The 144,179-nt window shown below is 40.4% G+C and overlaps 5 protein-coding genes and 1 long non-coding RNA gene across 17 annotated transcripts; 4 read left to right on the plus strand and 2 right to left on the minus strand.

The window, feature by feature from the left end:
* Positions 1-2,051: 2,051 nt before the first annotated feature.
* Positions 2,052-69,740, plus strand: lmo7 (LIM domain 7). Of its 12 annotated transcripts, none has more exons than XM_023950988.1 (31): positions 2,057-2,194; positions 2,317-2,416; positions 14,230-14,300; positions 16,775-16,844; positions 28,306-28,412; positions 42,409-42,439; positions 44,160-44,273; positions 45,086-45,296; positions 46,922-47,168; positions 52,032-52,061; positions 52,648-52,762; positions 54,449-54,588; positions 54,926-55,592; positions 56,554-56,784; positions 57,300-57,414; positions 58,381-58,542; positions 59,292-59,476; positions 59,565-59,628; positions 59,794-59,850; positions 61,185-61,226; positions 61,865-61,890; positions 62,429-62,536; positions 63,274-63,360; positions 63,690-63,982; positions 64,130-64,186; positions 65,329-65,384; positions 67,296-67,473; positions 67,680-67,991; positions 68,632-68,740; positions 69,040-69,142; positions 69,231-69,740. In XM_023950988.1, exons 2-31 carry the CDS (start codon positions 2,348-2,350, stop codon positions 69,251-69,253), a joined length of 4,080 nt encoding a protein of 1,359 aa, XP_023806756.1. In that variant the 5' UTR covers positions 2,057-2,194; positions 2,317-2,347; the 3' UTR covers positions 69,254-69,740. The 12 variants fall into 12 exon arrangements, with proteins under 12 accessions (XP_023806764.1, XP_023806765.1, XP_023806756.1 ...); XM_023950994.1 differs by having other exon boundaries at positions 2,059-2,194; positions 59,376-59,476; XM_023950996.1 differs by lacking the exon at positions 67,680-67,991 and having other exon boundaries at positions 2,052-2,194.
* LOC110017371 (LIM domain only protein 7) lies at positions 48,774-51,361 on the plus strand. The gene has a single exon (XM_020712994.1). It carries the CDS (start codon positions 49,544-49,546, stop codon positions 50,390-50,392), a length of 849 nt encoding a protein of 282 aa, XP_020568653.1. The 5' UTR covers positions 48,774-49,543; the 3' UTR covers positions 50,393-51,361.
* A 55,072-nt stretch (positions 69,741-124,812) lies between the features above and the next one.
* kctd12 (potassium channel tetramerization domain containing 12) lies at positions 124,813-127,068 on the minus strand. The gene has a single exon (XM_004081456.4). The coding sequence runs from the start codon at positions 126,069-126,071 to the stop codon at positions 125,199-125,201; it is 873 nt and encodes a 290-aa protein (XP_004081504.1). The 5' UTR covers positions 126,072-127,068; the 3' UTR covers positions 124,813-125,198.
* A 165-nt stretch (positions 127,069-127,233) lies between these two features.
* On the plus strand, positions 127,234-128,714 carry LOC110017408. The gene is made up of 3 exons (XR_002292806.1): positions 127,234-127,415; positions 127,675-127,752; positions 128,123-128,714. It is a non-coding gene; the product is annotated as an uncharacterized LOC110017408 (long non-coding RNA).
* Positions 128,715-136,699: 7,985 nt separating this feature from the next.
* On the plus strand, positions 136,700-139,408 carry acod1 (aconitate decarboxylase 1). The gene is made up of 5 exons (XM_004081566.4): positions 136,700-136,867; positions 137,037-137,198; positions 137,369-137,458; positions 137,539-137,738; positions 138,248-139,408. The coding sequence occupies exons 1-5, from the start codon at positions 136,856-136,858 to the stop codon at positions 139,218-139,220; spliced, it is 1,437 nt and encodes a 478-aa protein (XP_004081614.1). The 5' UTR covers positions 136,700-136,855; the 3' UTR covers positions 139,221-139,408.
* Positions 139,240-142,501, minus strand: LOC101161680 (ES1 protein homolog, mitochondrial). The gene is made up of 4 exons (XM_004081457.3): positions 142,256-142,501; positions 141,018-141,189; positions 140,732-140,930; positions 139,240-139,661 (listed from the first exon to the last, which is right to left on the minus strand). Exons 1-4 carry the CDS (start codon positions 142,448-142,450, stop codon positions 139,466-139,468), a joined length of 762 nt encoding a protein of 253 aa, XP_004081505.1. The 5' UTR covers positions 142,451-142,501; the 3' UTR covers positions 139,240-139,465.
* Positions 142,502-144,179: the final 1,678 nt, after the last annotated feature.

Here is a 144,179-nt window from a genome sequence, read left to right on the forward strand (position 1 = left end):
CTGCAGTCCAGCTCACCCCAAACCATCTCCATTGGGTTCAGGTCTGGTGACTGTGGAGGTCAGATCATCTGGCGCAGCACCACATCACTCTCCTTCTTGGTCAAATAGCCCTTACACAGGAGGTGTGTTTGGGGTCATTGTCCTGTTGGAAAATAAATGATGGTCCAACTAAACCCAAACCAGGTGGAATAGCATGCCGCTGCAAGATGCTGTGGTAGCCATGCTGGTTCAGTATGCCTTCAATTTGGAATAAATCCCCAACAGTGTCACCAGCAGAGCATCCCCACACATCTTCACACCTACTCCTCCGTGCTTCACGGTAGGAACCAGGCATGTAGAGTCCATCCGTTCACCTTTTCTGCGCCGCACAAAGACACGGTGGTTGGAACCAAAAATCTCCAATTTGGACTCATCAGACGAAAGCACAGATTTCCACTGATCTAATGACCATTCCTTGTGTTGTTAAGCCCAAAAAAGTCTCTTCTGCTTGTTGCCTTTCTTCAGCAGTGGTTTCCTAGCAGATATTCTAGCATGAAGGCCTGATTCACACAGTCTCCTTTTAACAGTTGTTGTAGATGTGTCTGCTGCTAGAACTCTGTGCCGTTGACCTGCTCTCTAATCTGAGCTGCTGTTAACCTGCTATTTCTGAGGCTGGTGACTCTGACTCTGACTCAAACTTATCCTCCACAGCAGAGGTGACTCTTGGTCTTCCTTTCCTGGGACGGTCCACATGTGAGCCAGTTTCTTTGTAGCGCTTGATGGTTTTTGTGACTGCACTTGGGGACACTTTCAAAGTTTTCCCAATTTTTCAGACTGAATGACCTTCATTTCTTACAGTAATGATGGCAACTTGTTTTTCTGTACTTAGCTGCTTCTTTCTTGCCATAATACAAATTCTAACAGTCTATTTAGTAGGACTATCAGCTGTGTATCCACCTGACTTCTGCACAACACAACTGATGGTCCCGACCCCATTTATAAGGCAAGAAATCACACTTATTAAACCTGACAGGGCACACCTGTGAAGTGAAAAACATTTCAGGTGACTACCTCTGGAAGCTCATCAAGAGAATGCCAAGAGTGTGGAAAGCAGTAAACAAAGCAAAAGGTGGCTACTATGAAGAACCTAGAATATGACATATTTCAGTTGTTTCACACTTTTTTGGTATGTATATAATTCCACGTCTTAATAGTCTTGATGCCTTCAGTGTGACTCAACAATTTTCATGGTCAATGAGAAGGTGTGTCCAAACTTTTGGGCTGTACTGTATATATTTTATTTACATGTGCAAGTGGCCGGGATAGGCTCCAGCTGCCCCCAAAAGAGAACAAACCAATTGGAAGATGAATGTACACATTTTTTAAATAATTTACAATAAAAGGGAGAAAAAGGGTGATGGTGCTGCAAAGTCCAAGACGATAGAAAATTGAAAATGTTTGACTTTCTGACATTTTGAATTCAAGAGCTGCAGCGATTGGACCTTAGTTGACACAAGATTGTTCTTTTCTTAAAATAACTTGTATGTGCTGCTTTCAAATGCAAAAACAATTACATTGTTATATATGGAAAAATACAACACTGCAATAATTCACTTATTGTAAATATTTAAAAGAAACATTTTAAAACTGAATGTCTGCAAAATCATAAATCAGGTGTCTTTAACAAAGCAGTATATGGGTTTTGGACTAGTTTACAGGTTGCAGACACTGCTCTAGTTTCTTGTCCTGCAGTATTCCATTTTGCCAATAGGAGGCAGTGTTGGACTGTGATCAACGGCGGATCGAGCTTTCCCACAACCAACAGTTTTTCCAGATGCTCAACTTTTTATGTCTTTGTGTTTGAAACGCAGTAGACTCTAAAGCTTTCTCTTATTTAAAAATTAAGATTTTTTTTTTTTTGCCCAAGAAAAAAATGCCGATTCAATTACTTTTGTCCCAAACTGGATGATCATCCTGGAGGTTGCGCACTCCCCTACATGGTGGAACCTGCTGTTCAAACAGTCCTGAGGGGTATTTAATCGACTCGGTGCGGTGGATTCTCTCATACCTTCCACACCTCACCATAAAGTTTGTCCACTCCTCTTGCTGAAGCCTGAAAACACGTTCTGACATGTGCGTCACCTCCCGTCTGACCAGACACTAAGGTGGAGCCGCTCAAAGGGAGACAGGACAGGTGTGTCGGATGAAAGGACAGGTGAGAAAACAATGCAGTTTGACACCTTGCCCAGTTGTGACCTGCTGCTGAAGAACGCAAGGCAGCACAGTTCTAGGCTGAGAAGAGCGGTTCTGGTAAATGTGTCTGAACTGGACCACTAGGACCCGCTGAAGCTCAGAGAAGAGGCTGGTCATGGAGTGGAGGGAGCAGTCCACTGTCAGCTCTGCTGAAGCCTTCCAGGAGGCGCAGCGATGGATTGAGGTGAGTCTGGATTTATGTCTTTAGAAAAACCTTCCTGCTGGAGAGTTGGACATTTGATGTTTGGTGCTGGATGACTGGACCTGGGCTGCATTAGAACTGGTACAGCAGCTGCAGCTCTGACAGATGGATTTGTGAAGGTATGCTTCATCTTGTCTTTACATCTCAGGTAACCAACAGGATTGACTACAGGTAACTTGATCTCTCCACTGCAAAAAGAGGTGGCCAAACAAAAAAAAGGAAAAGATCTTACGAAGAAAATCAGAAAGTACTAATATGACTTAATTGTTGAGAAACCTTATGATAAAATATCAAAGTCTAGAAACAAAGAGTTCCACACAAGCATTAAGAAAGAGAAAAATAAGCTAGAATTACTTGAATATTCTACATCTCCAAAATAAGTTCTAGTTTTAGGATTTTTTATTAGTTTTATACTTAATTGTAGTTCATCCATTACAGTGACAACAATGTAATAAGTGGAAATGAATCATTTTAAAACAAAATGTGAACAAAAAAGACAACAATCTTAGTACAAGTTGACCCATCTTAGTAAATCCTCTTAAAATCAAAATATAGCACTTTTATTACATGAATTTATTTTTTGTTTCCAAATGAACAATGAATGCTATTCTAACTTCATTTATAGATTTGAACCAAAAATTATGCTTTTTTTTAGTTTTTCTACTGTCAAATTGCTGATTTTGAGAATATAAATAAAATATCTTAAATGTCTAAAAACAAGGTTTTAAAGTATCAAATAGTTTGCAATGTGTCCTATATTGTTTCTTAAAAGAAAATGTCTTTTTTTCTGCTTCTTTTTTTCACACCCTGCAAATGTTTAATGATCAATTCAGCTCTTATTATTATAGCTCTGATTCTATGAAGTAGAAACAAAAATGGTGTCAATAACAGATTTTGTTCTTCACATCTGTTGGATAACTCCATTTGTGCAGAACTTTGATTGCGCCAGATTTTCCAAAAACTGTTCCTGCCTTAACGGCTGAACTTCTGTTGCCAAACTTTAAAGGCAAGTCCAAGGCGATCTCTTTGATGATGAAGACGATGCGTGCCTTCCTCTCACACGTCCCTCCCTCCAGAGTGGTGTAGCTACATAAATATTGCTCTAATTTCACGAGTTGGGGGAATCTGAATGCCTTGCTTGTGACATCAGTCTGTCTCATTTTTGCACACTGGCCCATTGTCATGAATTGGTTGATTAAAGTGTGTGTGTGTGTGTGGGGGGGGGGGGGGGGGGCATGGTGTTGCAGGGAGACAGAGGAGGACAGAGGTCTAAGCAGGAGGTGAAACACAAAGATATTGAGCTGTTATGTCAAAAAGAAAATGAATGAGATATTTGGCATAAATAGAGGAACATAAACCCCCCACAGTTTGGCTAGGGGCAGAACAGTTTCCCCTCCAGGAGAAAGTGCTGCGGTTATTGGATTCTGCCTCGGAATGATTAACAAGCTGCTTGGCTTCACAGCCCTTTTAACAGAGGCATGTGGAGGTCGGTGGTAGTGTAAAAAAATTCAACTAAATGGTCTGGAGCCTGTCACATGGACACATTCCTGTGTGAGCTGCCATGGCGGGGAACATAGTCTCCTCAGAGGCGGTTGGCTGTCAGCAAAGGCGTCCTGAGACCACAGGCCCCACTGCAATATCAGGGCTCCTTGTTAATTGAGGAGAAAGGCTGGGAGCGTTTCTCTGTGACGTACAGGTTAGCAGAGCATGTTGAAATGTGGAGCCAGTGTTGTGTTTATTCTTACATTCTGAAAGCTTCAAGTGTTCAATGTTGATGGTGTTAGTGGTTGGAATGGTTTGGCTCTGGGAGGCCAAGTGGCAATGAGGAAAAACACTGTAGCAAACATGGAGGTGGAAGTGTCAGGGTTTGTGAGACCCCTTTAGATAAAGGGGAGACCTAACAAACTGAAGAAAAATGTAATGGATTAAATAAAGAATTGGTGGGATTTCTTTAGTTGTAATAAGACAATGGAACTAAAAAAGAGTAACACAAACTCAAAGGATTAAGGAGTGTGTTTTAGACCAGATTTAACAAACAAAAAAAAAACTTGAAGATACACAAAAATACCAGAAATCAGGTAGGTAATACATTCTCTGATTTACTATACAACGTTTTGAATCAATTAGGGGAATAAATACATTAATATTTAAAAAAAAATTAAAAACATTCTATAAAATGATAATCAGTGTTGGGGGTAACGGATTACAGAGTAACAAATTACTGTAATTTAATTACTTTTGCCAGTAATGGAGTTATAGATAGACAGACAGACAGACAGACAGACAGACGGATAGACGGATAGACAGATGTATGGATGGATGGATGGATGGATGGATGGATGGATGGATGGATGGATGGATGGATGGATGGATGGATGGATGGATGGATAGATAGATAGATAGATAGATAGATAGATAGATAGATAGATAGATAGATAGATAGATAGATAGATAGATAGATAGATAGATAGATAGATAGATAGATAGATAGATAGATAGATAGATAGATAGATAGATAGATAGACCATTTGTTGTTGTTAAATAAGAGAAACAGTCAACTTTAAAAGCTTAAACTTAAAAAAAAACATGCATTGTTGCAGGACTTCTTGAAATAAAAGATTATTAAAAAGAATTTTTAAAAATAATTTCTAAACATTCAGAAGTTTTAGACCTCTTTGACATGTACTTTAATTATTTAGAAAGCCCAAAAATAAGTCAATAATAAAAATAGATAATAATAAATCAATAGTAAGTCAATAAAAATAATAAATAATAGCAATAACTAAATAATAACTCAATAAATTATAATAATAATAAATCAATAATAAGTAAACAAAAACTCCAAAAGTCAACAATAGATTTACCCTAAAAAAAACACAAAACAAAGAAAAACAATAGATTTACCCTAGTTATTCATGTGAATGGTCAATTTGTGTAACACAGATGGTATGGTGCTGGGTTTCAAGCAAATACTCTGGCCTCTTATCAAAATGTGTTTCCACAAAATGTTTTGAACATAGCCAGACTAGGGGGCCGGTTTAGCTCGTGCTGGTTTGCGGGACCTTCCGTCCGTGAAACCTGGGTTCAATTCCGGGCTGCTCCCTCTTCCCCTCTCTGCTGCTGTGCCGGTCCCAAGCCCGGTGGGATTGAGAGGGATGCGTCAGGAAGGGCATCTGGCGTAAAACATTGCCAAGTTAACCATGCGACTCATCCTCGAGGGAGGGTTGTTTCGCTGTGGCGACCCCTGATGGGAGAAGCCGAAAGTGAAAGAAGAAGATGCAGCATGTTGATAATAGCCCTGCAGCATCATGCATGTCATCATGCATATTACTTACCTGTCAAATGTTATGCCTTCCTCCTTCGTGAGGCCTTTTGCAAAAAATGTGTTCACATGCATGCACTGCAGCAGTGACTTGACCTCACCAAGATGGCGATCCTCTCCTCCCATGAGGAATCACGTGATGTCTCCTCTAGCGATATAACTCATTGGTCTTTAGCTCACCTTTAGCTCACAGTCACCGGCTTCCTTTAATGCCAAAATACTCTGATTCACAGGTTTGCAATTAAATTCAATTTATAATATCATTCAACTTGATTAAAAATCTAGTAATTTTTCACATTTCCATGGAAAACAACTTTTGTATGTTTTAAAAAAAACACTTTATGATGGAAGTTTGAATTGATATTTCATTTTCTAAGTAGACAGATACGGTAATGATAAATTCTTTTTTTAAACTCAGTCCTTTAAACCAAAAGTGAAAGGATGGGGTGGAAAAGTTGGGACATTACTTTAGTTACCGTGATGTTAGGGATTACCCATTACTTTCAACATTAAATGCACTATTAGGGTTACAATTGATGTCGCAAGTTGTATAAAAGAACACGTGAACAACTTTCAATAAGCTAAATCATGGAATACTCATACTGACCTACGTTTCACTGCAAACTCCTTTTGTGGTTATCAATTTACATAATCAAAATTAAAAATGGACTATTTGCCAAATACTAATTATTCTGTGTAAATGGTTTGCTTATTGCTTTGCTTTTTCTTTAATTCCTTGCCTTTTGCTTATGGGGTGGTCTCAACAGAAGCACTTATGGCTTTTTCCACCTCCCTGCACGCTTTACATATCTTTTCACTATAATAAAAATGGATAATGATAAATCATGTAGTAAAATGGTTACAGTACAACAGGGGTGGGATTATATAAATTTGCTTCCTTCCACTCCCTTTCAAGCAATATTTTATTTTATGTCTAATTATCCTAAGTCTTATTTGATTGCTTGAAATAATCCATTTTAAATCAAATCTAATCAAAATCGTTATGTTTTTCATGTGCTAAATAAATAAATCTATAATATATGAAAGGAGTGCAAAATATTCAACATAATATGCAGAATATGTCATTATTTTTGTAAGTGGTTCCCTGAAGCGCTGCACTCCCGAAAAAAGGGAACTAACTTGTGACAAAAAAATTCCAATACCCACTCTGATAAAAATAGTGTTTTCTGTGTTTTTAACATGTTCTTGTAGCATTTTTCTCATGATGGAGGACATAGATAGAGAAAATTAGGATTAAAATTGCATTTCCGAGTGTTTTTAATTCAAATTGTTGTGAATGAGGAACTTGAAAAAGAGAATATTTGTGACGTAGAAATAGATGAGGGAAGAGAGTGTAAACAGAGAGCTGTCAGGGTTGCCCCTTGCGAGAGGTGAAGCTCTGACTAACTACTGCTGCTCTGCAGAAACTATGTCCAAGGAAACAACAGTTTTGTTTGTTTGTTTGTTTGTTTTAGATATTGGCCAAAAACTGCATCATCATAATAAAAAGACCTCTAGGAATCTTTAAAGCAAAACATTTTCTGCACCTTTTTCCAAAAATTAATCATTAATATGAAACATTTACCAATCAGGACTGATTAACTACCAGTTAGTTACGAGTTTGTTGTTCAAAATCTACATTACAATGAAGCCATTGCACTTTTCTGTTTTACAGGGGTATTTTTCTCTGAACAGTTTTGAGGTTGAACCCCACGGTAGCCCACAGTCTGGTTTTCAGGTCATCTTAAATGAAGTATATTCAAGACTTAACCTCAGTTTTGACAAAAAGATTTAATGTTCTCCAATGAAATTAATCACAAAGTTGCTAAAAACTCACAGAGGTCTCCAGTTTTTTTCCTTTATTTTTATTTTTATCCTGGTCTTTCGGCTGTTTTGTATTGCTCTAAAACCAACTTTTATTATGTAGTTATGGTTTAAATCCTTTCACCATTTCAAAGTGAAACAGGACCCTTGTCATTAGAGCAAAACAGCCCTATAGGTGATTTTTCTCAACCTCCCAGCAAAAACTTCAATATCTCTGATTAGTTCTGTTTTTCAAATTCTGCACATCTTTTACCAACGCTGCAGATGTACTTCTGAACCCTGGGCAGCTGTGTTGTTTTCCATGGTTGAAGTTGGAAGCATCATCCTTCCAACACTGCAGCACCACTTCAGGTCTCCAAACAGAAAGCAGTTAGAAGCGAGGCCATGTACTTCCAGATGTGCTGATGTGAAACAGGCCCAAACACAAGAAGCCGCTCGCCTCAGTTGCTATTCCAACATGTCAGTGTGGTCGGTGCTGATGGCTTCCTCGGATGTATATTTTTCTTGAGTCCAGTCCCTGAAATATTTGAACAATCTCCCATGTGCCCCCATGCCTCAATCCGCTGCAGTCAGGGCAAAGAATTAAACAATTACTGGCAGGGGTGGTGGTGAAGGTGGTGGTGGTGGGTGGTGGGGTCTTTGGCACTAACATCGAATGCCGATGTGCATCAGCATGAATATGATCACAGACCCAAAGACTCCTTCGATTATTTATGCTCCTTGCGGTAATCTTAGCTTGATCTTTAAGCAAAAAATAAAAATTCCCAACCCATAATGCACTCTGGGGGACTACTTTTTTGTTCTTTTCCTGGAGCTCAGTTCCGACACATCAGCAGCACATTCTTGAGGGGAGCGGCAGTGGGCTTGTAGGAAGTGGAGCTGCCTCTGAAACCTCCTTCCAACCTCTCTGCTCATGCAGTTTGTTGTTTGCCACTGCACAGACAGATGTGAGGAGGGCAGAGGCGGTTGTCACGAGGGAGTCGACGCAGTGACAGTGATGGAGCGCAGTTTCATGTTTCCTTATTGTCTTGTAAGCTCGGCGGGGTGGATAGTCACTTACTGTTCACCTGGGTGAGCAGGGTAAATAGAAAAAACACACCAGAGAAAATAAATATCAAATGTAAGATAGAGATTTAACCACCAAAGCTGTGATTTTTAAAAAAAAAGTAAATAGAGTTTATTTACATGCAGCTGAATCCCAGTAGAGGTCAGGATTTCATAAACAAGCTGCATCACCTGATCAGCTGAGGTTCCCACTGAAAATGTGTGTATTTTTTCACACCACTCACAGAGGGACTCCGGAGTGGGGGGCTTTGCGGCTTGGCAGCGGTGGATCCCCCCACACTGGTGACCTCCTATTTTACCTGCAGCACACACACAGCACTCCCACACCTCCATACATGGGTGGGGTCGGGGGGGGGCGGCCGGTCTTCACCCGCCTGGTCCTCTCGGGGCGGCCGGGCTTATGGGTGTCCTGTCGGCTGCGGGAGGGGTCGGGCATGCGGCGCTGGGGGTCGGCCGGCTGGGGGGGGGGTTGCTGCTTGGCGGCGGGGGTAGGGAGGGTAACCAGATGATTGTGAGTATGTGTGTGTGAGTGCATGGGTAGGACCGACCTGGGGGCTGGCTCGCTGGGACCCTCTGGGGCTTTCCCTCCCCATCACAGAGAGGGGAGGGCACTGAGAGGGTTGGGGAGGGGGGGTCAGATATTATGGCGGGGGGGGTGGTAGTGCGTAGGGTTTTAGGGGGGTGGCTGTGGCTGTGGGTGCGTGGCGATCCCTGGGTTGCTAAGGTCGCGGGCCTGGGCTGGCTTGCGGGGACGGGGCGCCGGTCGGGTGGTGGCCGGCTCTTGGGTTCCGGGGGCCCTGGCTTCGTCCCTGGCCTTTGTCTCGGTGTCCGGCGCCCGGTGGCCCCCATGGCTGCCGCCTGGTACGGCTAAGCGCTCCTGTCTTGTGGCCTGGGGGCCGGACACTGGGTTCGCTTGTGCCTCTGGGCATTGGGGGGGCCCCTGTAGGGGGGCCCTCTCTGTGCCTGGCTGGTGGGGTGGGCGGTCCCCTCCTCCTCCCCTCCCGGGCTGCCTGGGTCCGGATGCTGGGGGGGCTTCTGGCCTGGGGGGCTCTCCTCCCCTCTCCTGGTCTGGCTGGTCTGGCTGGGTAGGATCTGGCTCCCTTTATGAACACACGGTTCACGTCGGCAGCATGCATGTATCTCCACCCCCACGTGCACGTGCACACTGCCACACTGCTCCCTGTCTGCTTCATCCCTCCTCCTTACCTACAGTGTATTGATGGACAGTTTTTTTTTTCTCGCTCATCTTAGTGTCAGATTTTCACCTTTGATGTAACATTCGTCTTTCCAGCAGATCTGGTATAATTGTTACAGCTTAAATTAATAACTTAGTCAAATCAGTGCTTGTATCCCCCACCTTTTCACCTTTCTTCCTTTTACTCTCTTCCACCCTCCCCTCACATTCTTCCCCTCTCCCTCCCCACACACACTAAATGTAACAAATAAATAAAAAATAATACGACAAAAAGGGGTTTATACAAATCTACACTCTAGTTTCTTGAAGCTATATAACCTCTTTTTGTGATAGTAAAACCTGTCCAACACAAAAAGCCTTCAGCTCTAATCTGTTTGCTCAGCTGTTGGACAGAACAAGTTAAAAAAGAAAAAAAAAAAAAAAATGTGTGTATTTGTTTCTGGTTCTATGCTTTGTGTTTTCTTTTTGTTCAGGCACTTTTTTTGTCAAGAAAAACAAGAGGTCGTCTCGTTGTGTTTTTTCAACAAAACAAATATTTCCCAGCGAGTCAGCAGTGTACAAACGCAAAAAAGCTGTGTGAGAATTTCCATGTCGTTCATCAATTATTGTTCGGTCTAATAGTCTTGGAATGAGAAGCATTTGGGGCCTTGGCCATCTCAGGTTTCTCAGGGTGTGTTCTGAGGTGTAGCTCAAATAAAAGGATCATAATACCAGGCGTTTGCGGTCAGGCTAATTGTTGAGACTGTAATGTCTTCTATCTAATGATGTTCATTACTTGAAGTCCCACGTTTGTTTCAGCTTTTCCTCTTTTTCAAGTGATAACAGATGGAAAGGCAGGGAACATGGTTCGTGATCAGTTTGGTTGCCTTTGTGTGTAATGTAAAGGCTTGCTTTTGATCCTATTCTGGCTACAGAGTAGTTTTAAAGTTTTAAAGCAGACACACCCTTTTTGGAAATGATAAAAATTTAAACTGAAAAAATGAAGAGGCTGTTCTGTTTATGCAAGCTGAGGGTAAAGGTACAAGCTAAAGCCGTACAAACCAATTTATAAAGTGATGCAGCCTCACATCTGAATGTGATGTGACAAGGTGACTCTTCACAGCCAAATTGTACAATCATTTTGCTTACCTTGTTTAATTCCTGCATTATCTTGCCTCAAATATAACGTGCGCTGTAATCTGAACACCTGTAAATGATTGCTAAATGATTTTATCATCTGCAAAAAAAAAATCTACTCGATCTACTGTAATCAAACATTTACCTATCATTCACATTCATACTACAAAAAAAATATTGATTTATTTATTTATTTCAAGCAATTTCAGCAATAAAAAAACAAAAATAATAATAAATGTGAAAAAAACTGATGCCGTCGTCTTGAATTTTAATTGACTTTGTTATTTTACTGTATTTGACAGTAAACTAATACATTCCATTAGTGTATTTTAAAATACAGTAAATTAGTCAATTCAATTAGTTTATTGTATTAGTTTACTGTATTTGAAAGGAACAATGCACATTAAAAAGCACCTTTATCTGTATTTCTTGGACTGGTGGCAAATTTGTTTCCCTAAAAATGACTATAAGTCTCCCTATACTTGCTCCTGATCATAAATACACTGTTTTGCACATACAGTACACACACATAACACATTGTATCTATTTAAAATGAAGATTGTCAAATAGACTGATTAATTGCTTGAAAGGGAGTGGGAGGAGCCAAATTCAATCTGAGCCAAATTATAATCTCACCTCTATCATGTTTAGTTTATTTTTTTTTTGCATAGCTGTCATAATCTTTAATATATGTTTAACTATATAAAAAAACATTATTTAATTTAATTGCAGTTTAAGGGGATGCTACATTGGATGAATTAAATGTAACACTGTAAAATAGTGACAAAAAGGGGTTAAAACCTGTTCAGTACAAACAGCATTGCCAAAATGCTTATTTGAAAGCTCAAAAAACCTCAGCAGGGTTGTTTTGTTGAAGGAAATATTGGTGTAATGATGTAACATTTAATTCTTTGCATTATAGACTCAATTTTTTAACAGTCATTTTGAGGTCCTAGATCTGCTTTCCCCTCAGCTTATTTTTTGGTCTGCAGGAAATCTTCTACTTAATCTCTCAAATACTGCTCGCTTCAACATTTCTTCTAAAATTATTTTATTGTTGTGTCACTATAACAGGCAGGTGGCTGGATCCAAATGCAGGATGTTTATGAGCTCAGCTGAAAGTCCACAAAGCTCAAGATGTGCCAAAGAGTGGTCCACAAAGCAGGCAGGGGTCAATAACGGGCATGAAAGCATCAGAGAAGAGACAGGGGTAGTCAGGATCCAGGCGAGAGTCGGGGCAGGCGGCAGGAAAATTGATACAGATACAGGGTCAGGACACAGCAGATCAGATCAAGATACAACGCTCGGTAATGATGGCAGAGTGGTTCTGGGGTTCTGATAAACCCAGTTGCATTGCTTGCAGTGAACCAAAAGCTTCCATCTTCTCCAAACTGAAGGCCAAGTTCCCTTAAATATTTGATGTATGAGACAGACCACAAAAAAAGACACCCACAAAAATCATTTTGTCACCTTGTCAGAGTTGTAGGTTGTCAGCTACACACTCAGATACAGACAAGATCAGCCAATGTTCAGTTATCTAGTGCTGCCAGCAGGCCTGTCATGCCTGTTTTTCCTCCATAAAACTGGTTTGCATTGATGTTTGTGTCAGGAAATGATGGTGTAAGACCCAATATGCTGGAGACCAGGCTTGATTGCGTAAACCTGAACATGGCAAAACCCATAGATGAAAAAAGGTGACAAGGCAGCTGGCCCTCTTTTTTTTACCTGAAAAGAGGGGAGAACAAAAAGAACTAAAACAAGGTCAAGGAAAGGTTCAGTTTCCTGCAGCCCAGCAGCAGTGAGGGGTTATATGGAAAATTCCTTCAAGAGGAGCAGTACCAACAACTCTCCTCAGTGTGGGAAACATTAAGGAAACATAGCCAGGAGGAAAAATAAAAAAGGTGTCCAAATGGTGTCCATCCTCAGGGGCAGGGAACATGAAGAGGAAAGGCCCTGGTGACCCTCGTCAGGAACAGACATATAGACATATGAAGAGGAATGGCTTCCGCAGCCCTCCTCAGGAACAGGACACATGAAAAAGTATGGCCCTGGGAATCCCCCTCATGAATGGGTGGGTTGGATATGGCATAAGCCTCAAAAAGGGCTGACGTGACATGTTGTGGCATGAACTGTGGTAGTGACAGAGCCAAAGCAGCATAGTTGTCCTGCTGGGTGGTCAGGTCATACTATTAGGGGCTAATAGTGTAGGACCCAAAATCCAGGAGACCAGGGTGCCGTTTTCTAGGACATATTTTTGCAGAGCAGCAGAACGTCATTTTAAATTCGCCTCTGAGTTTTTGATTTTTATTGCGGGGCAACGCCAGTTTACCTTTCAGCCACCCATAACTGAGAACTATCTGTTTACATGCTGTCCTGCTACCTTATAGCCCCTCGCACCCCCAAACAAACATTACTAGTGCAAAAAAAATAGTGACCAATATTGGAGGCAGCTCGGACGAGGAAAACCAAGACGTATGTGGATCTAGTCGTCTACAAATGGATGCATCAAAATGGAGCGGAGAAGGGAGTCTGCAGTCTTGCAATTTTGAACTTAACTTTTCTTATATACATAACTGCAAGTAGAGGACACTCTAGGCTGTGCATGGTTCTTCCACATTGTCTAAAGCTGCTTTTTGCTGAAGACACAAATGGTTAAATAATGTCATTGACAGAATGAGCTGTTTGTGTTGATGTTCCAATTGTGCAAAACCTATTTTACGACGAAGATTATGCTATTTTATAAGAATAATAAGATTTGATTTTATGTTTTTTTTATTGTAGTTGCAGATTCTACACAACTAAAAGATAAAAGACATTGCTTTGTGTTTTCACAGTTTTGTGTGGAAATGCATAAAAGAGTAGGTCACACATGCACAGTTTGTGTTTGCTTACATAATGGCTCCTGGTGGGTCTGTGCTGCTGGTTTGAGATCATGGGAAACTCTTGCAGCTTTAAGGCCAAGCTGCATTTGTCTGGTGTTCTATGCGCGCCTGCAGCCTTTCTCCACAGCTCCAGCAGCTTGCAACTTTAAAGCTGAGGAGAACAAAGACTCTTGGGAGTTGTTGAACAACACCTGAAGGACTGTGCTTAATTCTGGTCCTCACACAGTGAGGGGAATCAGAAGGAAATACCTCTGATTTCCTCTGCTACTGTTCTCAACATCCTACCTTTCTTCTACAGCTTTTCCGCCCAAGATTCCAACTCGTGTCCTCTCCCAACTTGCTGCTTCTCTCATTGTTATTGTCCAATCCTTTTTTTGTTGTTTTTTTCCAGACTGTAACCAAGAAAAAATTTGGGAGCAGCGACTTCCGATCAGCCCTGGAGAGTGGTGTTCTGCTGTGTGAGTAAGTACTCTGCCCTTCCCAGGCAGCGCTTTCACTTCTCTCATTCAGAAGGAATCCCTCTCCTCTAAATGTACACACCGATCTAAGGGCTGCTGGTGTTTCCCAGGCTGACCCCCTACTGTTGTGCTGGTTGTTTGTGGGCCACATAAAGTGAGCGCATGTTTCCAGTGGAGACATTTGATGTTTTCATCCTCAGATTTGCGAGGATCTATTTTGGTCTGAGTTTTGTTGGGTTTATGACAGATGCTACCAATCTGTGGATTAGGCAGAGTGCCATCCCTTCTTTAATGAGAAGCAGTGGAAACCCACAACGGAGATTAATAGAACACCACTTTCTCATTAGAGCATTGAGTTTTCGCCAGCTTGCATGCAGTAATGGTTGATTTTTCTCCGAGTGGATTCCTTGTACTCGTGTGCAAAGATAGAGACAGTGATGTGATCGACACACATCGGCAGGAAGCTATAATTGCTTCTTCCAAAACCCTTATTGGCATCTCTTCAAAGAAAAAAGAGCTGATCGCTCTGCTGATTGGATCCTGACTCCAGTGTTTGCTTAATCTCAGAGAACAACAATCAGAGAGCTGTTGGTGTTTTCACAGCTCGAGGAAGAGGAAGACAGATTAAATCACCTTCACCTAGAAACTCTACTCCCATTGTGCTGTTGGTTATCAGAACTTCTTGCTTGGAAAGGAATGTGTTTTGTTGGTCACACACATGATTACTACCCCACTGAAAGCGCGTGTTATCTCATGAAGTACTATTGTTTCACAGTTAAATGAATAACACAAACCCAAATGGCCTTTACATTCTTCCTTTACACCTATTGTCAGCCCATCCCATCCGCCTGCAGTCTGGAGAAACTCTTCCACGTCGTGCTGGAGCTTTTTCTCCTTAACATGCTATTCTGGCACAACTGATTTGAAGGGTCTGACATAGAAAGTGAAGAAAAAAGACCTGCCATCAGAAGCAAGGTGATGAACATTTGCGGCTCAGTCAGACAGCTTTTTTGGGGGCCTAATCTTAAGGCCCGTACACACCGGGACGAATTTCGCGCGCGATTTTCGCCGACGTTTAACGCCTTGTGACTAAACAAAGGGCACCAATGAGAGTGTGGACACCGACGCGAAAAAACGCCACGCGTCAAAGCGTAAAAAAAAAACAAGCCTCGGGTTCGTTTTTATTTTTTGACGCGTCGCGTCGAAATCTATTCGACCAATGAGAATGGCGCTTTTGCACACGTGTCTGGAGCTTCTGAAGTTACTGTAAAACACACCTAGGGGGCGCTCAAACACAAAACTGCCTTGCTGAGCACACATACCAGCGAAGAAGATAGACGCCACACTGCAGCGAAGAAATAATGACGGACATTCTAAAATATCCCCGAACCAAGCACCAGTTGCTCCAACTTTGAAATATTCATGTTTTCTTTGTATGATTCTGACAAGCGTGTAAGTACTTGCTCTCTTCTTCTGAGTGAAAAGCGACTTTAAGAAGCGTAAAGTTGCGCAGCGCCACCTTGTGTACAGGAGTATTTCTGTTTTACATTAAGCGCTATCTAATGTCAGGGAATGAAATTGCATGTTCACTCAACTCATCGTCAGCGAAAATCGCCTGGGTGTGAACACAAAAAACGTGGCGAAAAACGCTGGCGAATAACGGCTGGCGAATATTCGTCCCGGTGTGTACGGGCCTTTAGAGTCAACCCTCAATGGTTGCATTCACCTTTGAAGATTTTTTAGTATAGTAACTTTCAAGAGTTTTTCAAATTTGACAGACTTAATATCAATTCAATTTATTAAAAAAAAAAGTCCTACTACGTTTCTGATTTGATGCGTTTCGACGACAGTCTTTTCACTTTTCTTAGATTTTTTTCTTGGAATGTTTTTTTTATCAAGATTAGCTGCAGCCTTACTTAGCAGTTCAACTGGTGAAAAATGAAAGTTGATATTTTACAAAGTATAGCATTTAAAGTATACATATTTGATCATTTTTAAAGTTTAGAAATTTAAAGCTCAATGAAAGTCAATTTGTTTTCAGATAAATAAAAATTTAGTTCAAAATGATTTCTTAGCGTCACAAAATCTTCTAACATCTTTTGATGTTAGAAGATTTTCTGTTTTTTGTTGCTTTTTCTTTGGAAAATGAATCTATTGTTAGAAAAAAACCAACAGATTCATTCTCTGCGTAATATCATTACCGCTCTCTTGATTGAAATGTGTTGGCTTTCAGCTTTGTTTGACATGGTTTCGGTAGCAGGGGTGTGTTTTAGAGCCGCAGGACGCATTTGGTTTGCATCATGTTGCACCGCTGCTGCTTTCTAAACTGAAGCCAGGTTGTGCCCATTAAACCAAGTTGTAAACACGGAGCGGTGGGACTGTTTGACAAGTCTTGTTTTTTCCTCTGCGGCCAGCCCAGCCTCCCTGTTAAAAAGGTGCTTTCACTTAGCTGCTCCACATCTTTCTTTTTCCCCACAGTCTGATCAACAAGATCAAGCCTGGTCTCATCAAAAGGGTCAACAGACTGCCAACACCAATCGCTGGACTGGTGAGATTTCCTCATTTTGAATGTTTGGATGTAAAGCTTTTGTTTGTTCCACATGAGAAGCTGACTGATGACAGGTCTTCCTCTCCACAAACGTTTGCCTCAGTGACTTGTCGCTCTTCATTGTCATCCATAGAGAATAAACAAGTGCTTTACACAACTACCAGTACTTCTGAATGCATTTCAAACCTACTATCCTGTACACTTGAGGCTACGTGCATTCAAGTATTTAAGACAAAAGAACTCAGCAGCAGCATGACAGGTTTTGATCATCGTCAAACTAGGATGGAGTTTGGTTTCTGACAAACATGTTATTGAATGAGTGGAACTCTTTCTATTTACCCCTATTCATAATGCTGGTGGCTCCACATCTGAGTACTTTCCTGTTGAGGTTAGGTTGTTGGAAGACATTGCATTGCTCTTTTAAGAAAGATGTTTTGGGAGTGTCTGCAAACAATTTTGTTGCAAGTAGAGATTTAAAACCTACCTTGAACCCATCCCTCGAGAGAAAAAGTGGGAGTAATTGAGTCCAGCTGTCTGCAGGAACTGCATAAAACCTTCACCTCATGCACTCTGAGTTTGTGTATCATTGAGTCCTGCAACAAACAACATGGGTGAGAGTAGAACCCCGTAAACAGTAAACATTCTTCCATAATGTCTGCGGTACAAATCAGATTTCCTGCCGTTTGTCAGGTATTGTTGCTTGTGGAAGGGGCCGGGCACCTGCTGAGGCACTAATTATTTCCTCCATCTGTAGCACTTGCATGGCATTTCCGAATCCAGTGACCTGCTGATTGTAAAATGTTCTGGTTCTGGCTTCTGGTTGGCATTAGGTGAAAAACACCCACTCTCTATTGTGAGAGCGCCTTTTGCTTTCAGTTCAGCCTTGCTTTTGTGCTTTTATCTATAAAAACACAGTGTTTTGTTTAAAGGGTCAAAATGTATCTACTGTATTTTATATTTATATTGCTCTTTTCATGCCTATGTCACATATAAGGACAGAACTATGAAGTCGCTTTTATGTGCACTGTACAGTGCGTAAAATATGGTACCCTTTATTTAAACATTTTAACTTGGACTGTTTTTTTCTTTGTGTAAAAAATTCTGTTTCTCTAAAAAGGAGAATTAAACGCAAAAAACCCCACAAAGAATGTTTGGAAGTCTTTTAAACTTTTAAACACATCTCTTTGCCTTAACCTTTGCATTACAAGGATCTCAACCAGAAAGCCTTGATGATATTCGGATATGAAACATTTCCACTGTTCTAGTCACAAATGGTTCTCCGTGTGTTAAATTGTTACCAGCCTCCACCTCTGGCAAAGTAAAAACCTTGGGTGGATCGAGAAAAGTCAATCTGTGTTTTTGCTGATTTTTTTGCAACATTGGCCCCAGAAAGGAGTCTCGTTTTTATGGCTGGATTTGTGCCGCAGGGATGTTTTCGTCACATTATCACAGCACTGTTCTGCTTCATGCTAAAATGCAGGTTTGGGTCAAGGCAGTACAGTTTGGCCCCGATTCTGCGCAAGTCCTGCCTCCATTGGCCCCTGCCCACTATAAATACATTATAATTGGTATCGTACTGGGTGTTCCTACATAAAGCAACTCCTTGGTAAGTTACATTTCCAGGGGGAGGAGATAAACGGCCGTCTGGGTGACCCTGAGGGTGTCCTTACTAGTCTAAATGTCTGTGTAATCATCTGCACAACAACAGGCATTGACCATGTGTGGTTGCTGTGTTTATGTTTTCTGGATGTGTGTTATGGCTGGTGCTGACTTTTGAGATTGGAGAGCATTTATCGGACCTGTTTAAAGAAAGGAGCTCCCGTTTCAGGTATTTAATCTCAACTTGGTTTATTGTAGCAGGATGTGAAAATGTTGCTGTTTGAACCGCAGCTTTACATGCTGTTACCTGTCAGATGACAAATGTATAAAATTGACGAAACACAGTGTGCAGGCACGAAGGTCCTTTGTGTCATATGAGACACCTTAGGAGACGGATCTTTGGTGCAAACTGCCTAAATTAGGGTCCTCAAGTCTTTATGAGAGGATTAGAGGCTTCTGAATGGGTACAGCATATTTAACAGGATTATGTGCAGACACAAGTCAGCATAAAATTCCTTTAACTCTTCTCTGCGTGCTGTGGAACTGTAAGGGGGGGGTCTGTATAATGCTCTTATGTGAGGGTGATCCCTTATGAGTCTCAACATATATTGAAAAGAAACCTGTTCTGTTTCAGTGCAGATTAAGATTCTATTATGAATGTCCTTTGGGTTGTAGGTGTAGTTACGTCAGCCCTTTCATGCAGCTGTAACATTGTGTCTCTGAGCCGTTTGTGCTTCACTGTACAACTTGAAAAAGCTCTGGCCCTCAACGCTGGACCATTTCTCTCTCTTTTTGTTCCAATTCCAAAAGTAAACTCAGACCTGAATCAGAGGCGGACCCGGTCCAACTGTAAAGGGTAAGACGGTAAGGCGTGACATTTGAGTGACGCTGCAGTGACAGATGTTCTAATATGCAATTTGCTTAAAGACCCACTCCAATGAAAGTGGTGTTTTTTGTGTTCTTGTAGTATTTTTCTAATGAGGTAGGACAAAGTTAAGATTAAAATTCCATTTCTGAGTATTTCTTTATGCAAATTGTTGTAAACTTAGAGCAGACAAAAAGATTTCAATTAAAAATAGGAGTATATTTGTTGACGCTGGACAGGTCACAAGCTCTCTGCTCTGATGCATTCTGATGCATCCACTTGTAGACAAAAAAAAATCCATGCACATCTTTGTTTTCCATCCCTACTGTCTTGGAAGGAACACAGACATCAGTTCAAAATTTATTGAACAATAGCTGCATGAAACCAGTTAATATGTGTTAAAAGAGGACCTTATTTGTTTATCTTTCTCAGCAATAGAGAAAGATATGTGGATGAATTTCTGAAGGAAAATATTCTTGGAATGGAGAGTTTACCTAATAGAAGAGTTTGGGTGGTCCAACATACTTTTCCTTAGAGGAATGATGTTGGGAGAGAGACAAACAGACCCTCTAGGTTAAAAGGTATGGACCAGCAATTAGTGATCTTTATGACCTGGCATTCTCCTCGGAAATCTTCTGACAATGCCGGAGATGAGACTGAACAAGAAAAGTGGTGGAATATCCCTCTAATACTGAAGTGATCGTGGTGGCTATGTACTTGTTAAGTGCATGTCCAGATGGGTTGTCACCAGCAGTACATCTCAGCGTTGCTTCCAGTTCTTGCCCATTCTCCCTGGTTGTCAAACTGATGGTGTAAACCAGAAATGAGAGCCTCAAGTGTTCCATAAAGTTCAACTGTGAACCTTGGGTTTTCTAAGAGGCTGCAGGGACACGTGGTGAGGGTTTGAGTGGTTTCTAAACCAGGTAGAATGTGAGAAAAGGTCCCCCTTTAAGTTTCACCTCAAAGAGCTACAGATTTGTCTTTGGATACAATCATCTCGCACCAAAGAGGGCCAAGAAAAGGTACAGCAATCCAGATTATGTTCGTAGACAGTGCAGACTTTTCAGTGAGACACAAGAGCTGGGTAACAGGTCAGACAAGGTTGGTGGACCCATTAAGGGGTTCAAAGAATGGGTAGTGGACAACACAAAGAGGATCATCTTTTTACTCACAGAAGGTAAAGTTCTTGGAAATTTAAATGTACAGTTTTTAGCCTGTAAGAAACATAGAGGAAATAATAGTGATCATCATAGATGACCTGCTGGTTTCCTACACAGGTGTGTTTTACCAATGAAAAGAATAGGCAGGACTAGCCCCCACATCTTGACATTGGTAAAATAGCTTGGTGGAAGTTTGTTGGTGCCTCGAGGTAGACTCATGCTTTATGACTTCTGCAAAATGTTAGAACCATGTGGCTACTTTATTCAGTTTGCATTGGACTCATAAACATTTCTTTTAAGTTCTGGTGTGAGTAACATTAGCTGTTACATTAGGTCCATTCCGGACCTGTAAATATAGGCATAAAGTCATGACAAAAAGCTTGATAGTTGTTGGAATATCCCAGTTAATCTCTTCTAGAGCTGAAGACAGCTGAAGTTTTGACCAGAAGTTAAGTATGTACATTTCAGTTTCCAAGCTGGACTGTTTTACATTGGATGGAATATGGGCTGCCTTCCTTTGTTTTTCTGGTAAACTACTGTAATTTTGGCCCATTAGACACACTTAAAATCTATTAATTTCCTCAAAAATTGACAATGCGTTTCATAACCCAGTGGTCCTTATGTATTAATTTGGAATTCTGGTTGCACTTACTGACCCGGAACCAATTTTTCTGTGGTACCAGGGCTCCAGACTGCGAGCAATTGGTCGCATTTTGCGACCAAAATTTGAGAGTGTGCGACTGAATTTTACATCCAGTCGCACATGTGCGACCAGTAAATTTGCCTCCCCCACCCTCCGTATTTTTTTATACATTAAACGTGGAAGGGGCACGTCAATGATCAATGAAATAATCAATGAGACGCGAGCGCACACGCACGCAGGCAGACACACACACTCGCGCACATACTCATGAAACGCGAGCACGTACACTCTCGCGTGATGCCTGTGTGTGAGGCAGCCACTGCGTGTGAGAAGAATAGGGAAAGCCACTGTAAGTGGCTAAAATGCGTGTAGGGGGAGGGGCCTAGAGATAATCGAGCGCGCGTAAACATCTGTGGGAAGGAAACGGAGACAAATATCATCACAACCTGATATGTGCGTCTGAGCTATGAGTAAGCGAACTATTGATTCGTTCTTCCGACCTGCGGCTAGTGTACCAGTGCCAGAGTGTACAGCAGGGGTCTCAAACTCGCGGCCCGCGGGCTATTTGCGGCCCCCAAGATGATATTTTGCGGTCCCCGCCTTAATATGAAGGTTTAATGTTACTGCAACCCGCCAGTTTGTATGAATGACACTTTTTCATTGTCGTGCGCGAAGCTGACCAACCAATCACAGTGGGGTATATGACTCTTGGGGGGCGTGACAATGACAGGGTTTGAAAGCAGGACACCTGACAGCCCCCTCCCCGGACCACATTAAGGAGTTCCTTACTTTCCTTTAGAACGTATTTATTCGCTCGTAATTTTCTAAATACGTGCAGTCCGTGCTGAACTTTTGTCTGGGCCGCACAGAACCGGAGGAAGGTTTAGGTTTTGGTTACGGTTACGGCGGCGCATCAAACGGTTATGTACGGCCGTTACGGCAGCACACCGCGGGAGTCGGGTCAGCTGAGGAGAATAAATGTCCCACACCTACATGCGTGACAGCACGGGGCTTGAACTTTAAACACGTGCGAGCAAAAACAACATTAGTTTTAGACACACTGAAAATACGTGGGGAAAATGCAACGATAGACGTGTTTGAGATGAACCAGCACCTCGCCTGGATCGTTGGGGAGACCAGGCGTGGGGGCTGTGAGATGAAGGCGAATCTACAGCAAGACTGAAGGAGAACAGGAAGTTGGAGTTGTCCTTAACATTCAATTTAGTTTTAATATTCTTCTCCCCCTTAGTATGATCTGTGTTATTATATATTTTATGATTATTTTAAGGTTTTGTAATGTATGTAGCCTTTTTTAATGAATTGGTATTTTAAATTATTTTAATTAATCACTCCACTACAAAAACCATCAGGACACATGTCCCATAATGCATTGTTTTGTAGTCTGTAGGGCAGCTTTCAGTCAGTTCAGTTTCCAGCTGTGTCCGGGTAGGTTTGCCCCTTGCTCCCACCCCTTTCTCGCGATATTTTTGCGATGATTGACAGCTGATGTTGGAGCAAAAACAAAAATATATGTCACACACCAGGTGATCTGCGCAGCGTTGAGTTCACCTGGGTGATCTCAAACACGCTTATTGTGCATCTTGGCTGCACCTATTTGGTGTCACAAAGATAAATTTCCATCCGTTTTCTTAACTATTTGTACTGTCATGACAGCGATGGTGCTGTCAGTTTACCTTGTTGTTGCATCTTCAAAAGTGCAGATTAAAATGTGACACTGAATTTGAAACAGCACATTGTAATTTCTGCATCTATTATTAAAGTATTTATTAGTAATGCAGTGGAAATTAGTAGATTTGGTTAGAATGTTGATTTACGGTATGCGCCCCTAAATTTTCTGGTTGTGCCCCTAAAATTTTCAGTTAGGGGCCACTGTGCTCCTAGTGAAAAAAGTTAGTCTGGAGCCCTGGGTACACAGCGCTCCAAAATCTGTCTAATTGTTTTAGTACATCTTTAGTGCCTCTAAACTACAAAGCAGCAATGCTTGAAGGATTTCTAAAGAATTATGGCTACCAGTGACTTGCGGTGAGGTTGATGGCTGGTGAGGCACTGACTCCTCTGGAGTCAGATTTACAATTGCAAGAATGAATATTTTGCCATTCATCAGACAGCAGGAAACAGCATATAAGATACACACAAGAACATGTTTGTCCTACAGAGAATATTTAGTTTATCGACATGGATAGAACACTCTTCTTGTGTATAGATTATTCATATATACTGTTAACAAATTAAAGTATACAGATGTGTTCAGCACACATATAATTTTGACCCTCAGTAACTATTTCTGGTATTTTTCCAACTTCAAATTCTGGTGGTTTAAATTTGATCAAATGTTGTATGTGAAAATTTTCATAAAAATAATTATTTTAGGCCTAAAATTTAGTTTTACTTAACAAATTTTCCACTTACTCCCATGTTATGTAAAAAAAAATAGAAAAACATGTTTGGCCTTACTTTTTGAGTCCATGCGCCGATCCTTCTCCACAAAAAGCTCTATGATCTGGGGGAGAGTCTTCCTTATTTTCCGTTAGTTTTATGAGTATCTCCCTCTCAATGGAGAAAGACATCTTTGGTGTGTTCTATTTCTACTGTAGCTATAAAGCATCTGTCAGCTCACGTCTGCCCCTGCTGGTGAGCCCAGCCTCATCTGCTGCATTTTCTGCAGGACTACAGCAGTGTTCTCACCACACGTCTCTGTTAAAAAAAAGAGTCCTGCCGTCAGACATGAAGCACAGCACACCCGAGCCTTAGCCTGAGTGTCTGCTCTGTATGTGATCACGCAACACTCAAATTTGGCAATTTTAACCTCAGAAACTGTGGAAAACGTGTTGAGTTGACTGAAAATGTATCTTTAACACAGATCAGTGGAAAATAATATTTACTCAATTTACCTTTTTTTAGTTTATCACGATCATGACAGGTGAGGCTGTGCCTCACTTGCCTCATCTGACCACACGTCACTGATGGCTACCACAGTCAAGACCCTGGTGGAGTGACATATATCGGTACTGTGCTTTAACATGATAAACTGCAAAAGTGAGTGCATTGCTTTGTATTTTATGTGTTACAACTGAACAATGTTGAGAGTTATTGGGAATAAAGTTTAGTTTATCTAAAAGCTGCTTATTGCTGATTGATCTTGAATAACAACAAACTTACAACAGAAAACTTCCCATCAAACCCTCTGACTAATCACCTGTTTGTTGACCCCTCTAGGAAATTTTGGTTTGTGTAGCCATATCAGGCTATGCAACTGTTTTGATTTCTTAAATTGCTCTATAATCCAGTGCACTTTATGTATGAAAAATAGACCACACGTTTTCTCTTTGTTGACATTGGGCCTTATGATCTAAAAAAGCAGGTAGCATGGCTGCAGGTACTGTTGTTTTTCAGTTTAGCCTTAAAAATGAAAAGATGGGTTTCCTCATTCTCCAGCTGGTACCTACTTTCCATCCAAATAATTTTCGCCATTCCTATCAGCTGCTATCACTCTGCAAAAAGTTTTACTTCCCCTCATGCGTTAGCCTACATAGCTAACTCTTAACGTTAAATTACTTTGTCAAATCAGGTGATATAGTTATAGTTTTTTATGCAGATTATTGATTTTGAAAAAAAATAACTAGTTGGGCTCCTAACTGTGTAGTTTTTAATCAGGTAATGCTACAAGTCTGTAAAACTGATTAACTATTATATTATGTCGTACAAGGTGAGTTTGGCCAAGTTCTAACACAATTCAAGTTGTCATGTAAAATCAAATTATTTGAAATGTTTTTGACATTGTAGTTAGTATTGATTGAATATGTAGTTATTTTTCATAGATCCACACCAATGGGATCCAATGTAGATCCAATTGGGGTTGTGACAAATGGTTGTTTGTCTGAGACCACTGTGGTCTCAGACAAACAACTCAGACATTTCAAGCATTGTATGTAGATCATAAAATAAAAAAAATCAGACGGATTTATCAAACTTATTACAGAAATAATGAAATACATTGATTAAAAAACAAAGAAAAGCAAAGACACATTTAGGTCACATTTGATTTATCTTATAAGTGATTATTAAATAAAGTTAAGTAAAGCTTGATTTATTGCTTGAAAAGGGATGGGGAAGCAGCAGATTTATATAATCCCACCCCATAATGAAAGAATATATCTAATTGTTCTGATAAGGTGTCAAACCCAAAGTATTTATTTCTTTGTTAAGATTAAAATATTACAAATATTTTTAAGTGGTTTTAATGCCGGCAGTAGTGAAAACATTAGTCGTAAAGTTTCACAATGACAGAGCCAAGTGAAAGCCAGTCCCAGCCCTTTGAAAAAAAAAAGTCTTTCCTTTTAGAATAAGAAGTATTAAGTTGGACAAAAGATTCTAAAGGAAATTTTCGTTCTTAAAACAACTGGTTTGACGGCACACACTTTCATTTTTGTTCATAGTAATTTGTATGCAACACAAAAACCACTCTCCGCTCCCACAGACATATTTTGAAACATCATCAGAAGATCAGATAACAATTACTGTCAGGGTTTTTTCCTTTCAAAAAGAATATTGAAAAGATTACCTTTGTCAACAAGACATCAATATATGCCATTTCTAGCATAAACTATGGGTGGTTTAAAATAGACAAAAGTGGGAAATTGTACCCTTTTTTTGGATCTATATATACTTTACTTGTATGGCTTTACAATAACAGAACTAAGTGATGGATACCTTTCCCTATTTTCCAGAAAGAACATTTACAACAAAGTCTTCCCTTTTAAAATGGGAAGTATGATGAGTCGCTGTTGTTTGAACAAAAGACAAGTAATAAAAAAAGTCTGAAGGAAACTTCCATTCTTAAAACTGTTACTGCTCTGTCGGCTCCCACTTTCAGTTTTGTTTAAAGTCATTGAACAAAAAATGACTTTGAACGAAGTGACGGCTCCTAGTACCACGTTTGTATCATCAGATTAAGGAATACCTGTTTAATTTAATGTTTTTAGTCCTACTTCTAAAAAAAGATTGTTGATTGGCTCTGGGACGGGGCGGGACAACCCTCTTGGGGCCCGCAGTCGCTCTAGGAGACACCTACCAAGGCTGCGGGGTCTGGGGGGTGCAGGAGGGTCGGATGTTGTCGGCCCTGTCCTGGGGGGGCTGGGAGAGGGGGAGGGTCCACTATCGGTACGGGACCTTGGAGGTTTGACGGGTTGGGGTCAGGAGATGTCCTCTCAGTACCCTACCCACCAATTTTAACTGCACCCCTCAAAATACACACTCCAACACAAACGTACATACCTCCACACACACACCCTCACAAACACCCACACATGCATTTCACAAGGAAGGTGGGACCTCGGACCATCTGTAGGGGGTACCAGGCTCTCGGCGACGGCGGCCGTGTCCCTGGGTGCTGGCTTTCTGGGCCCGGCAGCCCTCTCTCCACGCAGGGAGAGGCATCCCTGAGTTCTCTGGCAAGACCAAGAGCCGGGGATCACATCACTTCTGAGCCTGGGGGTGTCTGTTTCTCTGTGGTGTGAGTTCTGGTTCTTGCCCCTGAGCGCTGGGCCTCTGCGGCGGGGGTTTTGGTGTGGGGATGGCTGGGCACTCTCCCTCCTTCCTTTTGCATTCCATCATCCATTTTAGAAGAACATAAACAATCAGTACAGCACAGGTGTTAGCTCACCTTTACACTAATATTTTGCATGATTGAATGAAATATTTCACACTAGTTGGTATGCATATGTATGCATAGGTATGTGTGTGGGAACATTATTTGTATTGTGTACATGTTGACATGTGAACATTTTTGGAGCCAACAGGTATGTTTAAAACGTTTGAGTGTGTGTGAGGACAGGCCCCGCCCTTATAGACCAGTATTACATCTGAACATCACTGTAATGATTATAACCAACCAGTAACTTGTTGCTTTATGCTGCTTTATGGTTTTACACCCCCGCCCCATTCTATAATCCCCCTCCTACCCCCCCCCCCCCCTCTAACATCCCTCTCTCTTCTTCCCTTCTTCATAACCACTGTTTTTAAAATAAAATATGTCCAACACAAGAGGCCTTCAGCTCTCATCTGTTTGCCCAGCTGTTGGACAGGAAAAGTTTAAAAAAAAAAGATTGTTGATTCAGATTTCTTTTGTTGAACCGGAGAGTAGCATGTTTTATTATTCTGTGTGTTTTCACCAAACCCGTATAACAAGAGTTAAACAGTGTGAATTTTAACGTTGGAAGTCTAATCGTAACTGTTTATTCTGGAATTTTTTCTTCTTGTTTCAACTCTGTTGCATGAAAGTATAATTTGGGCTTATGTGGCTTCAGATATTATCTTGGGAATCTAAGATTTCCAACAGTAATCAAATAATTTGTATATTTAAATGATCCTGTTAGCTAACACGCAAAGGGTTGGGCTTTTTAAAGGACGTTGATTGAATTGAATTAGTTTTTCTGGAAATAATCTGTTTTCTTTCTGAACTAACAGAAATTTTGTAATTATCCTACATCATTTGATAATGAGCATATTTACCATTTGAAAAGGATCCTAATAGCTTCAGCTTGTTTTCAAAGCCCAGACTCGTTGATTTGATTGACACCGTGTCAGAAGAGAAACCGTCCCTCCACTCCCATGTTCTCTGAAGTTGCTTCAGGGAAATATTTGTCCGTTTCTGTCACTGGCAGGTTTGTTTTATAGCAACAAACTGTCTCCACAATACTCCACCACCCTGCAGATTCCACAGGTATTCTCGAGGAAAAGGCTTGGCAGTGAGGCGTTGGGGTGGGGTGGGGGTACAGTTTCAGGCTTTGCCAGTGAGTGTGCGGCCGTGTGCGTCATTTTGCACTGGCATGGCCGGTTGGGTGGGACTTGTGCAAATCTGTGATGTCATTCTTCCTGCTTAGACTTTGTCCCACCCTAACCCAGCCCACATGGCTTTGCTTCTGTCACTCAGCTCCCGTCCGACAGCCTTTTACCCCCCCCCCCCCCCCCCTCCACCCGCGCTCTGCTGTCTTTGCATGTGGGGTTGTGTGTGTCCTGCCCCTGTGTTGCTCCTCCCGTTCACTTCTGTTCCGCACTGACAAGAGCTTTGGAAGTAATCAGTTTTAGTCTGCGTCCTTGCCAGGGACTTCTTCAGTTATTATTCTTTGCCTGTGAAGGTGGACGACCCTGATCCTTGCTTTGTTCTCTGTCCAGGACAACCTCAACGTCTTCCTCAAGGCCTGTGGCAAACTTGGACTTAAGGAGGCACAGCTCTTTCACCCCGGAGATCTCCAAGACTTGTCCACGAGAGCAACAGTCAAGTAAGTTGAAGCACTGGGGGAAAAAGCTCCTTACTATTTTAAGCTGCACTATAAAGTGAGACCAGTATGTAACCAGTACGATAAAATGAAACAGTGCTTAAAATAAAACAACAAATAACATTTGTTTTTATGCTTTTTCAAAGCATAAATATATATATTTTTTTAAAAGAACATGAATGATGATTTAAAGATCTGACACTTCCTGTTTCCACTCTCCATTAGAGAACCCTTTGTTTTAAATGTCCCCCAGCTGACATTCTGCTTCTTATTATTAATTCGTCAGTTGCAGGTGGTTTTGCTTTTGTTGCGTGCCAGCCGCAGAGGCATGCAGATGAACCTGTTTGGCTTTCGCACAGGTGTATCTTTACAGGGAAGCATGCTGGACTTATAAAGGCTGCTAATCTCTTGTGGTTGCCGTCCTTCAAGCATAAAATACTGCTTTAAACCTAACACTGAATCCAGGTTGTCAAAAACATTAGATATACCTAAAGTCATTCAGGTTTTTCTCCCCCCCTTAAAATTTTGTTTCCAAATACTCTCAGTGCTCCACGGTTGTCCCAAAGACACCCGAATCTGCTGTACCTGAATGGAAATATGGCCTCTGAATAAACAAACAGACCAGCCTTTTACCAAGATGAATTCTCTTTCCGGCGCGGATGACCATCCACCACGTATCATTTTAGATGGCATAATTCTGTCATAAATAGAAAGAAAAAGCTTTAATAGACTCTGTGTCGTTTCTGTTATCAGAGATTTCTTCTCTTTAGCATGTCAAAGGAACACACTCACCTTTTCCCCCTCTATTTTGAAACTCTATTCCCTCTTAAAAGGTGTTTAGAAACTCTATTCCTACCAAAACAGCAGGAAAATGCTGTGCTTTGAATTCTTGCGTGTGTTCCTGCGCTGCCTTTTAACCTCATGTCCATCTATATTTTGTGGTTCGGTTAGAGTATTTATAGCACCTCGGGTCACTTTGAGGAGCTGGATGGATTGGAATGGTTTCGGGACTCGAGCGAGAAGAGCTTTTAATAGTTTGTTGTTAAGGACGTTCTCTCCCTGCGTGAAGTTCATCCACGTGTGTGCGTGTGTGAGGTTCAAAGTTTCCCTGCGGTGGATGTGGTGTTTGTCACTGTCTGCAAACAAGCTGTAAAGCGGTGGTTGTTGCAAACGCCACAGGAGGGTTATGGCCACATTCGAGCAGCTTTCATCTCTCCTTTAGCAGGAGAGGGCACTCGGAGTAACACGAGTCGAGAATCCCAAAGAAGGCAGCAGACGTGCAGGCAGTGGCCTCCATGATGAATGCTTATCAGAGTCCAGGCAAATGAGCTGGTGTGACAGAAAGAAAGTTGTCCATCAGCTGTCTTTGCCTCTGGTGTTTGTCTAAGCTCCACTCCCACACAGCCAGTCTGACAGGTGCTTTGCTCACCCTGTTTGTTTCAGCAGTTATGATTTTGTCATAAGGTTGGAATTAGACATTATGTGACACAATGTACACTTGTTTTTGTCTGGCTCCTCCTGTTTTTTATTTTGCTGTTGTGTGTTTTCTGGTTTTATTCTTTGTTTCGAGCAGAGATAATAACAAATGAAATTGAAAGTGTCATCCTGTCATAGTTTAAACAAGCTTTTCAGCTTTTTGTCTCATTCACACCCAGTATTTTCCTGAAATTCCTTGCTAAGAAGTAAAATCCTATTTTTCATGTATTGCATTCTTAATTTTTTTCACTCTCTGACACTCTATAGAAAGGGACATTTTCTAAATTACCAAATCTACTTGCTACAACTAAAACGTCCTGCATCCACAGAAAAGTTATATTAAGTTAGTTTTTCATTTTAAGAATGTCGCAGTAATGCAATCTTTAAATCAATTTTTAGTAATTTAGCTGCTTCTGTAATTCAAGCAACCATTTCCAATGAAAAGGCCATGTGAACGCACGTAAAAAAGCAAATTAGACTTCCGTGTCCAAATCTGAGAACTGAGAAACATGATCCCTTAAAGTTACGTTTACATCACTTTCGAGCGACTACTTCCAGAAAAAGTCTATATAAGCAAGCGTATATGCGTGTTTTGGGCTTCCGCACTCCAAAATCTTGCGTTCACAATCATTTTCGGGCTCTACATACAAAGTGTGCGGCCCACGTTGAAAGTTAAACCAGTTGAACTTTTTCCAATCAGGGAGTCGGATTTAGTAGTGACATATGAATGGCGTCCCTTCTAATTCCCCAGATGTGTCAACCGTTTGAATAATGATCATGGAGGACAAATTAATAACTGCGGTTTGTGACCGACTGGAATTATATAATACCAAGTCTTTCATTTATCGGACTAGACTTGTGAAATTAAAAACCTGGAGCAAAATTTGCAGGATTTGTATCTCTTCAACATTTTGCACCAAGCCTTTTCCAACTGTAAGTGGCGAACACGTACTAGTAAACATTAGAAAAAGAAGAAGAAGTAGCCCCTCCTTGCTTGTCCAGTGTAAACACCGGGGGCTAAACGCACGTTCAAGAACCCGCATTTTTCGCACATGCCAGGTATTTCAGTAGTTTAAGAGTAAATGCTGTATCTGTGGAAAACTGATGTATTCAATTAAGTTCTTGATTAGCCGTTCAACAGGGTCAGTGCCTCCTCGTGCGCAGCGCGAGTCAGATAATGGCTGATTCAACATGTGCTGAGAACACAGCTTGATTCCCTCCAGACTGTCACAGCACACAGAAACCCTTATTGAGTGTCTTCTCTGACCTTCGGGCTCTTGCCACAATTTGATTTCTGTGTTGCATTTCAACCTTTGCTCTGAGAAGCCTTTATCAGTCAAAAGCACACTCAATAAAAAAAACACAAGTGTTATTTGGCATTACAAACATGGTGATGGAGCAACAGCTCGATAAGAAAGGGTAATTTACCTGTGCAAGATCAGTTTCATCTTCTATGAATAGCAATGCAAGGCAAGAAAAATCTTAGTGAAATACTGGCTATGTTGGGTCTGGCGCACTCGTGGCTCAATGAAGCTATTTTTGAATGTCCCTGCCAGTTTCTAAAAGCTTCCCAGGAAAAAGAGGCTCTCAGGAACTGCAGATGAGTCATTTCTACTAAAACAGCATCGTCTATTCACCCAATGCCTTTTTGTAACTACTTTAGGAAAAAATTCTCCCAAGTTTAGCATGACCGCCTAAAATCTGATTGTTTTATCGTTTGGCATGTGTCAATAAGATTTTTAGATGTGTATCTGTCATTTTTGTTGCTACAATTTGAATGTTATAGTCGTTTGACCTCCTGACTTCACTTGTTCTTACCCAGACATAGGAGTTTTGTGCCAGTTTTTAATTCAAATGGTCCCAAAAAGTCATGATTAGGCATGTTTCTGGAGTAAATGTTGTAGCAGTTAAGATGTGCATCATTTTCTAATCTTTGAATCACCTGTATTTAAAGGCAGTCATGTTGTAAATTTTAAGTGACTCCAGAACATATACCAAGACAGTAAAAGGTTCATAGATAATGGAACTGAATTACCTGGGATATAAAGTAATCAGCCATGCTAGAATGGAGATCAGAACACTTTTCTCTTCAAGGAAACATGTACAAATAAAACATTACAAGACACCTTATACATGGGGAATGAAAGGATCAGAATGAAGAAAAACTTATTTTTCTGCCCCTGTTAAATGCATACAATTAACAAAAGAGCAAAAGGTACATCTACAACTACAGTATGTACACATTGTTACTCAAAATAACTTTCAGTATATAAACATCAAAAACATAGTTAAGAAGTACATCAATTAGAGAATTTATAAGTATCTTCTTTTTTACTTTTCTACACCAGTACAGTAACAAAATAAAAAGTTATTAAATTGTATTTTTGTAGTAGTTCTTCTTTGATAAGAGATTCATGTTGAAGTTAAGGGTTAATTATCAGCAGTCTCCTCCAGGAAAAAACAGGACCGTATTTTCCGCACAACAAGGCGCACCGGATTATAATCTCCAATCTTGGAGTTAACACACAAAAAACAACACAGACTGACACTGCGTAGTGTACACCCAATTTTTTAGCAACTTGTGACAAAAACAGATAAAGCGCTTGCTAATTGCTGTGTACCTCTCACAACATCAGTAAGAACAACCAGAATTAATCCATATATAAACCACTCCAGGTTATAAGGGACTGTGTCGTGTTTTTGAAAAATATTAAGGCTTTTAAGTGCACCTTATAGTGATCTATGTTTGTGATGTAAACTGTAGATCATCTCCATTTGTCTGTGGTGCGGATACCTCTCTCAGGTGTTTTTAAGACACCTAGGACATCATTGTAGTCTTACAATAGTCACTTTGTCACTTTGAATATGTTTCTTTTAACAAGAGAAAATTCTAAAGTTATTCATCTCAGTGGTTTGACTTTCAAAGTATTTTTTTGCAATGCATTTTAAATGTTTCATTAAAAAAAAAAAAAGTTCCATTAAAGGCTGTACTCTATTTATCCAAACATCTTCCAAACCCATTGAGTCCCTTTGGGGTCACAGGGTTGCTGGAGCCTATCCCAGCTTTGATTGGACTAAAGGGAGGTACTCCCTGCCTGCCAGGACAGGTCAGCAGTCAGTCGCAGGCCCAAAAGTTGTAATTCTTTTCCTAATTGTATTTACTTTTTAAAAATTAAAATACCTGCAACATTTATTTTTTAAATTTTTTAATTTTGAGTTAAAGAAATGGACAGTGCGATCAATGACAAGAAGTCAGGCTAAATCAAGAGTAAAAAGGAGGCAAAAAACATCTCTGTGGCATCTGTGCGCTCTTCTGTCTGTAAATCCTTTTGTTGAAATTGTACACACACTTTCCACTATAAGATCATATCTACTTATTTTCTGTCAAACACAAATACAGGAGTCTTTCCGTTGTTCATGTGAGCAGCAGATGCAAGCCCATTTAGATGATTTTTGATGTTTTTTAAAATCCTCACAGTCAGGATCACATTTTCTATTCTACCCAGCTGTGCAAAAAAGTTTCCCTCTCATCATTTAATCCCTATTTTAATAATAGTCAAATGACTTTGCCAGCGTTTGGCCTGTCTGACCACTGATGTGGGAAAATATTGCTTTGAAAGTAAGATTAATATGTTGACTGCTGGTTAAAACACTGAAAATTGCATTTGTTAAAAGAATGTTTAGAACACTTGTGTAAAGAACAAATCCAGTTTGTGTTCAGACGAAAGCTTTTGCAAGAGTCACACAATGTACAAACCGCCGCTGTCAAAAAACTGTTCTAGCTGGAGGCCACAAAACGTTTATGAAGCTCATGTTTACAGACTGTTTTTACCTTTCTTTGTCATCCCTGCGCAGTTTGGAACTGAAGTTTAAAACTTCCTTATGAGAAAGACAATTACCGTAATACTAAATATACATTTATTAGTTTATTTTACATTTAAAAAATTCAAACCCATTTACAGTAATTTCACTGTTTTACATAAACAATGTTCTAACTTCTTTCTAAGTGCTTAAAGGAGGAGCAGCAGTAAACAAAGCTGCTTAAAAATAATTCACATGGATCAGGCAGAAGCTGATTAGCACACAAGGAATCAAGGTTGGAAAAGCTTTTTAAAAAAAATGGGAATCAAACCAGAACATAGACCACAGGAAACCTGTGGTGGCTCTGAAGGTTAAATCACATCAACAATTCACTCAATGCAAAACCATATTAAAGATCACAACGACAAATCAAAAAATAGCTAAACAAATATTTAAAGAAGCAACTTTACATTTTAGAATTCAAAATAGAATTATGGAAACCAAAACGTGAAAAAAATAAACATTCTTTAACATTCAGGAAAGCAAAAGCAATTACAAAGAATCAAAATGAAATGTTGAAAAAATAAAACAAATTGGGAAAATTATCCCTGTTTGAATGATGATGTTTGATTTTTAAGCTGAGGGTAAGCAGAAGGGATTTTACCTGAATTGTAGTAAAGAGTTCAGGTAAAATTTCCTTCTGCTTACCCTCTTCTTAAAAAAAAAACATCATCATTCAAACAGGGATAATTTTCCCAATTTGTTTTATTTTTCAACATTTCATTTTGAATTAATACCCACAGTTTTCTTATTTTCCTTAATTTTTTAACATTTGATTTTCATTTCTGGAAATTGCTTATGTTTTCTGAAACATTTCATTTCTGTTTTGTTTCCTTTTTTTGAAATTGTGTTTCGGTTCTTTTGGCATTTTGGATTCCGGAATTTTGTTTTGATTCCTAAAATGCAATGTTGTTTTGAAATTGTTGTGATCTTTTATATGTTTTTGCATTGAACAATTTTTTTAGGAAATTTGGACTTCAGGGCTACCGTAGAAACCAAACTGTGGCAAAAAATAATATTCAGACAAATCTGTGCATAACTAAAGTTGCAACTGTGATTTTTTTCTGACCTTAAATTACAACCTGCTACAAAATAACATCTCTAATTTCAGAAAAACTTCATGCAAGCTGGAATTTATCCAGGAACATAACTGTATATCCAACATTTTGTTGTTGCCTTGTATCTTTATGAATGTGCTGCCACGCTTACTACCTCACCTATCAGATATTAGCGAATAGGAGTGATGTTTAAAATCAAAATCCAAATAAAATAGGATCATTTCAAGTAATAAAAAAGAAATCCAAAAGGTTGGACTCAAGTCACCCCATCAAATGCCCAGTTTGAGGCCTAACACCAAAAGTCACCACAATCTGTGGTGAACAGTTCTGAGAAGTTTTCCTTTTTAAATTTTATTTTAACCAAACTATATTTAAACAGCCTCAGATATTGTAATTTTTTACTAATTTTAGACACTCTTTGTCACACTCATTTGTTTACATTTTCTTCTTGTAGTGCATTAGTTGTCGCAGTGAAGGCATCCATTTCTTATTTACAGGTCAAAGTTGTGATCACTTTAAACATACCACACTTGTTTATTCAGAGTCCAGTCGTCTTTAGCAAGAGTGAAAAACCTTTACATCTTTACAGTTTTTACCAGCATTAAACAATAGTTCTGGTCCAGAACTGGACTGACATTCCTTTTTAGACTTATAGTGATGGTTTCCTAGTTTCACACCTCAAAAACTGGGGAGTGTTTGCTGACACACCTACTTTTGATTGAGTTAAAAAAAAACTTGCAAGTTGCAAGTTGCAAACCTGCAAGTCTTAATTTTGCAAAGATACATTTTTTTTGTAGTAATAAACATATTTTGATTTAAAAAAAATAACATGTTTGTATTAGTATGAGATTTTCTACAATAACATTTCTGTGTTGCAGTTTTTACTCAGTGCTAAAAAAGAAAAATGAACCCCCCACAGAGAAGAGTCCAAAGTTTCCTTCTTTTTAACTGTTTGATTAAGCAAATTATTGACCAGCTCTGACAGCTTTAAAAAAAAGGAAGAAGGGAAGATAACAGATGTACATTAACATTTATTGTCTTTGGAGGAGTGTCCGACAATAGATGAGGAGTGGTAGAATGACATGATTGCATTATTAGGGTTATGCAATGACATCTCTGGCTTTAAATCAACTCGCGTCTTTGAAAAAAGTAGGGGGAAAAAGCCCTTTTCCCTGCCGAATAAGGAAACTATTATCTTTTTATCAGAGATGACATCACTTCCTTTTTTTCATATCTGCAAGGTTTTTCTACATGCTGTGTTTTCTTTCGTTTTGTGGGTGTGGTTCCAAGGTTTTATATGCATGGCACTGCTATCCCTGCTGTTTTATGGACTTTGGGTGGATTGTGAAACCAGACTGATGCTGAGCGGCCAGTGGAGCCTCTGAGTGGCTGCAAGAAGCTGCACAAGGCTTACGTGTGCGCTCTGCAGCTGATGGCAGAGACATGCCACTGTTTTCCAGCTCACAGAGGCTGTAGTGTCTCCTAAAAGTGTGACACAACGATGAGCGGCACGTTCTCTGCCCCATTCTTCTGAGTGTTAAGTGTGCAAATGTGGCTGTTTAATCCAAAGGAGTTGTCAAGTGTGATCTAGCATGGCAGAAGGTTTACTCTGCAAAACGTGACAGAGTAAGGGATCTTCATCACAAAGGTACTTTGCTCATTATAAGCACACACCCACCTGTTATAAGCTTTAGTAAAGAATTTGTTAATCCGTCAGATGTTATTGAACTAAAGAAGCCAAGCAGGTTATATGTTTTGTTGTTTTTACTACAGCATTTAGTAGTTTTCCATAGTATTCTGCCTTTATTTCAGTGCTACTTTACAAAAGCTTTTTTTTTTTTTTTTATACCGTATTTTCCGTGGTTTGCATTCATAGCAGAGTTTAAACGATTCTAATTCTTTAGTTTAGGGGAGGATGCAGTTTATTTTCTCAGAATTACTGCTTGTTGATCAGAAAAAGAGGATCCGTGGTGTTTTGTTGTTCAATCTTGTGGTTTCAAAGCTTGCGTAAGCCCACTCCGCCACAGGCCAAGGCTTGAATGAATGGCTTTTTAAAAAAATAATAAGAACCTCTTATAGACGTGTCAGCCTTCACTTCTTCCTGTCAGGCTTGTTTACTTAGTGCTCAGACATTTAGAGGACCCTGCACTTTCCTGTGTAACCTTCACAAAAAGGTTATTTTTGCCTGCAACACAGAGAAGTCAGAAGGCTTTTATTGAACCCTCCGGACCAAAATGACTTTTTTACTCTAATAGTGTGGACAAACAGGAAGTGATGACATGACTGTAGAAAATCATTTTAAATCAAATACTGTGCAGCCTCACATGTACACATTTAGTCAATGTCATATGAGCGCTCAGCTGATTCTTACAGGCTCCAGAGAGTCCTAAGGCAACACACACTAAAAAGCTCTTCTTTAATCGCCTCTATTGCTTTCTTTGGACTTGGCTTCCACCACTAAAATCACAGACTTTGTCTCCAAAGCCACACAGACGACCCGATGCAAATATTCCCGTTTCTTTATTGAGCCAATAAATATGTAATGCCAAATTGGAAAAATTTGGTTTGCTGCTGTTATCAAACTGGAATCTAAAAGGGTTTGTGAGGTGATGAGTGCTGCTGGGAAAATATGACGCATCCAGGTCACATAGACCTACATATGTATCATTTGTGATACCGGCATTTCTGAGACCCTATTTCATTAGCATGAACCAAAATTTCCTTTAAAAAAAAGAACTCATTGTATATACCTTGGTCCTTATTGCCCTGCAGTTTATCATCTTTCCGCTAGGGGCAGTAGAAGAGCTTTTCCTGCTCTTTTTAAAATGGCCGATTGGTAAAAAGTTTCGCTAATTTTCTAAACTTTATGCGGAAAATAATTCATTTATTATTGTTCACTTTTTGAATGACTACTTGAAGTCTTGAACTAATGCAAAATTTGTTGATGATTAATGCTTTGTAGTACAGTCAGGCAGGTTTGATTTGAAAAAAAAAGTTTTGAGTTTTAAGAGGTGGGACACCTCTCAAGCATAATGTTCCCTTGTTTAGAGGCTGGAATGTTTCTCATTTCTCTCATGTTGGTCATTATTTTTGCAGCTATGGCTGCACAGGTCCAGACGTTTCTAAACTTTCCTGCAGGTTTTTAGCACCTTCTCTTTTCTGAATCGACCCTACAATCAGTTCTGTCTGGAGACACATCCATCCCAACACCTTTATGAGAAATCTTCAAACCTAAATGGGAAGTTCTAAAACCTTAACCTGGATATCTGGAAGCAAAATTGTTCTATAGGTTGAGCAAATTCTGTTCTTCTGTACGTCCATCCAACCCTAGTATTTACACTTTAAATAGGTGATGTTCAGTGTCTTGCCCTGTGACATTTCTGCAGTTAGAAGAGTTGATGACAAAGCAAATGACTTGTAAATAACAGAAAACAGCGGCTGAGAAGCATTTCCTTCACACAGAGGAAGAATTATCTGCTGGCACAAATCTATGAAAATGTTGACATTTAGGGCCCCTTGGAGGGGAGGGTGATTGGATACACACTCTCACATACATGAATTTTAAAAGGAAAAGTAGGACCTAGGACCTTCTGTCCCATATCACATCTGAGCCCGGGGGTGTCTGTTTCCCTGTGGTGTGGGTTTTGGTCCTTGCCCCTGAGCGCTGGGCCTCGCCAAATTTGCAACTGTGGGCGAGCCTGGTCGGGCCATGTTTACAACACTTCTTGTGGACCCCCTCTTCCCCTGGGTGTTCTCCTCATGGGCGGGGGCGGCTGGCCCCTGCCTTGCTCTCCCTGTGCCCAACCATGGGCCGGGTGGGTGGCTGCCTGGAGCACGGGGCGGGTCTTCCTTGGGGGTCCTGGCTCGTGCCTGGGGTTGGGGCCGGGGATGCCCAGAACTCCTGGGTGGTGATGAGGTGCTCGTCTGGGGCTGTGGGCGCTCTTCTGGGACGGGGCCCCGGGTTGGGCAATTCCGGCGCGGCAGGGGGGCCGCTCTCCTGGTTAGACAGGAGCTGCACTCTCTGTCTCCCCATGCCCCCTTGCTCTCTGGCTCTGGGGGCCCCCGTGGCGGTCCTGCTGGCCCTGGCCTGGGCGGCGGATGTGATCACCCGGGGGGCGGTTGTTCTCTATCTGCTGTCGTGCGGGTGTTGGAGGGTTCTAGCTGCCACTGCTGCTGCGGCGGGGGTCTTGGAGTGGGGATGACTGGGCACTCTCCCTCCTTCTTTCTACATTCCATCATCCATTTTAAAAGAACATAAACACTCATTTGAGCACAGGTGTTAGCTCACCTTTGCACAAATAGTTTGCGTGATTGAATAAAATATTTCACACTAGTTGGTTGGAATGCATAAGTATGCGTGTGGGAACATTATTTGTATTGTGTACATGTTGACATGTGAACATTTTTGGAGCCAACAGGTGTGTTGTAACATCTGAGTGTGTGTGTGGACAGGCCCCGCCCTTATACACTTGTATTACATCTGAACCTCACTGTAATGATTATAACATCCAGAAACATTTTGCTTTATGCTGCTTCATGGTTTTACACCCCCCCTCTATAATCTCCCTCCTACCCCCCCCCCCCCCCTCTCTCTCTCTAACATCCCTCTCTCTTCTTCCATTTTTATACATTTATACATACATTTTATACATTCTTTGAGTCAGAGATTTTAAACATAGCTAACTGCTCTCTTCAGACGGGGGTCTTCCCCTCTGCCTGTAAGACGGCGGTGGTGAGGCCCCTTCTGAAGAAGAGTAACTTGGACCCAAAGATTATGGACAATTACAGATCTGTATCCAACTTACCATTTTTAGGAAAACTTATTGAAAAACTTGTTTTTATTCAATTACATAATTTTTTAAGTGAACATAATGTTCTTGAAAAGTGTCAATCTGGTTTTAGGACAAATCACAGTACTGAGACGGCCCTTTTAAAAATTTTAAATGATCTCAGACATAATTATGACTCGCAGAAACTTTTTTGTTCTGGTGCTGCTGGATCTGAGTGCCGCCTTTGATACAGTGGATCACCAGATTTTAATTGACAGACTTAGGAGTCGGGTCGGCCTCTCAGGAACTGCTCTTAACTGGTTTCGCTCCTATCTCACAGATAGACACTTTTTTGTAAGTATGGATACTCGTTCCTCAGGAGTCCATGAAATAAGTTGTGGGGTTCCCCAGGGTTCAATCTTGGGTCCAATACTTTTTAACTTGTATATGTTGCCTCTTGGGGATGTCATCAGGAGACACGGCGTTGACTTTCACAGCTATGCTGATGATACACAGCTTTACATCGCCGTGTCTCCTGATGACCTTGAACCTGTCAACACTCTTTTAAACTGCATTTTAGATATAAAGCTGTGGATGGCAGAAAACTTCTTGCAGCTCAACCAGGACAAAACTGAAGTTTTAATCATTGGTCCTGAAGACAAGAGAGAGATGATTTTACCCAAACTTAGGAATTTTAAATCTTCTCAGTGTGTGAGAAACCTGGGCGTTCTTTTTGACTCTGAGCTGAATTTTACTCCTCACATCAGAAACATTGTGAAAATAGGATTTTACCATCTCAAAAACATTGCCAGAGTCCGCCAGTTCCTCTCTCTTGCCAGCACAGAGGTGCTAATGCATGCTTTTATTTTTAGTCGTTTAGATTACTGTAATGCCCTGCTCTCTGGTTTACCCAAAAAGTCTATCTCAAATCTACAACTTCTACAGAACTCAGCGGCACGAGTTCTGACGAGGACCAGGGGGCGGGAACACATTACACCGGTTTTAAAATCGCTGCATTGGCTCCCTGTGCGTTTCAGGATTGATTTTAAAGTTCTTTTAATGGTTTATAAATGTTTTTATGGTCTTGGGCCCTCTTATTTAAATGATATTATTTTAAAATACGAACCCTCGCGGACCCTGAGGTCCTCTGGCACTGGCCTCTTAGTTGTCCCTAAGGTGAGGACCAGGACACACGGTGAGGCTTCGTTCTGCCATTATGGTCCTCGCCTGTGGAACAGCCTGCCGGAGAACCTCAGGGCCGCAGAGACTGTAGAGGTTTTTAAGAAGAGGCTCAAGACCCACCTTTTTAGTCTGGCTTTTATATGACTTTGATCATTCCTTATGTCTTTTATTATTCATCTATTTATTAATTGAGGTATTTATTTACATATTTAATTATTTATTTTCTTGTAAGGACTATTATTATATTTGTTTCTAATATGCACTTTTACCAATGATTCTTAGGTTATGTTTTAATCACTGACGTTTTTTATTTTTTTTATTTTTTAATTACTAACATTCTTATATCTTATTTTATTTTTTTTTATCTTTTTCTATTTTTATTGTTATTTTATGATCATTTTTATTTTTTATTCTGATGTTTTTTACTCCAGTGTTTCCTCTGGGGGATCCATCGTTCTTGGGCACCACCAGCTTGACCTGTAGGGCGTGCCGTTGCTGTGGTGCCCGTTCTGGTTGGGCGGGCTGGGGTCTCACTCTGTGGTCTAATAGCCATGGATGGGGCCCTGGGCTGCCCTGTGTTGGGCGGGCGCTGCGGCAATGGCCCCTGTGGTCCGGCTGGGCCTTGGAATGAATGGATCCCCATGATATCGTTTCCTCGCAGCAGTACCAAGCCAGACCTTCTTCAACTGCAGTTCTTTTTCTGTTCACGGTTCTACTGGGGTAACTGGGTGGGTGGGTGTGGGGGCGGGGGGGTGAGGGAGGGCTACCTTCTTTGTGTGATTGTCCTTTGTTTTCTGTTTTGAACAACTTTTACTTTTAATGACTGTTTTATCTGTTTTTATGTTAAGCGCTTTGTGTTTTTAACCAAAATGAAAGGCGCTATATAAATAAATAAAGTTTGAGTTTGAGTTTTGAGTTCCCTTCTTTCCTTTTCCGTTCCGGTCTAACACAAAAGATTTTCAAATACGATTAAAATGAATAAGGTTAGTTCAAGGTGAAAGTGGTGTATTTGTCAGCCCGTTGGACGTTATTTAGTGACATAAAGGAGAAAACAGACATCATTACAGTTTATTGGTTGTCAAAAACTGGCCTGTGAGAAATTTGAATCATGGTGAGTGAGAAGGCATTGTTGCCTCTTAAGCTACCGCATGACAGCAGGCATGAATTACACACAGATGTGATGTAAACCAGAGTTTAAATGCACATTTGTCACTGCTTATGTGCGTCAGCCACTTATGGCTGCCAACTAACATCATTAGACACGCACTGATCATGTTTAGTGACACATGCACTGTGGGGGGACAGCAGGTGGAGGGGATTTTTGTTTGATTTGATTCCAAATTTGGATCTAACATTATTCACTGACAGCAGCAAGCAAAAATAAAATAAAAGAAATGCTTTGAATAGGCAGATTATGAAATTACATGGACACATTTTGGACATTATCCAGCTGTCATTTGTCATTTTTTGTTATCGAAGTGTGTTTGTTTTGCTTGCAGGCTTTGTGTTGTGTTGGACTGTGAGAGTGAGAGCAGGGCTGGCAGTAGTCTGGATTGTACGCTCAGTTTCCAGCTCTTTCACTGCCCATCACATAGAACCAACAGCAATGCTTCATTCACACACTTCTCTCCTTTCTGCTTTGTATCCCTGCAGGCATCAAGAGACAGACAGGAGGCTAAAAAATGTAAGTTTTTTTCTACTAAATTGATTTTATGATCTTTCATGTATTACAAATGACACAAACTTGTTTTAGTCTGGTTGTGACAAATGATGCATTTAAGTAGTGTTCCTGCAGTTTCATTTTTGAATCATTTGTGCCCTAATTATTACTGTGTCAAAACTGAGTGATTCTATCCATCACCATGCTGCCTAACAGGTTTTTCCTCCTTGATTGATTACCAGAGATGAGATAAGATGTTATCTTTGTTTGTTTTAAAGCGGGGGAATCCAAAAAACGAGAGCATCCTACACAAAAACACGGCGGAGTATTAAAGCCAAAAGTCATAGGCTAAATTTTCTTTTCTTTCTCGCAAACGGATATGTTTAATGTTGAAAAAAATCTAAAAAAAAGTAACAAATTTACGAGAAAAAGTCATAAGTCAATGAGAAAAAACACCATTGTTTATAAAAAATGTGATTCTATTTGTGGAGCGTTATCTCCGGATAGGTTTATTGTTGGTGTAGCTGTCTTTCCGTGGTAAGCCGAAAGAAAATAGTCTATTTTATTGGCATAAGAACGTTGAAAATGCTGAAAACTGCACCTCTCAGATGGAAGCGTCACACAGACTTAGAGATCTTGTCTTTTGTGGAAGAAGAAAGGATTGAAGTGGACAGCTGCCTGCAGGGACACCGATGGCTTCATCCACTGGCTGCAGAGATCCCGCGAGCCACGATTCAAAAAATAAAACATGAATAAATTGTAAATTAAACAGATGAGCTTCCAAACATTTTTAATGTTATTAATAAACATTCGGCTTACCCGTTCAGATCCAAGACAGTTTTTTGAGTTTAGTCGGTCTCCACATTCACTTGCTCAGCTGTATGCTCACTTTGACTTTAATCTCGTAAATGAACAAGAAAAAAGTCGTAAATTTACTCAATTTAAATGTCGTAATACTTCCTTTTCTTTTGTCTTTTCTTTTTTTGATGATACTTTGTCGTACTAAAACTACAATCTCAATATTTTTTTTTTTTTTAAGTTTACGTTTATTTAAACAAAATGAAGCCTAAATACCTAGAAATCTTTATATTCACTCTAAACTCTTTAAGTATAATTTCTTATAACAAGAATATTTTATCTATTTATTTATTTAGTCATGATTTAAGGCTCTATTATGTATATTTAAGACAAGTTATTCACATTTGAGTAAAATGATTAATATAAACTAAAATTAAATGCTAAACAAAATTTAAAATTCACTATCAAACTTTGTTTTGAAAAACTAAACTTTAATCCAAAATAATTTTGGTTTTTGGTTTAAAAACAGAAAAAAAGATCTACACTCTGTATCTTTCTTCAAAACTTCATTACACAACATGAAGCATGGCTGGCAATGCCTGAGTATCTCATGTTTGCCTGCAGGTTTAACCCCTTGACACTAATTGATCCAAATATGGATCAAACCATTTCTGTTCCAAGCTTACCTTAATTTAGCATCTACCAGAAAGCTACATTGTACGTAAAATGTATTTTTCATTACTGGAAATAAATGCAGACATTAAGGATTTAAAGCAGCAAACAGAAGCAGAGTATTCTGAATAAGCAGAGCCAGAACTACCACAGCTGCTTATTTTGGCTTTGCATAGGGTTCTGAACACTAAAAAAGGATGGGGGGGGGGCAGTAATGGGACAGGCTGACTCAGATCCACATGTGTTATATAGCATTTTCCCTTCTCCTCACCAGGTTTTGATCACCATATACTGGCTTGGTAGAAGAGCTCAGAGTGACCGTCTCTATGACGGACCTTACCTGAACTTCAAAGCATTTGAAGGATTACTGGGCACAGCACTATACAAGGTAAAGCTTTCCAGAAAAGGCAGTTTCACTCTTTGTGTTGTTGGGAAAAAGAGGCTTAATTTGATCCTGCACTTAAATCCCATCTTACAGCCACTTTTCCTTATATCCTCGCTGGTATGTGTGAAGAAATGACTACACAGGCCAGAGGGACGGCAGTTTGCCAGCCGCTAAAACCAAACCTACATTGAGTCATGTGTGACCCGATCCTCTGACTTGGCTATTTTGGTCCTTACAACATGGTATACAGCTCAGATGTGAAAATAGCCACGTCTTCTGGAAAGACGGCTGCTTCCCCTCTGCGCTCGTGCCAGTGTTGAACTTGGCACTTTGCGTTCACATGGATTTATAGATGGTGTGCAAGACCTCTATAATTCAACTGACTACAGGGATTTTCAGTAATAGTAGTCAGTTGGAGCACATTTCGCTGGGCTTGGCTGGGTTTAATTTGTAGACCTGCATTGTCTGCCAGATTACAGGTCTGAAAATCGTTTTCCTTTTTAAGTGCCTGACAAGTTACGACTTGTTTGTGGCAGTTCCATTTAAAACAGCCTATAGTTTATAATCTGTTGTTCCTTCATGACAATGGCTGGGTGTGTGGATCATGGCATTGTTTGTTTTGACAAAGATGGATAGAGGAGAAAGACAATGATTTTATTCAGGGTCGCCCCGTATAGCCAGTGTGGTAGTGTGTGTTTACAGTTACTAATCCGGGTTTCTCACTCTGCCTGGGTGATCTGGGTGAAAGAGAAAGGCTGACTGTTTTTAATTGGCACCTCTTAATCTGAGCGTGCTCCTGTGTGTGTGTGTGAAAGACTCTGCAGGAATCATCCAGTCAGAGAAGCAGCACCGCCAGAGACAGCGGTTTTGGAGACAGCTGGTACTCGGAAAGAGAGAAGCTCCACCACCTGGGAGGAAGAGGAGGAGGCAGACCCAGGAGAGACGACTCCCTGGACAGCTTAAACTCTATGGGCTCCCGCCCTCACAGCGACTCGTCTGACACCACTCTGAAAGGCAGCAGCGAGGGTGAAGAGACGTAGCCACAAACACACTTCAGACACTTCTTCAGTAAAGAATAAAGCTTTATTAATCCCACAAAATGACCTTGTTAAAAATAGCAGTTAGATAATAAATAAATCTAAAAAATACACCTAAAAATGTGTCTATGATAGAGTCTGATAGCTAACAGGAAGAAAGATCTGTAAAAGTGCTCCTTCCTGCAGCGAGGTGTCAAAGTTTCAGACTGAAGGAACATAAACACTCACTTTGCACAGGTGTTAGCTCACCTTTGCACAAATAGCTTGCGTGACTGAATGAAATGTTTCACATGTGTTAGTCTGAATACATAAGTATGCATGTGTGAATGGTAATTGTATTGTGTACACTTTGACAAGTTTGTATGTGAAGATATTTAAAGCCAACAGACATGTTTGAGTGTGTGTGAGGACAGGCTCCGCCCCTTTAAGATTTATTATAAATCTACACCTGACAGTAAAGATTACAAACTTCCAGCAACTTGTCACTTGTGGCTTTATAGTTTACGATGCTTTATCATTTCACCCCTCCAACATCCCAATCTCTTCTTCCCTCGTCTTTTCCGTCCGGTCCAACAAAAAATCACAACAAAAATAAAGTTTGGCCTAAATTACAAAAGGGACAGACTCCATCCTAGAACGGAGCTGACTCTCCACACCAGTTTGTAGATCCTCGTCCTGTTGCTGTTAGTGCATCTTTTCCCCATCAGCTTACGGCGTAGTAAAGGGGCAGATGAAACAACCCCATCATAAAAAGATTCTCCTACAAACTCTGAAGGACCTCAGTCTCCTCACCCTCGCTTACAATCTCCGGATGCTTCCCCAACAGCTTTTTGTTGTTGCCAAGCGACAACAGCTGATCGTGTAAACAACTGCTACAGACACACAGCATGCACTCATTACATGTCCATCAAAAACAAAACACAAAAAAACAGCAAGCTAACATGGAGCCATGGTAACTGGAAGCCTGATTTGCAATGGTTGAAAACAAAACTTCCAGCTGCTTCTATTATTTCTTTATTGAACAAAGTGATGCTTTTCTCTGGAGGATGATGATACCAATTCATGTTGCCATCTAGTGGTGCTTCTCTGCAGGTCATTACTTTCATCAAAGGAGAACAGAAACACTAAAACACTATAGTAGTCATGTAATGTTGAAATAAAGAAAAGCAGCTTGGTAACGCGTTTTAACGCTTTAGATTGGGGGGCTGTAAAACACTCAATAAACCGTTCATAACAACACTGTTAATATATTTATTAATCCCATACAAGCAATTTATAAATGGATTGTGAATAGAATTCACAAATGCTAATAAATGTCTTTATAAGCAGCTTAATACCACATTACTCATGTTTGCTAATGTCTTATAAGTAGTTTATTAAGGAATATTTTAATGTATTTATAAACAGCTCATTTAAACTTGTAAGTCAGTTGTAAGACATTTACAAATGCTAATTAATGAACTTATAAGCAGCTTACTAAAACATTACTAGTGTTTGTTAATGTCATATAAATAGTTTATTAAGGACTCTTATCAAAGCCCCCAAACACCCTCATTTACCTTTTCTAGACCTGTCTCAAACCAGCTTGCCTCTTGTCTCTTTGGTGTCTCTCAGGTTGTTACAGTGAAGAAGAAATAGACACCATCATCAGAATGGCTCAGAACAGGGACTCCAAGGGCTACCGCAGGATTACAAACATCCTACCTAGCGTTAGCGCTGATTACAACCGGTTCCTGCCCACCAAAGACAAGCCGTCCGGCTACGTACCGCCTCCTCTGAGGAAGAAACGGGGCGAACGCAATGAAGACAACCGGCGCAGCTTGAACTACGGCAGCATGGAGGATGAAGGCCAAATCACCAGGTACCCTAAAAATCCATGCCTGCTTTTGTCTGTTTGGAGTGGTATTAATCAGTAGATCACATGATTAGGAATAAATATTCCTGGCTGGTGCTAGAAGCACAGACGTTTTTACCCTCATCTTTGTTGTGTGTGAATCCTTCATGGTTCTGTGTTTCATTTGTGCTGTGGAACAACGTTCAGTCAAAGTCAGGTTCCCTCTGAACGCTATGAAATCACCAAAGTATCCCAGAGTGCATTGCCAGCAGATCATCTACAGTGGGCCTTCGATTACGACAGCGGCAGCGACTCAGACTCCAATCGACCGGACCCCGATCTTGTTCTGGATGATCTCGCGAGCAGACGTTTCCGTAGTCCCTCCCCAGCTCCTCCCACCAACTTTGCGGTGCCCATCGGTTCCCTTGCAGGTCACAGGGGGTCTAGAAGTGAAGAGGGCCCCCACCCTAAGGTCACTGTAACTTCTGACGTTGCACCTCAGCACAGTGTGACCTGCCACAGGTCAGAGAACATGAAACTGCCGTGTGACGTGGCTGCCTGAGAGCAAACTACAGCGCTTCTCTTACCTGCAGCTTGCATGGTTGATTTGAACCATGAGCAGTCTCTAACATCGCATCAGTTTTCTGTTTGCTGTTCGATTGTTTTGACATTTCAGCTGTGGCTCCTCTGTGTTTGCCGTTCCTGAGTCAGAAGAGCTTCTGAAAAGACTTGAGTTCGCTCCTCAGATTTAACCCGCATCAGCTTGCTTCGTTTGCGTCATTTCATCTGAGGCCGGTGTGCCAGTGGAACGCTCCTTTTTTTTATAAACGTGTGCTCCGCCGTTGTGCTGAAAAGTCCTTTTTTTGATGCTTGTGGTTGGCCGTTTTATTTTTTTCGAGCAGCAAGAGCGGGAGAGGGCCGCCCCCCAAGCGAAGCTCTGTGAAGGTGGACCACTGCAGAGCTGTCTGTACAGAAAGCCTGTTCAGGGACACATACGAGGACTCTGAGGATGAGGATGATGAGGTGGGTCACGCTGACCCCGTCCAAGACGATCTTTATGCTCGTAAGATGGGCATAAAACCCCAGCCTGCAGGCAGTGTGGCCTTCGACAAGTTTTTACCCAAGTTTTGGACACCCGAAGAGGACTTGCACGTGCAGAAGATCAAACTGGGCTCTCAGAGGAGACCCTGGTACAAGAAGATGCAAGGCTTCAGGTGTGTGAGGGGCGCCAGTATAAAAGCACCATTCACATCATTTCTTATCTCATTTTCCTTCAAAATAATTGCATGCTAATCTACAGTTCTTCATTTTTCCTAATATCTATTGTTGTTTACTGCTTTCTCTGTGAGCCACACCTTCCTCCCACTTATGTTTTCCTCTTCTCCCATGCTGTTGCCTCCCATTGTTTTCCTCCTCCGTCCCCCTCCCCTCATCCATCCTGCAGTAGCGGTCAGAAGTCGGGCTCTTCGTCAGACGACTCAGAGTGCGACATGAGTCCTTGGCTCTCCTCTGCCCCCTCTCCTTCCAGCCCCTTTCAGTCCCACAGCCACGAGGCCTCAGCTCAAACCACCCGTGTTGTTGGGAAAAGGTTGACACAGATGCATGACTCTGACGATGCAGGAGTCTTTTAATTTGTAGGAGTTTTGCTGGAAAATATTGTAACTCCAAGAATGACTTCTAAACTAACAAGCTAATAAAGTATGCAGAGAAGCTGCTGGTATGGCTTTAACTCTTTAAAAAAGCTGTGCGCTTGTACTGAAGGAAATTTCGTTCAAGCTTGAATTCGTTTTTTAATCCCTATAGCCTTTCATCTCACATTTGGTCCATATTTTCTGCCCTGTAGTTCATCATCATTCCACTAGGGGCAGTAGAAGGACTTTTCCTGGTCATTTCAAAATGGCTGCTTTCATGAAATCTTTTTTGGCGGAAAAGGTTTTAGCTAATTTTTATAACTTTCTTGTGAGAACAACTCATTTATTGTTTTTTATTTTATTAAATGACTGCATGGCGTATTAAAAATGCAAAATTTGTTGATAATTCATTCTTTTTTAATACAGTTACGCAATGCGAAAAATGTCTTACATTTTTGCCAGTGGGTAGATAAGGCTCCTTTGTTGCATCTCAAACTAACATTACCGTGAACAAAAACTTATCAAATCACCCAAAGTATCATAATTAATACTATCTATATCTAATAGATATGATGATATTACAAAACTTTTTTTCAAAGGATTGAAAAACAACTTAATTCTAAAAACATTATGTCAATTTTTTGATGTAGTGGACTTTACAGGCTAAATGAAAATAAATACAATCCTCATTTGACAAACATCAGTTTGAATGTTTGCAGCTGTTTGCTGTGCCTTTTCCTCCTTTTCTAACACCTGGATCACTCCACATGCATGCTCTCATCAACTTTCTGTCCTTTTTCTCTTCTTTTGCCACTTTGCAGTCCACATACCCAACCACACACTCTTCCACAGCTCCCCAAGAAACAGTCCTCCCTGTTAGAGACTCCTCCATTGATCTTTGCTCCCCTGGACCCCACCTCAGGTCCCAGGCTGGTCAAAGGGGAGAGGTGGCCTCTGCTGGGGCGGCAGGAACCCCCAGATCACTTTGATTATGACAGTATTAATCCCGACTTGGAGAATGACGACATGTTTGCCAGGCGAACCCTGTCGTTTCAGTCCAACATCGATCTGGCGTTGGTGAAGTCTCAGCTCTCCGTCAAGCGTAGACTCTGTACATCATCGCCACAGCTCAACATTGTTACCCAGCAACATCGCCCTGGTGACGCGGAAGAAAGCGAATTTCCCAACATAGAGCAGGACGACGTTGTTTATCGTAAAGAGAAAACTACACAGGCACAGCTGCAAAGACCACTCTCCGGAGCGCCCGACAACTACTCCCCCATGCCAATCCCAGAGCCGTGGGCCCTCCCCCCTGAGCTCAAAGCCAGACTCCTCTGCCCTCCATGTCCCCTAACTCATGACACAAAAGCAGATACACCGAATGAGCCTGAGAAAAGGATGAATACTACAACGGACGACATGCTAATCAGGAAGCTCAGGGATTGTTCGGATCAAAGCCAGCCGTCGCTGAGAGGCCCTTCAGCTCGTCACCGGAGTCCCTCTGTGCCGGCCTCCTTCAGTAAAGGCGACCTGCAGAAATGGCAGGCAATCAGGGAAGCCAGCCAATTAAGACACAGGAAAAAGCTTTTGGTCGAGAGGCTAGCTGCTCTGAAGCTATAGAAAAATACATTTAACCCAGTCTGACAGTCCTCTGGATTCTGTAGACCTTTTTATTCTGTTTCTGCTTCATCGTCCTTTTAGAATTTAAACCTCTGATGACAAATTGAACTTAATTTGCAAATGAAACTTTTTGTTTCTGAAAACAAACTTTTTTGGACTTTGATAAAAATATTTGCCCAGTGTTTTTGTTGTCTACTAGATGATCATTTTTGTTTCAAAACTGTTAAATTTGACTGCATAGATCAGGGATGTCCAAACTTTTTGCAAAGAGGGCCAGATTTGGAAAATGTGTGAGGCCCAACCAATCAGCCTAACATTCTTTAAACCCATATCATATAAGTACATGCAAATTATCTGTTTAGTGAAAGTGTCATTGCAATGGCATAACTTTTCCTTTCTTCTCGTATAACAGAAAAATAGCTAAATACATTTTTGTAAATTGCTGTGAATTCCATGCACCATTCTTTCCCAGTTATCTTGGGTTAATTAGTGGTAGCCCTCGCCGTCAACTAATTTTTTTTAATATATATAGATGATTGTATTGTTTTTGTGTATTATTCTTATTTGATTGCTTGAAATAAACCATTTCAAATCAAAAATCAAATCAAATATACAGTCGATATGTAGAAATGAGCTAGAAAGTGTTGCCGCAAATTTAAAATGGCTTATAACCTAATTTAGCCAATCACAATCACAAAATCCTACACGCAGTTGTCGGAAAGTCCTGGGGGCCGCATATTAATGATTTTATGATGGAAATTTGGCTCACAGGCCAGACTTTGGACATCCCACAGATAATTTTTCAGGAGCGATTTGAAATCATCCACAAAGTCTGTTTCATATGTGCAGTGTGATTTATGAAGAAAAGGTGGTGAATCCCGAGCAGAAGAGTCCCAAACTATGCATGTCATCCTGGAGTTCTTTTTCCTGTGATTTCATATGAACAGAATAAAATCTTGATGAAAGAAATGACTGACTTCCTGTCTGTGATTGAATCAAATGGCTAATTTTCTTGGTCACCAATGTGACACAAATATATTGTTTTCCTCTCCTTGAGGAACTTTTCGCTGAGTGCCACAGCGGGAGAGTGTGGAAGGGCAGAGCCCTTAGAGATATCCAAACACAACATGAACATTGTGTCTGCAACAAGCGGGGACATTTAACGTCTGCTGTGCCAAAATGAGAGAGTGTAGAATTTCCCGCTCCTCTGAGAATAGATGTGGACTCCTTAGTGACCTGAATAGAAGTCTGCACTACAGCGTTTGGGCAGAAATGTAGCAAAACTTCACACAAAGCAACCATTTAACCTGAGTCTGAATCCATCTGGATTTACTTCACTCCCATATGTAAAGTCATGTTTCCAGTGACATCATGTTGGAGCCTCCTGAAAGGCGGTATTGTTTACAGAAAGACACATGACTGGAAACCTTGCCAGACCTAGTGCCAGGTTAAGGAAATGTGCTTTAAAGCTGCGACACACACTCCATTCTCTGTATGGTAGAGTGAACGCAGACTAATGCTGGCTTTGAACCTGATCGAGTCTCAGCAGCTTCTTTCCAACTGCTGTCAGAGACTCACTGTCCAGAACCGATCTGCAAAAAAGTGACTTTGTTGTCTCTGGTTTTCTCCGGCTCCTCAGTAAGCCACCCCTGCTAGGAAGTATTCCGGGGTGAGTATTGGGTTCCCAGGAATCAGGAATGTTTCCATCTTTTTCCCTGCAGCTGCACCATCCTGCTTTTGTGTTCTCACTGCTGCTAAATGCTGATGCGGAGCGATGCGTGGTGGATGGCTCTGGGCCTTGTTCCGCGTGGGGTGGAGCTGGTGTACTAAGCTCTTTAAAATACTAAAATGTGTGTGGATTGACACAAAGGCAATTTCCTGACCACCTCACAGTCCGGAGGTATGACTACCCTGAACTGTCTGATAGTTTTTTTAGATATAAATAAATCTTCACAGGTAAGTTTAAAAGAAAGCTTATTTCTTATGCATGGCAGGAAGGGTTCAACTGCTTCTAACCCACAGGGCTTGGTTTACCTCACAGTTTTTGTTGTCCTGGGTGCTGCAAACTAACACTTTTCTGTGGACTTTTTACGCATTTTAACCCATTTGGATGCAGGCAGTCAGTGGAACTTTTATTAGGTTTTGATTAACAATTTCACACCACAGCTTTTGCTTGAAGGTGCATGTGTGTAGAAGTTATCAACTGTCTGACTCTTTGGGTGTTTCTCTTTTTTTGTCAAAATTTTCCTGCACAGGAGTAAATCCACCAGTGACATTGACGCGGATGCCATGGCCCTCCGGCAGCTTCGGTTCGAAGAGCTGCAGAAGTACCGTGAGCAGATCAAGGAGAGTGATGATAAATGGCAGGATGTAAGTATATGGAAAGTTGAAAGAAGGTTTTTGAGGACAGAAGCAATCAAAGCTTCCCTCCACAGTGAAAATCTGACTTACCTGTTGCAAAAACAACAGATATTAGTCAAATTAAATGTTTATTTTTGCAGTCAAATAATGACTAATCCTCGTAAGTTTGATGTATTATTATCTGTTCTTTTGTTTTGCCATCTATCTATCTGTCTGTCTGTCTGTCTGTCTGTCTGTCTGTCTGTCTTCAAAGGATAATTTCAGGGTTTACTAGATTTAACTATAAATATGAATCTTAGTGTTGAATCAAACGTCTCATAATTCATTTTAACTACGGTACTTAGAAATCTATTGACAACTGTAATTTACTCTAGTTATGCTGTCTTAACCACATGAGGAGTTCTTGAGTTTAACCAGACTATTATAATATCTCAATGACTTAATTTTTCATAGTACCCAGTGTCAGTCAATCTGTTGGGCACTTAGCCACCTTTTTGATTCAAAAATGTTCTTTAAAGGTTTTGGTGAACCTGTAGAGTCAAGTTATTTTAAACTGCTAAACAGGAAATTAAGCCCATATCACCCCACTTCCACCACTGTGCTTCGTTCAAATGCAGTTTTGTTGCATTTATCAAGGTTTTTCTAAAAAAGCTTTTGCATGACTTTCCTGCTGCCTTGTTTTCCTTTCGTCTTTTTTATTCTACATGTTTTTTTTTCTTAAGGCACTGCACTCTCTGATTTTATAGGTTTTTTGTCTTTTAATCTAGTCATAGTTGAAATTAGAACTGGTTAACTTGCTTTTGCAACAACCGATTCCCTAAATTTAACCATCTAAACAGGTGAATGTGTGTTGTTGGTGATTTATGCCTCTGCAGTTAAAAACACCGTTTTGCTGCATTGTAAAGACTGTTCTTGCTTCCAGATTGCAAAGTTGAGAACACATATTGCAACTTTGAAGGATTGTCTTTATGTGAGATAAAGATATTTAAAGTCCTGTTCCGATCATCTTTTGATCATTTTTTAAAGCGTTCCCAGTGGTCTTTTAATAATCAGGATGACGTTTTTAGCCAAAATCAAAAAAAAACTTTTCTAGGACATAGTTCTTTCCATCACAAATTCATTCTTTTTCAAACTGCATTTTTTTGCGTCGGCTTCTGATTCACATTGATTTGATTAAAGAAATATTCTAAAATACACTTTTAATCTTAATTTTTGTTATATGTTCTCTATCATCAGAAAAATGCTACTAGAACATGCTAAAAAAAGAAAACAGAAAACACAATTTTCATCAAAGTGGGTCTTTAAACTTTGTAAAATATGCTGTAGATATAGTTAACTAAAAGAACAATGCAGCAACATTATTCCTAACAGCAGGTATCTGTAAATTTTAAGTAAAATATAATAGTTAAGGGAATGCTTCCCTCCAAACATGGATGACTGTGCTGCCCAGAACTTAAGCGATTTGTCTCACAGCAAACTAAATGAGTCCTAAAGCAGCATTTAGGTCACTCAGTCCCCAGTACACAGGGGAGGTGAGCTGGGTGGAGCTTCAACCTCACAAATAGAACACCTTCAAATGATCTCTTTTCTTGCATCTCTCTACTTGTTTCTGCTCTCCTCCTCTGCAATGACCGTCTCACCTGGAAGCCTTTAAGATGTGTCCCATCAGTTGATCTTTGTTTTTTCCTTTTTCAGGACTTGACCAAATGGAAAAACCGGCGACGAAGCGTCAACTCGGACATAGCGAAGAAGAAAGAGGAAAGAGAGAAAATTGAGCAAATTACCTACGGCGACGACAGAAGGTCCAAGACCTTCAAGGAGATGCAGGAGGAGAGGTGAGGAGAAATGTGCCTTATCATGGTCAAGATGTGCAAATAGACGTAGTGGTGCTGCACACTCAACCTGTTCCTTTTCTGCTCCTTTTCTTTAACCTTCAGAGGAGGGATCCTCTGTTAAGGTAATAGAGTAGAAGTTGTGTGTGAGAGCTTTCAAACAATGCTGTTATGTCAGTAGGAGTGGTTCACACAACTGTAATTGTTGCTTTAAGCAGTGTGAAAGTGTAATCTAATCATGGCTCAGCTTTCCATTTCCATCTCTTTTTAAGCTCTGCTTGCAGTTGCCCTCCTTGATCATCAAGCACACCCTTAACCCTTTATCCCCCTTTTTCCACAGGGAAAGTAAAACAAAGAACCGCATCAGCAGTCGCCTCGCTTCGCTTTCCTTTCTGCATGACAGTGAGGACGACTCCGAGGCTCCTGTCATCAGCCCACTTTCCCGCACGCATCTTTCCAGAAGCTACACTATCGACGCTCCATATTTTTCATCCCAACCCTCTGAGCCCTCTGTGAAGCCGGAAGATTCCCCAGCTTCCTCCCCGCTTCCTTTTCAGCCATCGCCTCCCACTTCCCAGCAAGTTGCCGACAAGGCTGTCGCATCTCCCACTGCCGCCACTCCGGCCAGTCGCAGCTCGGTCCTCAGCTCCACCACTCCCAAAGCTCCGTCTTTACAGAGGAGTCAAGCAGTAGACGACCCCGGCACAACCAGAGAGGCACAGAGCACGAACACTGCCTCCATTCCCAGCTCTGCTCAGAAGGCACCCGAGCCAAAGCCTCCATTGTTGGGCACACAGGCCAAAGCGGAGGCCCCCCCACTCGCTCTGCACAAAGAGGAGCCGCAGCTGAACTCAATGCAACCCAAGCCTCCTGAGTTTTCTTGGGTTTCGTCCTCCCTCCCCAGGAGCTATCAGAAATCTGATAGCTTACGCCTAACCTCAGTTGTCACACCAAGGCCCTTTGGGACCCAATCATCCCGCATCAGCTCTCTTCCCAGAGCCCAAACAGTGAGTCCTGCTGATGGTTCATTCATTTTGAGTTTATCAGAGTTATCCAAAAGTCTGCAGTTACTTGGGAAACTTGTGAATTTTTTGGTAGTTACCAAATTATTTAAGGTATTTTGCAGCTCTGACCTGAACTTTAACAGCCATATCAAGTCAGTAACATCAGCGGCATTTTACCACCTGAAAAACATTGCCAAAATCAAAAACATAATCTCAAAGCGAGACCTGGAGATACTTATGCATGCATTTGTCTCCAGTAGGTTAGACTACTGTAACGGCCTGCTCACCGGCCTGTCCAAACGAGCTGTAAAACAGCTTCAGTACATCCAGAATGCTGCTGCTCGAGTCCTGACCAAAACCAGGAAGTATGATCACATTAGTCCTGTGCTCAGGTCTTTGCACTGGCTCCCTGTACCTCAAAGAATAGACTTCAAAGCAGCTCTGCTTGTGTACAAGTCTCTCCATGAGTACCAAAGTACATCTCTGACATGTTAGTGCCATATGAACCATCTCGTACTCTGAGGACCTCAGGGGCCGGCCTCCTGTTGATACCCAGAGTCAGAACTAAACAAGGGGAATCAGCGTTTCAATATTCTGCAGCCAAAATCTGGAACAGCCTCCCTGAAGGCGTAAGACAGGCCTCTTCTGTGTTCATGTTCAAATCTAGACTTAAAACATTTCTGTTTAGCCGTGTATATGACTGAAAGGTCCTATCTGCACCTTTCTTTCCTTCCTTTCTTTTTAAATCTTTTTTTTTTTCTCCTTTTCTTTTAAAGTAAATTTTATGTTGATTATTTCTATGATGTATTGTGATTTTAATGCATTTTTCTGTTTTGTGAAGCACCTTGAATTACTTTGTGTACGAATTGTGCTATACAAATAAACTTGCCTTGCCTTGCCTTGCCTTGCAGCTTTACCTGTCAGTCTGTGTCGCTCTTTACCAGCTGTCTTCATCCCCTGACAGATGGATAACTCCCATCAGCGTGTCAATGGCAGTGCCAGCATTCCTCAAAAGACCTCGGTGCCAAGCCGGTATCAGCAGTTCATGACGTCAGAGGATGAGGCTCAGTCCAGCTCAGCACAAAGCAGCGAGGAAGAGGAGAAAGATGAGGTGAAGGAGGATGAGAGGCCCAAAGAAATGAGCATCACCAGTGATTCACCTGCCAGTCCTTTGATGAATAGCCAAACCAAGCAGGTACTGCTTTTTTGTCTTCCTTTTCTTATGCTGTTGTAGTTCATTTCTGCTTGAATGTCTTTAAAACTCATTTTGATGAAAATCATGTTTTTAATATGTTCTTGTGGATTTTTTCTCATTAGGGAAGACAAATATAAAGAAAATTCAGCTTAGAATTGCATTTTGAGTATTTTTCAATTCAAATCATTGTGAATCAGGAGCAGACGAAAAAATGCAATTTGAAAACGATGTGGAAAATACACTGAGCGGACCACAAACTCCCTCCCTGTGATTTTCTAATGAACTAATGCCACTTTCTTGAAACCATGTCCTAGAAAATGACAATTTTTTTAAATTTTGGCTAAAAACAGCATAATCATAATTAAAAGACCACTGGGTCACTTCGAAAATAGATCCAAAGATGATCGGAGTGGGACTGTAGTTGTTCAAATCACTTCATATTTAGTTTTTTGACCAAAATGTGTACATTGTCAGTAAATGTAGTCGTCTGTTGCCTTTTCTTGTTTGCATGTCAGGAGAACTTCTGTGAGATGCGCGTCAACCTGAACCAGAAACCCAACAGCAGCAGAGACTTTGGATTCCAGTCAAACTGGGACTCGAAAGGAGTTCGTGTCTCATCCATCCAGCCAGGTGGATGCACACACTTTTTAGAAAATTACCTTGAAAAAAAAAGGATTTGTGCTTCCAAAATAGGGATGTGTATGTTTCCTTTTCACAAGGATACGCATTTCGACGTATCGTCCACAAATGGATACATAAAAGATTTGACAAACTTTGTGGCAATACAATAGTCAAATTCTCTTAGAATGTTTTGTTTTTATGGTTTTTTAAAAAAAGGCTGTTATATTATTTTTGTATTTAAAGTGCTGTGGAAAAAAAGGTTAGTTAATGTTTAGTGCACAAAACACACATCCCTCGCTGTGGTTCACCTTCAGCCAGCTATGATCGATCCAACTTGGTAGAGGGAAGCTTGTGATTGGACGTCTTTTTGTTTACAACAGAAAGAGAAACTGACTAAATTTGTCAGAAACCAATTATTTACTTCCCGACTGGTTTGTTCCCTTTCTACCAATTTAATCTTGTTAGTAGTTCTGGCTTTAAACTAATACTGTTGTTATTCTCAGTGCAAGATCACTTTGTTTTTATACATTTCTAATACAACGTTTTACTCAAACAATATATTTCTAAACTGCAGCTCGTCTTGCAAGCAGTTATAAGTTTACTGTTAGAATCAACCTTCAAGATTGGTGGGCAGAGATCTGGTGTGGTTAGATTTGCAGTCCTGGTTGGTTTTCAGCAGGTTTTTTGTGCAGACCTACAGTATGTAGGACAGTGTTTATGTGGGTCAGATCTGCAGGGCCCAAGCCTCCATTTCTGCTGCAAATCCCTACCAGCATCTGACAAAATGCTACGCATTTTAAACACGCTCTTGTTAAAGGGACACTTTCTTTATACAGTTTTCTGTCTTTTTCAGTTAAATCTTGTTCAGCACAGACTCTTATCAGTTTTTCTATGAAATTTTTAAGCGATAAGAGCTGTCCGAGTGTTCTTGAGGATTAGTCAATTCTTACCCCTCCTGAACTCTGCATCTGACAGAAAGCTCAGCTGAAATGTGCCAGCTCCAGGTTGGAGATGAGGTTCTGACAATCAACGGCCATAAGGTGGCAGAAATGAGCTACACAGAGTGGAAGACCTGCATGGATCAGGCCCTGCAAGAGGGCAGCCTGGTCATGGATGTCCGCCGTCATGGCCAAAACAGTGAGTCGTCTGCACACTGAGTGTGTCTGATCGTGTGGGACTGAAAACGAGCGCAACATTTGATGGTTACATTCCAAGGCTGACAGTGCAGCTCATGCTTCATGAGCTGCTAAAGAGTTTTGACACTTTAAATTGGTCCAGAAACTATTGTGAAGTCTTCCATGAATGATCCCTTGACAGCTTAATGATACAGGGGCTGCAAGCTTCCTCTGTTACTGTGTTTTTTTTCTTCTTTTTTTTTTTTTTGCCTGGTGATGTAAAGCTGGTGTCGTTTTAACTGTTGTTTTTCTGTTTTATTTTGAATTTTTCTTTTATTTCTATCAATTCTTTCATCCTTTTGTTATCTGTTAGCATTCCTCTCTCTCTAGCTATATCCGTCTTTTCTCTGGGAAACTAAAACTGTTCAAATCGTGCAGCTTTTTCATCCCAAAAGTGTTCTGCGAAGCTCACCTGAACTAACACAGAGGTGCTAGTTACCATGTTTGAGTAAAGTCTAGAAGTGACGGAAACTTTGTTTGGGTTTTTTTAAAGGCCTGCATGGCTGGGGAAGGTGGTTTCTCTGTTACCCCCCTGCTGCTTTCCTACCATAACAGCATAATACCATAACAGCAACCCTGTCTCCTGCTTTATATATTTTTTTTCTTTTTGTAAATTCTGGGGTTCCCTCATACAGACCACAAAAACGTGCTGTTATGTTCAAACACACAATTTTTTTGTCTGTTTTTTGCCATTGCATTTATCAAATGCAGACTGGGTCAGAGACGAACCTTCCCTGCCATATAAAAGCCATAGAACCATCAATCTGACCAGTACGGATCATCCGACAATTCTAGGTCCCCCTGGCACAAAAACTGTCAGTTCCAGCCTGGATCTCACCTCCCACATTCCCCCGGAGACCGTGCCAAGCAAAGAGGCCCCCGCTAAGACCGCTGTCGTAAGTGACCCGCGAACCCAGCAGCAATTTCTGGTTTGATTGTTCTGGGTTCTCTAATGAGTTTGTATCCTGCTGCGCTTCCCTGCAGGGGGTGGCGTCAAATGGAGTGAACGGGAGTCTCCACGAAGAACCGGTGACCATGAGGAACAAAGGTAAAAGACCAGAACTCACATTCACAAAGGTTATGAAATGTCCACAATTATCTCTGCGCAGAGCACAAAAGCCATCATTCTTTAATTCTGTGATGAGAGCAGTGCAATGTGTTAGCCATGGAAATGCTGTTCCTCACTCTTTCCTGTTCTCCATTTTCCATGTAGAGTCAGAACCCATATCTTTGAAAAACTTAAAACGGAGGTCAGAGTTTTTTGAACAAGGTAAAAATAAAGGCATCTGGAAGTGATGTGGGATGCTTTTTCATTATGACTGTGTGTTTCTTTCTACAATCACCAGCCACTTTATCAGGTACACCTTGCTAGTACCGGGTTGGACACCCTGTTGCCTTAAGAACTGCCTTCATCCTTGGTGGCATAGATTCAACAAGCTACTGGAAACATTCCTCAGACAGTTAGCTCCATTATGTTCATGTTAGAATCACACAGTTGCTGCAGATTTATCGGCTGCACATCCATTATGTCAATCTCCTGTCCCACCACATCCCAAAGGTGATCTATTGGGTTGAGATCTGGTGTCTGTGGAGACCATTTGAGTCCAGTGAACTCATTGTCATGTTGAAGAAACCAGTCTGAGATGATTCCAGCTTTATGACATGGCGCCTTATCCTGCTGGAAGTAGCCATCAGGAGATGGTACACTGTGATCATAAAGGGATGGACATGGTCAGCAATAATACTCAGGTAGGCTGTGGTGTTGGAACAATGCTCAATTGGTACTAAGGGGCATACAGTTTGCCAAGAAAATATCCTCCACACCATTATACCACCACCATCAGCCTGACCCGTCAATTCATGGCAAGATGGATGCCTTCATGTTTTTGATGCCAAATTCTGACCCAACCATCCAAATGTTGCAGCCGAAAGGGAGACTCATCAGACCAGGCAATGTTTTGATGAGCCTGTGTGAATTGTAGCCTCGGTTTCCTGTTCTTAGCTGACAGGAATAACCCCCACTGCTGCTATAGCCCATCAGCCTTAAGGTTGGACGTGTTGTGTGTTCAGAGATGCTCTTCTGCAGACCTCGGTTGTAACCAGTGATTATTTGCGTTCCTGTTGCCTTTCTATCAGCTGGAACCAGTTTGGCCATTCTCCTCTGACCTCTGGCATCAACAAGGCATTTCTGCCCACAGAACTGCCGCTCACTGGATATTTTCTCTTTTCCACCAACAAACATGCCACTTTCAAAGTCGCTTAAATCACCTTTCTTCCTTATCCTGATGCTCGGTTTGAACTGTACCAGATCAACTTGACCATGTCTACATGCCTAAATGCATGGAGTTGCTGCCATGTGATTGGCCTATTAGAAATTTGTATTAACGAGAAGTTGGACAAGTATGTCAGATAAAGTGGCCGGTGAGTGTAGCTGCTTTGTCCTCTGTGTTTTTTTTGTCTCCTGAATTTGCATTCTCCCAATTCATGTGTTGAAGTGACCCCTGAAATGTCAAGATAAAGAAAAAAAAAAACCTTTACATGTTTTTCCTCTCACCTGTCTGTAGCCAAAGCTTAAACTTTGTGCTGTACCCTTCCCTCCTTCAGGTGGCTCAGAGTCCAGCGTCAGTGCGCTGACCTACCTCTGTGGTAAACAGGGCTGAGCGTGTCATGACCTACCTGCCTTCTCTCTGCTCAGTCTGGGATGCTGGCATGCTGTTCAAAGCACCAAAATTCAGTCAAACCTTAACAGAAAAACTAACGTCTTCAAAAAAAACAGACAGTTATCCTGCGGCTGAACAGCATGGCACTATTGCAGCCAACCAATCATAGCTTCATAAAAATTGAACAACCTGTTCTGTTTGTAGTGTTTTGTCACTGAGTTGAACAGGCTGTGGAGTTCACTTTGTACTTTGTTGCAGGCAAAGATATCTGCATGCATGCCTTTGAAGTGTGAATGCTTTTGTTGCATGCATGATTCGGATCTCATCTTGTCATCCTTATGATTTATGGATTTTTGTATTCGGAAATACGGAGATGACTTCGAATGAAGCCTGACTTTAATCAGCTGAGGCTGGTTGCAAAAAAAATTGCTTACTCTTTTGGTTGTCAATCAAATTTTAATTATGGATTTGCATCATAATTAAGAATCAGTTTGAATTTTTAACATGCCTGTCAAATTTGAGTAAATAAATTGAGTCCGAGCACTGAAAATGACTTGCTTATATAATATTCTATTCACTAAGGAGCATGAAAAGAGTTTTGACAAAATATTCTCTGTTTTTCAGGAGGATCAAACTCCTCTATGCCAGATGTAAGTAGTTGGAAGTATTGCTCTGCTTGAAAACTGCACCGCTGAGAGGGTTATATGTTCACCCGGTGACTGTTGGACGTGATCATGTGACTCTGTTGTTTTGCTCATTAGAAACACTTGGTGAAATATGATGTCACTAAACCACAGCTTTTTGAAAAACTGGCAATTGAGACGACCTGACAGACGTTGGTGCACTAGTAGAGCTCAGGGTTAGATGATCACCTGTCAATCAAATGTTCATGCCCAAATGTGTGACATTTTCAGGTCAAGTCAAACAGAAAATTCTGAGATACATGAAAATATGCCCCAGGTACAGGTGTCTTGCTCTTACCATGAGCATGGTAGCTAAAATCTTTCATTTTTATTTGTTAATTAAGTATTTTTATGTTCATAAGTTACAGTAACAGCTGTATTTTGTATGTATAAGCAGACAATGTTGTCATCAGTTTGAAACCTGGCTTTATGCTTAACCTCCTGCTCTGTAGTAGCATCTAAGGCAGGAAAGCAGCACCTCAGATAATTTTCTTTGTGTCCTCAGATAACTGTTCCTGCCATCACTCCACCATCCAACCGCTGGACGTGGGACCCAGAAGAGGAGCGCAGAAGGCAGGAGAAATGGCAGATGGAACAAGAGCGCCTTCTACAGGTTTATACTAAATCCCATTTATCTACCTTAATTGCTGCCTTTCATTTCCAATCTAGTCTCTCTGTCCTTCCTAGTTTGCCTAATTTTGTACTCCAGCAAACCTTAGCTTGCTCATTATTATTATTAAGTTTTCCTTTTCACTTATGTGACCATTCAGTTGCATGATGGCACTGAGGTAAGTCATAAACCCATAAATCCTTTAATCTTTATTTTTTTCCTGCCTTTCAGTCTGTTTACAGCAAAAACAGCAAATAGTTTAGGCTAAAAGGAGGTCTGCAACTATAATCAAATTAATACAGATAATAAATCGGCTCCAATCAGACAACTGATACTATCTGTTGAATATCCAAGTCAAATGTAGTCAAATCTGACAAAAACACTGCTCTGGAGGCCTATTTCTGGATGGAGATCAGAGGTGGGAAAGCAGAGTACTGATGTAGCCTGGAGGGCTTGTTAACTCCTCCAGTCTTTTTTCCCAGTTGGATAAACGACCTGATTTCCCGATCTAGACTTTCCAGCCCGGCAAAGTCCATAGTTTTTTTTTTTTTTTCAGAGCGATTGCATAACATGTAGGTGATTTTTTTCCTTCTGCTTGAAAATGCAAAATATGCACAAAACAGAGCATCTGGAAGGCACCGCTTTCTTCTTATTTCTATTGTTTTATGTGTTTTTAGGGGAATAAAATACCAATACATGAACCAGTGAGAAGCCCCGTAACCTTATTCCTTTGTTCTCAGGAAAAATACATGCGCGATCAGCAGAAGTTGCAGGAAGAGTGGCACAAGGCTCAGCAGGACATTTCTACAAGCATGGGCCAACAAGAGGTACCTCAGCCACTTTCATTTGTTCAAATCAGAAGCTGATTCCTGAAAGATCAGCTGGGGGTTGTGAAGTCTAGCAGTGATAGGCACTGGCTCGTTTAAATGCATCCACAGATCTCTAAATGTGCTTTTTACAATCCTAGAAGTGGAAAAAAATGTGATATTTTAGTTAACAGAGCAATGTAAAAGCGGAACATATCCAGGAGACATCACCAAATGCTTCTGCAACAACAAATTTAACAGAATGTTGAAACCTTTTCTGGTTTTCTCGGTTGCCCTTCACCTGAATGTTCCTGAGGTTTCTAAACTCTGGTTCTCCTTTTCTCTGGTAGCATCTCGAGGTGAACAGCAACAACGTCGGCACTCACTTCCCTCTGTCCTCCTCCTCCGTCCCCCAAACCGCACCTCCAGCGTGGGAAGAGGAAGAGAGGAAGAGGAAGGAGGAACAAGAGCGCCAAAGACAGGAGGAAGAGAGGAAGAAGAGGGAGGAGCAGGAGCGTGATCTGCTGCGCCTCGAGGAACAGAGGAAGAGGAGGGAGGTGCAGGAGGAGCAGAGGAGGCGACAGGAAGCTGCAGAGCAGGAGCGCAGGGAGAAGGAAAAAGCTCTGGAGCAGCAGCAACAGTGGTCAGCAATAAAAATCTTAACGTGTCTCTCATCCCCACATTGATCCTGCTTTTATTTCTGCCCTGTAACCATGCAACTAACCCATATATTTGCTTTATCCTCCTGCTTTAATACCCCCCTGCTTGCACACACCTCCCTTTTCCAAAGGGGTGGACACTTGCATGGCTTTGCCAGTGTCCAGCAACCACTGTCCTTTACAGACAGGTCAGTACAGACTGTTGGCCAAACTGCATTTGATTCCTGTCTAGAAAATCTTCTAACCATAAACTTTCCTGGATCTCATCAAGGCCTCGTTACCGACGAACAAAAGTGCAAATTAATGACAAAATATAATTATAAACTTCAGAGTTAAAGACTTCAATCCTCTTCTACGTCACACTTACAAGCTTTTTCCACCAGAATTCTTTGCGTCTGCTCCTGATTCACAATTTAAATAAAGAAATACTCAGAAATGCAATTTGAAGCTTAATTTTCTTCATATATGTCCTCGAATATTAGAAAAATGCTACAAGAACATGTTAAAAACACCATTTTCATCACAGTGGGACTTTAAAGATTAGAAGAGCTGACCTCATCTCATGAGTGACCCCACTGGTGTGTGAATTTAAAGAAGAAACAGAGCCAATCTAATTATTGCTTTGGAAAAAAAACCTCATGTATTTGTAAATAAAAAACCAAAAACTAAAAAGAAAGATATGCATAGAGGCAAGTCTCAAGGTTTTAAATTGGTGGGATTTTTTTGTTTGTTTAAAAGACAAGCATCATTATTCTGAACTCCTTTAAAAAGTTCTGGATTGACTAATTTCAGGGCAAATTTTTGTCCAGTTAGATGAAACAAAGGTCTGTTTAACATGATCAAAGGTTTTATAAAATTTAGATTAGAACCGGATCTCTTAGCAGCTACCTAAATGATGTCAGAGGAAGTCCATGCTGTGCGCTACTTACCGGACTAGGGAGTACCAAAGAACTTTTTCCCTCACTGCGGAACTCGTTGCATCTGGTCCTAGCTTGTTTTTCTTTTCTCTTTTTAGATTTTCTGACATAAAACTAAACTCATCTTGAAGTGCAAAGCACCCTAACGTCAAATACATTTATTAAAATAAGGGTCATGCATCTGAAAGTCTTTCTACAAATGAAACACATCTTCAAAAAAATTAATCAGGTGTTGATTAATTTTCTGGAAATACTCGAGCTTTTTCTGCAAATATTTTTCGCATAAATACCAGTTTTCCATGTTTTCTTAGAGTAACTCACATAAATGTACAGTCACATAAATAAAAATCAATAACAAAACATTCTAAACATGTTATGGTCTGATCCGTTCTTTTGGTCTTTTGTTTTGACAGGGCAAAGTCCAAATCATCTCCTCAGCTTGATGAAGACGAGGAAGGTCAGAGGAGAGGTCAGTGCTTCCTGACTCACTTGCTGGTGTCTGAGCTGCAGCTGAAGGGCAGCAAGTGCTGATGCAGCAGCAGAGTCTGCGTTAACGGAGCACTTTTCTGTTCTGTTTCATCTCAATTCTACCTCCTCTTGATTCACGAATGAATCTGAAACAAGAACCGTGGAAATATTTGATTTTACAGTTAAACTGCGAATCATTTGACTGATTAGAAAAAGTCTCAAGCAGCAGAACAGTGATCTCTCAGATCTTTGTGTAATTTAATTTAACTGTTGAGTGAAACTGCGCTGCAAAAATAGGCGCTGTAGAAATAAGTCAGACATTTGTCACCCATTGGTAGATTTTCTTCAAATAACCAAAAAACAAATCTGCCAATGTGGCAAAAAAAAGGTTTTTATGAAGAATTCTTATTTTAAGATAGACATTCTGGTCAAAAAGACACGTTTTCTCAAACTAAGATTAATTTTTAATTGAACGATTTTATTGATTTGGTTAATTTTCCTGAGAGAAGGGTATTTTTACTTTCTTGAGATGCAGCCTTCGTTTTGTGAAGAAAACCAACACAAAATATTACTAATCCTTTTTGCCCCAATTCTAGTAAGGCAATAAATGTTGAATATCTTTTTGAGCAGCTTATTTTAAGCAATTGATATATTTAATGAAACTAGTTTTTCACTCATAATTCGCACATCATTTTGACAACTTTATCTTAAAATTTGTAATTCTAGTCTTATCATATTTGGTCTACAAAGAAAAATAGATTGACTGTTGTTAGGCTTAAAAAATTTATTTTTTATGGAAAAAGTATAAGCATGTATATTTAAGATATCAAATTTTATAAAAACAATACATCCCCGAATTTTAAAACATAATATCCCCAATGGTCAGAGCATTATACCAAAATAGAAATGTTTATAGCTAATTTCAAGATTACATTTTGTCTTAAAAGAGCAGACTTATTTCAAGAAACCATAAATTCTGGTAGTTTTATTGCTAAATTTTTAACTTATAACTTGTATTTTATACTTTTTAATTTGTCTTGAGAAGAAATTTTTCCCAGGGAACTGCGAAAAGAGATGGCCTTAAAAAGGAAAATAACACTCATCTCAAAAAGAAAATCCCCAGAAAGTAGTAAAATGATCTGTAATTAGTTTGGAGACAAAAATTAAGATTAATGTTTCAAGAATAATTGAAACTTCCACTTTTTTCCTCTACCTTTTTGTCACCGTAATCAAAGTGAACTACAATTAGATCATTAGGTCCATAACCCCCCCCCCCCAAAAAAATCCAAATCATTTGCTTAGAAATAGTAAAAAAAATATATATATCTCATTATTGGGCTGTATGACAAATAATTTGAAGTAATTCTACCTAACAGCTATTTTAGCTTGTTTTTAAATGCTCGTGTGAAACTCTTTGTATCTAGATTTTTTCATTTTACTACAAAATTTCTTTTTAAGTAACGATAAAGTTTAACGCAAATCTGACCTCAGTCAACTTTCTTATTCAACTTCAAAATCACATCTTTAAAATTGAACCAAATATTACAGTACGATTTAAGTTTTTTTTTTAGTCTTAAATCAAGTTTTTCTATTGTCATGAGTTTGGAGCAAAATAATTTAGACTAATTCTAATAAAAATGTCCTTAATTCTAGGTCCTAGCTCTTAATGAGACAAAAAAATCTTAACGGATTTTGAGAAAAGCTTGGATAGAAAGAAGTTAAAAGAACTTCAAATGTGGTAAAAAAAAACATTAATATATATATATATTGAATATCTTAAAACAAGGTTTAAAATCTTTGTAAGGATCCAATAGTTTCCAGTGTACAAACAGATCCTCATTTTCAGACTTTCGTGCTCTCCTCGTGCTGCCGTGAATGTAGTCTAACCGTTTCATTTCTCCTCCTGGGTCAGGCTCTAGTGCAGACTTTAAGAGTTACCAGCCTCTGTCGCAGGCTGAGCTGGAGCGCCAGCAGATCCTGAACAAGATGAAGAAGAAGACATCACTGCAGAGGGACGGCAGCTGGATCCGTCAGGGCTCCACCACCACTCCCACCAGCAAGGGGGAGAGCGACCCCCAATTCATGCGCAGGTGAGAGATCGTCTCTGTAACCGATGGAGCGGGTTGCTTTTTTTTTTTCACATTTACTAACATCATGTCAGGCTGCTGAACTAAAACTGAAAACACTCTGGCTGCCACTCTGCGATACTTTTTGGATTATTTAAAATATTTCCCATCAGTTGGCAGCCAGATGTTAATTCTTCACTAATGTGGGTGTGGCGGGGGTTGGCTTGCAGGGGTGAATCTCTGGACAACTTGGACTACGACTCTCACCGTTCATCGTGGTCCCCTAGAAGCAACTCTTTTGTCCAGAACTACTCCCAGACCCAACATGGTCTCTATGGCAACTCCTCTGGCTATGGTGGTGGGCTCAGGGCCCAGCGGCCCGTCTCCGTCACTTTGCCTTACTCTCAGTCTATGGGCTCCCTCAGAGGTGGGGCAGGAACCCACACATTCCCCTGGTCCCGACAATCTTCCTCCACGTCTACTTTATCTCCCACAACTCCTGATCCCTTACCCGAAGGAGATTCCCGCCAGCAGCGGAGCAGGTAAAACTAACCGTGCTGCTTCAGATGTTTCTAACTTTCTCTGTGGTGAACAGGGTTGGAAAATGCAGGTTTTTTATCTCAGGAGGTGGTTGTGAAAGCCCCACCCCGATCATCTTTTGATGTGTTTTCAAAGTGTTCCCAGTGGTCATGATTAGTTCTTAGCCAAGCATTTTTTTTTAAATGTCGTTTTTTTTTTACTGCAGAGTACCAGAGACTGTGTAGTTGGGGCAAAGTAAGCCCATATCCATTTCCCATCATCCCTCTATTTTCTCTGTTTTCGTCTAACTTTCAGCTCCTCACACCCCTGCTGTTGTAGGTCATACATCGCACATACAAGCTTTTTCCAGCGCCATTTTTTTACCTGCTCCTAATTCACAATTTGAATAAATAAAAAGCTTTATTTTCTGTATATATGTCCTCCATCATTGGAAAAATGCCACAAGAACATGTTAAAAACTCCAAATACACGAATTTGATCAGAGTTGGCCTTCAAAGAGGGGTTTATGTACCGCAGTTCAGGTCCACAGTGTCTTTTGTTCGACTTCACCTTTAGTGTGACCGTGTTTTGCGTGTACCTGCCCTCACAATCCATCACACGTGTGTCTGGCTCTCAATCACAGTTGTTCATTCTTCAATCCAGGTCAGTGAGTGGAAAGAACATTTGTTCACTCTGTGACACGCCTCTGGGAAAAGGAGCGGCCATGATCATCGAGTCCCTGGGGCTCTATTTTCATTTGGATTGCTTTAAGGTGAGACCTGGGCTGACCCTGAGGGCGCCGGAGCACCTCAACCGTGCCGTTTTGGCCGGTCTTCGAAGGCTACCTTGAATTTTTCAAACTTCTCCTTCTTTTGGCCTGTCACCTTCATCAATCCATTGCTGTCATCCTTTAAGGAACTCTGAACTTCTTTCTCCTTCGACGTCCTCCATCTGATCCTCTTTGTCCTTCTTTATGCGTCGATTCTGTCTGTAAAAACAGAAAAGATTTTTGTAGTTGACTCCCCACACACACTCCAACTTCTTACCCTTACCGTTTTGAAATTCCCACAGTGTATCGATTGCAATTCGAGCCTTGGAGGATCAGAAGCCGGGGCCGAAGTCAGAATACGAAACCAACAGCTCTACTGCAACTCCTGCTACATACAAGCCAAAAGTGAGTTACCTGATCCTGGAGATCCAGCTCAGAAAACCGCCAGTCTCTTTTTTTTTGTTTTCTCACGCCTCCAATTGTTATCTTTTAGTCAGGCAACCAACATCCATGTGAGGTGAAAGCACTCAAGCAGATTGATGAGGAATCGACTTGCGACAACAACCCCTGAACTTGTAAAGTGAATGTTGGGACAATGACTGGAAAACTGGTTTAGATTCCCCCAATAACTTTCTGAGGAAAAATATCCTTCTTGTTCTTAACGTGATTGCAGGGTTTAAATTTCTAAGGCGTTATTTACTCTTGTGTTTATGTATCTAATTCAATACTAGCGCTGTAAAAAAAAAGTGTGAGGTTTCAGCTTGCTTCTGTTTTCCAATGTGTTAGCCATAAAAAGTGTAAAGCAATTGGATTGCCATTTTAGAGGAAATTCATCTCAGCGCTTTCGTCAGATGAGATGATTTTATTATGTCAATGTGCCTTGGCTGTTAAAATTATTAGAAAGCATATTTGGCAAAGAGAAAAAAAGCACTTTTTTTGTTAAGTGGATGCTAAACTGAATAGAAATAAATAATAAGTCTGTAAATAAACTACTAAAGCTTTATTGGTTGTGTTTTTTTATCTCGTCCTCGTCAATGAATATGCATTATTTCCCACACTATGAAGCAAACCTTTTCCTGCCTCTGCAATCAGAAATGATTAGGCTCGTCTTTTACCGTCAGTCACTCTTACTCTTCGTTTCTCTGCGATTCCGCAGCCCTAATGAAAGGAATTTCAATGAGCTTCACTGCTGAGGTTCAGAGGACGTGCGCGTTCTGGGTTCTCCAAGCCAATTTGTCATGCATATTTTACTTGCTGTGCATGCATTACACTTGATTATCCATTGATATGCTGGTTTTCAAGCGTAATCTATCATTTTAGTGGTTGCACAAACTCACGTGTGCAGGAAAATGAGCTGAGAATTCATACCTGATTGTTTTAGGTAAAAAAAAAAAAAAGGTCCCCAATCCTCCTGAGGAAATGAGCTGAGATTCAGTAGTGCACTCTATGGAAATAAGCCTCATTTGGTGAAGCACAAAAAGATTTCTGTCTTCAATTCTTAAGGTGTTTTTGTTTTTCTGGGTTATTTTTGCTGCTCAGGTGGCAAAAAAGGTGTAAAAAAATAAAATAAACATGACACATGACCTGAGAGGCTCCAGCACTGTACAGTGGCTAGAAAAAGTTAAATCTAGCAAGCATCCAAACCTTCTCCCCCACTTCAACCTTTCTTTTTAATGCTCTTACAGGGGGGACGTCAGGATGTTTAGGCTGTTAAATGAATATTTTTATTCGGTGTCAGTTCATACCTGCATTTAATAATCTCAGTCTTTCGAAATAAAAGCCTTTTGGGGGACGTTTAATGCATCATTTGGCCTAAAGGGGGCGCTGTGAGCTAAGACCTGCACTGAGACATTTATCTTTGCTGTTGTCAGAGGCGTCCAATTCACTGCTGAATGCTATTTCACCTCAGCTCTTTTCTTGAGGGGAGATATTATGATTGGGAATGATCAAAAACCACAGGACATTGTGGCTTCTGGTTTCTAATCCTGTGGGAGTGTTTAAATGTGTCTCAGATGAATAGCAGCTCCTTCTTTGGACCAGCTGCTTTTTCACACTTAGATCATCAGGCACTGATTCACCTGCAGTGTGAACTAACGCGTTAATCGCTCGTGTCTCTGCAAAGGCTGCCTTCAAAGACCTGTTACGGTTTGCAGATGCAATGGAAAGGCTGCAGATACAGAGGCATTGCAGACAACCTAATCCAAATTAAGAGTATATGAGCCATTTAACGTGACTGATGGGCTGAACATTCGACTGAGCTTAACGGTACACAAGCTTGGAATCACTTAGGCATCTGTGGCATCTAGCTCAGCCAGGGGTCTGCAACTTTTAATGCTAAGACAGCCAATTGGTCCAGTACTTCCTATCAAAACCCAGCAAGAGCCACAAAGTCACTGATGCAATACACAATGTTTTTGTAAACAGGCCATTAAGAGCACCTTTTAAATATTTACTTTAATTTAATGATTATAATTTTCTTTGTACAACAATTTTACCTTCTTTTGCCTTTGACAGCTCCACATACAAATTTCTTTCAAAATAAAATCCAGCTTGTGTCAAAAAAGATGAATCCTGCTGCAGCAGATTTATTTGAAATAACAATGCAAGAAAGCTATTGTAAATTCACAGCAAATTGTGAATTTGCTGTGCCGTCATCCTTTTTCTCCTTTCATGATTGGATGTAAACATGATAACATTATCATACCATACCAACTGAGTACTGTACATCTTTAAAAAAAACTAAAAACAAACAGGCATCAATATGACAAAATATAGTTTAAAGACACAAAGACTTAAGAAAGAAACTAGGGGTTTAAAGCCAGAGAGTAGAAATGTGTTTTAAGACGGGTTACACAAGTGGACAGTGAGGGGGCAATTCTAACGTTCAGAAGGAGGTTATTCTACAGTTGAGGAGCAGCAACAGAGAAGGCCTGATCCTCTCTGAGCCTCCTCTTGGACCACCTGCAGGAGCCACAGATCGGCTGACCTGCGGGACCAAAACGGGGAACAAAGATGAAGAAGTTCAGAGAGGTACGGAGGGTTAAAACCGTGTAAACATTTAAAAACATACACAAAAATTTTAAAACGAACTCTACAAAACACAGGCAGCCAGTGGAGTGATGCAAGGACCGGGGTGCTGCGCTCTCTTTTAAGAGTACCAGTTAAAAGTCGAGCAGCAGCGTTCTGAACCAGCTGCAGACGAGAGAGCAAGGACTGACTCACTCCAAAGTAAAGTTCGTTGCAATAGTCCAGACGGGACGAGATGAATGCGTGTATCCAGGTTTCTAAATGCTGCCTAGAAAGTAATGATTTCACCGTTGCCAGTTGTCTTAAGTGGTTAAAACGGGACTTCACTACTAATCTAATCTGGCCCTCCAATTTAAAATCCCTATCAATATTTAAACCAAGGTTGGTAGTTGTGGGTTTAAGACATCTTCCCAGTGGACCCAGGTCAGCAAAAGTGGACTCACAAGGGCCAGTTGGTCCAAACATTAGAACCTCTGTTTTCTTTTCACTAAAATTTAAAAAATTCGGGGCCAACCAAACTTTGATGTCCTCAATGCAATCCAGGAGTGCTTTAGCTGAAGTCATCATTCGTTTTTTAGAGGTACAGTAAGTAGATCTGGCAATCATCAGCATAGCAGTGGAAAGCAATGTTGTGTCTCTGAAGGATAGAGCCTAAAGTCAACAGGTAGAGGGAGAACAACAGTGGTACTAGAACTGAACCCTGAGGGACCCCACATGACAGGGAGGTACAAGACGACTCAGCATCCAAGATGCTCACACAAAAAGACCTATCAGACAGACAAGACCTTAACCAGTCAAGTGCTGTTCCACAAATGCCCACTAGGTGGTTTAAACCAGATATTAAAATCCTGGGGTCCACTGTATTTCTACACATTGGTGTAGAATCAGATTTTTCAAATAAATCTAAATGTGCTTTAAGCTTTTTCTAATAATAAACCACTTTTACCATTATTAATCTCACTTATGTGTTACAATTCTAAATATATATGACAAAACATAAAAGAAACTAACTACAAACCCCTTTTTTTATTGAACTTGTTGGTATCATTCTTTATTGCTAAAGAGTTACAATGGATAGACTAAGGAGCCACATGTGGTTCCAGACCCTCAGGCTACAGATGAAGGTTTATGATGAAGCCCCCGAAAACAAGCTTAGTTTCAAACTCAAACCTACTGAATGGCAGAAGTTTGAAAGACGTTAAACGCACACTCTGGTCACGTTATTAGCCACACCTGCCCAACTGCTCGTTAAGATTTACCTCGGCTTCATGGACGTGCAGCCGACAAATCTCCAGCAACTGCGTGATGCTGTCATGTCAATATGGAGCAAACTCTCTCAAACTGTTTCCAGAACCTTGTTGAGTCTATGCCACTAAGGAGTAAGGCAGTTCTGAAGGCAAAAGAAGTCCAACCTGGAACTGGCAAGGTGGACCTGATAATGTGGCCGGTAAGGGATTTAAAATAGATGTGTTTCATGAACTTCAACTGAGGCGCAGGTGGCTATTTTGATAATTAACAACAGATTATTAGCCCTCCTTTACAAACATGAGTTGTTGTGTTGTTGTTTTTTTTACTATTGATCTGTGACCTTTAGTGCAATGAGGAAAGGATCAGCTTTAGATCCCCATTTGTCTTCATTAAAAATGCTTCCTGTAATCTCTGCCTTACAAAAGGGCAAATCTCATTCAAAAGAGACTTGACCTTCCGGAAGAGGTCCTCTTGTTTGTTTGTTCTCAACTTAGATTGGATTTCTTTCAAGATAAAAGGTTTGAATAGTGGGCACATATGAGTCAACATTTCAAAACAGTTACTTTCTCTGGAACATTTCTCTCGTGGTTTTCCTACAAACTGCAAAGACGAAAAAGAAGAAAATTACTCTCAGAGGTGAAAGAACGGTAGAAGGAAAAGCCCCACTTGAACTGGCATCCCCTACAGACAATAGGAAACCCTGCGTTTCATTCAGAGAAAAGAACTTTCTGGACATTTTTCTGTGACCTTAAAGAATATGGATTTATTTTTATGCCTTCAGCTCAGTGGCTGGGGGAAGCAAACTATTACTGTAGATAAGATGCATTTCAGTTGCCATTCCAGTTGGCAGGGAGGAGAAAAGAAGTGTGGAAAGTGTTACACGGCTCTAAAATGATAAGACTGCGTGGTCACAGCTGGGGCACACTGATATGCTTGAGACTGCATTATGCCTGAGGTGACAGGGGACCAAGTTTTCCTCACATTAATTCATCCTGGCTTAGTCCAATAGCTAAGCATGAGCTAGAATACTCATTCTCGGTTAAGCATTTTCCACTCTTTGTCCTGTGTTTTTGTCTTTTGGGTGGAGGAAAGAAAACAGAAAAGCAATCATTTGCCAGTTTGAATTCTATCAAATCTATCATCCTCTAGGTATTACACGTTTTTCTGTGCATCCTTTTCCAGCCATGTCTATTCTGTTGGTGGCAGAAAGACAAATGTGCAACAGAACCAGTTCATTTGAGTGCATGTCACCTTTCCATAATGCCTTTTTCTCTAATACTAATCAGTTAATTAGAATTTTATCTGAAGAAAAACTTAAAAGTAATCATGACAAGCTCACAAATGTGCCCTTTTGATGTCACTGCAGTGCTGTGGCTAACTTGCGTGGAAGTTATTTTTGACGGCTACCTGCGGTTCATTTTCACGCTTGTGCTAGCTGATACCGTAAAGGTCAATGTAATGTTGGTTTGTTTATAGCAGGGACACTGGCAGCCATGGCCCAGTTAATAGAAATGTCAATGAATGCACCTTAACTGCCTCACTTTCCTTAACTGTGGTCAATTACATCTGCTACTTGCTAAAATGATGCTAACTGTGCTAAAAATGTCACGATAAAGGGTACATTTGTTAAAATAATATATCATAAAATTCAAAATTGTATAAAAACTATTCAAATGCTGGTGATTTCATTTTATTATACATTGACATCAGAAATTTATACAAGGGAGTGATTTTTTTTTTTTTTTTTTTTTTTTTTAATGATTGAAAGGTCTTCAGCAACTACCAGGTTCATTAGTCCTTTACATTTTTGGAAAGGTTAGAGTTTGTTGATGCCAAATAGAGTCAAGACTATAGAGGAGCTAGAAAACGTTCTTTAGAGCAGCCAAATGCAAAACAACAAAAGGCAAATTTCACCTTTTTAAATTTACTTTTAAGACCCACTCAGATGTAAATCATTTTTTTAACATGTTCGTGAGGCAATTTTCTCATGATGGAAGACATATATAGAGAAAATGAAGCATTTTGGAGTAATGCTTTTGTGCCTGGGACACAAAAGTCCCATTGGAAAAAGCTTCTACTTCAGCAAGCCACAAGCTCCCTGCTCTGTTCCATTCTGATCTATCCACTTGTAGATGACTGCATCCATGATGGGAAGTTAGAGAAGGTTTATTCAGCACTGGTCCCACCCTCAGAGGCAAATGTCTGATGAACTACTGCCGCTCTGTAGAAACTAAGTCTAGAAAACGACACTGTTGTTGGTTTTGGGTTTTTTTGTGGCTAAAAACGGCATTTTATTATTCACAGACCACTGGGAACACTTTGAAAATAGATCAAAAGATGATCTGAGTGGGACTTTAACTGGGGGGAAAAAAGGCATTTATGATTCAATGTGATCAGAGGGATGGTTGTTATTGGATATAAAACGGTCGAATGTGAGCCGTGTCCTTCTCTGTTTTCTGTTAATATCGATAGTACAAAGTGTTCCTCAGGCAAAGAAAGGCATAAAATTTGAGGTTAAGGGCTTCTAATGTTTCAGACACAACTCGACCCGGCTGGATCCTTTTAACTCCATTCTTTGTTTGCTGTGCTCGAGCATCTTCTGCTTAGTGGGAATGAACTAAAGTAAAAAAAAGGTCTTTGGTAATGTCACATAAAAGGCAAGCAAAGGTTAGAGGGTTAGACATCTGTGCAGGCCTTATATAGACTAACAATTGTGTGGTCTTTTATCATTGATTTCAAGAATCAAAGTTTGCTTTATTTTTTTATGTTTTGCTCAACTGAGATTACAGTTCTGAAAAGCTCCAAATTAGTGCAAGAAGTGCTTAACCCTCTAAAACCCACTACATAAAAAATTTTACAAAAAAGTTTGAATGAAGATGATTTTTAATCCTTTGATGAAACCCACAAAAAAATTGCTTTTTTCAGAGATATAGATGGTATCAGTTACGTTATATTGGGTGATTTGGTAACTTTTTTCTCACAACAATGTTAGTTTCCTGTGTTTGTCATCCAGTAAAAGAAAATGGTTTAATCTTAGACAAATAAATGACAACTTTATTCTGAACAACAATAGAAATATTTCTGACCCACAGTCTGTTTTACAGTGTTCCTACATTCAACCCCTCTGTAATAGTCAAACATGTAAAAAATAAATAAATAAATAAACAGTGTACCACTTCCACTTCTAAATAATTTACTGCAGCAAAATGGAGAATTACAAAAAGTTTGAGTTATTTCTGGGAGCCTGTGACCAGTGCAGAGGAGAGGTGGCCTCGTGCTCTCACTTACCTGCGTTCCATGTCCCCGTCCTCAACATTGCTTTCACATTCCACTGCAACTATGGCAACCAGAGCCAGGAGCTAGCATTCCAGTACATGCCAGACCTGGAACGCCTGTTCCACAACCCCTTACTGTTACTAGTGTTATGAGAGAGTAATGAAAAAACTAAGAACTGCTTTAAATCAAATGTTTCTTTGACCACATTTTCATGATAATTTCTCAAACATCATTTTCTGTTGCAGCAGGTAATTGCTTTCAGTAATCTTCAGCACTAAGCAACGTCAAAATGTCGTTATAACAGCTGATGAAAGCACTGAAACGTAATAAATGTGAGGTGATGGAGGCCAACAGCAAAAAAAACAACAAAAAAATGAATATTCAACAAGATGATTAAAGAAAAAAAAACAAAAAGGAAAACAATAACATTCATGACTGTTATTAATAGGTGTATTGCACATCGTTTGGATCTATTTAAAATACTGGATGTATAAAGTTTTTCATTTTTTCTTTATATAACAATTATAACTTATTTTACTTTAACAGCAGCACATACAAGGTCCTTTCAAGATAAAATACACCCAAAGTGTGTCAAATAAGATTCGCCTGCTGCAGCAGATTTACTTAAATGAAACTGCAAAAAAAGGCCCAGTCAAACATGCTTCTAGTTTTGGTGGCCATTATCCTTTTTCTCCTTTTACTGTCAAATATAAACATTACAACATAGGTGTACAGTCCACCTTTTTTCCTGATCTAAACATGTAAATGAAATTCTATACTTTAAGAACTTTGTTTCTGAACTCAACTAGACACCGTTGTGAAGCAGAAGATCAGAAAATGTACTTTAAACTAATTCTAATAACCTTAGATGAAACCTTTTACCATCATTTTGTTCAATTAAATATCTAAACGGAAAAATGTATGCTATATTGTTGTTGTGATGCAAGTTTCTGAGACCTTTAATCCCATGTGCATTTTAGTAGAAATGTTTGCTACCTCTTGGAATGTAGAACTTTGTGATAACCAGTTGTCTGCAAACAAATAGGCTGCACGGCGCTGTAGTGGTCAGCTCTTTCACCTTACAGTGAGAAGGACCTGGTTTGAATCCCGGCTTAGTGTCTGCATATTGTGACCTGATTGGGGTGTACTCCACCTTCCACAGTGGCTGTGTTTGAACCAGCAAACCTGTGACCCTGAAAGGGATTCAGTGGGTTCTGAATATGAATGGATAGATGTTAAATTGCTGTATTTGCTTTTCATCTTGTAAAATGTTTTAAAAAGTCTACTAATAGACCTCTAAATGTATTCCAGGATTAGATGTCTACAAGTAGATGTGTAGTAGACCTCTAAATGCAGATATCTTTCAGAACACTATTGATAGACATCTAACAAAATAAACACCTCATAAATTTTTCCAATAGACAACTACATTAAATGCATATTAGCTATCTAATAGAAATCTTGTGCCATCTTAAGATGGCTAATTTAGGAAGTACTTTTTTAATTTGTTAAACTTTAGTTAAAAAATGCATTTTTTATCGTTTACTTAATTTTGATTGAAATAATGATTAAAAATAAAAAGTGCAGCATAGTGTATAACATCTGTAGATGTGTCCTTTTTGTTTAAAGATGGTTAAGGTTAAAGATGGTTTTGTTTGACATGGTCTACTATGAGGTGCCTTTGTCCAAGTTTGGGAATTTGACTTTGTTTTCTGGTCAGCAGTTGGCCAGTCTGTGTTTGGATCGGGTCCAGAAGTCCAATTTGAAGTGCAGTAAAAATATTAAAAAGACAACTGAACTTCATGATCCTTTATGGTACTTTCCCTATGGACACCTTTATGTTGCTGTTGGGACTGGAGCATAATGAATAGAGACACAGTCTTTGTCCATAACACTGACTCTCCCAGAAATGAGCAAACCAAAATATTACAAGGTGCTTGACGATGTTTCGGTTTAATTGAATTTTGAGTGGTCCGGTATTTGCTCAAATTATGTTTCATGAGTCTGCAATTTGTGTCTCTTTGTCAGAATGATCCAGGAGTTTCCTTGCTGGTTCATTGTCGTTTACTGGGGGCAGTTCATTTTCTGAGGTCAGATGAAGAAGGTGGACGCTTCATTTGACATCTTTAAATCAGAACGTGTGAGAGCCTTAAATCTGAGTCTATACAGATTGTACAGAACCTTCTGTCTCTTCACATGCGGAAAAATCAAATTACAAAGAGGCAAAGACCCTGAAATTTCGAAGTCGCTCAGCGTTGGTCAAGTAATGACTCTTTTGGCAAGTTTAAACATTTGTTTAGGCATTTTGTGGTTAAAATGTTTTATTCTCCATACATTAGGGCAGTCAGCCTTCTAAGAATAAACCTCAGCAAAATGATTCAATTATCAAGTGTAATCTTTTATTTAAAAAAACCCAAATCCTAAGTTTTGGATTTGCTATGTTGATTTTTCTAAAATAGTTATGTCTATTTTTATAATAATTAAGTAATTCATCTTTGTCATGTGATTTATTGATACTTTAGGATTCTTGATTCTGTCTGATAAAAAGTTAGGAACCGGATAATGATAAATCATGTAATAAAAATGGTTACGGTAGAACAGGGGTGGGATTATATAAATTCGGTTCCTTCCACTCCCTTTCAAGCAATCTTTAATTTTATGTCTAATTATCATAATTTTGATACATCTTTGTATGAATGTATAACTGCTGATTGTAATGTTTTGTACATTATTCTTTTTTGATTGCTTTAAATAAACCATTTCAAATCAAATCAAATCAAAAATGTTGTTTTTCTTCAAATAGTTGGAAACAATTATGAATTAGAAGATATTGAAAAGATCCATGTACGCCTTTGTTTTCCTCGTCTGGTATCTGGCTGTACGTCTGGATAGCAACAATATTGCTCACCATTCTTGTGGCACCGGTAATGTAAGATTAGTAAGTAAAAGATGATTGGAGTGGGACTTTAAAAAACAAAAGTGCAGAAGCTGTCAGTTTGATTACTTTGAATCAAACCTGTGTATCTTTTCCTGCTATTATTTTTTTTTTTTTGTGACCAAGTAGTGAATAAAACTAGTAGTAGGGGCTCTAGTGAAGACTTTGTTTACACTTAAAAATGTGGGTAAGGCAAAATAAAAAAAAGAATAACAAGCTCAGTAATGACAGGATGTTTGGCTGTATCTGCAGCTGCTTTTGGTCCGGCTTTTCCATCACTTCTCAGCCCTCTTTTCTGCATCCTCCTGCCAGAGACCTTCAGGCAGCATCTGCCAGATAAGCATCAAACAGGTGCCCCTCACATCATACTTAGCCTGTTGCATTGTAATGTTTAATTCTGAAGTTTTATATATGTTAAAAACCCACATTTGTATACTGGGAGATGAGTTTCAACATTGTACTGCTCGTTTAGTTTGTATAACATAGAAATAATCTAAATCAAATAAAGTGTTTGTTTTAGAGAAAATTTTAAAATAGTTTTTTAGCTTAAGTAAATAGAATATATGAAGAATACAAATCTGTGTCTGCAAAGGAAAGAATACTTATACATGTGATTAAAAAATAACAGATGCTGGCTATTTAATAAAGCTTTCCTCATCTTTCTTCTTAGCTTCATGACTGGGAATATGTTAGATCAAACTTTATTCCAGGTTCACACTGGGCTCGTGTTCTTGAACGCACATTTAGCATATGGTGTTCACCCTGGACTGTTGTATTCTAGCAATTTGTGGTGGGCCAACCAGTATAAGGAAAGGACAGCAAAAAATTATATTTAAAAAATATTTTAATTTATTTTTCAAAACAACTAGAGAGACAAAAATGGGCCCCTAGAGAGGTCGAAGTATCAAACATAACTGAAGCTTTGAATTTAACAGATGACAACTCAACGGACCAACAAATTTACTCAACTCTTGTGCTATCTTAGATGACCCCACCCTTACATTGACATGTTCTCCCTACCATGACAAAGGTGGATAAAGGTGGAAACATTTCATGTAATCCATGGATACCAGTGAGGTCCACAAATCATTGAAGAAAAAAGGTTCAGCGCACAGTCTCGTGGGTCTAGATGACCCAACTCCCAATGTTAAAGTGCCTAGGATAGCACAAGGGTTAAAGCAATCTAACTAATTGAAAGCACAAGGGGAACATATGTAGCGGCTGATCAAACTTACTAGACACACAAGGGTGGACTGAAAAAGACCAAGACAAAGTACAGCAAAAAAACTAAATGAATGTCCATCCTGTGGTTAATAAACATACACAAATAAATGAAACTAAGGAACATCAAATACAAACTAAACTAAAGCAACACAAAGAAAGTTTCTTCTCCCCTGGGCGATGGTTCAGTCCAATTAGCTGCCTGCTAAATTTACGGCCTCTGCTGATTGGCATGCTTTCTTGTGTCAGGCTGTTTGTGTTATGTTTGAAAATTAAACACATAAAAGTGTGTGTATAATGAAAAATGAGATAATAAACGTGTATGGTGTGGTGCAGAAGGTTACTGCCCTAATGGGGTGGCAGCGTAGGCGCCATCACACAAATGTACCTACAGGTGGAAGCGGTTTGGTACAAAATGTCCAAGCGGTGCAAATCTTGCTCCAGGCTATTTCTTTCACAGTTCTATTCCATCATTATAAGACTGGTGTCATGTCATTCCAGCCAGGCACAAACTGCAATTAGTAATTTCTTATCCTTGATCAATTTTCAAATGGGTGGCGCTTCGGTGAAAGAAAAGCGACGCCATCCATACATCACTTCCATACATCACTACCAAACTCCCTGATTTGTCAAAGTTCAAGTCAGTTTAACTTTCAACGCCAGTTTTGCACGTAGTGCCCGAAAACGTCTGTAACAATTTGCATAGCAACATGTGAATGTGAGTTTTAAACACTGAAGCCCAAAATGCCCATTTACATAGCCTTTTCATTGAAAGTGGTCGCTTGATCACACGTAGTGGACGGCAGTGTGAACGTAACTTAAGGTGTTACTTTATGACAAAGATAGGGTGACATTTGAATCAGCAAGCCAGGAAAATGCTTAAATTCAGATATGCAACAGGATTTTTTTGTTTATTTACTTCAGATTTGTGACTCCAGACTTTAACAGATCTCTTAAAGACAAATCTCCTCAAAACACACATCCAAACAACACATTTTAATCTTAGGCTCCCTGAATACACATCACATGACTATAGAGTGGGTGGCCAAACTATCAACCTTCCACGTGACAGATGAGGAAATGCAGTGCAACCATTAGATTCCTCTATTTTAACTCAACTCAGTCACCATGTGACCATTAAAATCAACACCAACCACTGGTTTTAACAGGAAAGCAGTCAGTCCTAATTAGCATTTATATTAAAGTACACTGTTTGAATTTTAATACACAGTAGAAATGTTATACCTTAAGGTGTTAAGTACAGCTGAGAGAAATATTGGCTTCTTCCTTAATAACCACAAAGTTACGTTCACAACTGCCTCAGCAACATGCGACCAAGCAACCGCTTCCAATAAAAAGTCTGTGTAGATGCATATATTTCTGCGTTTCAAGCCCCCATGTCCAAAATTCTCATGATCACGCATAGCTAAGCAAGTCTGCACCAAGCCTCTTACACCTCTAGGAATTGGGTAGCGACAGTCTAGGGTGAACCACATATGCTAAAAGCGTTTTGAGCACATTCTTGAACAAGCATCACTTGCCCAGTGTGAACGTAGCATTAAGGGTTTTTTCTTAGGTTGTCTCCTTTTATGTTAAAATTCACTTTTACTATTGTAAAGATCGTCACATTAGAGTAAGCTAAAGCTAGCAGTTAGCCAGCAAGATCCAGTCTGATCATCATTTGATCTATTTTAAAGGATCAAAAATAGATCTTTTAAATTCAAAGACCAGTGGTCTTTTAATTGTGATTAAATTGTGAATTTTTAGGCCAAAATAAACAAAACATGTAATTTTCTAGGAAATAGTTATTGCAGAGCAGCAGTGATTTATTCGAAATTTGTCTCAGAGTTGGAGGGGCTGTTGGCACTTAGGAATCCCGCTGTAGACCCATTTGGCCTGCAATAACCATTCGGGGTCCTTTTGACTGAGGATAACATCACTGTAGTATTATACATGTTGAGGGTCAAACCCTAGATAATGGGATGTCATGAGGGGCGGGCCCACTCGGTGGGGCAGTAGCGGGAGTTCAGGACTTTATGGGGTTGTTCCGGTTGTTGAATAACGTCCAGTCTACAGCACTTCCCATCCCAGAGCTTTCTTTAAAAACAAAAACACGACATGGTGTCAGAAGTGGGATGCTGTTAGACGGATTGTAAAAAAAAGAAGAGAAAAAAAAGAGAGACCGGCAGAGCACAGTTAGGGATGCTAAGGGGTGCAACAGTTTTTAGCAAACGGGATGCCAACATGGGCTTCTGGCAGGTGCCATTAACTGAGGAGTCTGCCAAGTTCACCACTTTCATAACACCTTTTGGGCGCTACTATTTTAATAGGTTGCCATTTGGCATTGCATCAGCCCCAGAACATTTTCAGAAAAAGATGGTGATGTCATGGTGCCTGTCAGACTCCTCCCCCTCCAACACTGCCAGCCGTGCTCCTTCTAATCACCTCCAGCTGACACCACTCATCTCATCTACCTGCTACTTAAAAGGAGACCCAACGCCTCAGTTCAACGCCAGTTCGTTAACCTCTATGGTGACTAGTCTGGTCTCATGTCATGTTAAGTCTCGCTACTGTCTAAACCCTCGCTTTGAAACTAACCCAGATCTCCTGCTCCAGGAAACCCTTGTCACGAGTGACGTCAGTTGGAACCTGACACAGCAACCCACCGGACCTCGTCATCCACGCTGACCGCATTTGTACCTCCAGCCTCGCCACTAGCCACAGCTGCTTCTGGACCAACGTCTACGCCTCAATTCTCCCAGGATTAAAATAAACCTCTTCTTACCTGTCACTACCAGTCTCGCTCTCTGGGTTCCAGCATCTGGGTCTTCCCGCTTGAAGAATCATGACAGGTGACTGAGGTGACCAGCGGCCTGGCAGGGGTGCTGTGTCACATGGACGACATTCTGGTCTGGGGCAAGACCCAAGAAGAGCACGATGTGCGGCTGGATGCATTGATGGAGAAAGCACAAAAGGCAGGCATCACACTAAACATCGATAAATATGAGTTCACATGCCATACAGTTAGAGTTTTGGGTCATGTGATCTCAGCAGCAGGTGTACAGCCAGACCCAGAAATGACAAGTGCAGTTCAGGAGATGAGTGCACCCACCAATGTCAGTGAACTATGGAGTTTCCTGGTTATGGTGAACCAGTTGAGGCATTTCATACCAAATCTGGCAGAGAAAGACAAAGTTTTGTGGAATCTGCTGTTGAACCACTGGTACTGGGGGCCAGAGCAACAGACAACTTTTGAAAGACTTAAAAAAGAGCTTTCTTCCTCACTAGTGCTCACACTGTATGACCCAAAAAGTGAGCTGAAAATCTCAGCTGATGCATCCTCTTTTGGGCTGGGAACAGTTCTGCTGCAGAAAAGCAATGCAGATTGGGCACCTGTGGCGTATGCATCCAGGTCAATGAAGGCAACTGAGCAGCGATATGCTCAGGCAGAGAAAGAGGCGCTGGCTGCAACATGGGCGTGTGAAAAGTTTAGCTGCTTTGTTCTGGGCAGATCATTTGTGTTGGTAGCTGACCATATGCCTTTGGTGAGTCTGCTGGGGGTGAAGGGGTTAGCCAACCTTCCACCTAGGATCCAAAGATTTAGAATGAGGCTCATGCGCTACAACTACAAAGTCACACATGTCGCTGGCAAAAACTTATGGACAGCAGACACCCTGTCACGCGCCCCCCTCAGAGCATCAGGAGCACACACTGGCGCAAGCCTGCAAGAAGACACCAACATCTATGTGGCCTGTCATCAGCAACCTACCTCTCAGTGGAGACTATCTGAGCAACCTTCGTGACCATCTGAAAGCAGACAGTACATGTGCTGCGCTGATGGAGTTCTGCAGAAGGGGGTAAAAACAGATTGCAGGGGGGTGTTGAAACAGTACTGGGCTGAGAGAGCGGTGCTCACAGAGCACGATGGACTGTTGCTGCGGGGCACAAGGCTGGTCATCCCATCGGCCTTGCGAAATGATGTTTTAGAAAAATTGCACGAAGGACAGATGGGCAAAGTGCAGGGAAAGGGCCAAACAAACAGTAGTGGCCTGGACTCAGTAACCAGTTAAGTGACATGGTGTTAAGATGCAGAACTTGCATTCAAGAGAGAACCCATGTTAAATAGCCATCGATGCCAAGTCAGATGCCGGACAGGCCTTGACAAAGACTCGAAGCCGACCTGTTCACACTGGACAGCAAAGATTATCTGCTCGTAGTTGATTAATTTTCACGTTTTGAGGAAACTGGACAGCTCTCATACACACGGTCCACACACGGACTGTTAAGAGACTGCTGAAAATGTCCTCTGATCCGTGATGTGCCTTGCTCGCATACAGAGCAACACCTCTACAAAACGGCTAAAGTCCAGCTGGGCTGTTAATGGGGCGTCGATTTCGCACTACTGCTCCTGCCCTTCCGTCCCTGTTGGATCCAGCTCTGCCTGACTACCACACGTTGGGAGCGAAAGAAAGGGAGAAGAGGTGGAAAGATGCAAGAACCTTTGACAAGCGACACAAAGCTAGAAACCTGGAACCACTGGTTCCTGGGGAAGAGGTGTGGATCACAGATGCAAAAGCTCAAGGTACAGTGATTTCTGCAAACAAATCATCATTGTCATTGTCATTGCACAGTAGCTGCGTTTACATGGACAAAAGTAATCGGAATGAACGCCTGATCGGAAGAAAAATGCGTCACGTAAACACGGCGTTCTTCCACACAAAAAGCACTGACCACACAGATTAAAAATTAAATGATGAGCGAACAGGCGCGTAATATTAATAACATTTATAAAAGCACGTTTAGAAGATCATCTCGTAAATTACTGAGCTGCCAGTTATCTACTGTGTGCTCTACACAAGCGAACCGTGTCTCTGAGAAGAGCAGCTGGAGTGTCGTAGCTTTGTGTTTGCAGGCAGGGAAGGTGCTTTGTTACAGTGTGCGGTCCGGAGAAGGGTTCAGAACGCTGACCGTACGGCTGCAAATGCACTTAATAATAATCATAACAATAATAAAAGTACGTTCAGAAGATAATCTCGCTCCATGTCTGAGCTCTGTTTGTTTACAATGGACCGCATAATATCTTCTTCTATGGTAGTAATTTGTCCAGACCAATCACTATCTGATACGTCATCGGACAAACGGACAGCCAATCACATAATGTGACGTCAGCACTAGTCGAAGGACCCCGAACAGTTGCAGACCGAATGGTTATGGTACCTACACCGCCCCCTTTACTCTCCCTGTTGTGGAGAGCCCAGAGCGGGAGCTTGTGGTCTGCCCAGTGTATTTTTCGCAATGATTTGAATAAAGAACTACTCAGAAAATGCAAAATAGAGCTTACTTTTCTTTATGTCCTCACTCATCAGAAAGATATCACAAGAACATGTGAAAAAAACAAATACACAATTTTTATTGTGATCATTGTGAGTGGGCCTTAAAAATGGAGCTTAATTGGCTAAAATCAGCATAGTTAAAAATTTAGCTAACTAAGCCAAGCCAACCCACTATATTAAGCTCTTTTTAGTTATCTTTTTAAAAAAAAAAGTTATACTGAATTAGTCTAAAAGTTTGTTTGAAAGCATATCACGAGAAAACAAGTTAAGAGGATTGTTTTTTATGCTCTGAGCTTTAAAGAATACATTCTTGTCACTGTTGAGCTCTTCACCCTAACATTGAGCTAATTTCTGCACCATTCTGGGTCTAGCTTGTGGCTGCAAAGCCTTAAAAATCCTCTGTTCACACTACCTGTTCATCTCTGGGTAACAGGCCAACTCTGTGACCCTGTTGTTGAAGTTAGTTCAATAATAAGCAGTAAAAGAGCTGGAAACATGTAAAACACTAACAATAAATTTTTTTATTCATATGTCATGAATCCAAAAGCATGGCTAAAAATAACCTATTCTCCTATAATGATTGCATTTAAAGACTAAATTGCATTCTCTCCTTTTGCCAGGAATGCTTTTAGTTACTGATTTGCTCAAGCTGTTCTGTCAGTATAAGTGCAAAGTAGTTGTTTTTTTAACATTGCAAGTACTGCAGAGCATTTTATTCATGCTGTTTACAGACAGAGCAATGACACGTCCATTTGAGACATATTTTTGTCAGCGAATATTCTCAGAGTTGAAGACATCACAGACACAAAGCAGGACTTTTTGTTCCTGAGAGGGAGACTGCTGCCTGAAAATGATGAGCTGTCGACACCATGCCAGTCTGTATTTTAAGATACCAGTGTAGTATTACTTCTATACTATCCTACACCTATTTTAGGTTTTTATTCTGCTGTCTTTTGCTGTCAAATAAAACCTTTTTCTAACACTATTGCTTGCAAAGTGGATGTCTAGTCTTACAGTCAAAATGTACAATCACCGGCCACTTTATTAGGTACACCTTGCTAGTAGCGTGTTGGACACCCTGTTGCCTTAAGAACTGCTTTTATCCTTGGTACTGGAAACATTCCTCAGACAGTTAGCTCCATGTGGACATGACAGCATCACACAGTTGCTGCAGATTTATCGGCTGCACATCCATGATGTCAATCTCCTGTCCCACCGCATCCCAAAGGTGTTCTATTGGGTTGACATCTGGTGACTGTGGAGACCATTTGAGTCCAGTGAACTCATTGTCATGTTGAAGAAACCAGTCTGGGATGATTGCAGCTTTATGACATGATGCATTATCCTGCTGGAAGTAGCCATCAGAAGATGGTACACTGTGATCATAAAGGGATGGACATGGTCAGCAATAATATTCAGGTAGGCTGTGGTGTTGGAACAATGCTCAATTGGTACTAAGGGGCATACAGTTTGCCAAGAAAATATCCCCCACACCATTATACCACCACCACCAGCCTGAACCTTCAATACATGGCAAGATGGATCCATGATTTCATGTTGTTGATGCCAAATTCTGACCATCCTATCTGAATGTTAGAGCAGACATGGAGACTCATCAGACCTTTTGGGGATCCATTGTTCTGGGGTACTACAGGCTTCACCTGACGGGAATGCTGTTGCTGCAGTGCTCTTTCTCATTAGGCCGGCAAAGGTCCCGCTCTGTGGTCTAATAGCCGTAAAGTGGGCCCTGAGCTGCTGTGTTAGGCTGGCGCTGTGGCAATGACCCTCGTGGTCTGGCTGGGCCTTGGATTAAATGGATCCCCATTATATCGTTTCTGCACAGCAGTACCAAGCCAGACTGTTTCTTTAAGCTGTAGTTCTTGTGTTTTTGTTCAGGGTTATAATGGGAGAACTGGGTGAGTGGAGGGAGAATTCTGGTGAGGAAATGGTTCCAACTGTGTGTGATTGTCCTGTGTTTTCTGCTATAATTAATGTTCATACTTTATGACTATTTTATTTGTTTTTTTGTAAAGCGCTTTGTGTTTTTAAATGGAATGAAAGGCGCTATACAAATAAATAAAGTTTGAGTTTGAGACCAGGTAAAGTTTTCTGATCTTCTATTGTTCTTAGCTGACAATAGTGACCCCCGCTGTGGTCTTCTGCTGCTGTGGCCCATTTGCCTCAAGGTTGGACGTGTTGTGTTTTCAGAGATGCTCTTCTACAGACCTCAGTTGACTCACTGTTGCAATTCTATCAGCTGGAACCAGTCTGGACATTCTTCTCTGCCCACAGAACTGCCACTCAATGGATATTTTCTCTTTTTCTGACCATTCTCTGTAAACCCTAAAGATTGTTGTGGGTTAAAATCTCAGTAGATCAACAGTTTCTGAAATATTCAGCAGCCCGTCTGGCACCAACAAACATGCCACGTTCCAAGTCCCTGAAATAACCGTTTTAAACTGCAACAGTTCGTCTTGACCATGTCCACATGACTAAATGAGTTGCTGCTATGTGATTGAATGATAATAAATTTGCATTAACAAGAAGTTGGACAGGTGTGCCTAATAAAGTAGTCACTGATTATATATGTTAATGGAAAATACATCTTTAAAATAAAAGGGAAGAAAATACAAGAGGTGTGAATTTTTGATGAATAAAAAGCAATTTTTTTTCTCTTCCTCTGATGTGTTCCAAGATTTCTCTCAAGTTGCTTAATATGCCTTTGATGTTGAATTTAAGTCTCTCCAAAGACTGTGCGGAAAACTGAATTCTGAAACAGGTAGGGATGGGAGTTTATTTTTTCCACCGCAGCAAGCAAGCGATAGTTTATCTGAGAAACATCACTGCGTGTGAAGCTGTCAGTCCACCCCTTTGTTTGTGGTCCATTTAACATCATTATCCGTCTTGCAGAGATGTGATTTCTGTATGCTGAATAGCCTTTGAGAACACATAATTTCCTGCACTGTAAGCTTCTTGCTTTGTTCGTGCTGTAACAGAGGTGCAGAGCTGGTGCCAAGATATTGATATTAGTAATTTTCATGACAGCCCTGCTGAAGGCAGCCTTGCGCCTTGTGTATACAAAGACAGAAAAATGGATGCTGATGATAGATTTGAGCATGAAAAGGTATTGCGTCTCCGACTATTGAAGAATTGACCTCCGGTGAGACTACACGGTCGAAGAAGTGCATCCTCGTGGGCTGTATGAGGGGTCAAAACAAGCCAAAAAGACTTTATTGTGAAAATAAAAACTAGATTATTTTTATATTTGTTCAGTCAGAGGTGGCGGATTCATTTAGACTTGTAAGCTTGAATGAGGGAGTTAAACTTAAAAAAAACTTCAAGCCCTGAGTGCATGGATACCCCAGCTGCTTCGTCACGCTTGACTTAAGGTCCTGGGGGGCACAAAGCTGGAGCTGGAACAGAGTTACCTAAAGGCATTCCTCCAGAGCTCTGGATACCAAATTCCAGTTTTACTATTTGCTTTGGATAATTTGTGTTGTTGTCATTCTGCATAGATGTGAAAACACACTTCCAATGTCATGTATGTTTATTACTCAAGTTAAATTGAAAAAAATAAACATATCTTTTGTAAGATTGCCAGTTCTCCCTTGGCTATGCTGTCATCTGGGTTTATTATCTGTTTGTACTGTGTTCATTATTAAACCCTGACTCCTGTCTTGTACACACATCGACAAGCTTAGCTTATTAGGAGTGTTTGGTTTGTTAACTTGCTAATGGCCTTGGTGTTTGCTCATGAAAAACGTCACTCATGTCTATTTATCTCTAAACCCAATTTCATGCTCTCATGAACTGATGCTTTATGACCTGAGGAAGAGATGACATGCGGGTTTGAGAACAGAGCATCCCTTTGCCACACAGGGCACATGTGAGTCCACTATACCACATCAAAGAATTCAACGTGTCAAAATGTCACAGCCTGGGTTCTAAATCTCAGAGATCCTTTGCTGTTGCATGGATGTGACTCAGTGTTTTGTCTGAATCCAATCACTGTTGAGTAAAGTGTAGCATAAGTGGGCTTTTTTTGAGATAACACTGCCATCTACCAGGGAAATGGACATTCCCTCATTACACGGTAACATAGACTTTTTTAAGGTAAAGACCTGCACTGGAGTATACTAAACTAACAGTTGCTTATCAAATATTGAGGCTTAATCATCGAAAAGCAACACAAGTCAAATTGTAGCAAACAAACCTGATACTGCTGATTAACTGGATCAGATTTCTTTTTTATTGTTGTTTAAAGAAAACAATCATTATTTGGATTAAGGTATGTTTGAAAGCATTAAGAGAAAAAAAAAACTCAAGGTAGTGTGCTTTATTCTTCCCAGCAACAAGAAGTTGTTTTCAGGTAAGAGGGTGGTGTGCAAAAGGTACTCAGTGAAATATTATTAGCTTTTATTTACATTTTGAACCAAAAGTGACATTTCCAAAATTTGCCAGGGGTGTGTAAATATTTTCTGGCATCAGTTGATCTGTGCAGTCACTAAGCAACCCATGCTTGCATACCTTTCACTCAGGATGTATTTCTCCTAAAGGGTAAAACATGTTTGCTAGGTTTTTCTTTCTCTAAAATTTAAGTTTTTATGCATTTTATACCAGGATTTGCAGAAAAAGCCCTAAACGACACAATCATTTTCATTTTTTAGCTTCGTGGCTCTGAGATTTAGTATCAGATGTGACAATCTTTGCTTTAATGTTAATTTGAAGCGTTTCATTTTCCTGCAGGTAACATTTTTGCCTAAAAGATTTAAAAAAATAAAAAAACCTCAATAAATCCTCAGCTCCCATAGCTTTCTTTACTGTTGTCATGGTAACCATAGGTGCCAGATTTCACTTGTGCAGACCTCTGGATGTCCATCTTTCGAAATTTTCAGTTGTTCCTTGGTTTTAAAACAATACTTGCCTCACCAAAAATAATATAAGCATATTACATTTTTTTTAAATAAATGCTCACATAGATAAATGTATTACAGTATAATAGAAAGCACCAAACAACATTATACTGAGATTCTCCAAGTTGTCGATTGAATTACCTTATCATAGCTTTTCATCTTACTGGGCATTAGTAGACAATCATTCCCCACAAAAAAGATTTTATTGTGTCTGAAAAAGAAATCAGTGCACAATTTATTTTTCCTTTTCTCGCTCGCAAAACGCAGGACTGCTTGTGGTTCCTAGAATTAGTAAAAGTACGGTTGGAGGTAGAGTGTTTAGCCACCAAGCCCCTGTTTTATGGAATAAGCTCCCAGCTCATGTAAGAGAGGCCGACTCAGTTTCTACATTCAAAGTTAGACTGAAAACATTCCTCTTTGGACTGGCTTATGTCAGACTAGCTAGTATTCAGAGATTATTTAACTTAATGTTAATGTGTTTAAATTAAACTTAATAACAATAACTATTTGTTTTAAAAGGCTGCTAGAAGTTGAAGCTGGGGTAACTATGGTGCACTGGGGTTCTGTCCTCTTTTCTCATCTACTTCTACCTTTCCTCTCCTCTATTTTTGATCATCATTTATCATTTAGTTTTCCATGCCTCTGTTTGGTGCAGTGCGATTCAAGTATTGTCACTCTTTCCCTCTTCCCTCCCCTTCCTGGGGAGTGGGAGTTGGAGTGGGAGTGCTTCCAGACTCCAGTTGGCTCATCCGTGCTCCTGTTCCTGACCGTTTACCTCGCCTTTGCTCCTGCTCCTTCACCTGGCTGTGGATCCTGCCTCTGGCTCGTCTCTGGCTCGTCTCTGCTCTGTACCTGACCGAGTACCTCGTCTCTGCTCCTGCTCCTACACCTGGCTGTGGTTCCTGTCTCCGGCTCGACTCGCGCCCCTGACTGTCCCCCCAACCATGGCTGGATGAAGCTCGTCTGCTGGACTTTAAATATGTAGTTGTAGCGTTAGATAAGTTAATTCTTCTCTAAGAGTTCTGGTCCGTCCTGGAGGAGGATCCCTCCTTCATGTGGGCACCCCTGAGGTTTCTTCGTTTTTTCCGGAATCCGTTTTTTTAGGAGTTTTTCCTTACCGCGAAGGGGGGTCTAAGGGCAGGGATGTCCAGTTTAGCTTAGTCAGTTTGTTAGTTCATTTTAGTATTTTCCTATTGAACTCTTTGTATATCATAGGGATTCTGGATGGTAAAAAAGAAGCCAGAAGGAGCACAAGAATGTTCTCATAATTGGATGATTGGGAGGGAAGAAATTGAGAGGTTCCATGAGTCCACCACCTGTTAATCCAAAAACAGACTTTAAATGAGGATAAATTTGAGCTTCATTAAATCAAAACAGAGTATAAGAAAAATTTGCCCCTTCAAAAAACCAGCCTCCTGTGGTCATTTAATGAACTGCAGCTCTTGGGGTTGGTCATAAATAGGGAGGGCTTGATGCAAACACATGAACTAATACAATAGTTCTACTAACAGTTCATTATTGAGCGTAAAGGGTGGTGTAGCCATTTTAATTACTAAGTTCTAATATTTTTGGTTAATTTATTTCAGTCTTAATCAAACAAAGAAACCTCCAGCTTGAGTAAAGAACATTTGGAATGAAAACCTAAAAAAAAAAAAAAAGCAATCCCTTGTGTTTCTTTCCGTCAAAAATGTTTTTACCAAGTGTCTTTTAGGCAGGTTCTATCACCATGCTGAACAGAGACTAATGAGACAAACAACCATGCAGGCTCACTCTCACAGACAATTTCAAATAAACTTGACACCTATTTTTCTGAGCTTGTGAAAATAGCAGCAGGAAAAAAAAGAGGAAAAAGTATTTTTTTTAACACATATGAGTGGATTCAGTACAAAAATATATTTTACAGTAATTGTTTGTTCTAAATTAAGAAAAAGCTTCATTCAGACCTTATTTCTGCTTAGGTTATAGCAGGTAAAAGCTCCTGTATTTGTCTTTTGTGGAGCTCATTAATCCCCTTGTGCCCTTTAGTAATCTCCCCCAGCTGGCTTCGTTTCCCGACTGAGGAGAGGCAGCTGTTGACCTCTGCTGCAGAGTTAGATTTAACTCTTAACAGATTTTTGAGGGTTCACTGTCTTTTTTTTCTGATTGTAAGTCTTGGCAGAGCAGCTTTTAGCTGATTTGCCAGCAGGATCACAGCTGCTGTGGGAGGCATTTCCTACAAAATGCCACCCTCGGTCTTCCTGACAAACCCTGTCTAATCTAATGAGTAATCAATACAACTAATATGGAGCACCGTCAGCCATTAGCCTTGGTGCAAAATGTTCTCTATTGGCTAAATGGGTGTCCAAGAGTGAAATTATTTGGTTTTCAGAGGGAAATAAAATATTTGTCTCCTGTGAAGTGGTTTGCCATTATTGGATTCTAATTATCAATGTGGATGGTTACTTAAATGGTGATCTGATTTAAATCAAGATCAACGAGCCATAGATCAAACCACATTTCTTAGTAATTAATCTAAAAATTTCAGAACAGTTGCTACATGTTTGTCTTTATATTATGAATGAATATGTACTTATTCACCATTTGTATTTTTAATATAAACAAGAGATCAGAATCAACAAAACATAGCAGATAAAATCACAAAGATTTTGAAATAAAGAAATGGAATTTGTCATTTTCAACGATGTCCCAATCAAAAAATTATTCTTTCAACTTCCTGGTTAACTTCACAAGTAAACAAAAGGTTCCCCACAGTTTTTCTATCTTCAAAGCTCTGTTGACTACAGTTGAAGATGACTTTAGAAGTAATTGATCACAAGATATTTGTAATATTCCTAAATTCATATTCATCATATTTTTATTCTAATCAATTTTTCATATATTTGAAGCTAATTTTATCTTTTTCAGAACTTACTTTGATAAACTCTCTTTTGTAAATCGATATCTAAAACTTGATGGTTTTACTTTGAAAATGACGACTTTCACTGACACTTTACTTTGAAGTTTTATTGTCTTCCGGTGACAGTGGCGCGTTCAGTTCCCTAGTTTATATACTTAAAATCCAACATTATATTGCTACTACATTCAACTGGGTTTATAAAGATCGTGAATCAGCGATCTCGCAAATATTCATACTCAAATTTTTGAAAAAACGGATTTCGTTACACTCGTAACAGTTAGTTCTAATGGAACTCAGTGAAAATTTTCCAATGCTGTCTTCAGACAAAATACAGCATGAGAGGGCAAGTTATACAAACACTCTGCTGTTTCTGACATTTTTAACCAAATTAGCCTAAATCTCTCCTTTTTTACCTGAAAATTTGCATCTTTTTAATTCATGTCAAGAGCAAGTGATGTAACTAAATTGCACAGCAACTGGAAGGTACTGATCAGAGTGTGAATGGCTTTTTCATATTTCCTGGCCTATTATTCTGCCATTATATAATTCTTTTCTTATTATTATATAATTGCTCTCTAATGACATAAACAGAGCTGACAGCCAAGTACCAGTCAGACATGATTATACCTGTAGTTTAAACCACCATGAATATCCCACCGTGATCCCATGAAAAGGTTGGCTCCAGAACACACAATACATTACACATAGCTGGTAATCGTGTCACTACAGCAGGATTTGCTCCCCGATGACTCACTGAATCTCAACCCACAACTGCATTTCAACGTCATATCTCTGACTTATCTTTTTCCACCCTTATTGCGTATTTCATGCCTGAACGTATGAAGAATCAAGAGTTCCTCCAGCTGAAATGATTTCTCGGCAACCAAATAATCTGTTGGGAAATATGTTCAAATGGAAAAAGAGATTTTCCTTTTGAATTCCAGGAAAGCTCATGCATTTGAAATTTACTCATCACTTTTATAAAGTAGGAGAAAAAAAACATATTATTTTTGATTTGCAGCACTCTAAACATGTGACTTGTACCACATCTGAAGATAACAACTGAAGAGTTCATCAGAGTTTATTATCGTCGTTTAAGAAAAAAATAAAATCACAGCATGACTACTTACAACACTCTGAAAGAATTGTACTCGGAAACACAGGCCGGTAATTGAGTCTCTGTAAATTCAATTGGCTTCCTCACTAGCTCAAGCAAGCATTAATTGTAGAGGTTGAACTGCATGTGACACAGGTCAGAATCCAGGAAGTGGATCCTAATTTGGTTTAAATCACTTTCTGGGCACATGTCCTGCACGCAAAGAAGGACACCTAGAATTTAGAGCAGCCATATTCCACTAACTGGCAAATACTGTATTTCTTTTCACTATTAGGCACATTTAAAAGCCTTCATTTTTTTCCAAAAATTGACGGTGTGCCTTAAAATCCTAAGTGTCTTATATATGGATTAATTCTGGTTGTTTTTACTGATGTTGAAGCAAATTTAAGAAGTGCACAGCACTTTGTCAATTATTAGGTTGGATGTTTGGGTTTTTGATTCAATGTTACTGAGTGAGTTACTGTGAATAAAACAAATATTTAGTAATAAGTGGTTAAATTCATTGTAAATGGTCATTTTAGCATTTTTAACATCTTGTTTGTAATAAATAATCCTGTCTTGTTTTTCTCGTTTTTTTGTTTTTGAAATTCAAGATAAATTGCATTAGAGATGCACAAAAAAAGTTGGAAAACGTTTGTAATTTTATTTTATCAGGAAAAAAATCAACTGAAATGGATAGACACGTTTGTAAAACGATACAGAATCATGCATGAGACACCCCAAAACATGCTGTTACACATTTTAATGCTGTTTCTTTCATATTTCACGCGGCAAAAATATGCAGCAGTAATGTATTTTTAATATAATATTTTTGCAGTTAAGTTGTTAAGTGTCTGTGCCGAAAGCTGCATCGCTGGCATCTTAGCATACTGATCGTTCTGCTCCCTGAGGCTGACAATGGGGCGCTTTGATTTTTGTCACCACAGTATTTTTTTCTTCTTTGCCTCCCAGCTGCTCCCTTTAGGGGTCGCCACAGTGAATCATCCACCTCCATCTAATCCCTTTGCATCCTCCTTGGTCAACCACCCCCGTCCTCCTTTCTTTTCCTCCTTTTTCTTCTTTAACCTCGGCATCTTTTTACCAACATCATCAGTATCATCCTCTGAACATGTTCAAACCATCTCATTCTACATTTATCTCCAAAACATAAACTATGATCTGGACCTCTGAATTTATTCCTGATTCTACCCATCTTCGTCACTCCTCATCATCTTCTTTGTTACCTCCAGCTCTGCCTCCTGTCTCTTTGTCAGAGTCTCTAAACCAGGGGTTCTCAAAGTTTTTGTGGCAGAGGGCCAAATTAGGAACTCGACATTAGACGGGGGGCCAATTTTGGTGTTAAAAATGGATAAACAGAAAAGGTTGTTTCTAATAACTTTAATGACCAAGTGTCATTTGTACAGATAACCAGGCCTTCCAAATGTCTTCCCAGTTGCTGTCGGAGGTTGCTGCCTAGATTTTCTACTTGTCTAGTAATTGTATCATTTGCCAGACTTTCTTTTGCTCTGGACAAACAATGTCAGCTCCTTTTACCATACGTTCTTTTTACAAACTCCCTGTCACTTAAGGGCTTTCTACTCATTTCCTAAGCCACAACTTCTGTCACAGCGTCACTGGATTTAGCCATTTTTGTAAACATTTTCTGTTGTGCAGCACAGCCTCTTTGTAGCTGTTGGAGCTGATTGTTGTGCTCCTCGCCGGTAAATTTGTCATAGTTTTTATTATTTGTAACATAGTGATGATTTATATTGTATACTTTGAGCATTTCATGTACCTGCTTGCAAATAAGGCACATGACTTTATCCAGCCCATGAGGTAAGACAAAGTAAACATTTGTCCACTTAGCTTGAAAGCGCCTTTTCTCCTTGCCAACACAATGTTTTTCCTCAAAGGAACCTGCTCTGGCTCTCTTTTATTGAGGGCCACAAAAAATCTTCACACGGGCCGCCAGTGGCCCCCGGGCCACACTTTAAGAACCCCTGTTCTAAACCAACAACTTAGCCCCTATCTCCACAGTCTACACCTTGACTCTCTTTTGTCACTCATCACACCTGAAACCATCCTTCACCTGATTCAACCTGCCTACACATGCTCCTTTCCCCTTTTCCCTGATAATTAAAGAGAAACAGATTTATTTGTCACTGAGTTGTGATGCAATGAGGCGTAAAGTCCATCAAATGAGTCATATTTCATTTTTTTATAGAAGCTGTGTCACCCTGTGCTTCTGAAACAAAGACAAAAACCTTCCCCAAAACTGTGGCAACAGTTGTGGTGCCTGTACACACACAAACACACACTGGTGTGTGTGATGTACGGATATCCAGTTTTGAAATGTCTGAGCTGAGGCTTCCTAAGAAACCCATTTCTAGAATTTTTTATTGCTGCAACTTTGCTGTATGCTGACTGTGCTTACTTTTATTTTCTCTGCTGGCATCTTCTTTGTCTGTTCCCTGATTGGCTGATCAAAGCAGCTTATTGCATATTCAGTTCTCATCAACTTTGACTGTCAATGAAAAATGAGAGCCGGGTTTTTGGAGAACAACAACACAGCTCCATTTATGCACAGCTTGGTTGGTATCTAGGTCTTGCTTTATTTTCTTGCGTCAACAGCCAGTTTGGGATTTTTTCTCTTTTGAAGCAGCTTGGATCAAAAGATGATTGGAGTGGGTCTGTAAATTAGCATCTACACCCTTTCGCTTTTAAAGAATTGAACTTTTATTTATTGGATATACCATCACAGATGAAATGTACGTTTGACCAAATACAAGCAATTTGAAGATGACAGGAACAGGCGAAGGCAACATCTTTGTCTGGATCTTTGTCAGGCTGCTTTCAGCAGTCAGTGAACATTTGTGTCTTCATGTTTGACTGGTGTCTTTGATGGAATAAAATGGGACCCCCCACCACCACCAGCAACCCTTCGGAACCCAGTTGTTAAAAACAACAAAAGGGACAGATAGAGGAAGAAGCTCTGAAAAGGAAGGGTGCGATAATGATTGACTGTGTGGTGTTGAGTATAAGAACTTCTTCCATTAGGGTGTTTTATTGATCTAATGGACCTGCAAACAGTGGTGGCGGACAGACACGTTTGATTCCCAATAGGGTATAAAAGAGGGAAGTGACTGGTGGCTGCTCTAAATGAAGCTGCAAGTGTCTATTTATGTTCTCATAACTGACAGGAAGCAATAGCGGGATCTCAAAAGAATACCAACATTTTCTTCATGAAAAAAAGGGAAAAAAAGCTATCAAAATTATTTTCATGCAGTGTTTTTACCTTAAGTAGTTAGCTGTACAGATCTAGCTTAATAACCTTCTCGTTTTACAGCTACAATCCACATAACATTAGAGATAACGGATTTCCGAGACCCATTCTTTATAAATGTGTTCATTTTCAATCAGCCACACTCTTATACCAGTATTTTTCAGACTTTCTTCCCATTTTTGACTTGTAGGATGCATACATGTTAAATCACATTTTGACTCCTAAGAATAAACTAAATACAAACTTTAAGATTAAGACATGGTAAAAATTACATTTTTACACAATTCAGATTTTTCGTCATCCAGTCATTTTCTACCATTTCTTGGAGACTTGCTGTGATCTTATCCTGCTTTTATCTGTTGTCAAAGTACACCCTTCTTGTGTCAGAAGACCATCATGGGACTGAGCCTTTTGTTTTGCTTTTCTCAGTCTTCGGACCAAAAATCTGGAACGAATTGCCCCTGTACCTCAGACAGATAGACTCACTCAGTATTTTTAAATCTGCTCTTAAAACATATTTTTTCACTTTGGCTTTTAACTGAGTTGGAATCCGGACCTATTTTATGTGTTTTATGCTTTATATTTTCATGTGCTTTTATTAATTTTTGTATTGTTCAGCACTTGGGTGAACCTTGTTCTTTTTAAAGTGCTTTATAAATAAAGTTGAGTTGAGTTGAGTTGAGTTGTTTTCTTGACTTGTCGTTCCCTTCCATCAAGGTCTCACCAGGTTTCATTTCAGTCCTAATTGATGTCATCCTCCTCGGTCTGGTTTTCAGCTCATCTTTGTCTGCTTTGTCATTCTGGTTTTGTCATGTTCACGTTTATTGTTAAAAGTTTGAGTCTCTGCTTGAGTCTGGTCTTCACCCACCAGTTCTTGACTGAATGCCAGCACTTCTAAGAGGCCATTCAGAATCTCCAAATTACTGATCAGAGTTCTCGTTTTTTCTTGTAAGTCACAGTACTGTTGTAAAGTTAACAACAAAAACGCTGCTAAAACTATATTTTTCTCAGTTTTACTGATTCAGTACAGTTCTTCGAAAACATTTAAGTCTTAAAAAGCATCAGATATTATTGGTGAACTAAAAAAAATGGATGATTTATCAAACTCAATTGTGTCCTATTGGTATCAAAGCAACAGTTCGCTGGGTGCAGGACCGTCATCCAGGAAACCTGGGTTTGATTCCCAGGGTGTGGGTCCTGTGGTATGATTATGCCTTTTAGTATCACATATTGTATTATAATTTTTGATTATGCATTTACTCAGTTCTTTATTTACATGAACATTGTGTAAAGCAACCGCTGAAACCTGTGTCTGTTATTTGTCTGTGCGGATGGGATGCCATCATTCGTACCAGGAACGGCTGGTCTCTTCGTTCTTGTAAGGATAGACACAGAGCCATTGTCTGCCATGACTTGATTTACACATGTTAGGTAGAAAACCTGCTTGCCGTGAGGGGGACCTCAGACCAGAGCCGATCAGAGCAGAAACGAAGCACTTCTTTCTGTAGATACCCCTGGCATTCCCTTTTACAAAAGGTTAAAAAATTCATGCACTCTCTTTTTTGATTTTTCTTTTCCATTTGCACATCAGGTTTTTGATGTCCTTAACCATCCGAACCTGGGAAGGCCTTACGCTGCTGCAACAGTCCTTAGGGACCTTTATGCCAGCCCATCTGGGCCTCCCTGTCCCTTAAAAATATAAGGTTGTGTCAGGAAGGGCGTTTGGCATAAAACTACCTGCCAAACCATCTTTGCAAAAAAATCGATTCGGCACTGTTTCATTTGGCAATACTTGTATCAATTTCAAATGCTGTCCAGACGTTATTTATTTAATTATTTATGAGCGTCCTTCAGCTTCTGTCTCTTGTTTTCTTGTTGGGCAGCAGAGCCCACTGAGCCTCTTTGAGCAGCTCCACATCGCACAAAACTACTACAAGATCTCGCGAGAATCAGCTCATGTTACATGTTCAGTCAGCCTTGTTTGTTGTTGTGAGACATTTGTACTTGCGATGGGTACCGAACACAAAGTCTGTGCCAAATTGCTGTCAGTATCGTCTATCATGATTGCGGTGCTTTGTAGCGGGCTCAGATAAGAACGAGTGAAGCAGTGCAGCTGCGCAGCGGCTCTTGCACGGTGCATTAGCCGAAATGCTGTCTGCAAAGGGGGCCAAAGTTCTGCGGAACCTCACAGAAATAGATTCTAGTTCAGCAACCTGAAGTATTAGAGCGATGAGTACAACGCTTGGAAAAAAGGCCAAAGTTGTGACGATGAGCGGCGAAATACGTGTTTACTTCTACGCTCGAGAAAACTGAGCTACAGCACTGCAGTATTGTGTCATGTAAATAAAGCATCTTAGCCACATTAAAGCGTTCTCATTCACCCTGTCATGCTGCCTCATCACATTTTAATGTTTCTGAAAGGAATTGGGGGGGGTTTCTGTCTATTTTTTAGCACAGTTCAGGCTCCTGAACTGTTTAAAAGTACTGGTTATATTTAGCATTGTTGGAAATAAACAGCCCTTTATTTCCTTAATTATACTTTTAGAACATTATTAGTTAAGACAGATTAATTTTTTTTTCTTATACAAATATTTTTGATGTGGAAATTGGACAATTGACTGTTCCTTTTAAGAACAAATATTTCTCAATTTACCAAAAGAAAAGCACCAGGAATTTGCTTGGGTAAAAGAAACTTGGATATGAGATGCAGTTGCAGTGCTTAATGCTGTGATCATTACATAAAATTAATTTTTCCATTTTTATTACAATGAAAAACGTATTGATATTCTGTCTGCGTATCGTGATACATATTGTATTACCAGACTCTTGCCAATACACACCCCTGGTAGATAAGAGTAATTTTCCTTTAGAGTTGTCAGACTACATCTGCAGGCTTCTCAGCTGTTATTACTGTCATGCTTTTTTTCAGCTGTAGAAGGCATGTGTAGGTATTCATGTACTCTTAACCTTATGATTAGAGTTTAAACCAAGACTCCAATGTCTGTCACAGCTTGCAGATCCAGGGAATTTCTTTTACCAAACAAGTCCATAGAAATTTCCAGCCAGCAAGGCCAAGTGGGCCCCAAATTGTTTAAAAGTGGGCAGTAAATGTGGGCCCCGAAATTGTTTGTCCACACTTTCCGTGGTGGCCTCAGCTCTTTTGTCCACATTGGATTAAGAAAACAAGATTCAAGATTCAAGAACAACTTTATTAATCCCCGAAGGGAAATTTAGATGCAGTAGCAGCACTAAGGAAATAGGGGGGATAAAGACAGACACAGACACAAAATATACAGGGAAGAAAAGAGGAAAAATTTGAATAAAATAATAATAGAATAACTGTATAGTCTGTAACTCTAGAATTCTCATGTACATCCAAGTCTGCCAGATGAATTGTGGAGTCTAATGGCTGATGGCAGGAATGACTTCCTGTATCGTTCTCTGGCACAGTGGGGGTGTATAAGTCTGCCGCTGAAACTGCTTCTCAGGTTGTCCACCTCCCTGAAGAGGGGGTGGGAGGGATTGTCCATGATGGTCTCCAGTTTAGCCAGTAGTCTGTCCCCCACTACCTCTTCCAGATTGGCAGGCTTGAAGCCAATAACAGACCCTGCTTTTCTAATGAGTTTGTTCAGTCTGTTGGCGTCCTTTGCTTTGATGCCAGCACCCCAGCACACTGCAGCAAAGAAGATGGTGCTCGCCATGACAGACTGGTAGAACATGTAGAGCATGCTACTGCAAACATTGAAGGACCTGAGTCTCCTCAGGAAGTAAAGTCTGCTCGTGCCCTTCTTGTAGACCGCCTCAGTGTTTGTGGACCAGTCCAGTTTATCGTCTAGATCAGGGGTCGGCAACCCATGGCTCCGGAGCCACATGTGGCTCTTTCATCCTTTTGTTGTGGCTCCCTGTGACTTTGGAAAATAATGAGTCTTTTATAATAATTAAATTTTATTTTAGTTTGTTCATCTGCTGGCTCCGTACGAAGCGCATACCACAAAACCAGCTTCCTAAATGAGCTTGTATTTATCGGGCGAGAACTGCAGAGCTGATAGCAGGAGGACACACGCGGTCCGGAGTGATCTTCTGCCGGGAACTTGACGTGCCGCGGGGCAGAGAGCAACTCACTGATGACAGACTGAGAGTTTGCGCCAGTGTTGCCAGATAGAGTCACAGTTTTCCAGCCCAAAAGTCATCTGAAAACCGCCAGACCCAGCCAAAAACCGCCCAACATAACATTTGTTGATGTTTTTTTTCGCACTGGACTGATTAAGCAAAATAAAAGATTTTTCTAAATAAAAGATAGTTCAGACTAATAATAAAATGTGTACAATATTGAATATTTCTTCAGCGGGCCGCCTTCTTCCATTCATTTGCTTAACCCGCTCTATCCCCGCTATAACCTGCGTCCGGGTCTTTCATCTTTGTGCTGTGCTGGAGCGCCCCGACTATCGTATTTTGCACTCTCTGTGTAGGACACGCTGAGGAGCGCCGGGGCAACCAACTCTCAGCTGCAGAGGATGTGAACAGGTGAACAGGTAGAGAGGAAAAGCAGGTAAAGAGGCAGAGGAGGGGCTTTGGCTTCAAACTCTGTCAGAGAGAATGGAAACACGGGCGTCAGATTGAGACGCAGCTTTCACTGCGGGAGTTGAAGCAGAGACTTTCCCTGGGATGATTTTATGAACTCAAACATGGAAACATAATTACCAAGTATAACTCTTCAAAATAATAAACCTGATCTCTCCACATTCTCAGTTTCTACCATGCATTGATAAACACATCGCTCCATGCTGCGATCAGACCATAACTTCAGCTGGTGGCTCCTCCCAACGCGACCGCGGTATCATCCTTTTAAGAACACAATGTGCATTTGCAGTGATGTATTTTTCGGAGGATGTCCGATTGGCCAATCTACATGTCAATCAAGTCCCGTACTTCTCGGTGAGGATTTTGATTGGCTGGTGGATTTTTAAGAAGTACTTTTTTTATTTTTTCTGGCCCGCGATCTACACTCATGTCATTGAAGATCGACGTAATGAGCACCCTTGATATAATATATACATGCATAATATATATAATTTTGTCTAAACGGGTTGTGGCTCCGGGTGCTTTCTTTTCATTAGGGGCGGTCCCAAATGGCTCTTTGAGTATAAAAGGTTGCCGACCCCTGGTCTAGATGTACACCCAGGAACTTGTAGGATGAGACACTTTCCACATCCGTCCCACCAATACAGACTGGGGAGGGCAGAGATTTTCTCCTGCTAAAGTCAATCGCCATCTCTTTAGTCTTGGCCACATTTAGCTGCAGGTAATTTTCCCCAGACCACCTGACGAAACGCTCCACTAGGCTCCTGTGCTCCTCTTCCCGTCCATCTTTCACACACCCGACTACAGCTGTGTCATCAGAGTACTTCTGGAGGTGACAGAGCTCAGAGTGGTACTGGAAGTCAGCTGTGTATGTGGTGAATAGGAAGGGGGACAGCACGGTTCCCTGAGGGGCTCCTGTGTTGCTTATCAGGGTGTCAGACACACAGCTCTGCAGTCTCACAAACTGAGGTCAACCTGTCAGGTAGTCCTCAATCCACGAGACCAGGGGGGCATCCACCTGCATCTTCCCTAACTTCTCCCTCATCAGTCTCGGTTGGATGGTGTTGAAGGCTGAAGAGAAGTCAAAGAACATTATCCTCACTGTGGTGTTTGGCTTTTCCAGGGAGGAGTATGCCCTCTGTAGCAGGTATATCGGTGCATCCTCCACTCCAGCCTTGGGTTGGTATGCAAACTGCAAAGGGTCTTGGAAGGGGCTCACCAGGGGTCTGAGATGTGCCAGCACCAGCCCCATGACCTTCATAACATGGGAGGTCAGCGCTATAGGACTGTAGTCACTGGGGGCCTCAGGATGGTTTTTCTTTGGCACTGGGACGAGGCAGGAAGTCTTCCACAGCACTGGGATCCTCTGAAGGTATAGGCTCAGGTTGTACAGGTGCTGAAGTACACCATATAGCTGGCTGGAACAGTTTTTGAGTACCCGGGGACTGATGCCATCATGTCCAGCAGCCTTTCCCTGGTTGAGCCTCTCCAGCTCTCTCCTCACCTGAGTGGATGTGATGAGCAGTCCATTTTGGGAGGTGGGGGTAGGGTCTGTGAAAGATGTCAGCTGTGGGGAGGGGGGGTGGGGATTTCAGTGGTGCTGATGATGGCCCTGGAAGGTGAGTGGAAGGAGTCCAGTGGTCATTCAGTGGATAAATGGGTGGATTGATGAGGGAGGGGGAGCTGGTGTCAGACCTGTTTAAAAACTGGTTTGGATGCCATGCAGGGCAGCTGGGGGAGGGAAGGCAGCTGGATAGTTACGCTAAGATTTAATGCAAACTCAGATTTAATGTCGCCCAGTGGTCAGCGGAGCTCTATGCTGTCTACCGGGCAGCTGGAACCCATTGGTTCAGCCCACTGACTGCCCACCAATTATAGCAATAATTGTACAAATAATTCTGGTATCATTGTCAATAAATGTTGTTATCTACCACAGAAAAAGACACAGTCTCTGTACTACTCAATTAAAACCCATTTATAGTAGTGGAATAACATAAGTCACACTGTGTACTTCTGAAACTTCTCTGTGTACTGGGCGGCCGTGGTGCAGCGGTAGGGCGGTCGTCCCATGATCGTAAGGTTGCAGGTTCGATTCCCGCCTTGCACGCCCATGAGTCGAAGTGTCCTTGGGCAACACACTGAACCCCACCTTGCCTTTGGTGGTAGGCGGGCGCCTGTGTTTGGCAGCGGAGCGACCACCAGTGTGTGACTGTGTGTGTGAATGTGTGTGTGACTGGGTGAATGGGTCTGTGACTGTAAAGCGCTTTGTCCTTGTAGGAAGAAAGGCGCTATATAAGTATACGCCATTTACCATTTACTGCTGTTGCTTTATGAATTAATTCTTCAAATGTTGACATCAGCCAACTGACTGAATATACACGCAGGTTTTCGTTTCAAATTAAAAGGATAAATTCAAAGGATTACTCACAAACTTTTCTCCATCCTTGTTTTCACGTTTTATCTGCTGTATCTCCTGCATGTCACACATCAGCCACTAAACCCAACTGTTTTTCACCAGAAACATATTTACTTCACAGAAAACTGTCTTGTTAGATGACTTCACAAATTTTAATTTTGTTATGATTACATCTATCTACAATCTTTATTTAAAAAGGCATTTTTTCATTCAGCTTGTTTTCTGACATGCAGACATTGCTAGTATTTTTAGCTAGAGTGGCGTCATGCAACCTTTCCACTTCCAGAGACACCTTCCTCGGCTGTTATGTCATTTAAAGGTCACTTCTCTCAGATGAATGTGCGTTTTCAGGAAAAAAAATGAATTTTCTGAGTGGAAATCTTTAGACCACCTGCCGAGATGTCGTCATCAGCAACGAGGTGTTTCATTCAAAACCGTAGCAATGGCCTTCTTGACCTGGACTAGCAGTTTTCAAGACTCCACTACATGCCGAAGGAAATGATCAAAAAGGTGTTTCTGCTGGGTGATTGAAGGCTTTTTAAAAGCTTTGAAACTTGAGGTTAGAAAACAAAAATCTTGTCAAACAAATGAAAAATCTATGTCTATTTACCAAAACATTAATAAAATGCACCTGAGAGGCTGGAAACAACTACGGGTACGTACAGCACGGATTTCAATTTCTATAAGTAAAAAATGTATCCATCTAAAATAATCACTTCTAAATTGTTATTTCACATATACAGTAACTTTTTCCTACATATACAGATAAAAACATCTTGAATCATTCAAGTTAAATTTGTCATCCACAAAAATGTGCATACCGGTAGTTAGAGTAAACTCATGTGTTTTATTGCTGCATTTCTCTTGCTCTAATCTTGGATCACTTTGTATCTTTGTATGCCTGATGTATGGTGCAAACATTCCCAGTGAGACCTTATCATTGGATTGTTCTTGTAAACAGGTTGTAGGACATAAAAAGTAGGCTAAGATCAATATGGACATTTTTTTTTAAATAGATTATTTTCTTTTGTGAGTCTCCATTAACGAAAAAACGTTCATTAAAGGACTAAAGTTAACTATTTTAGTTAGTAAAAACTAACAAAGGTGATGCTTCCACCAGCAGTCAAGCAAGAGAAAAACAACAATAGAAATGGTTAAAAAAAAAAGTTCCTCTGTTGGAGAAAATCAATAAAGAAACCTAGGTGGTATAGGCTGCAGGGAGAAGAATGACTAATGGGAGGCAGCTGTGTCAATAAATGATCAGAGTTGGAAAAAGAATTGAACAAAAGAACAAAACTCTTACAATAAAACAGGAGTTTGGAGAATTGTAAAGATAAAAGACAAATACCGCAGCGTATTTTCCGCACCATAGAGTGCACTAGATTAAAAAGCACATGCTCAACAAACTGTCTATTTTTGAACTTACATCATATACAAGGCACAACTAACTATAAGGCCTATTAACCCTTGTGCTATCCCATGGGGTCAAGATGACCATTGACGTGTTATCCCTACCATGACAAAGGTGGATAAAGGAGGAGAGGATTTCATGTAATCCATGGAAACCAGTTAAGATCACAATTCATTGAAGAAAAAATTTCAGCGCACTGTCTTGTGGGGTCTAGATGACTTCACTCCCAATGTCAAAGTGCCTATAGCACAAGGGTTGAGCGAGAAAAAAAGAGTCAGAGAAAAGTCTGTCAGTCAGATTTCATCATTGCGTTCACAGTAATTCTAGAACTTGTTTTTGACACACCACACATTAGTCGGGTTCACGCATTCACAACAACAAACCCAAACTTGTCTGGCAGGATGAGTTAATTGGGCTCCCAGGTGTAGAGACTCCCATCCTGGTGCTGCTAATGAGCACCAGGCCACCTATATAGCGGGACTGAGCTGGCTTTGGTCATTCTTGGCTGAGATTGCTTCCCTGGGTTCCTGCACCTGTCAGTGCAGGTATTGTAGCCGGTCTTGCTGCCTGTACAATCTCCCTTTCGTTTTTGCTGCATTTGTGGTGTCCTTTTTTGTTTTAGTGCCGTGGATATCACCACTCCATGTCACACAGCAGGTCGGCGTGTGACTAGAGTAAAGGTGAAGTGGGAATGGAGCGTATCGCTCCTGTTCCTCTCTGTGATATCCCCCACTGACGTGTGTGTGTGTCTGTCTGTCTCTTCACCCTGCATGTCCTCTGGTTACTGAAGTAATGCCTTGCTGCCTCTCTCTCTGGTTTGCCTCCACAGGGTTGTTTGGGGGAACCCGCTGCTGCTGGTACGGGTTTTTGGCCTTCATTTGGAAGTGTGTTTATTTTTTTTAACTTGTCCTGTCCAACAGCTAAGCAAACAGATGAGAGCTGAAAGCCTTTTTGTGTTGGAGATATTTTACTTTTACAACAGGGGTTATGAATCTTATGATACACCAGATGTATATTTAAATAAACCCCTTTTGTAATTTCAGCTAAACTTTATTCATATTAATTATATTTGTAAGTATTTTTTGTTGGACCAGACAGAAAAGAAAAGGATGAAAGAAGAGAGAGGGATGACAGATAAGGGGGGGGGGGAGTAGAGGGGTAATTAGTAGCAAGGGTAAGATCATGAAGCGTCAGAAAGCAACAAGTTGCTGGAGCTTTATAATCACAACTGACAGGTTGAGATCCAAGAAAAATCCAAAATGGGCGGGGCCTGTCCACAAACATCTGTTGGCTCCCCATGGGGGCACCCCAAGCCACAGACAGGCGGCCCACCACCACCCAGGAGTCCTGAGCATCCCCCCGCCCCAGCCCCAGGCACGAGTCAGGGCCCCCCAGGGAAGACCCGTCACCACGCTCCAGGCAGCCCCCCCGACCAGGCCACGGTTAGTCCATTAGTCCAGGAGAGAGCAAGGCAGGGGGCGGCCGCCCGCCCAGGAGAAGGACGCCCAAGAGGAGCAAGGGTCCCCAAGGGGTGTTATAAATATGGCCCGACCAGGCTCACCCCTCTTGCGGCCAACCACGTGACTGCGCAGGTGCTCCTGGGATTTGGAGGCCTGTTGGGACTCGTACCACCTACTCCTCCCTGGCCACCTGCAATAGTGACTCTGGTACACAAGTGGGAGTTCACTTGTTTGTTTTTGTTTGATTTGATTTTTCACAATGTATATCTGCATGTGAATGGGGTGTTTTTGTTTTGTTTTCGGTTTTTGTTGTGTACCAGCTCTGTTTACAGGTGGGCTTGAGGCCCTACATGTTTTATCATTTTAATCTGGTTTTAATTCGGTTTTTAATTTATAATATTTTCTAAAAGTTGGAACCACGTCTCCACTTGGTTGAGTCCCCATTTTCATTTAGTGTGCCTGAACCGCTCGTCTTGCCACACTTGCTTGAATTTGTAAAAAAAAGAAATGCAAGCTGATACTACTAAAACAAATGTTGCTGTAACTACGCTAACTCCCACCTTATTAGTAACATAGAAAAATACAGCCCGACACTGCTACACGTTTACAATAACTTTCAACCTTGTTAGTTACTCATATAAAAGCACATTCTGATGCTGCTAACCGTTAGACGCATTGGCGTATTTACACTGAACAAAAAGACTGCATAAAAACGTGAAAAACGAAAGCATTTTTTTAACACAATCCCTTCATTTCATGGGCTTGTAAGTAATTGGACAAATTAAATAACTGAAAACAAAATGTTATAACTAATATTTGGTTGAAAACCCTTTGTTGGCAATGAAAGCCTGAAGTCTTGAGTTCACATCACCAGATGCTGGGTTTTCTCCTTCTGAATGCTCTGCCAGGCCTTTACTGCAGCTGTTTTCAGTTGATGTTTGTTTGTGGGCCTTTCTGTCTGAAGTTTAGTCTTCAACAAGTGAAATGCATGCTCAATTGGGTTCAGATCAGGTGACTGACTTGGCCATTCAAGAATATTCCACTTTTTTGTTTTAATAAACTCCTGAGTTGCTTTGGCTGTATGTTTTGGGTCGTTGTCCATCTGTATTATGAAACGCCGCCCAATCAGTTTGGCTGCATTCACCTGGATCTGCGCAGACAGTATGTCTCTAAACACCTCAGAATTCATTGGGTTGCTTCTGTCCTGTGTCACGTCATCAATAAACACTAGTGTCCCAGCAGCCATGCACGCCCAGACCATCACACTGCCTCCACAGTGTTTTACTGATGATGTAGTGTGCTTTGGATCATGAGCTTCTCCACGCCTTCTCCATACTTTTCTCTTGCCATTATTCTGGTAGAGGTTGATTTTGGTTTTATCGGTCCAAAGAATGTTTTTCCAGAACTGTGCTGGCTTTTCTAGATGCTTTTTAGCAAAGTCCAATCTAGCCTTCCTATTCTTGAGGCTTATGAGTGGCTTGCATCTTGCAGTGTACCCTCTGTATCTACTTTCATGCAGTCTTATCTTGATGGTAGACTTGGATATTGATACGCCTACCTCCTGGAGAGTGTTCTTCACTTGGTTGGCTGTTGTGAACGGGTTCCTCTTCACCATGGAAATGATTCTGTGATCATCCACCACTGCTGTCTTCCGTGGACGTCCAGGTCTTTTTGCGTTGCTGAGTTCACCACTGCTTTCTTTCTTTCTCAGGATGTACCACACTGTTGATTTTGCAATTTCTGGCATGGTTTTGTTCTGTTTTCTGAGCTTAATGATGGCTCCTTTCAGCTGCATGGAGAGCTCCTTTGACCTCATGTTGTCTGTTCACAGCAAAATCTTCCAAATGCAAGCACCAGTCCTCTAATCAACTCCAGGGCTTTTATCTGCTTCACTCATAATGACATAACAAGGGAATTGCCCACACCTGCCCATGCAATGGCATGGAAGTCATTTGTCCAATTACTTATGAGCCCATGAAATGAAGGGATTGTGTTTAAAAAATGCTTTAGTTTTTCACATTTTTATGCAATCTTTTTGTTCAACCCATGGAATAAAAGCTGAAAGTCTGCACTTCAATGGCATCTGAGCTGTTTCATTTAAAATTCACTGTAGTCTAAATTAAAAAAAGACTGTGTCTCTGTCCAAATATTGATGGTCTGTAGGATGGACTGTAGGTTATATGGACAGTGTTTAAGTCCTAATGTATAGTTGCCCAATCTGATATTTCAAGTCCAATTTCCCCTAAATATGAGTAAATACACAGATTTTATTTTAAGAAATTAAAATCTTTTTATGCTCTCGCGGGCCACATAAAATGACATGGCGGGTCACATTTGGCCCGCGTGCCTTGAGTTTGACACATGTGCACTATATAGTGCGCTGTGTTGTGAGTAGTGAAGGGATTTGGACATAGCCACCGCTACATATAAGCCGCATTAACGTATACAATAATACTCAACCTTGTAAAAAAAACTGAAATTTTGACAGAGCGCGGGATACCTCTCAAAATCACTTGTTCATCATTAAGCACAACCAGAATTAATCCATACTCTATACATAAGGCACTCCGGATTATAAAGTGCACCGTCATTTTTTGAAAGACAAAATTAAGAGGAAAAAATGGTACAAAAAAAGGCAGAAACTGTCTTTATCTTTTAAAGTTCAGTAAGCTTTCATTTAAATATGAAATCATATAAACAACAAACAGAACCCAGCTGAACTCCAACGCAGTTACATCAAAGTCCTGTCTAGAAACCAGTTGAAGAAATCTAAAAAGGGACAAAATTTCACAGAAAGATGCGTGTCCCTTAAGCAGTGTGTAAAACTGAACCGTGTTGTGAATCTTCAACACAGGATACCCTGTAAGTGACAGCAGCTTTGACATTAAGCCACAGAAATGTCTTTTTTTGTGTGTTTTTTTTGCAACGCAGGCTCCTCTCTAGCACACATATTAACTGACTGCCTCTGCTAACAGCCACATGAGGTATCTCTCATCTGCATGCTTGACCTCCAGCATCCTCTGAGTTCCCATGGGACGTTTAGATGGTAATCACCAAAAATATATATACTGCTGTGCCCATTTGAAGGCTTCTAGTAATATTTTACTGATAAAGGGAGAAAAAAAACTGACATAAGAGGAGAAATGTGTTTAAATGATTAATTCAGCATTTATAACACATCCACAATTGATTATGTCGCTCTGTTTGACATCCTGGATCGTTCTCACTTCAAAATCAATCCATTGTCCTGCTCTTTAACTGCCTCCTTAACAGATTGCACAGGGGAATCTGTTTTCACCTCTTCTTCAGGTGACAAGCCCATTATCAGGTCTTCAAGAAAGCCCACTTGTGTGCCCGGGCATGTGTCACTCAAGCCAGGAGTTTGAAGGGTTATTTAGGAGAACAGAAAGAAATTACTCAAAGTTATCACAGGAAAACAGAGGGGGGAGGGGGGGGGGGCAAAGCAATATGAGGATTCTGTCAGCAGTTTGTGCAATGCAAACGAAAAAAATCACATTGTAAAAATGATAACACAGTTTTTAGATCTGGAATATGGCACAGAAAACGGTTGAATGATAAAACAAATATAACAAAAGTTATCTGCTGGGATCTATTCCAAACATTGAAATACCTCCACAGCTCCTTGCCAGAGCTGGCTGTCTAAGCTTTGCCCCAAAGGATGAGGCTTCCTTTCAAAAGGATCTGGATTTTCACAGATAAAAGGAGAACCATTTTTGGCTCTAAAAAAAACATGAAGCTAAGTTTATATATTAAGATTGGCATTGAACTTAAGCTGAGAAAAATGTTACACACACTCAACAAGCATCAAAGAATGTAAAAGAGGTCCTTTTACATATTCTATATCCTTGCCGTATGTGTCATTGGCAGAAAGGAAGAAAATAAATCTTTATTGGGCTTCATTAAGAGAAAGAGGCATGTTTGACCCAATTATCCAGTGTGCTTCATTAGGTAACTATCTCTTAAATTTTAGTTCTTGCTGCCGCCTTACGCCTTTATAAGACCATGGTTGGAATCTTTCCTTTAAAGAGTAGAGTCTGTCAAAATGCTATTTCACTTGATATAAGTGGAAAAAGACACATTATCTACCTGTATTGCCTCTGCTGGCTTGTATTGATTTTTCATGCCTTACATAATATCTGTAGGGGTTCCCATCAAGTCCTCTGGTATGTGTTTGTCTTTTCTGCTACAAATAGAGGATTGTCAGACTGCCAGTGTGTGCAGATGAGCAATGCAGCACAGCTCAAAGCGAGCTGGATGAAATCAGTTGTGAATTGTGGAGTACAGAATTACTATTTTTTTTCTCCAGCTTGGCTTTGTATCTGATATGACACATTCACACATTTGCTTCATTTTATCTCGTCACCACAGATGTCTCTGTGGATGCATCGGCTTTATGGGACGGTTGTGATTTGTAGCTCCTCGAAATATTTCTTCATTCTTATCGCTCACAGTTTGCAGTAACACATCGCATTTTTTTGTTCTCGATTGTCAAACGAGGCGAAGAGTCTTCACGAGAAAAGAATTAGTAATTACTAATTACTTTGGTTCTTTGGTTCTTGTTTTTTTTTCCCTAAGAGAACTTAGAAAAAGAAAAGCCTTGAAGTATCAACAGAAAGCTGAATTATTTATTTTCCTCAAGTCGAGCTGTAAATGACAGGCCTCCCGCAGCTCAGTTTCAGCCAGAAGGTCAGCAACCGCAACAATGTTCCCAAGAAAAAACATTCCTTATAATGTTAATTCCCAGGAAATAGATGTTCAGCTACATCCATCTTATATTTTACACATTTTGGTAAGAGGTATCATTTGTTAATATGCCTTTGTCATTTTAAAGATGATTAAATGGTAGATAGTTGTAGAGGTTTTTAACAGAGTAAATGTTGGACTGCTTTACACCAAACCATTAATAATGTTGACTAGCACAGTACATTCTATGTGTTTTGACAAGTAGAATAGTATAAAAAAATGGCTAAAATTGTGAAAAATTGACATATTTTTGAACCATGTGTCTTTCCACAAAAAATGGTAACAGTTTTCTCAAAGACCCACTCCAAAATAAATTGTGTTTTTTGGTGTTTTTAACATGTTTTTGTGACATTTTTCTGATAATGGAGGACATATATACGGAAAATTAAGGCTAAAATTGCATTTCTAAGTATTTCTTTATTCAAATCGTTGTGAATCAGAAGCAAACAGAATAATGCAGTTTGAAAAAGATTGTATTTGCTGCGTAGAAGCTACAATCAGCATTGATGATTGATTATCTTCAGAAAACATTCTAGATTTTGGTAAACAGTAATGTGAATCACACACCATGTAACAGATATGTAGTACTCACTAGCTGCACTTACATGTGCAAAATGTCTTTGATTGTATCAAAATTGGGATTATACGACGGAGTATTAGGGCCACCAAAAAAAAAAAAAAATTAGAGCCACCAAAAAAAAAATAGTAAAATTACGAGATTTTATCTCGTAAATTTAGGAGATAAAAACTCGTAAATTTAGGAGATAAAAACTCGTAAATTTAGGAGAAAAAAAGTCGTAATTTTAGGAGATTACAGTGGAAGTGAGCATGCAGAGCAGCAGGTGAACGCCGTGCAGCAGCAGAGCAGACCGACTAAACTTTGTTGAACAGGTGAGCTGAATGTTTATTGATAACATTCCAAATGTCTGGAAGGTCATTTGTTTGATTTACGATTCATTAAAGTTTTATTTATTGATGGTTGGTTTGCAGGATCTCTGCAGCCCGATGAAGCCGTCGTCGGTGTCCCTGCAGCTGTTCGCTTGAATCCTTTCTTCCTTCACCAAAGACAAGACTCTACGTCTGTGGGACGTTTCCGTCACACAAAAGGAGGAGCACTTTTTTTTGGCATTTTCAACGTTCCAAAGCTAATATAAAACACTATTTTCATTCCTCTTTATTGTTTTATGCTGAAACGGGACATTTCATCTGCAGGAGGGGGCGTTTGTAACACTGTTTACTTCCGCATTGGTGTTCGGATGACAGGTTCATGACGTAATGAGACAAATGAACTTCAGGATATGTGAATGAAAAGGAGAATAAAGGCTGCAGCGATTGTCTACACCCAAACGTGTCTCTGAGCTCCTTATTTTATATATTAAACTCCGATTTACTGACACTGAACCCCGGAAAGACTGGTACACGGAAAATGATCTGATTTTGAGTCGCCAAAAGGTTCAGAATCTCTTTGTTTTAAACCTATAATAATCCGGAAATGAAGCTTCACAAAAGGCTCCACATACTTCATCTTCAAGCTAGGTTCCGATAAACGGACAACTTCAGTGTTTTTTCCTTAATCTACGACTTTTTTCTCGTAAATTTATGAGATTTTAAGTCGTAAATTTATGAGATTAAAAGTCGTAAATTTACGAGTTTTTATCTCCTAAATTTACGAGATAAAATCTCGTAATTTTACTTTTTTTTTTTTGTTGGCTCTAATTTTTTTTTTTTTGGTGGCCCTAATACTCCGTCGTAGGATTAAAATATAAGTGTGTACATGGGCCCAGAAAAACTTCAGTTTCAGTTTCAGTTTATTTCAAACACTAATGAAAAATCAACACAGTGGTTTAAAAAAGACATAAAATTATACAGTGTGCTTGAAAAGCAGTGGGTTGTAAAGAAATCTTGTCTGCTCCCACCCCTTTTAACAAAACCTGATGATGTCCATATTCAATACGCGTATTGCTATTTACAGATAGGTACAAAACATTCAACAATTCTGCATGGCAACTGTGCAAAAGTGACATTTCTTGTTTAATTAATCGTTGCTGGCCTTGTACGGTATTAGTGACTTCTTGTAGTTTTTTTTTTAATACATGTAAACTTTTGGTTTGTTTTAAACCCTCATACAATCCATTCCATAAATCCACACCACAATTTGCTAAACATATTTTTCTTGTTTGTTGTGCGAATGCAGTGCTTTTTGAAAATTCAGTTGTTTTCTTGGATTGTAACTCCCTTCTCTGTCTTTGAACATTTGCTGTACGTTTATTGGAAGTGAGTTGTATCTGGCTTTATACATGAAGAGAGCCATTTTCACTAGATCCCATAGTTTCAATAAACCCGACTTTAAAAATAGAGTATTTGCATGTGTCCCATAATCCACTCCATAAAAAATTCGAACAGATTTTTTTTTGTAAGATATATAAACACTGTAAGTTTGTTTTATAAGTATTTCCCCAAACTTCTATGCTGTACTGTAAATATGGTAGTATTACGGATGAAAATATTAGTAAACAGGCTTTTGAGTGAGAGTATGGCGCGTTTTTCCCAACACTGCTATGCTTTTAGCAATTTTAGCTCTGACCTGCTTTATTTGTGGTTTCCAGCTTATTTTGTCATCCATAATTACGCCAAAGAACTTGATTTCAGTCACTCTTTCCAGATCATGGTTATCAATGGCAACTTTTATTTCTGAATCTGCAGGAATGTGTCATTAATGTATAAGATGAACAGTGTGGGACCTAATATTGACCCTTGTGGAACTCCACAGCTTAAATTTAGCAGGGATGATTTACAGTCATCCAGTTGGACAAACTGTTGCCTGTTAATAATGTAACTGTTTAACCATTTTAATGCTGGTCCTCGTATTCCACATCTTTCCAGTTTGTTTATTAAAATGTTATGATCAATAGCGTCACAAGCATTTTTCAGATCGATGAACACTGCTACTGCGAACTCTTTATTGTCAGTGCCACTTATAATTTTTTGGTTAGTAGTCTAATCACCATTGATGTTGATATGTTTCTTCTGAAACCATATTGGTCGTCGGATATTAGTTTGTGTCTTTCAACAAAACTTTCCAGCCTAGTGAGGAACACTTTTTCAAGTATTTATGAGGATTGGCAGAGTAAAGATACTGGTCTGTAATTTGTTAGTTGGTGTTTGTCCCCTGATTTGTGTAGTGGAATTACTTGGCTAATTATGTGGCTAATTTCGTTTTTTGTGGAAATGTTCCTGTTTGAAAGGATAAATTGCAAACGTAGGTTAGCGGGTCAACAATAGAATCAATGACCTTTTTTATTACAATCATATTAATTCTGTTACAGTCTGTTGATTAGAAATAGAGGCGCTCATGTGCCTTCCTGTCTATGCAGGATGTGTTGGTGCTCCAGGTAAGGCCGTTGGAGATGTGGACACCCAAGTACCTGAAGCTGGAAACCACTTCCACCGCGGCCCCTCCGATGTGAAGGGGAGGAGGGGGTAGTCTGTCCTTCCAGAATTCCACGATCACCTCTTTGGTCCTTGCACCAGCCCTCCAAGCGTTCCACCTCCTGCCTGTAGTCAGACTCGTTGTTAATGGTGATGCATCCAACCACTACTGTGTCATCCGCAAACTTCACGATCAGACAGCTGGGGTGACTAGCTGTGCAGTCGTGCGTGAACAAGGTGAACAGGAAGTGGCTTGAACAGTCCTGAGAGGAGACGTCGTGAATCTTCACAGACTATGGTCTGTCAGGAAGTCCAAGTCCCAGTTGCAAAGATTGGAGCTCAGTCTGAGTGTAGGTCTGTGGGATGAAAGTACTGAAGGCTGATGTGAAGTCCACAAACAGCAAACAAACATACCAGTTCTTATTTTCCAGGTGGGTGAGGGTTGTGTGGACCGCAGAGGACATGGCGTCCTCTGTGGATTGGTTTGTTCTGCATGTGTACTGGTGCAGGTCCTTGGTGACATCAATGGAATCTGTGATTCGGGTCATGACCAGTTTTTCAAAACATTTCATGACTATTGGGGTAAGGGCCACCGGCCAATAGTCATTCAGACCTGTCACTGAGGATGTTTTGGGGATTGGAACGATTGTACTGGTTTTCAGGCAGGTGGGGACCACTGCCTGCTTTAGGGAGGTGTTGAAAATGTCTTTCAGCACCTCTGTGAGCTGGTGTGCACGGTCCTTCAGCACCCGTCCAGGATGTTATCAGGTCCAGCAGCTTTGTGAGGATTAATCCTTTGGAGGGTCCTCCTCACTTCTGCGGGTGCCTCCATGAAGATCTGCCAGTTTATGTGCTGGAAACAGTCTTGCAGAGCTGGGACAGCATCACTGGGCCACACTGTGAAAGTCCTCTGTGTTGGGGCCTGGCGCCTAAGGAGAGGGCGGTAGGCAGAGACCAGCATGATTGCGATGTGGTTGGAGAAGCCCAAATGGGGATGGGGACAGCTCTGTATGCATTTTTTTAGTTGGTGTAGACACAGTCCAGGGTGTTATTTCCTCATGCTGGAAAGATGATAATCATTAAGAGTATTTGGAGTCATTGTATTGGGCCAATCCACATGTCTATCCTTGCAAAGAAGGCCAGTTCAGCTGAGAGCAGCAGCAAGTTAACTTTTTGAACCCATTTTCACCTCTTTGTCAGTTTCTACAAACTGCTGTCCATTCAAGACAGCTGTGCTAATTGTTTCCCGGCATAATGTATTAAAGGCCCAATAAGCTTGTAGCTATTCCAGGGCATCGCAGAGTTGATGACACAAGTCAACACTTTGCAATTATTACTGCCTTTAAGCTAACTTAGAGAGGAGATCAGTAACAGTCATTAACAAAGGATGCAGCTTCTCCTGGTTTCTTTGGCTGTTAATTAACCACATTCCTAAATGTTGAAAAACTCACAATTTTGTGCATTAAGGACAAAAACATAAATTTACATGAAACTGTTGTCATTTAAGAACTAGAACCTTTAGTCATAACAATGCAGATGTAAAGTTTAAACAACGGATATATTTATTTCCTGCACAGAGATTCAGAGAAGGTTTTAGGTTTCTTTGTTTTGTGTTTACTGTAGGCTGGAAACCAACCCCGTACAGCCTTGGACCAACAACTCTCAAGAACGCTCCACAAAAGTCTTAACCCTTTAACACCAGAGTGTAAAGGTCATGTCACACAGCCACTATGTACATTTGCGCATTTGGCACGGATGAAAATTGATCGTATGTGAATATGCGTGGAAAAAGTGAGAAAAGTTGTGGCCTTTCTGTGAAATTTTCACAAATGTATAACGATTGAACCACGTTAATACCATGGACGAAGTACAAATAAAACACACATACCTGAAAATCGAGGTAAAAGCCAAATCTGGCCCAAAATGTGCAATATGTGCGCCATGTGGTCATACGTGGAACGGCATGTGAAAGCCACAAATTTGTGTGTGCATCTCACAAAAATCCCACACAATTGAGTAAGATCTAAGTAACATTTAAATAAGAGCTACATAAAATACACGCAATTCATTCAATTCATTACTGAAAAATTTTTTTTGAACAGCTCAAAACCAACTTCACGTAAAGACCCATTATCCGAAACCCTCAAAGGACACCTGCGCACATTGACAAACGACGAACACAACACTTATAAATTATCTATATCATGCATGTATCCCGAAAGACCAATATTTATACGTGGAAAAGGCGCAAAATGTGCATAGTGGCTGTGTGACGTGGCCTTTAGCTCTATTGTTTGCATTCTTTAACGTAATTCCAGCAGTTTTTGAAGCGGAGGAAAGAAGCTTTACTGTGACATGCAATACTTTACTGCAGTGAAGTGTCGAGGTAAATCAGCTGATTCTGGCACAGAGAAAATGTAAAGTGTTGGCGCACAGCCGATATGAAAAGCCTCTTTTCTTCGTGTCAGAATCAGTTGATTCACAATGATCGTGTGAACGGTGGAAGAGTTACGGTATGTCGAAGTTATTCAGATGTCGCCAACAACTTCTCCAGCGTTAAAGGGCTATTTCCCTAAACACGCACCAGGCCCTGTTTCCCTCATTCAGCCAATAACTGAACCCTATAAGTCTTTTGCCCCAAACTACTGGCTGAATGGGCAGAACCTAGGACACTGCCACTGCGGTATACAAATGTGTAAAATATTATTAATACATAATTCAAGTTTTTGCTCCATCTGAGGAGATGTTCAGTTGTCACATAAAAGTCATTAAAATAACATAAAAGACATTAGGATACTGTCCAATTAGAGACAGCGTGTACATTTAAGCCCATACTGTTGAGAACTTTGAAACCTGTTTCTGACTTGGAATTTAATTTAAATAGTGAAGCTCTCAGTTCATGCGATAATGAAATGATCTAAAAGAAGTAAAGCTGATGCTGATCTAATCTGCAGAGCTTCATTTCAGGGACAAAAACAGCACCAGAGAACATGGTTATTCTAAAAGAAGAGGATGAGCAAACAGAGTCTTATTCATTCATCTTTAAATTAATTTCTATAAGCACATGTGCACCACTTTCCCCTTGGAACAATTTGACTCACAGCCTTCCTGTCATTTAATCATTTTTAAGTCATGATTAAGTCATGACATTGTATTGTTCATCCAGTTTTTGTCTGACTATCCATCTTCAGAATCCGGTTTAGGGGTCACGGGGCTGTTGGACTAATGCTTGAAACACCCCGGAACAGGTCACCAGTCGGTTGCAGAGCCATACCCCCATATGGCTTGCAGAGCCACACCCCCATATGCACACACAGGGGAAATTTAGAATAACAATAAGCATGTTTTTTGGTTGAGGGAGGAGTGCACGTGGAGAACATGCAACCTCTACACAGAAAAGGCCCAGCTCGGATTCAAACCAGAAACTTCTCATTGTAAGATAAGAGGGCCAACCACGACACCATCGTGCATCCCGTTTTTGTCTCATCTTTAGAAAAATTTGGGTGTCGGATTTTAAGTACACAGAAGGGAAATGGCTAAGTATTTAAGTTAAAAATACATAAAGCTGCAGGTTTTTTTTTTATAAATCGGTCTTGGTTATGACTTAAAAATGCTGTTTGTTGCTATCTGAAGAAAATTCAGTTCTTGGAACAACATCAAACATATGTTTTTACTTTTCAAATCTAACATTTTTAATCTGTTTGTTATTTTTAATTATTAAACATTTAACTGTAAATTTTTGATCCTAAATCTTAAAGACATTCTGTCCCATCAGAAAAACAATCATGTTTCACAGTATTTGTTAAGTAATAACATCTTCCAGCTAAACACTGAGTGTGCCACTGACTCTTCAAGTCAAACCATGTCAGGCTTTTATTTTCAGTCCATCTAAGGTGCTCATTTGTTAAAATAGGACTTTAAACATTCTCTTTTTTTATTAAAAAACAACTCTCTAATTTTTCTTTTATGATATCTTTTGATAAATAATTTTGTGTTCAGGTGGCAGGAATCTCTGCTACCGACTCCTGCATGAGGGTCATGCAGTTTTGAGCAAAGAACGATTTGAGCTGATGGGAAAAAAAAAAACTTTTTTCTTTTAAGATCGACACCTGAGTGCTCCTGGATATCAGACCGGAAAAAACATCATCCTCTTTTATAAAGAAGAAGCACTTTATATTTTTAATCCTGTGTAAACACTGTGTCTTTTTTTCTTGACTCAACTTGTAGAGACCCACTCGAATAGAAATCGTGGTTTTTGGTGTTTTTTTTAACATGGCCTTGATTTCTTCATTAAAGTTGTTGTTTATTAAAGGCTGTTGGAAAAAGATTCTATTTGTGAGAATACAGTGGGTGGGCCACAAGCTCCCTGCTCCGCTCCATTCGGATGCATTCACTTTCAGACAAATAGATCCACGAACGTCTTTGTTTTCCTCATCCATGCTGACATCTGGCTCAAAATTGTACGGCTGGATGCTCCTTTTTTTTGCTTTGTTACACCGGTATTGTTAGGTTAGGGTTGTGAGGGGCTTTATGCTAACGTAAGAGAGAGTAAACAAATGGGAAGTAAGGGCGGACTCACTTTGTGTCTACAGCCCTGCCCACAACTCAAAGGTGAATTTCTAATTAACTATTGCTGCTCTGCAGGATCTATATCCTAGAAAATAACACAGTTTTTTTTTATTTTGTTTCAGTTAAAAACAGCAAAAACATAATTAAAAGGTTTATTATGTGATAGAAAAAGATGAAGTCAAGTATCACAGTCATCTCTGTGTGACTGCACTTTGCTTTCTTGTCTGTTCCTCCCTCACAGCACCAGCTTCAAGTTGTTCATTACAATCAGCTGTCTTCATTTGTGTATCTGACGTTAACATGCCTCCAAGGCACGTTACTGTTGGGAGTGGGGTCATCCGGACCCCACAAACACAATAATAAACTGCACTCGGCAGAGGAAAAGCATCTTATAAAATATATTGAACGATCTTCTAAAAAATATAAAAAATTGCTAAATCACTTGAATAATGTCCTAGGAAAAACTGATGGTGTTTACAGCATAGACAGGGAAGATGTGGTATTGACAAAGACAAAAAAACCTTGATAAATCTCCCTGTGATTACCAAGTTTTCCCAATGTTTTTTATCCGCAAAACAACGACGATCAGCAAGACATAAAATAATAATAACCTGTTATATCTAGACTTAAATGGGTCTTCTTTTTTAGCATCAGTGTTTTTAGGTTTGGTTCCACACTCCAGAACCGACTTCCTGAAGGTCTCTCAGAATGCTGAGCTGCATGAAATTGCAGCAGAGAACAGCAGCAGCAGCTGTATCATCTTACATTCACATTAGTGACTGCTTATCATTTAATTAAAAATTATAAGTAATATGCATCTCCAGGGGGATTAGGAAATCTCTGCCTGAACTGCGTGAGAAAGCACAATGGCTCTGGATTTGCATGGGACACAACACTGAGCACTTTGTTTAGAAATGAAATACCAGACATGTTAGCGTTGTCAGTTTAATTGGACATATTGTTGGGCCGTCAGTAAGCTGCAGCCAGGGGGACACAGATGTTTCTTGCTTTAACCGTTGTGCTACCCTAGGCACTTTGACGTTGGGAGTTGGGTCATCTAGACCCACTACACAGTGCTCTTTTTTCTTCAAGGATTTGTGAACCTCACTGGTGTCCATGGATTACATGAAATCTTTCCACCTCATCCACCTTTATCATGGTAGGAATAACAAAGTAAGGGTGGGGTCATCTAAGATAGCACAAAGGTTAAAAACTGGTTTGGATTAGTAGTTTCTAACAGTTTTATTTCAAATGTTGGCAAACATTTTGAACTAAACCTTTTAACCCCTACTTTTATACTAAGTAGAAGTGAATTTCTAAATTGACTCCTGTTTTTAACCAAAAAAATGTTATTTTGTGGACACTATGATGCTTTTTAATAGTTTCCCTTAAATTTCCAAGACTTAATTTGTTCTAACAAATTAGGTTTTAAACATAAATGTATGTTTGGTCAGTTCCCCGATGACAAGTGTGCATATTTTTCTTTAAAAGTGTTTATGCCTAAAACCAATGGGACAGCTCCCAATTTTTATTTTCTCACTCAAGTCAAAGCAAAAAAATAAATAAAATAGATCCCAAATGACCTGTGAGATGAAGGGAAAATATTATCAGAGAAACATGTAGCATGCGTTTTTGAATTTGCATTGTTATGAAAGAATAACAGAAAACCAAACACTAAATAATTACTTACCTTTGATGCTGCTTTAGAAAGGAGATTTACTGAGAGACATGTATTTTCTTCATAAATAAAGTCTGGGTTTGGGATTGAAATCAGTCGACATTGAGTCGACTACGATCCAAACTAGATTAATCTGTCTGAGGCTAGCTGTTGATTAAATTGAACTATACCATTATAAATCGTTCCAAAATGAAATAAATGTATTATATCCATAATGGAAAATACCATTTGGATTGAGGCACCGTAGGTTTATTTTACTTTATACCATGGTCCAGGTGAATACTCTATTCTGATTGCCTGCTGGGTGTGGATAAAAAAGGGATAATACACACCTAAAAAAGAAGTTCCTGTCACGTAGCCCAAATGTTCTATATCACTACGCTGGCTTCTTTAAAAAAAGTTTGCTTCATCATCAACAAGTGGTAAAGCTGCATTCACACTTGCGCGGCAGAGGAGGCCAGTTTCAATGTTCAGTCAATGGTACAAATGCGATCTGAGATCCTGTGGCATGATTTGAGCAATGGTCTGGTGCCAGAGTTGAGTTGAAAAACATGAACTCTGGGGATGTCACTGCATCGCATCAATCAGGGACTAAACTTAAGGCATCTAACACTTTTAATGAGAGCGGGTAAAATACACATCCAATATGGTGGATCAATGCGACAATTCTCCTGAACTCCCATCCAGTTTTCAGACTGAAAATTTGATCCAGACTATTGGGGGAAACGAACTCTGCTTCACTTTAGGTGAACAAAATGTGTCCAGTATGAATACACCCAGTCTCCTGTTGACACATGCGGAAAACCCCAGCTGGTGGATCCCTATTCTTCAAAGGAACCTGGATGATTTTAAAAGTTCATAATTGTGCATCAATGAAGTCAAATCACACATTTAAGTTTCTGTCAACAACTGTATTTCTGAAGTACTCTCAATTAATATTTTTCATTAAACTTTAGAATAATATTTGACTCTAAAAAACTTAATCATTTTTTATTAATTTTAATACGCAGCTCACCTCACACTGCTGACAAGGTAATAATTCAAAAGTTGCATCTTTACAAATTATCTTTGTTGTATTAAAAAAAATTGGAATCCCAAGACTAGTAATAAATATTTTCATGTGTAATCATGTGTAAACAACCAAATCATTTCAAACCTTTGGTGCATTATTTAACTATAGTTATGTGTGCTCCCTGAGCTGTGGCGCAGTGGGCTGTGCCATCACCAGATGAAGGGTTTGAGTCCATTCAAAGTATGTATGTATAAACCCTGTGAATGGGGAGAATCAGAAATAATGCGACACATTGTGTCACTTTCTAAGTCTGGGAAGTGATAAGGTATGGAGATGGATGACTTGATATGTTTTAAATGGAAAAGTTAAAAAAAATCAGTTGAAAAATAGACATTTAGGTGAAAAAAGGAAAACACAAAAATTTACTTTATTACTTATAACATTATTTTCTTACTACGTCAGCTATTTATTTTGACTTTTGTATTCACATTTACCCTTTTTACTTTTATGTCTGTGCTCATGTTTGATTACTTGATCTTGTCAGAGATCTTCAGAAAATATTGAATAGTTGTTTTTTCCATTGAAGCTGTTGCTCCGCCTTTCCAGAGGTTCAAATCGCTTAAATGTAGTTAACTGTTTTGATGGAGAGGTCAGCTTTAGTCTGTCTGATGCTGAAGAAAGCAAGATGGCACTTTTGGTTCCAAAGCGTCTGTTGCAAATGAATATCTAATTTGAAATTAATTTGGCGTATCTAACTGAGCATTTCTTTTTGACAACCATATAATGATTTGCTTGGAGTCTTATGATGTTATTCTCTCACAGGAGGTGTGTTTTCCCTTGAAACTGCAGGATGTGTTTAAAAATATGGGCTTTTTTCTTGAAGCTGTTCTATTTGAGCTGTGACATTTCACAGTAATCTAAATTGAAATTGCCTTCAGCTGATCATCACTGTCATAGATGTTTAAGTTAACCTTCATTTGCTGACATGTCCAAAGATATTAAAATCAGCGTTGCTGTCCAAATAATGCTATTGTGAGCAGAATGGAACATCTCCAAAGGATTGCTCTGCAAGTGCATGCTCAGACCTCTCGTGTCCTCTAATTACAGCCATAGTTTATATGTCTTAGAGCTTTTTTTCATCCTGTTTGGACGTATCAGTGCGCTGTTATCAACCTTCCATTCATCCACAGGCCCTGGCGGGCTGCACCCTCCTGTTTGTGTGCAGCTGGACCCTTTCATTATTTACACTTCAAATGATAATGACATCATGTGTGCACAGCTGCACTATTTGCATGCACATGCAGCTGAATTTGTGTGACAAAATGATTCAGCTAGAAGAAGAAAGAAAGAAAGAAAGAAAACCTCTTTCTGTGTTCGCATGTTAGCGATATTCAGATGTGGAGGCTGGTTCAGTGAACAGAACCACAACAACTGCTGGGATTTCTGTGTCTGAGGAGAATTCTTACTTCACCACAGGATTTCAAAGGCTGGTGATGGAAGATGGTTGGCTTTTTTTTTGGGCTTATATTGAAAGAGTAAATGACTTTATTTCATCTGAACATACTAAATACAACACAACAGGTACACTTACAATCATGACAGTGAAAGAACTTCTCTGAAAGGGTAAATTTGGTCCGACAAGCATAGAAAGGACACTGAATACTAACTGAAGCTCATCTCAGTTCACAGCAGAGTCAGATATGAAGGAAAACACTGAGCTTTGAAATGAAGATCATGTTAATGTGGTGGTTTGGATGAAAGTCAATTCAAATTAGGCTCACTTTCTTTAGCCTTTTCCTCCACATCATCTAGAGTGGAAAACCCAAATCTAATTTAGGAATATTTTTATTTATTCTATTGTTTCTCCTGCTAGATTGTGATGTTTATATTTACACAATAAGCCCCCCTTTTGGTTATTCTCTGCAGAATACATATTCAGTGTAGCTTGTCCATATTTTGTCCTCGTTTGGATCGTTGCTGGTGTAGGCGCAGGTGCCTGTGGAGCTGCAGGCCACCATGTGGAAGCCCGCTTCTGTCAGCTTGTCAAACGCCTGCTCTAAGAAATTATACTTCAGGTAGTAGCGGGATGTGTATCTCTCCGGGGGCCTGTCAGGGTCCCTGCTCTCGTTCAGCGTCTCTCCAAACACTTCTTTGGCCAGAGAGGTCTTCCCGCACACGGTGATGCGCGCCACTCTCCGGAATTTGGCGTCAGTCTGGATGTCTCTGCCAATGGTGTACGACCCTCGGTATCCTATCGTGATGTAGCCGGATTTTCTGGAGTCCAGGGACGGGGAGCGCATGGCTCCGCTGACGGACGCGGCGCGTAAAGTGTCGATGCCCCCGGAGGTGGAGCAGCACTGCAGCCCGCCGTCCTCCGTGTCGCTCTGGTTGATGATCTCCTCGCAGATGGAGTTGTCCTTACTCACCCGCGGGCTGAGGCGCTTCGCCAGGTCTCGCAGCTGGAAAAAGTCCGCCTCCCTCTGGAGCCGACTTTTCTCCGGGAAGTAGTCCGGGAGTACCAAGTTCAAGTCCCGGAGGTAGTCGAGGATGTAGCGGAACAAGAAGCCATCCCTGTCCAGAAAGAAGCGCCCCTTGCTGTCTCTCGCCAGCTCCTTGGGTGACTTCTTGCTGAACATGTTCCACAGGAGTGAATCTGGGACTGCGACGAGAGTTTTGTGTCTGGTCACATAGACCTGACCGCCGACGTTCAGCTCGATGATCTCTGAAAACGCGGCGCTTGGATCCCCGCAGCTGGACGCTGTGCGCTCCGTGTCGGCCAGTGCCATGGTCTGCGCGCCACGGACGGATGATTCGATGGAAACGCGGCGATGCAGACTGGTGGCGGCTTATGAAGTCCACGACGTGCGTGTGGGCGCGTGCACACGAGTGATGCCAAATCATTTAACCACTGAGTGGCTGTTTTGCAACGTGCGTCTTTGCAGCGCCCACCCCTCCATGCCACTCAAGATAAAGAGTAAATCTGTGGGAGAGGGGGAGGAGGAGGGGGCGCATTTTTCTATCTCCATCCGTATGTCATCCCATTCAGCAGTTCTGCACAGAATCCCACATTCTGATGGGATTACGGAAGACCTGACACCAGAGTCCATGAGCTGATTCCAGCTGATTCCTCACACGTGTAGGGAAAAAGTGACCCCCTTTGGCGTGAGGGGGAAGTGCAGCCCTGTTTGGCTCTGTTGTCCATTGCTGCGTGTCCAAGGCATGATCCAGGGCCAATCTTGGGCCCCCCAGTGTTTGGTCTCATTTTATTCTGCCTTTCATGTTTCAGTTTTTAAAACCCCTTTGGTTGTATGTAATTTACTGTTATTATTGTCGCTGCAGTGGCCGAAGCTAAAAACTTGGCAGGAGTTCAGAATGTGCAACGGCAGTCTGCTTAAATTGATGGACAGAATTTCCTTCCATTTTAAAATGGAAAAAAAAAAGGCACATTACAGAATGACATCGTTAAAAAGTTCGCTGAAGATTATTGCAAAAATTCTGAAAAAATAGGTGTAAAAAAAATAACAACATCAGTTTCAGAAAAATACCAAACTCGAGAAATGCATAATGTTAAAATAGTTCAGACACCAATCAGGTCCACAATCAATTCAATTCAATTTGATTTGTATAGCCCAAATTCACAACAACAGTCGTCTCGATAGGCTTCACATCCAGTTTTGTCCTAAATGTTGTTCTTCACGTTTTGGCATTTCCCTACTAGAGTCGCCACAGTGAATCAGCTTTCACTGATTGGTTACCAGGTGGTTTGGCAGAGATATTTATTTTTATTTAACTTTTATTTAACCAGGAAAGTCCCGTTGAGATTAAAAACCTCTTTTTCAAGGGAGTCCTGGGCTGTGTCCGAATTACCGCCCTAACCCCTATATAGTGCACTATATAGTGCGGTCGCCATTTTGTAGTGCTGTCCGAATCTACAGTTCAAAAATCATGTGCACTAGAAATTTCCCAGAATTCTCTACGAAAAACCAGTGTGGATCGATGCTCACTCGATCGGCGAATATTGCCCAGAATGCACTGCATTCATACCAGAATTCATTGCGTGTCCCACAATACACTGCGCTTGAATTATTCGAAGATGGCGGACGGTTGCGCAAGAAAGAGGACTTAAAAATGTAAGTACATTTAAAAGTATCAAGTATCTGTTGTAAAATATATTTGTAAATACGTAAGATGATGTGTTTACTATGTTATATTCCTCAATCGACTATCTACATTGTTTTGAAGCTCTTCAATTTCGGTAATGCTAACGCTAGCGCGAATTAGCGCCGAATGCTAAAAACAAACGCTGTTGATATTACATAAATAAATGAGTGAGTTCTAACCATAGTAATAAGTTATTAACACATTTTTCAAATGTGTTTATATATGTAGGGACTGACGAGGATAAGGAAAATCTGTTCCATCTGTGGATGGCCTGTTTGTTATCAGGCAAGCTCGTGCCGGATGGGAGTAAGACACACTTATCAGATTTGTATTTATTTATCATTAAACTGTAATCGTTGTCATGTTGGGGTAAAGGTTGTTGTTGAAAGAGGAGAGGAGGAAAGAGCACGAAGGGACAAAGAGTGACAGGAGAGTCTGTTAAGCTTACCTGAGTTTAAAATATTGTTCACAAAATGTAACGTCGTCGTTGTTTTTGCAATTTGTTTAATAAATGCAGTAACAAAAATGAATTATTTACATGTATTATTTAAATCTGAGCCATTTTTAACAATCTCAAAAGAATTTTCATATAAATATCAAATGTACATATTTACATTTTCGTTTTATATGTTAACATTTATTTTTATACATCTTAACAATAATACTGGTCTTCTAGAGTCATGTGTGTCACAGTTGGAGCTGAAAGGAAAGCAGAGATTTGTCCTCGCAGACGGACGCCACTTTACCCGTCCTACTGGTTCCTGCTGTGGCTCAACATTTGTGGCTCCAAGCAGTCCCCTTCGCTGATGCCTGATTGTGCAGAACTGAACTGCAGGCAATGATTTTCATTGCAAAGGTTGGTTTTACTTCCAGTGCCCCCAGAAATATTGCTCTCCTCCTCATCTTCATAATGCCAAATCCTCTCTCCACCACAGAGCATGCCTTGGCGTGGTGCTGGTTGGAACGGGCCTGAACCACATTCCTCATGGGTCGCTCACAGTGGACCGTGGCATGTCAAAGGCTCTGGGTACCACACCGTAAGATGTGCCACACGCCAGCCAGGAAAGAAACACCAGGACCTCAGTCTCCTGTACCCCCCCCCAGAGTGTGAGGAACCCGAAGCTGCTCCACCAGATGCTCAATGGTCCTGCGGGTCAACCGATCTGCGGTTCTGCCGGTCTGGTCTTGTGTCGGACTGACCGTCAGCGTGAAGGGCCACGACAGACACCTTTATGTTGGCAAAGCAGTAGAGACGTGGAAGACCCTGTGTTGTTTCTCTTTTGGCTTTTCCCATCAGGGGTCGCCACAGCGAATGAGTCGCATGGTAAACTTGGCAATGTTTTACGCCGGATGCCCTTCCTGACGCAACCTTCTCAAACCGGGCTTGGGACCGGCACAGAGGTAGAGAAGGGAACAGGGAGCAGGAGTCGAACCCGGGTTTCACGGACGGAAGGCGCCGCAAACCAGAGACGTGGAAGACCCTGTAAAATAGAAAAATAATTATTTCATTGAGAAAATTAAATCTGATTTTTTTTGAATGTTTCATTTTATTCTGATGTCTTACATTTTAGTTTATGACGTATTTATAAAGGCTGGAAAATCTCGTGGTTTTTTTTTGGCTGGGTTTTTGGATTTTTATATAAATATTTAAAAATTAAAGTATTTTTGTTGAAAACAAGTGATATGGTTTGACTCTGAATAAAAAATACTAAACTTTGATCTCAAAAGTGTTTCATGTAGTTAGACTATACAGTTCATAGTCCAGTGTTGAAAAAGAATGTTAAAGTCTTACCCAGCAGACTGTGTAACCTTGAGCACAATTAGTAACAAATGCTTAAATTGAACTAATAAAAAAACTTTAAGTTTAACTCACAAGTTGTTCATGTCTGGTCAGGGGCATCCAGAGGAAATCTTCTGAGACGTCTGCTTCTCCTCCTTGCTGTCCTGTGATGCTGCATATCTGCTCGTTTTCGGTTTGATCTCACGGAAAAGGGGTTGAAGTATTGCCAGGAACATGGACAGATTCATATATAAAGCTATTTTCAGTAAGCTAGAAGAGAAAACTACAGAAAAAAATGCCTCCTCGCAAGAGCCCGTAAATCGTTCAGCGGCACAAAAATAAATATTGCCATAGACTAATGACATGAGGGTTTATTTATCAGCAAATACATAAAATCTACACCGATGTGTTTGTAATTTTATTATTTATAAATCAGCCACATTTTCCATGATCAGAACACAGCAGATTCATAAATAGTCTTCATAAAATGTTCATATTTATTATATTTTTACTTTGACAAATGGGTGTTATTCTCCGCTTTAAATAGAAGTAGTTCCCCTCCAGACCAGGTGGTGGCGGTAATGCGCCACTTTGTTTTCGTGCCCAACGCCATTTGAAAACACCCGAAAGAGAAAACTAGTGAGCACGGGTGTCCGAATTGCTTTGAAAATTCAGAGAACTATATAGAGAACTATATAGTGCCGCACTATATAGGGTTTTAGTAGTTAGGGGTTAGGGCGGTAATTCGGACACAGCCCTGGTCAAGCGGCAGCAGCAATTGCTGCCACTTGGCTTGAGATATTTAGGCTGGATGCCCCTCCTGGCACAGCCCTGTATTTTACAGTTTTTCTCAGTCGTTTTAGTACAATTCTCAGATCAGAATGAAATTCCCAAAACTATTTGTTCAATCTTCACATCATGATGTCACTTGAGCACATCATATAAGCAGTTTCTCACTTCTTTGAACAAGTTGCAATTGCTTTGGTACATCCATGCAAATGATTATGTACACTTTTCTGCTCTTTGCTACATTATCAATTGTTTATGTCATGTTGATCAAAATGTATTATATAGTTCACTGTGCAATAGTCTTACTCCTCAAAACACCTAGTCATTAGTTCATCGTATAAGTCATTAACTGCAAATTGGTTGACCAAGTTGTAATAATGTGACAAACATAATTCGCTGCGTTGCAAGAGAGGATATTCGCTGTGATGTGGATGAGAATTTGTGGCCTAACATACAGGAACGACAAGAGGTGAAGGAAGACCACACCGATTCCTACTGCACTGCCTGTACTGTTGGACAGAATATTGTCCTATCTTTTTTTCCCTTTGTATTACTGTTTGCAGTGGGGTTTTTTTATGTTGGTATGACATGGTCTGTCAACAAATTACAATATGAACAATAAATGTGTAAATGCGAATATTGTCCAGTCTCTTGCAATCAAACAAAAAAGGTGTAACTTCCATCTTACATTAACTGTCATCAAAACTTTAGCCATAGTTTACATCAGAACCTCCCTCTAAAGTACACAGTTATATTGACAACATGACTAAGTAATTTGACTGTTTTGTTCGTAGACAATGACACAAGGACTTGACATTCTGATGGCACTGACATGTTCAATGACATAAAGACTTAGTTTTGAGAGATGAACTAAAGATTTTGAGCAAGTTACAGGCTTTTGCAAGAAATCCATAGTGTTTTACTGTTTGTACAAATTGTTTTGAGAAATGCACACACGTATTTGCAAACTTCAATTCTGATCTGAGAATTGTACCAAAGCGACTGAGAAAAACTGTAAGAGGGCTGTGAACAGGCACAGATTTGGGCCCCCTTGTGGCTACATAGCTAAGTGGACTTGATGAAGCTCATGCACTTTAACAACTGAGCTATTCAGCCTCAATCTTGTCTTAACCCTTGTGCTATCCTAGGCACTTTACCAGTGCGCTGAACCTTTTTTCTTCAAGGATTTGTGATCTTCACTGGTGTCCATGAAATCCTCTTCACCTTTATCCACCTTTGTCATGGTAGGGAGAACACGTCAATGCAAGGGTGGTGTCATCTAAGATAGCACAAGGGTTAAATAATTTCCTAAATATAGCACAGCTTTGTAATTACTGTTGTTGTTTTTTCATGTATAAAATAGTTTTTAAACACAAAACAACTAAACACATGAACACAAGGATAGATTGTGTGCCCAAGGAGTCATAGTGAAACCGTGCAGCAAATACAAGAAAATGGGGTTAAAAAAAGAGTTTATATAGATCCAATATACAAGAAAGGTTCCCATGTTTTAACAAAAATGTCCTCTTTGTGATGCAGTCAACAACTCAAATAATCAAGAGAAAATTTGAAAACAGTTTTAAACTTGAAAGCATATCAAAAATTTGAAGTAAAAAAGCACATTAATTGATCCCAGTATGAGCTCAAAGCCCCAGCCCCACCTGACATTAGGCTCAGCAGTGAAAAATTAAAAATACTGAATTGAAACTGTAAACTGAGGACTAAAATCAAATAAGAAACAAAGCACAAACAAAAGTTGAAAATTCAAAACAGAAGCTGTTAAATAAACATTTTTTTATTTGGTAAAGTTCTGGGTTTACTTTTTTTGTTGCCTTGGTTGGGCTGTTAAAGGGTTCAATGGCTCAAAACATTTCTTACTTTATTTTGGCTTGAATGTGATGTTAAAAAGTGAAATAAAATACACAGAAAAACAACAGGGGTAATTGTTTGTCTGGGTGGAGTTTATTCAAACTGAAATCTATCTACTGCTCATGGTGTTCATGTTTATCTTCACAATATTTTGAAATAGACTCCCCATGAGTCAATGAAAACTCAGTCCGGCTGTAAATGTGTAAACAAATTAAATATAAAAGATGTAATATAATTCATCTACCATATTGACTGAAATGTTGAAAAATGTATTTTATAGCCCAAATGTGATGTTGTAGTTAGTCCAAGGTGTCATTTGTTAACAAAAGCTAAAGTTCTCCAGATTCAAAATATTCTTTTTTTTTTAATCTCGTTTTTGGATGCCACTTATGTCACATCCTCTGGTTTACCAACAGGGTCCAGATAAAGAGCATAAAAAATAAATAAATATGGGGGGGGGGGGGTGTTGAGCATCAATGACCCCTAGAAACGGGGACACACTGACAAAAATGTAATATTTCCATACATTTTCCCCTCATAAATGTTGTGTAGTTCTAGTAAGTCTTCAAATTACAAAAAAGCCTAGGGCCAGTTGTTCAAAGGTAAGCTGATCGGATTTTGGTGATCAGATTGGATCAAATCTTGAAAATGGGTTGTTCAAAAGGGAAAGAAGGAATCTGAAATCAGATTAGATCACAGAATCCAATCCTAGTTCTAATCTGGATCAAACCTTCAGTTTGTGTTGTTCAAAACTTGTCAGTAGGATTTGGATAACTTTGATCCAAAAAAACTGGATTATCCTGATTCCAACAGGGGGTAGGATTTAAAGGTGGATTCCTGGAGGGAAATGTAGAAAAACTTTAAAATTGGTCAAATAATACATTTGTTTCATTTAGTGTTTATACTTTTATTCATATTTTGGACTTGACTTGTGTAACCGTTTTAACAGTGATAAAGTAGATATAGTAGACATAGGCTACCAATTAAGCTATTCAGTAAAGTAAAAACAATAAAATATGAAATAATCCCCAAAACAGATTTCAATCACAAACAAAAATAATATATTCAATTCATCACCGTCTATTAATTTCAAAGAAACAATCATCAAAGATGAGCCTGTCAAAAATAATGTCTAACAATTGCATCCCTTACTATACGTCCACTCAGTCCCTCATTCTGACAGAATGCCAGAGGTTGGTCTGGTTCTTCAAATGGCTCAGGTGCATCATAAACATAATCACAGAGAGGGACATTGTGCCTGGTAGCGATGTTGTGCAGGATGATACATGCTAGTATTATGTTGCATGCTCCCTGTGGTTCCACTCGCAAGTAGTTAAGGCATGCAAAGCGCCTCTTTAGAGCTCATCAGCCATGGTAGGAGTGGGTAAGCACTGTCTCCTAATATTATGCCATCCGGTCGGTTGCTTTGGAGCTCTCTGTACAAAGCACTCTCTCTCAGGATACGTGCATCATGAACAGACCCAGGCCACTTCATGACACAGTTTGTGATGATGAGGTCAGCATCACCCACAAGTTGGATGTTGATGCTGCGCCTGCCCTTTCGGTTGATGTACTCCCAATCCCTCTCATGAGGGATGTTTGTTATTTTTGTGTTTTTTCTCAAAATAACGAACTCTTACAGTGACCCTATGTTGGCTCTTCTACCTGTTCTTTTAATTCAATTCAATTCAATTCAATTTTATTTGTATAGCCCAAAATCACAACAACAGTCGTCTCGATGGGCTTCGAAGTAAAACATGAAATCAAAAGGATCACGAATACAAAGAGTTCAATAGAAAAATACTAAAATGAACTAACAAACTGACTAAGCTATACTGGCATCCCTGCCCTTAGACCCCCCTTCGCGGTAAGGAAAAACTCCCAAAAAAACCGGATTCCGGAAAAAACGAAGAAACCTCAGGGGTGCCCACATGAAGGAGGGATCCTCCCCCAGGACGGACAGGCGATTTACCAGAAATCTTAGAGAAGAATTAACTTATCTAAATCTACAACTACATATATAAAAGTCCAGCAGACGAGCTTCATCCAGCCGTGGTTATCGGGACAGTCAAAGGCGCGAGTCGAGCCGGAGACAGGAACCACAGCCAGGTGTAGGAGCAGGAGCAGAGACGAGGTACTCGGTCAGGTACAGAGCAGAGACGAGCCAGAGATGAGCCAGAGGCAGGATCCACAGCCAGGTGTAGGAGCAGGAGCAAAGGCGAGGTAAACGGTCAGGAACTGGAGCACGGATGAGCCAACTGGAGTCTGGAAGCACTCCCACTCCCCAGGAGGGGAGAGGAAAAGAGGGACAATACATGAATCGCACTGCACCAAACAGAGGCATGGAGAACTAAATGATAAATTATGATCAAGAATAGAGGAGAGGAAGGGTAGAAGTAAAAAAGGAAAGAGGACAGAACCCCAGTGTACCATAGTTACCCCAGCTTCAACTTCTAGCAGCCTTTTAAAAGAAATAGTTATTATTAAGTTTAATTTAAACAAACTAACATTAAGTTAAATAATCTCTGAATACTAACTAGTCTGACAATAAGCCTGTCCAAAGAGGAATGTTTTCAGTCTAGCTTTGAATGTAGAAACTGAGTCGGCCTCTCTTATATGAGCTGGGAGTTTATTCCATAAACTCCCAGCTACACGGGCTGGTAGCCCGTGTTGTGATATGTTGTCCCATTTAGAGCACAGGTAATCTGGATTTGGTAATCTTGAAAACTGTGTATCTGAATCAGGGTGATCCAGTCGAATGTTGCTTTGAAAAACCGGCATATAAGTAAGACGGATTACCTGATCCTGCATAGGAAAAAATGTCATTTCCAAATCCGGATCATTTTGATCCAGATCAAACTTTTTGAACAACTGGCCCCTAAAGTTAGGTCAACTATCCATATACAGACTTTGTAATTGATTCGCATGTGTCACAGAAATTTCCATGAGAACTTCTCTTTTTGGTCAAAACGTTGCAAGTTCCTTGAGTTCAGCGTGACTTTTGCAAACTGACCCTGAGTCAGTGGTTCAGCATTAACCCTTGTGCTATCCTCGGCACTTTAACATTGGGAGTAGGGTCATCTAGACCCACTAGACAGTGCTCTGAACCTTTTTTCTTCAATGATTAGTGAACCTCACTGGTGTCCATGGATTACATGAAATCTTTCCACCTATGTCATGGTAGGGAGAACACGTCAATGCAAGGGTGGGGTCATCTAAGATAGCACAAGGGTTAATCACCCCGTGTGATGTGGGGAGTTCATGGATTTGACCGGTAAAAATCAAAACCTTGGACATTCCTGCATACTCAAATGTCCAATAATGCTCACTCAACCCTCACAGGCTGTTTGAGGAAGCAAAACCAAAAATAAAACATTTCCTCCTGGACACTGAGGCAATCCTGTAATATAGTAATCTAGGAAAACCACAAAGTGGCCAAAAGGGAAATATTCCCTTATAATTACAAACTCTTAGGTTTTAGTTTTACCATGTTCAGTTTTAAGTGTTTTATGAAACTAAAATAAAAACTACATTTAACAATAAAAAACCTGAGCTATGAACAAAAAAACAGTTTTCCATGTTCAATTACTTCTGAATGTGATGTATAGTTGTAAACAAAGTACAATGCATTTCAATCCTAAGCAATAAAGTGTGTTAATCATGTTGTGCTTTGGTTTGCAGTCTGCTAGTTATTGATCATTAAACTTAGAGGCAGGAAAAAGCACACAAGATTTGTACATGTTCTGTTTTTAAATTCTCTTCACTTTACTTTAAAGTAAACCTGTTAAATCAAAAATAAGAACAATTTTGTCTTAATGTTTTAAAGACAGATTAGTGTTAAAGACTGAGTGATTGCATCTTCAAATTGCAAAAGTAAAACCTAAAAGAATTGTAAAAACTGTTTCAATCTGCAGGTATTTACAATGCTGAAACCCAAATTAAAAATCTAATTTTAGATGATTGGATAAAATACTTTTGTCCCACAGTTGAAAGGCTCTGATTCAAATCCCAGCTGGGTTCCTTCTGTGTGGGGTTTGCATGTGCCCCTCGTGCATGTGTGGGTTTCCTGCAAGACTTTAACACTTCACCAAAACATGCTTCATATGTTATTTGGTCATTCTAAACTGTCTCCAGCTGTGAATTTGTGTGAGTGGTTGTGTGGCCTTGGACAGACTGGTGACTTATCCAAAATGTACCCTGCCATCACCCAACAGCAGCTGGGATAGGCTCCAGCAACCTCATAACCCCCAAACAGATTAGGTGGGTTTGGAAGATAGATAGACGAATTAATACACACTTTAAAAAAACAAACATATGGAATGTAAAAAAAACTTGATTTGTAGAGAGAGCACTTCTGATTAGTTAAGAAAATAAGATTTAAAAAAATCTAACAACAAATCTTATATTTGCAAGGTTCAAGATTGCTTTTTAACTGTTTGCAGTCAAACATAAACCGTCTTTTTGCAGTAAATCTGCAAAGACTCGTGACCCATTTCCTTTTTCAAGACTTCCCCATTGCAGAAATCTACATTTCTTAGTATATTTGTTGTCAAAAATAATTGACAAATGTTTCTACTATGTTCTAAAAAAACATAGAGATCACACACCTTTCCCATGTTTGTCCAAGAGATGCTCCTAAAGTCTAGCAGTTATAGAGAGTTATGTCACATTATGGCATAACAATTTCAAATTCAATATGTCAAATTAAGTCGTTACAAGACTTTTTTTCTTCACTTTTTGTTCATTTTTCTTTGCAATAAGCCAAACAAAGATCCACTTGGTGTATGGATTTTACAGAAATGACTATTAGCTTTCTTGGGTCACAGGGAGTCATCCAGTCATTGTGAAAGTACCGACTTCTCATCATTTGGTTTTTAGACACTTAGGAAATTTGTAGGCCTGCCCTCAGAGGCTGGAATGACATATAAAAAGACCACAAATCACTGAAGTTTGGCACTTGAAGAGCCAACAATGCTACGAAAGGTACCTCCTTAGTTCTCATATGGGTTTGTGGGGTTGAGAATTGTTCTGAATTTCACTTGAGAAGTTTTCATTTTTAAAGATATGCAGTGTTCCATCCAGTTAAATTCTAACTTTAAATCTTTTTTTTTCTTCCTTTTTTGCATGCATTGGCCCTCTTTCACCTCCTCAGGGTATCACAGAGAGCTTTGGAGCTGCTATCCATGCCCTCAGCTCCAACCAGCTGACAGATGGTGTGATTCACAGGAGCAAGAGGATGATGCTGGACGCTCTGGGTGTTGGGCTGCTGGGAACCAGAACAACTGTCTTCAACAAGGCCCTCAAGTACAGCCAGGTACAGGAAACTGCACATATTGCATAACGGCAGCCTCAGTGGACTGAGACTGTAATGAAAACTAAAAACAATCTGTGAAAAATCCTGAATGACTTAACTGTCAACTGTTTGTGAAAAGTTTTTTTTCTCACAGTCGTGACTCATCACCGTTTCCTTCTCTTTTCATTCAGACGTTCACGGCGGATCAGAGGAGCAGTGTTTGGGGCAGATCGGACCTAACCCTCCCTCCTCATTACGCTGCATTTGTCAATGGCATCGCAGTAGGTTTACAACAGACATTCTTTTTAGTCACTTTTTCTTTTTTTTTTGGGTGTGGATTCTCAGCTCTGTCTTGCATCAGGTTCACTCCATGGACTTTGACGACACCTGGCACCCCGCCACTCATCCCTCAGGGGCGGTGTTGCCCGCTCTGTTGGCCCTGGCAGAGACGATGCCCAGCAGGCCCACTGGGTTGGACCTGCTGCTGGCCTTTAATGTGGGCATCGAGGTGCAGGGCAGGCTGATGAGGTTCTCCAGAGAGGCCTACAACATCCCTGAGAGGTGAGGTCTGCACTTATGTTTGCATTTCATGTTCTATTAACCTCTTGATGCCTGAATAAGAAGAAAAAAAACACTTTCACTTTTGTTTTTGCTTTCAATTAGATGCTAAATTAAGGTAATTTTGGAGCCAAAGTGGTTTGATGCATATTTGCATCAATATGTGTCTGTGGGTTCAGGAGCTATTCCTCAGAATTTCTTAATTTGCTTTAGATCTTAAAGAATTTTTAATCTACAGATAAAAGCAGAACACTCACGTTTTGCAAATATTTAAGAGTGCAGAGATCATGTGATTGGTTAATGTTACTTTTTTGACAAAAAAACATCTATTATTATCTGGGTTTTGTAATTTGCCCATCTCACATGATTTGATACGCATCTCAATCTGTGATTTTTAACCAATATTGCTGTTACTCTCATTGCTAGAGCAATTTTCTGATACCCATCAGTATCCCTCACATCCTAAATGTTTCTAAAGATCAACTAATAAAACCTCATGGCTCTGTTGACAGGTTCCACCCTCCCAGTGTTGTGGGGGTGATGGGGAGCGCTGCCGCCTCAGCTAAACTCCTTGGCCTGTCCCCCGCACAGTGCCGTCACGCTCTGGCTATTGCAGCTTCCTCCGCCGGGGCTCCTTTAGCCAACGCCGCCACACAAACCAAGCCCCTCCACATAGGAAATGCGGCCCGGAGAGGCTTGGAGGCAGCTCAGCTGGCCCAGATTGGACTGGAGGGAAACCAGGCCATGCTTGACATGTGCAGCGGCTTTGGGGTTTACTACAAAGACTACAGCCCCTCTGTGATGGCTCACTCCTCTTCCGGGGTCTTTAAATGGATTCTAGAGGAGCAGGATGTGGCGTTCAAGCGTATCCCCGCTCACCTGGCTATGCACTGGGTTGTGGAGGCCAGTCTGGCAGCTCGCAGGAAGCTCCAAAACAAAGAAGGGAGCTTTGATGTCAGCCGTATCAGCCGCGTCACGCTGCACGTGCCTCCATCCAAGTACATCAACTGCCCCTTCCCTGACTCAGAACACCAGGCCAGGCACTCGTTCCAGTTCAACGCCAGCTCAGCTCTGCTGGACAACAAGGTGACAGTCGCATCCTACCATCCAGCTCAAATCAACCGCTCTGCCCTGAAGGAGCTTCTGTCCAAAGTGGAGGTGCAGACGCCTGAAGATAACCGGCCCAGCTTTGATCACATGTACTGTCAGGTGGAGATTGAAACCACCCTGGGGCTGAGCTACACCGCCAGGTGCAATACCTTCTACGGCCACTGGAGGAAGCCACTGAGCCAGGAAGACCTGGTGGACAAATTCCAGGCTAATGCCTCGTCTGTGCTGAATACAGAAGGGGTGGAGGGGCTGATCCATGTGGTGGGGAACATTGAGAGGATCACAGATTGTTCTGATCTGTATTCATTCCTGAGGCGCACCAGCAGATGTCCAGAACAAGAACTATACGATTATGCCAGAAGTGCAGCATCTTAAAGAAGTGATGGACACCTAAACTTTTGATGTACTTGTTTATTTTATGTGCAATAAACTCTGCTAAGGAAAAGCTCATGTCTGTTTTTATTTAGAAAGTTACTGGTGTAAATTTAAGGAAATCTGGTTCACATTTAAATCTGAATATAAAGGAAAACACAAAGCTTCTATTTGTCAGATCATAATAATTTCAAAAGCTATTTTTACAACTTCCCTCCATTTTCTGTAGTCATTCAAACTGAAATAAATCAGGCGAGTTTCAGGATACCCTGAACCATCGACCCGATTCCGTCAAAAATCTCGTGGATGGGAGCGTTGCACATGAAGGCGCAAGTGGTGACCAGCTTGTTCTTCCCGTCCACGTGGCTCTCCGTCACGCTCTTGCTGACGTGTTTGCAGCCCAGCTGGTTGATGGCTGCTGCAGTGTCACTGGTGTCCGGATACCTGGGGGAGCCAGGAAGAGAGTGAGACAGAAATAACCCCACACATGTTTTATGGTGTTACATGAACAAAAACAGAACCGTATGCATCAATGTGTGTGTCTATAAAGGGAGCAAAAACACTGGAAAGCCTTTTCTTTGTCCTTGAAATAAATCAATATTGTTCAATTAGGTCAGGGGTCTGCAAGCTGTGGCTCTTTTCCCACTCCATTGTGGTTCTCAGGTTAAAGAAAAATAAAGCGTTTTTCATTTTAAAAAGTAACTTTAGAGCAAAAAGTAAATAAGCAGTTAAGAGAGGGAAAAAAAGTAAAGTAACGCATCAATCTACGAGGCTCCTGACTATAGTACCCATGATGCTCCAACAATCAAGCGGTTCGTCTTTGTAGTTTGACAAAGTCGGACTCAACATTGACAGAAAATCAATTGGAGATCAGTGAGCACCACCAGAATTCCTGCTTAATGCATAAGAACCCAGGTGTGATGAACGGCAGACCAAGTGGACCACGGATCACATTTCTGATGTTCTTATGTTACACGGATGTGACCATGGGTTCTCATGCATACCGGATTATGAAGCTTATTTTACATTTTTAAACAAATTAAAGGATTTTAAGTGCACCTTAAAGGTTCAAAAAAATACAGTAGGAGTCAATTAGTTCTTGGTTATTTAGATTTAGAAATCTCTGGTTTAGATGCACCACAAACAGTAAAAATAACTTATTTAAATCACTGTTAACATCACACTACTACACTTGCTGCATAGAGATGATCTTATGTGGTATACGGTGTCTTTTATTTTGAAAAGAAGTCATGTGAACCTCAGCCAAAAGTTACAATCTATAACTAAAACATTTGGGAAATGTTCTCTTTGTTTTATTTATGCCCATAAAAACCAAATAGTTCATTTATATTCATCCTAATAGTACTAATAACATAAATACAAATCCTTGTTTTATTTTTCTAAAGGGCGATGTAAATAAGTGGCTCCTACTGGGTTGTAGTCAGTGAGAATTTGACCCAAATAGCTCTTTTAGTGTTGAAGGTTGCACACTGGTTTAGACCCATCCGACATACCTCTCGTCCTTTTCAATGCCAACAGTGACCTCACACCCAGGAAACACTTTGGCAGCCAGGACAGGTGAGATGCAGCAGAGGCCGATGGGTTTGCCCTCTCCGTGGAACGCCTGCAGAGCCGCCTTCACCTCGCCGTTAACGGAGCAGTCCTTCCCCTGCATCGCCCACGTGCAGAGGTTCTTTGCTGCTCCAAAACCACCTGAGCAGGAAGTAAAAGGACTCAGAAGATTCAACTTTTAGCTTATCTTTGTCCAGATATAAGGAGACAAGAGAAAGTTACCCAGACCTGGAAAAATAACCGCATCGTGGTCTTTGACGCTCAGCTTAGACAGATCCTGGATGTTTCCACGGGCGAGCCTCGCACTCTCCACGAGCACGTTTCTTTTCTCCTCGGCAGGCTCACCTTTCAGGTGGTTCACAACATGCATCTGCTCGATGTTGGGAGCAAACATCTGAACCTGCAACGCAGCAGATATGTCTGTTGAATCAAACTTTGTTCATCACAAATGCATTTACTTGGACACAATCAGGGATAGAATTTATTTTGTAGGCCATGAAGAGAACTAATTATGAACATACTATAAATTCATAAGAGCAGTTTATTTGATACCGAAAAGTCACACACAAAAAATGTAACCATGATGTCTGTTGATTCATAAGTTCTGCATCTTTACTGGGTTTTCTCAAAGAACCAGCCTTTCCAGTGTTCTTTTAATGACGATTATGCCATTTTCAGTCAAACTCAAAAAAATCGGAGTCGTGTTCTAGGACATAGTTTTGGCTATATGAGTTCTCATATGAAATCAATGAGGCCATCAAAAAATTCCTCTTTGAGTTGTGGGCGGGACTGTTGGCACAAAGTAAGCCCGCCCCACACCCCATCACCCATCCGTTCACATGTTCTACTGCTCGCACTAACATTACCAGTGCAACAAACTTGGTGAGAAATATTGGAATGATTTGAATACAGAAATGTAATTTTAAGCTTTATTTTCTTTACAAACGTTCTCCATGGTCAGCAAAACGCTAAAATGCAACAAGGAAATGCTAAAAACACAATTTTAATAGAAGTGGGTCTTTAAGTTGTGTAAATCTGCACTGCCTCCTGGAAATGACAAACCCATTTAGGGGTGATATCTAATTTAAGACTGAATTTTTTTTTTTTTTTCACCATATTTTTTCCCTACTAATTTTATTTGTAAAAGGTGTGTGTGTGTATATATATATATATATATATATATATATATATATATATATATATTATATGTTCTCTGTGTTGACACCGCAGCAGTCAAACAGAGGAACTTGTGATCCATTGAATGATCTGCACACAGTATGACTGAGCAGCAGTAGAGGCTCTAGAGGTCACACGGGTGTCACTGACACCACACCTGAGTTAACTAAAGAAAAACTGGAGAGGTGCATTAGAAAAGGGCTCAGAGGAGGGTGTCAAGAAGGTGTGGCGCTCCTCCTGCCCCCTCCTGTCACCCTCAACCCCTAAATTTGCTCCTGCACTTGACTTACAGTAGCTCCTCCTCTGCTCAGATGCACCAAAACGGCGGAGGCCTCGTGGATTTCGCTGCCGTCATAAACCCCGCAGCCCGCCAGCACCACCGCCACGCGCTTTGCCATCTGTGCGGAGTAGTAACTTTTGCGGAAGTTCTGGTGTGTTCTGGCGCTCAGCAGACTTCTACCACAACCGTGGAGCAGAGTGAGCATGATGGACGCCCCCAGTGCGCAACTGCTACTTCTGCACTCCAAATTTAAAGTTGATGCACAGGTGCCACGGCGCATCACTGCCACCCTGCGGTAAAACATTAGAACTGCAGCTCGTTTTGGTCTACTGCAGTGCTTCTCAATTATTTTTTCCAAGGCCCCCATTGGAAAAAGAAAATGTTTCCCCCCCACCACCACACAAACACTCGCCGCGGTGACTATAAATAAAATCAGAATCTATGAAAATTGTGTAAGCATACCTAAAATTGTACGTTTTAAAATCAACAAAAATAAGCTAAATCCACTTTCAACAAATATTACATTTATTTTGCCACACACAAACCCTTTTATAGTCTAAAACAAAAAAGAAGCTTAAAGTGCCTGAAATAGGAATCGGTCAGTCCTTATTTAAACTAAAAATATTTTTGACCAATTGAACCATTTGATGCTGAGAAAAATAATTCAATCAATCAATAAATATTAAATGCAAATTGATCTTTCCAAGCACTTAGCCGCTGCCGCCATCGCCCCCGTTAAATTTGCACCCCGGGCAATTCCGGTATTACCTCTGCCTAAGGTCGCTACTACTGCGCGCCTCCCCCTGGCATCGCATCGCGTGCCCAACTATTTGAGAAGCCCTGGTTTAATGTCAGAGACGTCACAACACACCCATTAAAAACGCATACTTTATTCTCATAGGTACAATCTCATATTAAAATTAACATTTTTCATGATTTATTTGGTAACTTTCTCTGCATGATCTTTTCTTGTTTTTTTTTTTGTTTTTTTTGGTGGAACCCTTTTCATGCACTTCTTAGAGGTACACCCAAAATATCTTAATTCATTCGTTCATTTTCTACGGTTTTATCCCTTTCAGGGTCACGGGGCAGCCGGAGCCTTTCCCGGCCACATGTGGGTGAAGGCAGGGGATGCCCTGGACTGTTCTCCAGTCTGTCGCAGGGTATTTCATCTTAATGATTTTCTTTATTATTTTGTTTAGCCTGGGTTTACTTGTCTCTCATTGGTTTTGAGGTAGGCAGTAGGGTTAAGTAGGGGTGCAGGTAAAAACCTCAATTCAGTGAAATACCTCAATAACTCATTTGGTGATACTTGTATTGTAGGAAAGAAATCTTACGCTTTTAGATCTTTCCATGCGTGCGCGTTCAGGATTCGAGAGTGGTAAAGCAAACCAAGGATTCAACCGGATTAAAAATACACGAAGTTTATTGCCCTGACAATAGTTCTAACACGCATTAAAGACATTGTTGCAGATATCTGGATTCTCAAGTTAAAAGACCTACACACACACAAGAAAAAGAAAAAAAAGAAATATATAAAAAAAGTAAAATAAATGATTAATCACTTATTGAAAATGGTTAAATTGATCAATGTTAAATGCTATTACTTCACTTGCTCCAAAAATTCATAAATTGATTCAAAAATCTTTCCTTATGTAGCATAATTTTGCACATGTTTTTAACTTTTGATCCTTGATGAAATTTTGCTATGAAAATTCCTGAAACAGTGTTGTGTCTATTTTACTGAAATAGTATTATGTTTTAATTATATGAATGACTTTTATAAGTAACTTAATCTGCATATATTTTAGATGACTGATCTGCATTTGTCATGTTGATTTCTAAAATAGTTATTTTTTACATAATAATTAAGTAATTCATCTTTGTCATGTGCTTTATCGATACCTTATGATTTTTAATTCTGTGTGATAAAA

Source organism: Oryzias latipes, chromosome 21 (genome assembly GCF_002234675.1).
Source record: "Oryzias latipes chromosome 21, ASM223467v1".
Classification (NCBI taxonomy): domain Eukaryota; kingdom Metazoa; phylum Chordata; class Actinopteri; order Beloniformes; family Adrianichthyidae; genus Oryzias; species Oryzias latipes.

Coding starts and splice junctions, on each gene's coding strand:
- lmo7 (XM_023950988.1), top strand. CDS start 2,348: ATGGAGTGGAGGGAGCAGTCCACTGTCAGCTCTGCTGAAGCCTTCCAG. Junction 59,629..59,793: donor GGTGACCATGAGGAACAAAG/GTAAAAGACCAG, acceptor TTTTCCATGTAG/AGTCAGAACCCATATCTTTG. Junction 63,361..63,689: donor CAAGCATGGGCCAACAAGAG/GTACCTCAGCCA, acceptor TTTCTCTGGTAG/CATCTCGAGGTGAACAGCAA.
- kctd12 (XM_004081456.4), bottom strand. CDS start 126,071: ATGGCACTGGCCGACACGGAGCGCACAGCGTCCAGCTGCGGGGATCCA.
- LOC110017371 (XM_020712994.1), top strand. CDS start 49,544: ATGCTCTCATCAACTTTCTGTCCTTTTTCTCTTCTTTTGCCACTTTGC.
- acod1 (XM_004081566.4), top strand. Junction 137,199..137,368: donor AGGCCCTCAAGTACAGCCAG/GTACAGGAAACT, acceptor CTTTTCATTCAG/ACGTTCACGGCGGATCAGAG. Junction 137,739..138,247: donor GCCTACAACATCCCTGAGAG/GTGAGGTCTGCA, acceptor CTCTGTTGACAG/GTTCCACCCTCCCAGTGTTG.
- LOC101161680 (XM_004081457.3), bottom strand. CDS start 142,450: ATGCTCACTCTGCTCCACGGTTGTGGTAGAAGTCTGCTGAGCGCCAGA. Junction 141,190..142,255: donor TGAGCAGAGGAGGAGCTACT/GTAAGTCAAGTG, acceptor GCTGCGTTGCAG/GTTCAGATGTTTGCTCCCAA. Junction 140,931..141,017: donor CGATGCGGTTATTTTTCCAG/GTCTGGGTAACT, acceptor CTTCCTGCTCAG/GTGGTTTTGGAGCAGCAAAG.